The sequence below is a fragment of the Sapajus apella genome, unplaced genomic scaffold (genome assembly GCF_009761245.1).
Source record: "Sapajus apella isolate SASKATOON/1434 unplaced genomic scaffold, GSC_monkey_1.0 scaffold29, whole genome shotgun sequence".
Classification (NCBI taxonomy): domain Eukaryota; kingdom Metazoa; phylum Chordata; class Mammalia; order Primates; family Cebidae; genus Sapajus; species Sapajus apella.
In genome coordinates this window covers 25,105,378-25,249,556 of record NW_022436969.1, presented here as the reverse complement: position 1 = coordinate 25,249,556, position 144,179 = coordinate 25,105,378, and the positions used below count along the sequence as shown (strand labels likewise).

At 38.5% G+C, this 144,179-nt stretch overlaps 1 protein-coding gene, 1 non-coding gene and 1 pseudogene across 3 annotated transcripts; all 3 read left to right on the top strand.

The window, feature by feature from the left end:
- The first annotated feature begins 23,937 nt into the window (after positions 1-23,937).
- LOC116561327 lies at positions 23,938-37,291 on the top strand (annotated as a pseudogene).
- A 9,627-nt stretch (positions 37,292-46,918) lies between these two features.
- On the top strand, positions 46,919-143,076 carry LOC116561581 (ankyrin repeat domain-containing protein 62-like). 2 transcript variants are annotated; one of them, XM_032293467.1, is made up of 25 exons: positions 46,919-47,310; positions 56,003-56,117; positions 56,282-56,455; positions 61,335-61,441; positions 62,780-62,917; positions 65,299-65,366; positions 66,663-66,716; positions 88,703-88,736; positions 91,187-91,256; positions 94,420-94,492; positions 94,578-94,759; positions 96,799-96,838; positions 97,496-97,557; positions 100,274-100,367; positions 105,975-106,045; positions 111,348-111,511; positions 117,998-118,031; positions 118,306-118,447; positions 129,294-129,374; positions 129,848-130,061; positions 137,054-137,231; positions 138,323-139,261; positions 140,936-141,088; positions 142,525-142,595; positions 142,932-143,076. In XM_032293467.1, exons 1-25 carry the CDS (start codon positions 47,087-47,089, stop codon positions 143,032-143,034), a joined length of 3,585 nt encoding a protein of 1,194 aa, XP_032149358.1. In that variant the 5' UTR covers positions 46,919-47,086; the 3' UTR covers positions 143,035-143,076. The 2 variants fall into 2 exon arrangements, with proteins under 2 accessions (XP_032149358.1, XP_032149359.1); XM_032293468.1 differs by lacking the exon at positions 129,294-129,374 and having other exon boundaries at positions 142,932-143,075.
- LOC116561637 lies at positions 64,186-64,292 on the top strand. The gene has a single exon (XR_004273532.1). It is a non-coding gene; the product is annotated as a U6 spliceosomal RNA (small nuclear RNA).
- Positions 143,077-144,179: the final 1,103 nt, after the last annotated feature.

The window sequence follows — 144,179 nt, the reverse complement described above, 5'->3', positions numbered from 1 at the left end:
CAATGTAGTTTTGATTTGTATTTCTCTAATGCCCAGTGATGATGAGCATTTTTTCATATGTTTGTTGGCCTCATGTATGTCTTCTTTTGTAAAGTGTCTTTTTATATCCTTCGCCCACTTTTGAATGGGCTTGTTTGTTTTTTTCTTGTAAATCTGTTTTAGTTCTTTGTAGATTCTGGATATCAGCCCTTTGTCAGATGGATAGACTGCAAAAATTTTTCCCCATTCTGTTGGTTGCCAATTCATTCTAATGACTGTTTCTTTTGCTGTGCAGAAGCTATGGAATTTGATTAGGTCCCATTTGTCTGTTTTGGCTTTTGTTGCCAATGCTTTTGGTGTTTTAGTCATGAAGTACTTGCCTATGCCTATGTCCCGAATGGTTTTGCCTAGATTGTCTTCTAGGGTTTTATGGGTGTTAGGTCTTATGTTTAAGGGACTTGACATTTTTAAGAAATGTCTTTGCAAAACAGGGAACTAGTTATCATTGGATGAAGGGCACTAATTTAATCTCCAGGGGTGGCTGAACCCGATGTCTGTGGTTCTTCCAAACATTTAAAGTAATTTTCCAAATCTTTTTGATGCAGCATAACCCATAAAGGATTTTGGCAAGTGAGTTTCCCCTTCATTTTAAAACCCATGTGTATTTCAAAGAAAATGCAATCCATGTGTCTTTGATTCGTTTACACTTAAATCATCTAAATGCCATTGCGTAAGAGCTATTTGATGTACAAGAAGCCTGTGATCCTGTTATATAAGCCTTTTTAAGCCTCATTTCTTTGACTCAGAAAGTCATGTTTGGCCGGCCCTGAACAGAACTTGAACTGGGAAAGGCTCAAATTCACTTCTAAACTGAAAATCTGCAAAGTTTTGTGTGGCTTCTGTACTTAGCAATATGTATCCCCTTGCCTGACGCTCACAAACACCTAGCATTTCTCTTCTCTGTCTCACATGTAGTGAGAACAGGGTAAAGCAGTTTTTGAGTCACATTTTATTAGTAAAATTCACATTTTGAATCTCAGTTATCTCCCAGTCACTGCCAGAACTTAAAATAGCAACACTTGAAAATTAGGCTTTTGCTCTAAAGGGGCAAAACCGTCTATAAAGTACATAAATTACTGTTTCTGTACATTTATTTGCTTGACAGGTTTAAGACATAAGTGTGGCTTATATATGGATTTTCAGGATGTCAGATTGGATTCTCCATGAGCTACAGTCACAAATATAACTTCTTTTTTTTAAGACTTATGTTTGGGAGAATAGAATTGGACCAGTCTTGCTGTTCTGCACAAATCTAATTGCTGTGTCTAAACAGCAATGGAATGTGAAGAACATTTGCATTTTTCTCATTTACTGGCCTTGTCTTTGGCTTTAACCATACTGACATTAATGGTCAAGAAGAAAGCATCTTGGGCTATTTGCTCTCTTGCTCCCTGAGACTTAAACAAATTTAATGAATTATGAACTGACACTTTTGAGAGAAAAATTGTGAACCTCAATCAAGTGTTTGGATATACCTAAATGATTAACAGTGATTGCTATGGACACAGATAGAAGTCCTGAGAATGGATAAATCTTTCTCAAGCAAAACCACTAATTATCTTCAGATTTGTGATTTCTTTGTTTTTTATTTAGACATATCTTAGACATTGAATTTTAGTGAGAAGGAAGAAATAGTGATAGTGTGATAGTCTGAAGATAAGAAGTATTTTAAATTTGCATTCAAAACTTAGGGGGTGAAGTTAAAAAGAAATAAAGAAATCCAGGTGAGTTTACATATTTCTTATTTGCTCTCTCCAGTCCACACGTGATAGGCTATCATATTTGTGTAATAAAAAAGAGTATAAAATTAAGTTTGGAAAAAAAGGATTTAGGCACTAAATCTAGAAAACAGTTAATTATGCTGAGATAATTAGATAGCAGAAAAGTGTTGGATTTTGTTCTTTCCCATGGTTAGTTTTCATTAACTATCAAGTCTTCATGAGCCTCTGCAGGCAGAAATTATTCATATTCTACTCTTAGGAAGAATGGTGCATGACTGACAAAGATTTAAACTTTCAAAAACTGTGACAGAATCCTTTACAATGACCTATGCAGATATTTTCTTTAAAAAATGTTTTTTCTCCTATTAAAAATTTGACTTAACACAGTTTTAAATTGTAAATTAAATTCTAAAACTACATTTATTTAGGAAAGTTGACAACCATATTTTCTAAATTTAATTTAACACACAAAACAAAGAGCTTGATTTATGATTTTGCTGCTGTTTACCAAAGTGAACCGAATAGGATCATGCAATAAGTTAATATCCCTGATTTTTGTTAAAACGAATCGTGTTATAGAATTTTATGCCAGGATTTATGAGATTTAACTTAAATCAGGTGGCAATTAAAAAACTTAAAGAAATGAAGCTGGGATATACTTCCTGGCCCTGCCCTGTTGCTCTCCATCTTGTTCCTTCTTGCCCTAAATTAATTCACCTCCACCTGGTAAACACAAAAGCTTTGTCTGCCCTCATCTGTCATCTCACAATTACTTGCTATGTTGAGAATACACATGATTTAAGGCCTTTTTGCCTGACTTGTTGGGTCAGATTGTGTGGCTCTCCTTTAATGCAATAGAAATTTCACACTCAAAGGAAACACAGCCAGCACAGATTGGAAAATAACTGGAACCTTTACAGTATAAGAGGACATTAATCAGGCTTCGAGTCTCATGAGAGTGAATTTCAGCCCTGAGAATTCTAGCTCTTCCTTCTTATCTTCAATGCATCTGAAAATATCTTTATAAAGCCCCCCTGACACACATATTTTCCCAACACAAATGCATACTCACTCACCCATTTGCATAAATACAATACAAACACACATATAGGTACACATACATGCAAACATACACACAATCTTCAACCTATATTTCTTAGAAAAACATAATTTTATAGATTCTATTTCTAAATGCAACTCTGAGTCCCAGACATATTCAACTACAGGTGTTGAAAGTTTGGAAGAGAAGGAAATCCTATCAAAGAGAACCATAATTAAACAAACATTTGTACAAAGGATCAAAGTTGTTTTGATCTAAATCCATATAAATGCACATTTTCTACCTCTGCATTAGCACTTTATTTCCATGTATTTTTATAAACTTTCTTTCGTGACTTGCTTTGAACAAATACAACACACAAGTCCTGTTTTACAAAAGAATTCTATAGAATTCTCCAAATTATACAGTTTTCTTCAGTGCATATAAAAGTCTACACAGATTCTTTGTAAAATATGAACAATAATATATTGAAACAGACAAATTTACATAAAAAATTGGAAACATATTAATTTAAAGGCTATAGTGTCAATTGCGATCTTTTCCCCCATGATTATATTTCATTTTTCTAAGAAGAGTTAACATATCCTTATTTCTCAGCATTATATTTTCCTCAGTTATATTTAGTACCCATATCTTATTACACCTAGTAAAAAAGAAGCTCCTGTAGATTTCTACTAATGTTTTGCAACTAAAGGTCTCAGCTGGTTCTAGCATCAGGATAACTGGGCCCTAAAGTTTGCATGTTTAAGGTGAGTCAGTTACATTCATGCCACCCAACCCTATAATTGTCTACCATTACCCAGGTAAAAATTTATGGAATATGTAAAGCAAGCAAGTTCTAAGTGGCATATTTAAAGTACTTAGGTGTGTAAGAATTTGAATTTCATGCATGCAGGTTTTGGCTGCTGGGTCCTCACCAGATGTAAATAAGGGAACAGTATGAGATGCACAGAAGCCATCTTTGGCAATTTATGAAACATCTACTCTGTTCTCTTGTCTCCTTCTTGATCCTCTTCTTTTTGAACAAATCTCAGAAAATAAACACTACATCCTTAAACCTCTTTACAGAACAATGTCTCCTCAGAACATTGCTCCAGTTCAAATTTGGCTTTTCCCCAAAGGCAGTACTTTCTTTGCAGTATTTTTTTAGTAAAGGCCCGCACCTCACCCCTTCCTCATTTTGAGCTCCTGTTCAAGGAATTTCAAGTTTTTCCCAAGAGACGGTTTTATGCTTACAGCTGTAAAACAGACGCACCCTCACACCGTCTGGGCAGGCCTGAAGCGCCGTGGGGATCCTTGGGGATCACCCTGGGCATCCTTGAAGCCTCTCTGGACCTTTCCTCAGCCTGATTCCACCTGCCCAATTCCTAAAATTGCAGAACCTTGGAGACAATCCCCTGGAGAGTGGGGGACATTGCCCAACGCCGCGGCACTGCCACAGAGGGCACCTGCTTCGCCAAGCTGCTTAAATCGTTCCCTAGGCAACAGTGGCTGGCACTGTGACGCGAGCCCCGGCTCAGTGCTGGCGCCTGGGACTTGCTGCTTGCACATGCGCATTCTCGTGCCGGCTGGGGAGTCGCAACGTTGGCGCTGTCCAGCTGCTGCAGCACAGGAGCACAGTGGAGGCGGTGCCGGGGCAGCCCTGGAAGGAGGCTGTGTGTCACAAGCAGCGCTGGACCCTGACAGTCCTGACCTCAGTACCTCCTTGAGCTGACTCTCCTGTTTTGGTCTAGTGGAGGATTAGCACACTTCAGAGAGTGAGGTGGGCACTCCGGACTGCTCTTCCCATTGGATTCCGGATCAGATGCCATGGGCAGGGACCGGATCCCATGGGGCTGGAGATTCAGTTTGGTGAGGTGTGGCAGGGGTCGATGGACCACAGCAATATAACTGAGACTCTCGGGGAGGGTGTCAGCAGAAGGTTCCCCGGCTCCATCAGCTGACAAACGCCTTTGACCTGGGCAACCCATTAAGAGGCCCTGCCTTGGTCTTCAAGCCCAGGGACACCTAATTCTCAGCACTGCTGTCCACAAAAGGAGGGAACAACCACAAAGAGGCAAGCCTACTGTGCAGCAAAGGTGGCAATGCCTGGAACTGGCCTCCCATGGGGGCAGATCAGGTGGAGAGAGTGTCTCAGAAGCTTTCTGGGGTGCATACCAGCTTGAATCGGATGTCCAGGAATGCCGCTGAGGACCCCCAAGAAAGCCAAGCAGAAGCACGGAAGACCTGCAACCATAGGAGGGCCTGTGCCGGACTCCAAGCCTCCTTCAGGGATTCCCACCAGAGGAGCCAGGAGGAGCCCGCAAAGTGCAAACCGCCACAACATCAACACCAGGATCACTAACCACACCTGGCCTGCACCCAGCTACACCCCAGTCTCTTTAGCTCCGTGAAATCCCTGGCAGCCAACAGGTTCAGTGCTGAGCGGCTGTCCCAGCCAGGAACAGAGCATCGAGAGAGCTCTTAACTCTGAGAAAACCACAGCAGATGAAAGAAAACACAGCCTTGATGAGAAGGTATAGATAAAGACCAGCCATGGCTGGCACTCTCTCATCCTATGAAAACCATGCAGACATCTGATGGGATAAAGAGACCAAGGGTTTCCTTGGTGGTGGAAGCTAGGGGTCACACAGGGATCCAGGTGCGTCACAGCTATCCAGTCACTCAGAAATGTGAGTGTTGAGAAAGAAGCAGTTTTTTTGACATCTGTCAGAACGTGTCCTGTAGGTGGAGGTGCTGGATCCCCTCCACACCTCAGCGGAATGTATCGTCACCTTATCTGACCTTATGATGTCTTCACATATCCTCTGACACGGAAAGAAATCTGAAGAGGAAGAAGGAGTGCCCGATTCATCCCCTGAAGCTTCAGCTCTGCAAGCCCTGGAATTAGAAGTGGGCTCAAAGGGGTCTTGAGGACTATTTGGCTAGGGTCCGTCCAGCCCTAGATGTGCCGCCTGCCCAAGGGCACTTGGAGGAGTTTAGTGTGTTATGGGTGTGCTATGTTCCTCTTCTTTCTCGAGGAGTGACCCTCCTTGGGTTGGGCAGGTGATTAGGACGCCTGCAGGTGGGAGCCAGACCCCACTACACTGAGGCTTTAGAAATCACCAGCACAACAAAGGATGCAGGGCCACAGTCCCCACTCTGAGCCAAAGGCAGACCCGCACCAGAAGGTAGATGGACTACAGAGAAACGGCACTGGAGTGCACTGGCTACACTCGTGTCAGCATGGCGCACCGACACACACACCCACACTCATCAACACACTCGGAAAGATACACGCACACACGAACTCACACACACATAGAAAAACTCACGGAGACATCCAACAATTGCACGGAAACACACACTGCCAGGCAGCTCCTGAGGCTGCAGGGTTCTGCTCTCTGCCGGGAAGCCCCTCGGGGAGAGAGCAGCCCGCCGCAGGCAGGCAGACCGTACCTGGAAATGTCAGCAGGGAGGGCTTTCAACGAGGGGTACTTTCACACTGTCTGGGCAGGCCTGAGGCATCCTGGGAATACTTGGAGATCGCCCGGGGCATCCTTGAAGCCCCGCCGGAACTTTTCTCCACCTGGTTAGGCCTGCCGGATTCCTAAAATGGCGGGACCATGGCGATAATGTCAAAGAGGAAGGGCATTGCCCAACGCAGAGGCACTGCCACACAGGGCCCCTGCTTTACCAAGCTGCTTAGACCGTTCCCCAGGTAACAGTGGCTGTCAGTGGGATGTGAGCCCCGGCTCAGCGCTGGTGCCTGTAACAGGCTGCTTGCGCATGCGCATTCGCATACCCTGCTGAGAAGCCGCAATGTTGGCGCTGTCCAGCTGCTGCCGCACAGGTGCACGGGGGAGGCGGTGCCAGATGTCGTCCCTGAAAGGAGGCTGCATGCCAGAAGCACTGCAGGACACCGGTGTTGACCTCAGTACCTCCTTGAGCCGACTTTCCTGTTCGGCTTGGTTAGAGGAGGAGCGCGCTTCAGACCATCAGGTGAGCACACGGGACTGCTCTTCCCATTGAATTCTGGATCAAATGGCGTGGGCAGGATTCGGGTCCCATGGGGCTGGGGATTCAGTTTGGTGAGGTGCGGCGAGGGGTTGATGGACCACAGAAACATACCTGAGACCCTCGGGGAGGGTGTCAGGAGAGCAATCGCCGGCTCCAGGAACTGACTGCCTCCCTCTGACTTGGGCCACCCACCAAGGGGCCCTGCCTTGGCATCCAAGCCCAGGCACTCCTGCTTCTCGGCAGTGTTGTGTGGAAAAGGAGGGAACAACCACAGGGAGGCAAGCCCAGTGTGCAGCAGAGGTGGCAACACCTGGAACTGGCCTCTCGTGGGGGCAGATCAGGTGTACAGGGTGTCTCAGAAGATTTCTGCGGTGAATCCAAGCCTGAGACGGATGTCCAGGCATGCCGCTGAGAACCCCCAAGAAAGCAAAGCAGAAGCAGATAGCACTTGTGACCACAGGAGGACCTGTGCTGCAGTTCAAGCCTTCTCCTGGGGGTTACCACCAGAGGAGCCAGGAGGATCCGGAAGAGTGCAAAGGGCCCCAATCCCCATACCGGGATCACTACCCACCACCTGGCCTGCACCCAGCCACCCCCCAGTCTCCTTAGATGGGTGAACTCCCTGGCAACTAACAGGTTCACTACTGATAAAATCCGTAGGTCCTACAGCAAAAAGACCTCAATCAATCTCATATTTAAAAATAAATATTAGTACTGATAAAAACATATAGCTTTGTTCTACAGCAAAAAGTCCTCAATCAATCTCATATTTAAAAGAAAAATAGTACAACACAGTAGATACTCATAAAGTTTCAAATATATATAGTTTCAAATCAATAATAAAAGTATCACAAGCTCTCTAAGTTTTTAACTACTCTTTCACATTAATCATAATTCTCAACTCCATCCTCAACCCCAAAGGAATTTTCCAGAATTAAATTGTTGTTCCTTATAGAGGATTGCTATTTTTTTCTTTATTTTTGATGTTTTATTTACTCCATTGTATTAGATTTATGGTTGGGGTTTCATTTACGACTTACAGCAAAAGTTATACTGCAGTCAGAATAATTCCTGTGTATCGCCTGAACTTGGAACTACTTACTACTTCATCCTATATTTTAGAAAACTTCGCCTTCATGATAGCTGCCAAGTCGTTCCACATAAGCTACCTCAGAAACATTAACCAATTACTCTAAACTTTCTGAGATTTGTTGAAGGTCTTTGTATTTCTCTACTATAATTTTTACTTGATCTTTCTCATTGGTGGCATGAAAAAAATCATAAAATTTAAGACTTCATGCCATTCTCTGAGAAACTAAGACAAATTATGTTCTTAATAACTAAGAGAGATTACATGATTTGGAAGTAAATACCTAAAATCCTAAAAACACTAATATATTTGTTTTATCAAGATGTGTATTCTTTCTGAAATCAATATTTAATTTTTAAGTAAATATTTAATTTTTAAAGTAAACATTTAAAAACGTAACAACACTAATAATTTGTTTTCTTAAAGAATAAAGGGAAAAAAGAAAGAAAGAAAAAGAAATAAAAGAAGAAAGAAAGAAGGATAGAAAAAAAGAAAAAAATAATGAAAGAGAGAAAGAAAGAAGAAGAGAAAGAGGGAGAGAGAATGGGAATCTTGCTCTATTGTCCAGGCTAGAATGCAGTCTGAAAATTGGTATTAAAAACCTCTTTTATGCCAATAAGTGTGCTTAACAATGGAGACAGGAAGGAGTAAGAGGGGAAAATAACAAACAAGCAGCCAACCAATATTTCATTTAAACCTGTGAAATGCTATGCAATTGCTGAGGAGTGATTTACTACCAATATGTGGTCACATTTAGAGTAGGTGTGATATGGTACTGAGAAGAATGTATGTTTAATGGATTTGGGGTGGAGAACTCTGTAAATATTTATTAAGTTTACTTGTTCCAGGTCTGGGTTCAAGTCCTGGATATCCTTGTTAATTTTCTGTCTTGTTGATCTCTCCAATATTGACAATGTGATGTTAAAGTCACCCACTATTATTGTGTGGGAGTCTAAGTCTCTTTTTAAGTTATTAAGAACTTGCCTTATGTGTCTGGGTGCTCCTGTATTGGGTGCATATATATTTAGGATCATTAGCTCTTCTTGTTGCATTGATCCTTTTACCATTATGTAATGTCCTTGTTTGCCTCTTTTGATATTTGTTGCTTTACATTCTATTTTATCAGAGACTAGAATTGCAACTCCTGTTTTTTTGTTTGTTTGTTTGTTTGTTTGTTTTTTTCTCTCCATTTGGTTGGCATATCTTCCTCCATCCCTGTACTTTAAGTCTTTGTGTATTCTTCCATGTGAGATGGGTCTGGATGCAGCATACCGATGGGTTTTGGCTTTTTATCCAATTTGCCTGTCTGTGTCTTTTGATTGGGGCATTTAGCCCATTTGAATTTAGGAATATTGATATGTGTGAGTTTAATACTGCCATTTAATGCTAGCTGGCTGTTTTGCCCATTAGTTGATGTAGATTCTTCATTATGTTGATGCTCTTTACCTTTTGGTATATTTTTGGAATGGCTGATACTGGTTTTTTCTTTCTATGTGTAGTGCTTCTTTCAGAAGATCTTGTAAAGCAGGCCTGGTAGTGATGAAATCTCTGAGTACTTGCTTGTCCACAAAAGATTGTATTTTTCCTTCACTTATGAAGCTTAGTTTGGCTGGATAGGAGATTCTGGGTTGAAAGTTCTTTTCTTTAAGGATGTTGAATATTGGCCCCCACTCTCTTCTGGCTTGTAGGGTTTCTACTGAGAGATCTGCTGTGAGTCTGATAGGCTTCCCTTTGTGGATAACCTGACCTTTCTCTCTGGCTGCCCTTAGCATTTTCTCCTTCATTTCAACCCTGGTGAATCTGATGATTATGTGCCTTGGGGTTGCTCTTCTTGAGGAATATCTTTGTGGTGTTCTCTGTATTACCTGGAGTGGAATATTATCCTGCTTTGCTAGGTTGGAAATGTTTTCCTGGATAATTTCCTGAAGAATATTTTCCAGCTTGGATTCATTCTCTTCATCACATTCAGGTAAACCTATCAAATGTAGATTAGGTCTTTTCACATAGTCCCATATTTCTTGGAGACTTTGCTCATTCCTTTTTACCCTTTTTTCTCTAATCTAGTCTTCTCATTTTATTTCATTGAGTTGATCTTCGACCTCTGATATCCTTTCTTCTGCTTGGTCAATTCGGCTGTTAAAACTTGTGCACACTTCATAAAGTTCTCGTATTGTGTTTTTCAACTCCATTAATTCACTTATATTCCTCTCTAAATTGTCTACCCTCGTTAGCATTTCGTCAAACCTTTTTTCAAGGTTCTTAGTTTCTTTTCATTGGGTTAGAACATGTTCTTGTAGCTCACAGAAGTTTCTTATTATTCGCCTTCTGAAACCTGATTCTGTCAATTCATCACACTCATTCTCCATCAGGCCTTGTTCCCTTGCTGATGAGGAGCTGTGATGCCCTGTAAGAGGAGAGGCATTCTGATTTCGGGTGTTTTCATCCTTTTTTCGCTGGTTTCTTCCCATCTTTGTGGATTTATCCACCTGTCATCTTTGTAATTGCTGACTTTCAGATTTGACCTCTGAGTGGGCGTCCAGCTTGTTGGTGATAAAATTATTTCTGTTTCTTAGTTTTCCTTTGGTGGACACCATCCCCCACAGAGCTGGACCTTCCTGGGTTCAGCTGTGCTTGCTGTGAAACTCTCAACCCTCAGCATTTCCAATTGCTTTTTTTGTGTGGGGGTGGGACTAGCTGAGCCAGATCACCTGACTCCCTGTCTCAGAGCCTTTTCTTTTTTTTTAAGTTGAATGGTCGATTCTCACCCAGGTGTTCCAGTTACCTGTTGAAAAGGTGCCGGGATCTGTGTAATTTCCCATGAGGTGACCCACTGGACCAGCTGAAACTGTGGCATTGAGATTTGTGGCGCTTTTTTGCCCGAGAATCTCCTGGCCTGGCTCCCTGTTTCAGTCCCCTTTTCAGTCAGCTAAACGGGCGACTCTGCCTTCCTGGAGCTCCAAAGGCGCCCAGCCCCATATACTCTGTACTGAGAACCACCATGCTGGGGCACCGGTAAAACAGCCACACCGCCAAAAGAGTCATGCTGATGACCCATGGGGCTCCTCCGCTGAGAATCTCCTGGTCTGTGGGCAACAAAATTTCATCTGGAAGTGTGGCCTCCACTCACTCTCTGTGATTTTACTGGGAGCTGCAATCCTGAGCTGCTGCTAGTCAGCCATCTTGGATCTCTCTCCCTATATTAGTTTTATCAATATGTTTATTCTTTCTAAAATGTTTCATTGCTGTGTCCTCAGTTAATTCAACAGGGCCTTACCAGAAGACAATTTTTTGAAAGAAATCAGAATGTGTTCCCTCACAAAGTCTCTGTAACAAGACTAAGAACCTTTGTGCCATCATCCTTTTAAAGTCTCATGCCTCTTTTAAATTATCTTTGTGCTCACCCACTCACTCCCCCACCACCCTGGAGCTTTGATCAATTTCTTCTGGACTGTTGAGAAGAGCCAATTGATGTCTCAACTAAGACTCCTGATTAGCATGATGACTCATTAAAAGAAAAAAGTACCAGACCAACAAAGGAAGGAAAACAAAACAAAAAATAATGTCTCCCTGGGACATCTTTTCACCTTTCTTTATTTCATCAGAGGGAAGCATTTCACACATTTGTTTTGGTAAGCAATCACAAAGTGCTAATTATGCTCTTGTCATTAAAACTTCTGCCTTCTCACCATTGCTTATATATTTCACCATTTAGAGTATGCTAACAGAGCTTAGTAATTTTATTGTTTTGACATAAAACATCATAATCTTAGTACAAAGTGTTAGGCCAAATCACTCTACTGGCCTCTAAAGGGAGACCTTTGTCAACGTATCTTGCCAAGAAAAAAGCTATTCCCTATGTCAGATTATCACTCTTATTTACATCTACATCCAGAGTTTACCCATGTTGGGAGTTTAATAAGTGGATGAAATCTGTTTCTGAAGTACTGTTTCCACTGCATAATATTTTTAAAAAGGTCCTACCTTGCAATTATTACTACATTTGTTTTGTGGGGAGAAAATAACAAACATGAAAACTTAACCCCTAAGACAAGGTTTTAGCATCCAACTTACCTGATAAGCTTTTCCTTGTCTCTAGTTCCCTTGCAAAGTTGCATATTCAGTTCTTCAATCTTCAGCCTTTGGTTTTTTTTTTTCCAACACAGACTGCCTTTGTCTCCTCTTTCTAGGAACTCTTTCCTGCCATACAATGGATAATCAAATAAAACATAAAACAAAATAAGGATATGAGGGACATTATTTTAAGCAAGAACATTTCTCAAACTTGACAGTGTGTCAAGGTGCTTAGCTTATTCCAGGCTCATGCTTTTCTTCCTCAGGATCAAAGCATTGTTTTCCTCCTCTGGTTCTTTGGGAAAAAATATAGATAGATAGATAGATCTAATATTTAATTAATGTAAAAACAAATGTCCTCTGCTAAACATTATTGCTTAAGTACTTGAAAACTTAGCTATTTCTAATTAATTTTATAATGGACCCCTGCATTTTATTCCCATTTATGCCACAGAAAATAAAACGTAACAAATTCAGTATACTTTATAGTACTTTACTTATAAATAAACATATATCTGATAGAATAAATCAATTCTACAAAATTATTTTGAAGGTTTTCTCAACATTTCATAATTGTCCGTAATTGTGATTTATTCAGAGCATTTAAGTTTTCAGAAATTATCAACCATGACTTCTATAGCTAAAATGCTGAATGTGAGATTACACTACACACATCGTTTGCCCACATTTATGCATGTTCTTTCATGTTTATGTTGAGAAATAATTTTTAGGCAAGCAAAAAGAGTAGGAAAAGGTCTCACATATCCCAATTCCTAGTTAATGTAAAACCACTTAAAATGTTGACCGCATTCAAATGCTGAAAAGAGCTCTAAGTACATGAGCATTTGCAGGCAATCTGTTAGAAACCTCCACCAATCAGAGCACAGTCTCTGTGTATATTTTGTAATTACCATATGCAGACCGCTGTTCCTTAGAGGCTGGAAGAGAAAGCAGGCACTGCTCTCAAAAATTACTGGGACAGCTGAGATCAAGGAACATTCCCAAGCTAGGGTAGATACCAAATTGTATAAACAGGTTAATGTTTTCTTGCATTCCTGATATTTCAATTCTTCATGATACCAAGCCCGCTGTTATTTCATACCGCGGCTAACTCATACCATATACTCTTTCCATAGATTATTCCAAGATTCAACTAAATTAGCCATTCCAAAGGAGTAAATTGGTGAACTCTCTGTTTCAGTTTATATTGCTAATCAGTGTGTTTTAGTGATATTGTGAAAGTATTTAGGAAGAAAAATCAAGACTATATCCAGAAAAGGCCTTTAAATGCAGACCCTACTTCGACACCTCTTACTCCAAAAGAACAGTACTGAGACCTGCTCTTCGCAATGTCAATCATGACCCCAAATCACTGGTATCCCCTGAGTGCCTCCAATAAATAAAGAACCTCAGGCTCCCTCTGACACAGGAATTGCAACCTGTGTTTTAACAAGAATCCTAAATAGATGAAATACACATAAGTTTTAGGACACCGGTGTCCTCAAAGGAGGACAAGCCACTCAAGGGCTCCTGAGGACAGAATGGCTAGGGTCCTTCCAGCCCTAGATGTGCCGCAGGACCAAGGGCCCTTGGAGGAGTTTGATTTTAGGTGTGTTGTCCCTGTCTTCTTTCTTGAGGAGTGATCAGCCTTGGGATGCACAGGAGATTAGAACACCGCAGGTGGCAGCCAGAACCCACTACACTGAGGCTTTAGAAACCACCAGCAAAACAAAGAATGGCCCCACAACCCCCAAGCTGAGCCAAAGGCAAACTGCACCAGAAGGTAGGCAGATTATGGAGAAACCGTGCTGGAGTGCACTGGCCACACTCGTGTCAGCATGATACACACACACACACACACACACACACACACACGCTCATCAACACATTCAGAAAGACACATGCATACATGCACTCACACATACACACACAAAGACTCACGGAGACGTCCAGCACTCGCATGGAAACACACACTGCCAGGCAGCTCCTGAGGCTGCGGGGTTCTGCTCTGCCAGGAAGCACCTCTGGGAGAGTGCAGCCCCGCTTCAGGCAGGCAGGCAGGCCATACCTGGAAATGCCAGCCGGGAGGGCTTTCAATGAGGGGCACCTTCACACTGTCTGGGCAGGCCTGAAGCATCGTGGGGATCCTTGGGGATCGCCCTGGACATCCTTGAAGCCCCTTGCGAACTTTTCTCATCCTGGTTCGGCCTGCCAGATTCCTAAAATCTCGGGACCATGGCATGATCCCGCGGAGAGGGAGAGCCGTTGCCCAGCGCCTAGGCATTGCCACAGAGGGCCCCTGCTTTGCTAAGCCACTGAAACCGTTCCCCAGATAACGGTGGCAATCACTGTGACAGGAGCCCCGGCTCAGCGCTGGAGCCTGGGACAGGCCTCTTGCGCATGCGCATTCGCCTGCCCAGCTGGGGAGCCACGACGTTGGCGCTGTCCAGCTGCTGCCGCACAGGTGCACAGGGGAGGTGGTGCCAGGGGCGGCTCTAGGAAGGGGGCTGCATGCCACAAGCAGCGCTGAACCCGGATAGTCCTGACCTCAGTACCTCCTTGAGCTGGCTTTCCTCTTCAGGTCTGGTAGAGGAGGAGCGCCCTTCAGACCGTGAGGTGGGCACTCCAGACTGCTCTTCCCATTGGATTCCGGATCGGATATCGTGGGCAGGGATTGGGCCCCATGCGGCTGGAGATTCAGTTTGGTGAGGTGTGGCGGGGGTCACTGGACCACAGAAACACCCCTGAGACCCACGGGGAGGATGTCAGCAGAACATCCTCTGGCTCGATGAGCTGACTGCCGCCTTTTGATCTGGGCCTCACACCAAGGGGCTCTGCCTTGGTATCCAAGCTCAGGGACTACTGCTTCTCAGCACTGCTGTCTGGACATGTAGGGAACAACCACAGAGATGCGAGCCCAGTGTGCAGCTGAGGTGGCGACACTTGGAACTGGCCTCCTGTGGGGGCAGATCATATGCACAGGGTGTCTCAGAAGTTCTCAGAAATTCTCTGGCGCCAATCCAAGCCTGAGCTGGATGTCCAGGCATGCAGCTGAGAACCCCCAAGAAAGCCAAGCACAAGCAGATCGCACCTGCGACCCCAGGAGGGCCTGTGCTGGAGTTCAAGCATCCTTCAGGAATTACCGCCAGAGAAGCCAGGAGGGTGTAGCCAAGTGCAAACCACCCCAACCCCCACCCTGTGATCACTACCAGACACGTGGCCTGCACCCAGCCACCGCCCAGTCTCCTTAGCTCCGTGCATTCCTTGGCAACCAACAGGTTCACTGCTGAGAAAACCTGTAGGTCCTGCAGCAAAAATACCTCAATCAATCTCGTGTTAATATTAGTCCTGGTAAAAACCTATAGCTTTCATTCTATGGCAAAAAGGCCTCAATCAATGGCGTATTTAAAAGAAAATTAGTAAGACACAGTAGATACTCATATAGGTTCAAATAATAAGAAGATCACAAAATTAGCTGCACATGGTGATGGGCACCCATCATTCCATCTACTTGGGATACTGAGGCAGAAGTATCACTTGAACCTAGAAGGCAGAGGTTTTGGTGAGCCTGGATCACATCATTGCACTCCAGCATGGGAAACAAAAGTGAAACTCCTTCTCAAAAAATAAAAAGAAGGAACCTCCACTACAATGTATAAAAATGGCAAGAGCTGACCTCTCTGCTTTATTTTCAATCTTGTGAGGAAAGCACTCAGATGTTTACTAGTAAGTATAATGTTACATTTAAATTTTTTGTAATATAGTTTTTATCAGATTGAGGAAGTTCTCTTTAATTCTTATTTTACTATTAGATTTTAAAAATCACAAATTATGGTGATTTTTATTTATACTGTTAATATGGTGAAATATGTTTATTAAATTTTTAATTTTTAGTTTGTTTTGAGACAGGCTTTTACTCTGTTACCCAGGCTGCAGTGCTGTGACACAATTATATCTCACTGCAAACTCTAATGCCTGGGAATAAGTGATCCTCCCACACCTAAGCCTCCAGAATATCTGGGACTACCAGCATGTACCACCACATCCAGCTATTTTTTAAATTTTTATTTTCAGTAGAGACATGATTTCACTCTGTTGCCTAGACTTGTCTCAAACTCCTGAGCACAAGCGATCTTCCAGCCTCAGGCTCACAAAATTCTGGAATTAACAGGCATGAGCCACCATGCTCAGCTTTTAATTTTTAATTTTTATTTGTACATAGTAGGTCTATATATTTTGGGGGCACATGAAATATTTTGTTATAGGCATACAGTGTGTACTAATCATATCAGAATAAACTGGGTATCCACTACCTTAAGTATTTTTCATTTCTTTTTGCCAGAAACATTTCAATTGTTCTCTTCATTTTTCTAAAATGTACAATTTATTGTTGACTATAGTCACCCTGTTGTGCTATCAAATACTGGGCCTTAGTCATTCTATCTAAATATATCCTTGTACCCATTAACCAACTACTTACCACCCCTGCTACCCTTCTTATCCTCTGGTAACCATCCTTTCATTCGCTGTCTCTGTGAGTTCAATTGTTTTAGTTTTTAGCTCCCAGAAGTAAGTGAGGACACATGAAGTTTGTCTTTCTGTGCCTTGCTTATTTCACTTAACATGGTGTTCGATTTCATCCATGTTGTTGTAAATGACAGGATCTCATTTTTTTGATAGTTGAATAGTACTCCATTGTGTATAACTACCACATTTTCTTTGTCCATTCGTCTATTGATGGACACTTAGGTTGCTTCCAAATCTTGGCTATTGCGAATAGTGATGCAATAAGCATGGGAGTGTAGGTAACTCTTCTATGTACTAATTTATTTCTTTTGGGTATATGCCTAGCAGTGGGATTGCTGGATTATATGGTAGTTCTATTTAGTTTTTTGAGGTACATCCATATTGTTATCCATACTAATTCACATTCCCATCAACAGTGTAAGAGGATTCTTTTTTTTTTTCTACATTCTCGCCAGCATTTGTTATTGCCTGTCTTTTGGGTAAAAATCACTTTAACTCGAATGAGATAATATATCATTGTAGGTTTGATTGGAATTTCTTTAATGGTCAATGGATTGACCATTGAACACCTTTTTATATACCTGCTTTACATTTGTATGTCTTCTTTTGGAAAATGTCTATTCCGATCAGGTGTCAATTTTTAAATTGGATAATTAGATTTTTTCCTATTGAGCTATTTGAGCTTCTTACATATACCGGTTATTAATCCCTATCAGGTGGATAGTTTGTAAATATTTTCTCCCATTTAGTGGGTTTCTCCTCACTTTGTTGATTGCTTTTACTGTGCAGAAGTTTTAAAATTTGATATGATCCTATTTGTCCATTTTTGCTTTGGATTCCTGTGCTTGTGGGACAATATCCAAGAGATATTTTCCCAGGTCAGTGTCCTGGAGAGTTTTCCTAATGTTTCCTTTTAGTAAGTTTATAGTTTCATGACTTAGATTTGTTTTTAATCCATTTTATTTGATTTTTATTTATGGTGAGAGATAGGAGTCTGTTTTCATTCTTTTACAGATGGATACCCAGTTTTCCTGGTACCATTTTTCAAAGAGACTCTTCTTTCCCACACTGTATGCTCTTGGCACCTTTGTCAAAAATGAGTTCACTGTACATCTCTGACTTTATTTCTGGGTTTTGTAGTCTGTTCCATTGGTCTATGTGTCTGTTTTCATGCCAGTACCATGAGGTTTTGGTTCTTGTAGCTCTGTACTATAATTTGAAGTCAAGTAATGTGACTTCTTCAGAGTATCCAGAATACTCAGCATTTCTTAGAATATTCTGGGTCTCTTCTGGGTGCATGTAAATCTTAGGATATTGTTTCTGTTTCTGTGGAGAATGTCATTGGTATTTTGATAGAGATTGAGTTGAATATGTAGATTGCTTTTGGTGGTATGAACACTTTAATGATATTGATTCTTTCAATTCATGAACATGGAATCATTTTTTGCTGTCCTCTTCAATTTCTTGCATCAATATTTTGTAGTTTATCATTTATTGGGTTTTAGTGCTAAACTAACCTTGGATTTCTAGAATAAATGCCAATTATTTTAATCTATTAGCTTTTTATATACAAATGAACTGTATTTGGTAATGTTTTGTTAAGATTAAAACAAAAACTTTATGCACTATGATCTCTTCTAAATGAAATCCTAGAAAATGTAAAACTATAGCAACTGAAAACAGATAAGAGGTTGCCAGGGCTGAGGGGCGAGGGTTATGAATGAACTGAATAGCGTTTAGAGGGAAAGCTTTAGGAATGTCAGAAATGTTCTCTGTGGTGATCATGATGGTGACTACATTACTATGCACATTTGTTAAGGTTCATCAAATTGTTCACATAAAGTTGTCGGATTTTATTACATGTAAATTATTCCTCAATAAAGCTAGCCAATTAGCATATATAGATTTTTCGTAGAAAAAAGCAACTTGAGAATGTATTTTGTTGTTGTTGTTGTTCATTTGCTTCTTTTTGAGATCAAGATTCACTCTTGTCACCCAGACTGGAGTGCAATGGCACAATCGTGGCTCACTGCAACCTCTGCCTCCCAGGTTCAAGTGATTCTCCTGCTTCAGCCTCTCGAGTGGCTGGGGTTACAGGCACCTGCCACCATGCCCAGTTATTTCCTTTGTATTTTCAGTACAGACAGGGTTTCATCATGTTGGCCATGCTGGTCTAGAATTTCTGACCTCAGGTGACCTACCAGCCTCAGCCTCCCAAAGTGCTGGGATTACAGGTATAAGCCACCACACCCAGCCCTATATGTGTTTTTAAATTTAATACCTCTACATTTGTATATATAAAAGTATTTTTTTAATGTTTGGAATAATAAAAATAGGAAAAAACAAGAAAGGGGATGGGAAGTGGGTAAGAGTCAAATGGAATACTATCTTTTATTTCAATAGTTCAGTTGTTAAGAAAAGTTTATTTGCACACTCACTAGTTGTACAATTAAAATTAAATTTAATTATGGCAGTACAAAATAATTTTTGCAGCTATGCACGTGATATAAACTAATGTATAATTTCCTCTTTTTGTGTTGTCTTTGCCAGGTTTTTCTTGTTGTTGTTGGGGTTTTTGTTTGTTTGTTTGTTTGTTTTGAGATCATCTCACTCCGTCACCAGGCTGGAGTGCATGGTGCAATCATGGCTCACTGCAACCTCTGCCTCCTGGGTTCAAGGGATTCTCTTGTTTCAGCCTCCCAAGTAGCTGAGATTACAGGCCCATGCCACCATGCCCAGCTAATTTTTTGTATTTAGTAGAGACAGGGTTTTGCCATGTTGGTCAGGCTTTTCTCAAACTTGTGACCTCCGGCGATCCACCTGCCTGGACCTCACAAAGCTGGGATTACAGGCCTGAGTCACCATGCCCAGCCTGTCAGGTGTTTATATTGACATTATATCTGACTTCATAAAATACATTGGAAAAAATTCCCCCCTCTTCTAGAGTTTGTGTACATTTTTCTTTATCTGCTTGTTGATAGAATTTAATAGTGAAATCAGCAGGGCCTGAAGAGTTCTTCCTGGAAAGGTTTCTGAAACAATTTCTTCAACAGATACACAACGATTTAGATTGCCTATTTCTCATTGTGTCATTTTTATAATTTGTTTTTTTACAACAAAATTTATTTATTTTCAAGTTTGTTGGCAAAAAAGTTATTTCAAATTCATTGGCAAAATGTGTGTATTAGAATTTTGATATCTGTGTTGTCTGCAGTCATATTCTTTCATTTCTGCTAGAAGCAATTTGTGTTTTTGGTGTTTTTATTAGTTTAGCTAGGTTTTAATCAATCTTTGCAAAGCAGCAAATTTTAGCTTATTTAATTTTCTCTAAGACCTGGGGTTTCTGCTTTTGTTTTTGAGTTGGATCCTCCCTCTGTCACTCAAGTTGGAGGGCAGTGGCATGATTTCAGCTCACTTCAAACTCTGTCTCCCTGGCTCAATGAATTCTCCTGCCTCAACCTCCCAAGTAGCTCTGATTACAGGCTCCCACCACCATGCCCAACTAATTTGTGTATATTTAATAGAGACAGGGTTTCACTATGTTGGCCAGGCTGGTATTGAACTCCTGATCTCAGGTGATTCACCTGCCTTGGTCTCCCAAAGTGCTGGGATTACAGACATGAGCCAGCATGCCTGGCCATGCTTTCTGCTTCTATCTTCATTTTATAATTTTTGTTTGTCTCCTGAGATTTTTGTCTTTTTTATTCATTGTATATGCATATTTTCCTTTATGCCTCTACACATTTATGATAGCTGTTTTAAAATCTGTTAGTAGATTGGGCTCAGTGGCTCACACCAGTGATCTCTCAGCCTTTTGGAGGCTAAGGCAGGTGAATTGTTTGAGCTCAGGAGTCCAAGACCAGCCCAACCAACATGGTGAAAGCCCTTATCTACAAAAAATACAAAATTTAGCCTGGCATGGTGGTGCATGCCTATAGTCCTACCTACTCAGGAGTCTGAGGCTGGACAACTGTTTGAGCCTGAGTGATGGAGGTTGCAGTGAGCGGAGATCTCTGCCTCCTAGGTTCAAGTGATTCTCCTGCCTCAGCCTGCTGAGTAGCTGGAATTACAGGCACCTGACACCATGCCTGGCTAGTTTTTGTATTTTTAGTAGAGATGGGGCTTCACCAAGTTGACTAGGCTGGTCTTGAACTCCTGACCTCAAGTGATCCTTTTGTCTTGGTCATCCAAAGAGCTGGGATTACAGGTGTGAACCACTGTGCCTGACCGGTTAGCATGCCCTTGTTTTATAATGGTACAAAATAAATGTGGACAACATCTACTTAGCTGATTGTTGCTACTTCTACCTTAACAACTGTCCTACTGATTCATAACTCCTTTATTCTCACACATGCTAAACTATGTTTGAAGTGTGTTAATTTGGATAAAAAGGCATTTTGTATTCCTCATAGAATAGTGTTAAGAACTGTGAGGTATGCTGAACTGTCATGGCAAAGTGGTATTTAAAGTGCTTATAGGTGTGGAGGGGCTGTATAATTCCAGATTATAAAATAAAAGTGCTTACAAATAAATAAACGAATTATTTTAACTTTTGAAAATGATTAGTTGGTAACTTTATGTATAATATTGATGGATTTCTAATTTTCTAGAATGGTGTTATCATAGTAGCTTTTTTTGATACCACACAAGTCCTCAGAGGGTATATAACAAATTTGAAGCCAGTCATTTGATTTTTTAAAAATTTCAAATTGATTTTGATTTCCTTATATGTATGTAGAGGATATTCAGCTTACAATCATTCAACTTACAGTTTTGACTCTGTGATTGTGCTGCTTTTCAGTTTATTTGATAAATTACATGAGATATTCAATACTTTATTATAACATAAGCTTTGTCTTAATTTTGCCTAACTGTAAACTAATGTGTTGTGAGCATGTTTAAGGCAGGCAAGTCTGAGCTATAATGTTCAGTTATATTAGGTGTATTAAATTCATTTTTGACTTACAGTATGTCCAACTTATGGTGGGTTTCCTGGGACATAGCCTCATCATAAGTTGAGAAGCATCTGGATTAACATGTGTGATATTTTCTCAATATATTAACATGCTGGAGCACAATGAAAGGATGACATGGTATATTTTTTCTTATGGAAGAAATAATGTATTATGTTATAGTAACACATTAGAGTTTCTTGTATTATTTCCTTAATTCCCTATTTATTTTATTTTATTTATTTGGGATGGAGTTTCACTTTGTCACCCACACTGGAGTGCAGTGGTGCAGTCTCCACTCACTGCAACCTCTGCCTCTCAGGTTCAAGCGATTTTCATGCCTCAGCCTCCTGAGTAGCTGGGACTATAGGGGCGGACCACCATGCTCAGCTAAATTTTATATTTTTAGCAGGGACGGGGTTTCACTATGTTGGCCAGGCTGTTCAGGAACTCCTGTCCCCAAGCGATCCACCCACCTTGGCCTCCCAAAGTGCTGGGATTACAGGCATAAACCACCGTGTCTGGCCCCTATTTCTTTTAAAACTTAGAAACAGAGCCTCTTTAAGTGTGCTGAGACAGATTCACTTTATTTGTAAAAGTAACAAGCAAATCTATGTGTTTGAATACAGGCTTTTATTTTCACAAATTTACTTAATATATTTGCATCTTGTCTGAGGTACGATCATCAAATGATAATTAATTCTATATTCATTGATGTACTATAATTATTTTCCTTTTAAATAACTTCATTTTCTTTTCTAACAAAAATCTCTATATTTTTCTTCAGCAATGCGTTTGTTGAATCCAGCCGCCTGTGGCCTCTGGGATTGCCAGGGAATCAGGGCGCTCCAGGACCCAAGGGCTCCAAAGGAGAAGTGGAACAACGCCCCCCCCACACACACACACACACATCACCAGGGTGGTTTCCGTTTGACTTTCTTCAGTTAGAGGCTGAAATAAAAGGAGATAAGAGAGATCGAGGTGAGCAAAGAAAGGCAAAACAGGTAAGCTGGAGGTGGTGGCTTCTTTGGCTCCTTCGGTTCCAGACTGCTGGCCACCCCTGCTCCCCAGGACCCCCAGTCTCACCTGGCTACCCTGAGATTCCAGGTCTCAAGGGAGAGAGCATCCCGGGCCAGCCTGGCCCACCTGGACCTCAGGGACCCCCAGCATTGGCTCTGAGGGTAGTCAAAACCTCCTGGTCCCGCAGGCTTCCAGAGCCCCCTTCATTTCCCGACACTCACAGGCAGACTATCAGCGTTCCTGGCCCTCTGGGCCCCCCTGGGCCCCCTGGAACCATGAGTGCCCCTTCAGGGCAGGTGAGGCTCTGGTCCACATTCCAGGCCATGCTGGGCCAGGTGCACTAGGTGCTCCAGGGTTGGCTTATCTTCGTGGCTGAGCGGGAGGAGCTCTACGCCTGTGTGTGGAAAAGGTTCTGGAAAGTCCAGCTGGAGGCCCTGATGCCACTTGTGCAAGGAAGAAACAATGAAGTGGCCGCCTTGCAACCCCCTATGGTGTAACTGCATTACAGCAACCCCTACCTCAGTGGGAGCAACACCTACCTCGGTGGGAGCACCCCCGGACCACTGCGCAGCCCTGAAGGGGGAAAACGTCCTGGCCAGATGCCCTGCCTGCCCCAGCCCCAGCCCTATCCTGAAGCCCCTCACCACAGCTCCTACATGCACCTGTGGCCGGCGCACGCCACAAACCTGCCTTCCCACACCAACCGTGACTTCCAACCCGTGCTCCACCTGATCACGCTCAGCAGCCAGCTGCCTGGCAGCATGCGGGGGCATCAGCAGGGCGATTTCCAGTACTGTCAGCAGTCACGGGCCGCAGGGCTGGCGGGCCCCTTCCGCGCCTTCATGTCCTCATGGCTGCAGGGCCTGTACAGTGTTGTGCACAGCCGACGCCAAATGCGCAGCCCTGCCAGTGGTCAACCCCAAGGAGGAGCTGCTGTTTCTCAGCTAGGAGGCGCTTTTCTCCGGCTCTGAGGGCCCGCTGAAGCCCTGGGCACGCATCTTCTCCTTGACTGCAAGGACGTCCTGAGGCACCCCACCTGGCCCCGGAAGATTGTGTGGCAGGGCTCAGACTCCATCAGGCGCAGGCTGACCCAGAGCTACTGCGAAACGTGGTAGACTGTGGCCCTTTCGCCCACAGGCCAGGCCTCCTCGCTGCTGGGGGGAAGGCTCCTGGGGCGGAATGCCGCAAGCAGCCACCATGCCTACATTGTGCCCTGCATCAAGAACAGCATTATGACTGCCTCCAAGTAGCCGCCACCTGGATGCAGATGGCCGGAGAGGACTTGGAGGGAGCCCCAGCTGTGGGCAGGGAGGGGCCAGCCAGCCCCAACCCCAGGACCTGGCTGGTATACTTTCCTGTAAAGTTCAGGCTTCATGTAATCCTCCAGAAATAAAAGGAAGACAAATAGTGTATTTTTTAAAGTTTAAAAATAATAATAATAATATTCATTGTTTAACTATGATTAGACATTTTGGTTTTGAATGTTTGCCCAATCAGTTGGTGAACAGATCTATCCCACAAGGATTCACTTTTAATATTCTCTGTGTGGGTAAGTGTCAAACACCTCATTTGAACTATTCTTTCATTTTTCCCAATGCCCAACTTATGTTAAGCAGTGTAATACTGATGCTATTAATTCAAATATATCTTCATGTTTACAATGATTTTCATCTTCCCCATGTTATGTAATCTTTTCTTTTTCTTTCTTTCTTTCTTTTTTTTTTTTTTTTTTTTTTTTTTTTTTGAGACAGGGTCTCACTCTGTTGCCCAGGCTAGAGTTCAATGGTGTGATCATGGCTCACTATAGCGTCAACCTCCTGGGCTCAAGCAGTCCACCTGCCTCAGCTTCCCAAAGTGCAGAGAATACAGGCATGAGCCACCACACTGGACCTGCAATGACTTTTTAAAATTGAAACATTTCTGTGCTCTTTAGTCTGATGTAGCTTAGTTTATACTACTTTCTTTTTTTTTTCTCTTTCCCTTTTTTTTTTTTTTTTTTTTTTGACACTGAGTCTCCCTTTGTCACCAGGCTGGAATGTAGTGGTACAATCTCAGCTCACTGCAACATCTGCCTCCCAGGTTTAAGCAATTCTCATGCCTCACCCTCTTGAGTAGCTCGATGACAGGCATGTGCCACCATGCCTGGCTAATGTTTGTATTTTTAGTAGAGACAGAGTTTCACCATGTTGGCCAGGATGGTCAATCTCTTGACCTCATGATCTACCTGCCTCAGCCTCCCAAAGTGCTGGGAATACAGGCATGAGCCACCCCACCTGGCTGCTTAGTGTATACTTTCTTTCTCCATTATGTTAGTGACTGAGAGAATCAGGGCTAGCATGTATAGTTTCAAGGCTATTCACATCTTTGAAGTATTTGGGATCCTTTATATATTTTTAAAATTAATAATATTAATTGAAAAACCATAATTATATACATGTAAGGGTAAAATGTGAGGTTTTGATGTATGTTTACAATGCGGAATGATTCAATTAAGCAATTTAACATCTCTATTACCTGGCTTATCTATCTTTTTTGTAATGAGATGTTTGAAATTTATTCTCTATATTATTTTGAAATATGCAATACATTGACTATAGTCACTCTGCTGTGCAATAGATCTCAAAACTTATTTCTCCTCTCTGTTTGAAACTGTTAGTTTTCTAAGGATGATGGCCTCTACCTCAATCCATGTACCTGCAAAGGACATGGTCTCGTTCTTTTTCATGGCTATGTAGTATTCCATGATGTATATATGCCACATGTTCTTTATCCAGTCTACTACTGATGAGCATTTAGGTTGATTCCATGTTTTTGCCATTGTGAATAGTGCTGCAATGACTTCTGTTAGTTTGCTAAGGATGATGGCCTCCAGCTCCATCCATGTTCCTACAAAGGACATGATCTCTTTCTTTTTTATGGCTGAGAACATGTGCCACATTCTCACTTATAAGTGAGAGCTAAGTTATGAGAACATATGGACCCAAAAAGTGGAATAGTAGACACTGGTGTCTAGTTGAGGGTGCAGGTTTGGAGGAGGGAGAGGATCAAACAAAATAACTATTGGGTACTGTGTTTAGCATCTGGGTGATGAAATAATCAGTACAACAAAACCTCATGAAATAAAATGAAACCAAAAATAAAAAAGAAGGAAACTTTGTACCCCTTGACCAACAGCTCCACCTTTCCTTTCTCACTGCTCCTCCAGCCTCTGGTAGCCAGTATTCTACTCTCTACTTCTATGAGTTCAACTTTCTAAGATTTTAAAAACCACTGTAGGAATTCAAAGCATTGCTTCTTCTTAGTCCCTTTATGCCCCTATGGCAATGAATCTCTGTCTATTACAGGGAAACTGGAATTGGAAAATCAACACTGATTGACACATTGTTTAATACTAACTTGAAAGATAACAAATCCTCACATGTTTACTCAAATGTTGGACTTCAAATTCAGACATATGAACTTCAGGAAAGCAATGTTCAGTTGAAATTGACTGTTGTGGAAACAGTGGAGTATGGCAACAAAATAAACAAAGAAGCCAGGTTAGTGTTTTCTATTTACATCAAAAAGATTTTCTTAATTCAGGGAATTTGCCTTCCTTTGCCATAAACTAATTTTTATAAGTAATACCTTTTCTTCCAGAGTTTAATATTTTCCTAAGTAGTGGTCATTTCTTATAAGATTAATACTTTTGTATATAGTTGAGTTTCTTACAAGATATTTTATTTAACCAGTTATAGCAAAAAAATTTAAATTAGCTCCTATTAGTTTTAGCTTATTTTCTTATTTCTTTCTTTAATTTTATTTGTACAAATTTTCCATAGATGTTGTACTAATTTACATTCTCATCAACACTGTCTAAGGGTCCCCATTTCTCTGTATCCTTGTCAAATTTTGTTATTTATTTACTTTTATTATGATGTTTTGAGACAGTGTTTCACTTTGTCATCCAGGCTGGGTGCAGTGACGCAATTCAGATCACTGCAACTTCAGCCTCCCAGTCTCAAGTGATCCTCCCACCTTAGCCTCTTGAGTAACTGGGATTACAGGCGCATGCCATCATAGCTGGCTATTTTTCAAAATTGTTTGTATAGACGGGATCTTGCTATGTTGTCCAGCTGGTGTCAATCTCCTGGCCTCAAGTGATCCTCCCATCTTGGCCTTCCAAAGCGCTGGGATTACAGGCATGAGCCACTGTACCTGGCCTTTTTAAAAAAATCTTTTTAATAATAACCATTCTGCCTGGAGTGAGATGATATCTCATTGTAGTTTAACTTTTTATTTTGGTATTTGGAAAAATGTCTATTCATGTCTTTTGCCCACTTTTTGATGAGATTGTTTGTTCTTGTTGTTGTTTAGTTACTTGTGTTCTTTGTATCTTCTGGATACTATTTCCCTGTCAGATGCACCCAGCTTTCTTCTATACTTGCATTTTACATAACCATAGAGTAAGCCATGAGCCTTATTATTGGTTTGGAATTGATATCTTTCTATGAACATATGAATATTTTCTTTATCACTATAGCAAACTGCTTAGCATACATGTTAACTGTTTATTAAGTGGTCAAAAAGTAGGCTTTAGATTTTATTAATCTGTTATGCTAAATGTATAAATTGTTTTTAGCTTCCAACCAATAATTGACTATATAGATGCTCAATTTGAGGCCTGTCTTCAAAAAGAACTAAAGTTTAGATGCTCCTTGTTTGAGCATGGTGATTCTCATGTCCATGTATGTCTCATTTTTTACTTATAGGACATTCCCTGAAGTCTCTTGATCTATTAACAATGAAGAATCTTGACAGTAAGGTACGTTTGGCAAATCCACCAAGCTTTCTTTTCTTTTTCCTTTTTTTTTTTTTTTTTTTGTATTTGAGACAAGGTCTTGCTCTGTCACCCAGACTGGAGTACAGGGATGCAATCATAGTTCAGTGCAGCCTCAACCTCCTGGGCTCTAGCAATCTTCCCATCTCTACCATTCAAGTAACTGGGATACAGAAGTGTGCTATCAAGCTCCACTAATTTTTGTATTTTTTGTATAGATGAGGTTTCACTATGTTGCCCAGGCTGAACTCCTACTTATCGGCTCAAGAGATCCACCCACCTCGACTTCCCAGAGTGTTGAATTACATACTTGAGCCAATGTACCTGGTCCCAACCTTTCGTGATGTAATATTAATTTTGAGATAATAACACAATTTGAAGGCACTTGCACGCAAGTGCAGTTATGTATCTTTAGGTGATTTCACTATTATGAAAACCTCATGGAGTGTACCTACACAGACCTAGATGATATAGCCTACTACACACCTAGGCTATAGTCTTCTATGATATGGCCTATTGCTCCTAGGCTACAAACCTGGGCAGCATGGTACTGTATGGAATACTGTAGAATTCTAACACAATGGTGAGTATCTGTGTAACTATTTTATTTTACTTATTTATTTTTGAGACAGAGTCTTACTGTCTCCCAGGCTGGAGTGCAGTAGTGTGATCTCAGCTCACTGCAGATTCAAGTGATTCTCTGCCTCCCAGATTCAAGTGATTCTCCTGCCTCAACCTCCTGAGTAGCTGAGAATACAGGCCTGCGTCACCACGCCCAGATAGCTTTTGTGTTTTTAATAGAGACAGGATTTTGCCATGTTGGCCAGGCTGGTCTTGAACTCTTGACCTCAAATGGTCTGCTCACCTCAGCCTCCCAAAGCACTAGAATTACAGGTGTGAACCGCCGTGCCCGGCTGTATCTGTGTATCTAAACATAACAAAAGTGACGTATTAGACAAATATAATAGACACTGTGCCCCTTATTAAGGGGAGGGCTGGGAGGAGGTTGAGATTTGAAAAATTATCTATTGGGAACAATGTTCACTATTTGGTTGGTGAGCACACTAGAAGCCAAAACCTCACAAATATGCAATATATCTAAGTAACATATACCCTGAATCCAGAAATTTAATACATAAATGTATAAATAACTGAGTGGGGAGGCTTACACCTGTAATTCCAACACTTTGGGAGGCTGAGGTGGGTGGACCACATGAGGTCAGGAGTTTGAGACTAGACTGGCCAACATGATAAATCCCCGAATCTACTAAAAATACAAAAAAAAAAAAAAATTGGCCAAGTGTAGTAGCAGGTGAGTGTAATCTCAGTTACTCAGGCGACTGTGACAGGAAAATCACTTGAACTCGGGTGGTGGAGGTTGCAGTGAGCTGAGATTGTGCCACTGCACTCCAGTCTGGTGACAGACCAAGACTCAGTCTCAAAATAAATAAATACATGTATAAATAAATAAATAACAACAACAACAAAAGCAAAGGTACAGTGTTATAATATTATGGCACCACTATCATATATGTGGCCCATGATTTACTGAAATGCCACTATGTGGTGCGTGACTATACCTGTCATTTTGTAATACATGTAAATATTCTAATTATTCTTTCTGTTAATATTTAAGATGTTTGCATTAGTGTGTTATGGCTGTCATAGCAAAATACCATAGACTGGATGGTTTAAACAATGGAAATTTATTTTCTCAGACTCTCGGAAGCTAGAAGTCGAAAATCAAAGTGTCAGAAGATGTGGTTTCTTCTGAAATCTCTTTTCTTGTCTGGCAGGTGACTTCCTTATGTCTGCGTTCTCACATGGTATTTCTCCTGGTGTCTCCTGTGTGTCCACATTTTATCTTCTTATAAGGGTGCCAGTGAATTTGGATTGAGCTGCACTGTAACAGTCTCACTTTTCTTTTCTTTTCTTTTCTTTTCTTTTCTTTTCTTTTCTTTTCTTTTCTTTTTTTCTTTTCTTTTCTTTTCTTTTCTTTCCTTTTTTTTTTTTTTATGCCCAGGCTGTAGTGCCATGGCATGATCTTGGCTCACTGCAACCTCTGCCTCCCAGGTTCAAGTGATTCTCCTGTCTCAGCCTCCTGAGTAGCCGGGATTACAGGCATGCACCACCACACCCAGCTAATTTTTGTATTTTTAGTAGAGACAAGGATTCACCATTTGGGCCAGGTTAGTCTTGAACTTCTGACCTCAAGTGATCCGCCCAACTCGGCCTCCCAAAATGCTGAGATTACAAGTGTGAGCCACCACATCTGACCCAGTCTCACATTTTAATCACCCCTTTGAAGGCTCCATCTCAGTTAAAGTCACATTCTGAGGTACTGGGGGTTAGGACTTCAACATAAATTTTTTGGTTGTGGGAGGAGGAAATTCACATTTGATAGATTTCAGCCTTGACTTACCTTCCAGATTATGGCCATTTGCCTATAGTAGTAGTTCTCTTGGGATAAGTTCCAAGACCCCCAGTGGATACCTGAAACCATGCATGATGCAGAGCCTGGTATGTACAATGCTTTTTCTATGCATACTTACCTATCATAAAGTTTTATTAATAAATGAGATGCAGTTCTCTTTTATTATAAGTTACTATTGTTAGCTTCTTAGTTGCAGACTGAAGCTAACTATAGTAACTAATAATAAAATAACAATACACTATACTAAAAGTTATATAAATGTTGTCAATGTCTCTCAAAATATCTTTTTTTTAAGACAGAATTTTGCTCTAGTTGCCCAGACTAGACTGCAGTGGTGTGATCTCAGCTCACTGCAACCTCTGCTTCCCAGGTTCAAGCGATTCTCCTGCCTCAGCCTCCCAAGTAGTTGGGATAACAGGTGCTCTCTACCATGCCAGGCTAATTTTTTGTATTTTTACTAGAGACAGACTTTCACCATGTTGGCCAGGCTGATCTTGAACTCCTAACCTCAGGTGTTCCATCTGCCTCAGCTTTAGAAAGTGCTGGCATTATAGGCTTGAGCTGCCATGCCTGGCCTCAAAATATCTTATTGTACAGTGCTCACTCTTCTTATGATTATGTGAGATAACACAATGCCTATGAGATAAAATGAGGTGAATAGTGTGACAATTCATATCCAGGTTGCGATGGGGTGGGTTAACATGACATGACATTACTGTACTTAGAATGGCATGCAAATTAAAACTTGTACATTGTGTATTTCTAGAATTTTTTATTTAATATTTTTGAACTGCTCTTGATTATGGAAAATTGTGGAAAGTAAAACTGGGCTGGGCTCTGTGACTCATGCGTATAATCTCAGCAGGAGGATTGCTTGAGCTCAGGAGTTCAGCCTGGGAAATGTAGTGAGACCCCATCTCTAAAAAAAAAATTACAAAAATTAGGCAAGCATGGTGGTGTATACCTGGAGTCCCAGCTACTGGGGAGGCTGAAGTGGGAGGATCACTTCAGCCCAGGAGTTCGAGGCTGCCGTGAGTCAAAATCATGTCAGCATGAGCAATAAAGCAAGTCCCTGCCAAAAGAAAAAGAGGGGGGTGGTGGAAAGAAGGAAGGGAGGGAGGGAAGGGAAGGGAGGAAGGAGGGAAGGGAAAGGAGGAAGAAAGGAAGGAAAGGAAGAGAGGGAGGGAGGGAGGAAGGAAGGAAGGAAGGAAGGAAGCAAGGAAGGAAGGAAGGGAGGGAGGGAGGGAGGGAGGGAGGGACAGAGGGAGGGAGGAAGGAAGGAAATAAGAAGGAAGGGAGGAAAGGAAGGAAAGGGAAGGGAAGAAAGGGAAAAAAAGGAAGGGAAGGAAGGGGGAGGGGAGGAGGGGAGGGAGTAAGGGAGAGAGGGAAAGAATGCAGGAATAAAGAAGAAGGAAAGGAAAAGAAGAAAGAAAGGGAAACTAGATAATGGGAGATGACAGTATTTTTAAAATAAAATTTACTATATGATACTATGAAATAATCCCACTGATGTTTGACTAGTACCACGGATGGTGTGAAACAGATGGCGTTTGTGAACCTGGCTACAGATCCTATCAGAGAGGATTCAGAATTCAAGAGCCTGCAGTCAGTTACTGTTTGTTATATAGAAATAGCTAAGAAAAGCATAAACTTGGGACACATGAGGACTTCCTTTCAATAGGCTGCTTAAGCCCCATGGTTTCAGCAAAATCTCAAAACTGATATGAGACTCACTTCATTTGATTAATTTTTCTAATTATTCAGCAGTTTTTTGTAGTTCAGTTTTATTGTACAGAATATATCAAATGTCTATGAAATGCAGAACATGCAACGTTGTAGTTTTATCTGTACAGAAAGAATTTTAATTTTTGTATATATAAAGGTCACAGGACTTGTCCGTGGAAGTGGCTTTTGAATGTTTGCTTTGTCACTTGCTAGGTGTCTGTAACCTTGGGATAAAGGTCTAGAACTTTCTGTGATTAAAAGTATGGGCAGGGCCGGGCACAGTGGCTCATGCCTGTAATCCCAGCAATTTGGGAGGCTGCGGTGGGTGGATCAACTGAGGTCAAGAGTTTGAGAACAGCCTGACCAACATGGTAAAATTCCAACTCTACTAGAAAAATACAAAATTAGCCAGGTGTGATGGCAGATGCCTGTAATCCCAACTACTCTGGAGGCTGAGGCAGGTGAATTGCTTGAACCCAGGAGTCAGAGGTTCCAGTGAGCCAATATGCCGTTACACTCAAGCCTGGGCAACAAAAGCAAAACTTCGTCTCAAAAAAAAAATGAGCAGTGGGTTCAAGCTGCCTGGTTTCACAAACCTGACCCTATTTCTTGCTAGCTGTGCAGCCTTGGGAAAATTATGATGCCTCAATTTTTTTCTCTGTAATCTTCATGCAAGTTTCCCATAAGTCTAAAATTATTATTATTATTATTGTTTTTTTTTTGAGACGGAGTTTTGCTCTCGTTACCCAGGCTGGAGTGCCATGGCGCGATCTCGGCTCACCACAGCCTCCGCCTCCTGGGTTCAGGCAATTCTCCTGCCTCAGCCTCCTGAATAGCTGGGATTACAGGCACGCGCCACCATGCCCAGCTAATTTTTTGTATTTTTAGTAGAGACGGGGTTTCACCATGTTGAGCAGGATGGTCTCGATCTCTTGACCTTGTGATCCACCCGCCTCGGCCTCCCAAAGTGCTGGGATTACAGCCGTGAGCCACTGCGCCTGGCCCTTCTAAAATTATTTTTTATAAAAAATTTAGAAAGGTCAGACATAGTGGCTCACACCTGTAATCCCAGCATTTCGGGAAGTTGAGGAGGAATGATTGCCTGAGACTGGAAGTTGGAGACCAGCTTGAACAACATAGTGAGGCCCTGTCTCTACAAAACGTAAAAAATAAATGGTCAGGCATGGCAGCATGTGCCTGTATTCCCAGTTACTGAGGAGGCTGACGTGGGAGGATTGCTTCAGCCAGGGAGGTTGAGGCTGCAGTGAGCCATGATCATGCCACCACACTGCAGACAGGGCCACAGAACAAGACCCTGTCTCCATAAAAAAAGGTTTAAATTATTATCTTCTTTATAAAACTAGAAGGCCAATATACACATAAAGAAAATTGTCATATTATCAGATTCTATTCTGCACTCAACCCTAACAAAACATGCTGTCTTCAACTTTACATAGTTGAAGACAACTTCATTTAGTCTTCAACTTTATTTAATTGAAGAGAGAAAGTGTTCCAAGTAGGGTTCCCTTTATCCAAGGAGTCTCGACTTAGTAGTTACTATGCATTGTTCAAACTGAAAAGAGACTTTGTATTTGATCTCAGATGTCATGAAGTAGTTGAAATAAGTTGGATTTCTAGTTAAAAATTAAGAGTTGCTGCAAGTTCTTAGTAGTACATTCAACAGTCAGGGATACACACTCTTAATTTTATGGTCACCTATTATTATCGAGCCATTTTCCAAAAATATAAAATCTCTAATTTTCACAAAGACCATTATATAAAGATGTAGGCAAGAGTATGTGGCTACTGTCTTTTTCTCTTTTCTTTTTTTTGAGACAAGGTTTCACCCTTTTGCCCAGGCTGGAGTGCAGTGGCATGAATAAGGCTCATGGCAGCCTAGACCATCCTGGCTCAAGGGATCCTCCCACCTTAGCCTCAAGTAGCTGGGACCACGGGTGTGTGCCCGCATGCCTGGCTAATTTTTAACTTTTTGTAAAGATGGGGGTCTTGTCATATTGTCAGGGTGAGTCTGGAACTCCTGGGCTAAAGCGATCTGCTGGAATTAGCCTTTAAAATGCTGGGATTACAGGCATGAGGCACCATGCCCTACTTGTATTCTTTTTTTCTTTTTCTTTTCTTTTTTTATTTTTTTTGAGATGGAGTTTCAATCTTGTTGCCCAGGCTAGAGTGCAATGGTGTTATCTTGGCTCACTGCAGCCTCTGCCTTTTGGGTTCAAGTGAGTCTCCTGTTGCAGCCTCCTGAGTAGCTGGGATTAAAGGCACCTGCCAACATACCTGACTAATTTTGTATTTTTAGTAGACATGGGCTTTCACCATGTTGGTCGGGCTGGTCTCGATCTCCTGACCAGAGGTGATCTGCCTGCCATGGCCTTCCAAAGTGCTGGGATTACAGGCGTGAGCCACTGTGCCTGGCTGTCTTCTTTATCAAGTTGATCAGTTCTTGCTATGAATGCCTTTCCCCTTAAATCTGAACATCTGAGGAATTATTGACATAGGAAGTTTCCATTTCTTTCTTTTCCTTTTTTCTTTTTTTAAAACAGAGTCTCTCTCTGTCCCCCAAGCTGAAGTGCAGTTATGTTGCCCAAGCAAAATCTCGGCTCACTGCAACCTTTACTTCTGGGTTCAAGTGATTCTCCAGCCTCAGCCTCCTGAGTAGCTGGAATCACAGGCATGAGCCACCATTCCCAGGTAGTTTTGTACCTTTAGTAGAGATGGGGTTTTATCATGTTGGCCAGGCTGGTCTCGAATCCTGACCTCAGATGATTCACCCACCTCAGCCTCCCAAAGTTTTGGGATTCTAGGTGTGAGGCACCGTGGCAAGCCAGCCAAAAGTTTCCATTTTGGTATGCTAATGATTTACCATCACTATGTTATGTCATGTCATGTCAACTTCAAGGCTGGCTGGAGCTGCCTCAAAAGTGGCAGCAAGGGAATTCCCACAGGGTAGTGCTCCAAATGGTCCTGAGGTGAGTCTGGTTGGAATTCCACAGGCTGAAGTACTAAAATGCAAGCATGATCATTCCAAAGTATTTATAAGGGAGCTTAAAAGTGCTGTGGCAGTCCTCATGATGGACAGTGGGAGAAAAAAGATGTCCGATCTAGCTTTATTCGCAGTGAAAAGGTCAGGTTATGCAGTTTTTTGTTGTTATTCTTTGGTTTTTGTTTGCTTTTGTTTTTCATCAGATCATGGCTCACTGCAGCCTCAACTCCCTGGGCTCAAGTGATCCTCCCACCTTAGCCACCTGAGTAGCTGGGGCTGCAGGTGCTGAAACCACACTTGTCTAATTTTTTTCAGATGAAGTTTTGCTCTTTTTGCCCAGGCTGGAGTGCAATGGCATGATCATGGCTTACTGCAACCTCCAACTCCAGGATGCAAGTGATTATCCTGCCTCAGCCTCCCAAGTAGCTAATATTACAGGCACCCACCACCATGCCTAGCTAATCTTTGTATTTTTAGTGGAGATAGGGTTTGACCATGTTGGCCTGGCTGATCTTGAACTCCTGACCTCATGTAATACACCTACCTAGGCCTCCCAAAGTGCTGGGATTAAAGGCGTGAGCCACCCTGCTTGGCCCTAAACCTGGCTAATTAAAAAATTTTTTTGAAGAGACAAGTTCTATGTTCTCAGGCTGGTCTTGCACTCCTAGTCTCAAGCAATCCTCTGACCTCGGCTTTTCAAAGTGCAGGTTATGGTGTTTTATGAGGGTTTAAGAAATTTGGCTCAGGGCTAGGGACCAGTTTCTTACAGTGTTTTGGGAACAATCTAGATATGCAGATTAGTGGCTGGCAATGTTCAAGGTCCCGGTTTTGGTTCAAGCCTGCTGCGAACAGTCTGCAGCAGGCTGGGTCACAGAGGCACCAAGGCATTCCGTGATTTTTGGTCAGAACAAGAAAGAAGAGGGGAGCTGAGGGTCCCCACACACTGAAGGATGTCTTTTCCAGCTTTCTGAATAATATGACCCCAAACATTTACGTTAGGCTTGAATCTACTTTAGCAGTTGTCTGGTCCTTACTGGAGAAGCTTTTATTTTTAGATATTAAAGTTAACACAATTTTGAACATCTATACTATAATATTACAGCCCAGGATTTGTCCATGGATTTTACTTTTAGATAAGATTTTGCTGTTGTTGCCCAGGCTGAAAGGCAGTGGTGCAATCTTGGCTCACTGCAGCCTCTGCCTCTCAGGTTCAAGCAATTCTCCTGCCTCTGCCTCCTGAGTAGCTGAGATTACAGGCACCTGCCACCACACCCAACTAATTTTTGTATTATTAGTAGATACGGAGTTTCATCATGTTGGCCAGGCTGGTCCTGAACTCCTGACCTCAGGTGATCCACCCACCTTGGCCTCCCAAAGTGCTGGAATTACAGACATGAGACACTACTCAAGGCCTGTTCATGGATTTTTTTAAAAAGATGTGCTTGGAGCAATCTAAAACAAAAGCAATCTGTCTAAAATTTGTATTTATGTATTTCTACTGTATTACAGATACTGATTTATGGAGCTATAATTTAATAAGGTATTTTAACAGTAATAAAACATTTTATAATGTTGTATATTGTTATTTTCTACAAAGTTTAGTTATTTAAGTGCAAATGCAAAAGACAGGAGTGATCATATTGAAGCACTAGGAAAAAAGTTTGTGGATAAAAATTCGACTTCAAATATGCAAATACTCAACTCCCAATGTGGAAATAATGTCTTTTTACAAAAGAAACATATTTGTTTGCAAGATGCTCTTACACACACACACACACAAACACACATACACAGCCTTTAGAATAAAGTAAGCAGGCTGGATCCAGTGGCTCACCTCCATAATCCAATCAGTTTGGGAGGCCTAGGTGGGCTGATCACCTGAGGCCACGAGTTTGAAACCAGCCTGGCCAACATGGTAAAACTCCATCTCCACTAAAAACACAAAAATTAGGCGGGGGTGATGGCAGGTGGCTGTAATCCCAGACACTTGGGAGGCTGAGTCAGGATACTTGCTTGAACCCAGGAGGCAAATGTTGTAGTGAGCCTAGATTGTGCCATTGCATTCCAGCCTGGGTGACAGAGCAGGACTCTGTCTCAAAAAAAAAAAAAAAAAAAAAAAAAAAGAAGAAGAAGAAGATGGTAACCAAAAATATCTGTATTATCTTTAGGTGGTCTTTGGAAAACAAAAGCAAATCTATCTGCAAACACATCTAGGTGGGGCTAGAGTGTGTGAAAATGGGACATTAAAATTGATTGATGAAAAAAGTGATATAAAAAGTAGAAAGACAAATTTCCTTCCACAATTTTGGTGAAAGTTCTTTCATTTTTTCTTTTATTATTCAGCTTAATAAGAAATAAAATTGAAAATAAGTTAAATAACTACATTGTCCTACTACTTACATTTTACTACCTCCATATGTGTAGCAGTGTAAGGGAGTTTTAAAAGAGAAACGAGATTGAGAATTCTAAACTGGAATTTGGATAAAAGGTGAATCTTCAGAAGTATTGATAATTTAAGAAAGGCATTACAGCCAATGATTACCTAGTTACACAATTTGTTGTCAGAAACTGTGAAGGCTTTACTATAAAAACTACAGGAGAAAGCATGAATCCTTCATGCCAAGATTGTGTTTGTCTTCTTTTATAAGAGTGGACATTATACCACTGATTGGCAAAGCAGACAGTTTCTAAACATGATTTACAGACATTTAAGAGTAAGGCAATGACTGAACTGTTTAGCAATGACATCCAGATATATCAGTTCCCAGCAAATGAAGAAACTACTGCTCAAGCAAACTCCTCAATTAATGTAAGCTTCAGTAACAATATCTGACAGAGGCTATAAATGAGTTTTTATCCAGAATGCTGTGTGACAACATTTTAATTTTTTTGATTTTGAAAAACTGTTCCTGATAATCAATTCTTTGTAACCAGATTTATTTAGATTTAATTCATACACCACGTTCCTCAGGGATATTGGCCTATAATTTTCTTCTTGGAAGTATATTTTCTTGCTTTGATATCGGGGATGCTAGACTCATAAAATGACTCTGAAGGTGTTACCTCTTTTTTCTGTTTTTTTTTTTCAAAGAATTTGAGGATATTTTACATTAAATTGCCTTTGAAAGTTTGGCAGAATTTACTCATGAAGTAATCTGGTCCTAAGCTAAATTTTGGAGTTTTGAAACATTACTTCTTTAGTTTCTCTATTTGTTATTGGTCTCTTTAAGCTCTCTATTTATTCTTCATTCAATCTTGGTAGGTTATATGTTTCTAGTAATTTCCACATTTCTTCTAAGTTGTCAAATTTGTTTGTGTAGAACTGTTCATAATAGCTTCTTAGGATTCTGTTTATGTCTGTAAGACCAGTTGTAATGTCATCACTTTCATTTCTTATATTATTAACATATTCTCTTTTTTGTTGTTAGTCTAGGTAAGGGCTTTGATTTTCATTGTTTTTTTTCCAAGTCAACGCTTGGCTTCATTGATTATTTATTTATTTATTTATTTTTTGAGACAGAGTCTCACTCTGTTGCCCAGGCTGGAGTGCAGTGGCACAATCTCGGCTCACTGTAACCTCCATCTCCTGGGTTCAAGAGATTCTCCTGCCTCGGCCTCCTGAGCACCTGAGATTACAGGAGCACCCCACCATGACTGGCTAATTTTTGCATTTTTGGTAGAGACAAGGTTTTACCATGTTGGCCAGGCTGGTCTCCAACTCCTGACCTCAAGAGATCTGCCTGCCTCAGCCTCCCAAAGTGCTGGGACTACAGGTGTGAGCAACTGCTCCCTGCTGATTAAAATGTTTTTCTTTCTCTATTTTATTTATTTGTGCTCTAATCTTTGTAATTTCTTTCCTCCTGCTAATTATAGTGGTTTTTTTTTTTGGTTTGTTTTTTTGTGTTTTTTTTTGAAATGTAAAGTTAGGGTGTTTGTGTGGTTTTGTTTGTTTGTTTTGAGACAGAGTCTCCATCTGTCACCCAGGCTGGAGTGCAGTAATGTGATCTTGGCTCACTGCAACTTCCGCTTCCCAGGTTAAAGCAATTCTCCTGCCTCAGCCTCCTGAGTAGCTGGGACTACAGGTGTGTGCCACCACACACAGCTGAGATCTTTTTTTTTTTTTAAAGATGTCGATGTTTCCTACTGTAAACTTCCTTCATTTTTTAATTTAGATTAATAGGCTATATATGCAGATTTGTCAAATAGATGTATTGTGTAATATATCCATTTAAGCTTTGGTTTGTCTTCTAGTGTACCTATCCCTGAAAGTAGTAAACATTGTATTCAACAGATTTTTTTTTTTTTTTTTTTTTTTTTTTTTTTTTTTTTTTTAACATACGTTTCTGCTTTGTCACCCTGGCTGGTGTGAAGTGAGCATGATCATGGCTCACTACCAGCAGATAATTTTTTGACCATCAGCCTTCTCCCATTTTCTCACTTTTGGAGTCCCATTATCTACTGTTTTCATCTTTATGTTCTGGTGTACTCATTTTTTAGCTCCTGCTTATAAGTGAGAACATATAGTATTTGATTTTCTTTTTCTGAGTTATTTACTTAGAATAAAGGCCTCAGCTGCATCCACGTTACTGCACAGAGCATGATTTTGTTTTTTATGGCTGCATAGTATTCCACAGTGTATATATACCACATTTCAAAAATCCAGTCCACTGTTAATGGACATTTAGGTTAATACCATGACTTCACTATTATGAGTAGGAATGCAATACACATATGAGTGAAAGTGACTTCTTTACATAATTATTTCTTTTCTTTCAGGTAGATGCCTAGTAGTATAATCACTGGGTCAAATGATAGCTCTATTTTTAGTGCTTTGAGAAAGCTGTATATTGTTTATTATAGAGGTTGTACTAATTTACGTTCCCACCAACAGTGAATAAGCATTCATTTTTCTCTGCATCCACACCAACATCTGTTGTGTTTGTAGTAATATTCATTTGGACTATGTAAGATGATATCTTATAGTGCGTGGGGTTTTTTGTTTTGTTTTGTTTTTTGAGATAGAATCTCACTCTGTCACCCAGGCTATAGTGCAGTGGTGTGATCTTGGCTCACTGCATCTTCCGCCTTCCAGGTTGAAGCGATTCTTCTGCTCAGCCCCCCAAGTAGCTGGGATTACAGGCTCCCGCCACCATGCCTGGATAATTTTTGTATTTTTAGTAGAGATGACTTTCACCATATTGGTCAGGCTGGTCTCAAGCTCCTGACCTCAGGTGATCCACGTGGTTCCACCTCCCAAAGTGTTGGGATTACAGGAATGAGCCACTCTGTGCAAACTTTATTGCAGTTTAATTTTAATTTCTCTGATGATTGGTGATGTTGAGTAATTTTTCATATGTTTGGTGGCCACTTGTATGTCTTCTCTTGAGAAATGTCTGTTCATATCCTTTACACATTTTTAATGGGGTTGTTTATTCTTTGTTGTAGTTGAGTTGTGTTCTTTGTAGATTCTGTATATTAGTCCTCTGTCAGATGCAAAGTTTGCAAATATTTTGTTCCTATTATGTAGTTTTTCTGTTTATTCTGTTGACTATTTCTTTTACTGTGCTCTTTAGTATATGTCCCCTTTGTGTATATTTTGTTCGTTGCATTTGCTTTTGAGGCCTAAGTCATGAATTATTTGTCTAGGCCAATGTCTAGGAGAGTTTTTTTTCTAAATTTTCTTCTGGGTATTTATAGCTTCTGGTCTTTTATTTATTAATATATCTTGAATAAAAGTCTGTATATGAGGAGAAATGAGGATTGTTTCATTCTTTTGCCTAGTCAATTTTTCCAGCAACACTTATTGAATAGAATGCCCTTCCCCATTGTTTACTTTAGCCAACTTTGTCAAAGATCACTTGATTGTAAGCATGTGGCTTTATTACTTATTCTTTATTCTTTTTTCTTTTACAATTCTCTCCCTTTCTTTTAGCTGTATCTTTGCTAGCAATGGACTCTCTATTCCATTCCATTAATCTATCTGTATGTTTTTGTACCAATGCCATACAGTTTTATTTAGTATAGCATTACATCATAATTTGAAGTCAGACACATGATGCCTCTGGCTTAATTCTTTTTGCCTAGGATTGCTTTGGCTATTTGGATGCTTTTTTTGGTTCCATATGATATTTAGGATTATTTTTTCTAATTCTGTGAAAAATGACTTTGATAATTTGGTAAAAAATGTTTTGAATCTGCAGATTGCTTGATTGCTTTGGTTAGTATGGTCTTTGTAATATTGATTCTTCCAATCCAAAAATTCCATAAATTTTTGGAATACTTTCAGTAAGATTGGTATTAGCCCTTCTTTCTACTTCTGGTAAAATTTGGCTGTAAACCCATCTGTTCTTTTTGTTTGTTTGTTTTCAAATATTTTGTTACTCTGTTAATTTTATTACTTGTTACTGGTTTATTTATCTATTTTTTTCTGGTTCAGTCTTAGGAAGTTGTATGTTTCCAGGAATTTATCCATTTTACTTTTTTTTAAAAAAAAGTAATATAAGTGGATTCATACAGTATTTTTTTGACTGGCTTATTAAATTTAACATAATATTATGAAGGTTTATGTTTATGATAAATGTTAGAAGATTTTTTTTAAAGCTGAGTGATATTCCATTACTTCTTACATTCCAAATTATATGTATCCATTCATTTGGTGATGGAAGCTTGGGTTGCTTTTACCTATTGGCTTTTGTGAATAATGCCACAGCAAATGGTGTTAATAACTCCTTTGACCATACACGTGAGAGTTTTTATTTGTACTGCATTCTGTATTATTGATGTAGGGTTTTACTTTTATGCCAGTACCAAAGTGCTTTGATTACCCTACCTTCATTTCATATTTTGAACACATTAAGCATGACACCTCCAATATTGTTTTTCTTTTTAAAATAGTCAGGCTCTCTGTTGTTTCTTGATATTCCATATTATTTGAGGGTTGCATTTCTATTTTTGGAAAAGTGAAATTTGGAGTCTGAGAGGGATTGTATTGAATGTGTAGATAGATCACTTTGGACAGTATGACCATCTTCACAGCATTAAGTCTTCCAACCTTTGAACAAGAGCATGCTTAAAAGTATATTGTTTTTCATATTTTGTGAAATTTTTGGTTTTTCTTCTGTTAGTGATTTTTAATTTCATTCAGTTTTAGCCAAAAATAGTAGTGTGTAAGATTCAAGTTTTAAAAATTTATTAAGACTTGTCTTCTGAGATAACAGGTGTTGTATTTAGGAGAATTTTCTTATGAGCTACTGAAAAGATTGTGTATTCTGCTGTTTGTGTGGTATGTTCTGTATATATCTTTTAGGTATAATTGTTTTATGGTGCTTTCAAGTCCTTGTTTCCTTATTAATGATCTGTCATGTTTTATTATTCATTACTAAAAGTATTAAAGTATTCTCCCTTTATTATGTTACTTCATTTCTGTCAGTGGTTGCTTTATATATTTGGGAACCCTGATAGGAGATATAAAGAGTTTCCCAGTGAATGAACCACTTTATTATAATTTAATGTCCTTGTGTGTCTCTTGTTGAGTTTTGACTTGAACTATGTTTTATTAAATATGACAGCTTTTGACTTAATGTAGTTAGTTCTCCACCTCTCATTTGGTTAATATTTTCATAAAATGTTTTTTCCATCCTGCCACTTTCAGTCTATTTTTATCATTAGATCTGAGGTGAGTTTCCTGGAGACAGGGCATGCATGGATTTTGTTTCCTAAAATTAAAAAAAAAATCCTTTATTTAACATTTCCCTTTTGATTGGGAAGTTTAGTCCATGAATATTTTAGTACTTTACTGAAAAGAAATTACTTAACAATTGCCATTTTATTGTTATATTTGGCTCTTGTAGCTATTTTGTCCTTATTTACTTTGTATTCCTTTGTGTCCTGTGGATATACGTAGTGGCATGCTTTGCTTTTTAAATTTTTTTTGTATCTGCATTTTCTTTATGATTACCATTTAAATTAGATTAAATCTCTTAAAGTTACAACTGCATGTTTTAAACGGTAACAACTTGCACTCAGTTGCATATGAAACATCCTGTTCATTTTATCTGCCCTTGACTTATAATGTCACTAAATATATGATAAATTTATGGCTGTTTTAATTTTCATGTCTTTGAAATTTTAAAGCACAATTGCTTTCTGCCTAATAATTATAATACTACAAAGTTTTACTTTTGTGTATGGGGGAACCCATACATATGTGAAGAATGTGACAAAGCCTTTAACTGGTTCTCAAATCTTACTCAAAATAAGAGAATTCATACTGGAGAGAAATCCTACAAATATGAAGAACACAGCAAAGCCTTTAGTCAGTGCTCACCCTTTATTGGACATAAGATAATAAGATAATTTATTCTGGAGAGAAACCTTACTAATGTGAAGAATGTGGCAAAGCCTTCAACCAGGGCTCACATCTCGCTAGACACAAGATAACTCATACTGGAAGGAAACCCTACACATGTGAAAATGTGGCAAAACTTTTAACTGGTTCTCATACTTTTCTCAGCATGATAACAATGAGAGAAATCTTACAATCGTGAAGAATATGAAAAAAATTTTTTCATGGCTTCATCCTTACTAAAAACAAGAGAATTCATACTGGACAGAAATGCCACAAATGTGAAGAATATGGCAAAAAATTTAACCAGGGCTAACATCTTATTGGACACAAGATAATTCATACTGGAGAGCAACCCTACAAATGAGAAAATTGCAGCAAAGCCTTTAACTGGTTCTCAAACCTTACTAAACATAAGGGAATTCATTCGGAGAAAAACCCTAGAAATGTGAAGAATATGGTAAGTCTTTGATCAATGCTCAATCTTTACTGAATGTAAGATTATTCATGATAGAGAACATCTACAATTATAAGGAATATAGCAAAAGTTTCGATTTGTGCTTAACTTTTAATGTAAGTGAATTCATTCTGGAGAGAAACCCTACCAAGGTACATTCCGTGGCAAAATCATGAATGAATGCTGACATCAAAATCTACATCAGTAATTTAATACGAAACAAAAGTGGTGGAAATGTCATAACTGTTGAAGAATCTTTTGGTGAACAAATGTCAGCTTTTGTTGAATATATGCCTAAAAGTGTAATTGCCAATTCATGGTATATGGTCAACATAAGTAGATATTGCCAGAAATTTTCCAAAGTGATTCTATCTCACAAATTTTTAAAACTAAAACCAATGTGAAACATCAGTATAAATTTTAAAAGGATTTGATTAGTGTTAGGTATATGGAGGGGGATTACATTCCTGATAATACCAAACTGCTGGCTTCTGATAACTGTGACTCTTAGGTCTTTTTATACTAATTGTGCTAATGCATTTTTTTTTTTAGTTGTTTTGCTCTTGTTGCCCAGGCTGGAGCACAGTCCCGTGATCTTGGCTTGCTGCAACCTCCACCTCCAGGGTTCTAGCAATTCTCCTGCCTCAGCCTCCACAGTAGCTTAGATTATAGGCATGCGCCACCATGCCTGGCTAATTTTGTATTTTTAGTAGAGACGGAGTTTCATCATGTTGATTGCTGGTCTCAAACTCCTGACTTCAAGTGATCTGCCTGCCTCGGCCTCCCAAAGTGCTGGGATTACAGGTGTGAACCATCAGCGCCCAGCCTATATGCATTTTTAAAAGTTAAGTCTATGGTCTTTTTCTGTCATATTTTCCATTTTCTTGCCCATCTCTTAATTTAATGAGAAGTCAAGTCTCTATCTAATATACTCCATTAATATCTTGTATTTCTGAGAGATAAAATATAAACAGAATTGGTGGGTAGTGGTAGAATGTCACTAACAATCCCCATAGGTTGCCTGGTCCCAGGGTTTGGTCATAGCTTCCTGGATTTTTAGTGAAAACACCATGTTAGAGATATTCCCATTACATGATTTTATGTATTCATTTCATTCATTCAAGTGCCTTCTAATTGCACTGCTCTGGATGTTGATGACACAAAGAGTGATAAAGTACACTCATACCTTCAAGAATCTCATAGATGCAGAAACTAACACAGCACAGTGCAGCAATTCTAAAATAATAAAGATGTGCAGAAAACTATGAGAGCCCAGAGAAGAGATTGGCTGACCCTGCCTGGTGACAGTAGGCGAGTATTACAGAGGAGATATGGTTTCTGGAGGTCTCCAGGATGGGGCTGTAGCATAAAAAGAAGAATATGTGAGGCAGAAGCAGCAGTAAGTGGAAAGGCTTGGAGACGTGGAGGACATTGTATGGTGCTCAGAGAGCAGCAGTATATGGGTGGCAAGTGCAGCATTTGTGCTGCCACCCACTTCCCCATGCCAAAAGCAGACAGCAGATCTGCCTTTGACAATCCAGAGTGCTAAAGAACAGGAGTAGACCATCTGATAATGTGTCACTTGGTCTGGTCATTGTGTAATTCCTACAATAGGCTCCTTGTACAGCAGGTTTAGTACATCAATACTGCATTGTAAATCTAGTTTGTATAATTGGTGTAGTGTCTCTTCCAATCCCTTTTCCCCCATTTTTTTTTTCATGTGGCAAATAGGTCAAGGTGATGTGGGATAAATGTGACTCTCTAAATACACCTAGATACCTGTGTATTAAATAGCAGCTTCTGAAATGCTGGAGGTCTCTGTCCTCAGTGCTTCCATAGTACTTTGTGATATCTCCCTTAACATTTACCTCACTACATCACACTTTGTACGTGTATATATTTGTCTGTTCCACTTGGCTGTGAGCCCTTTGAGGGCCAGGACTATGCCTCATTTATTTTTGTATCTATATTTTGGTGCCTGAATCAAAATAGGTACTCAATAAATGTTAGTTGGATAATTGTTTAAAAAACACAGATACAACTTTAGATGTCTGCCACTTGCCACAACTTGTGGTAGACGAGCTGTACTTACAGTTTTCTTTTAATAGCACTTGGTCCTATGAAAAGTTCTGTAATCTCCTTAGGATTGTTTATACAGTTGAGCCTGAACAACACGGGGTTAGAGTTCCTGACCCTCCTGTGCAGTGAAAAATCTGAGTATAACATTTGACTCCAACAAACTTAAGTTTTGATTGGAACACTTACTTGTAACATAAACAGTTAACACATATTTTATATGTATTACATCCTGTATTATTATTATTGTTATTGACAAGGTCTGGCTCTGTTGCCCAGGCTGGATGGAGTACAGTGGCACATTCATAGCTCACTGCAGCCTCGACATCCCAGGCTCAGATGAGCCGCTCACCTCAGCCTTCCAATGCTGGGACTATAGGTACCCACCACCCTGCCCAGGGAATTTTTGTTTGTTTGTTTCGTGTTGGTAGAGACGGTGTCTCACTCTTTTGCCCAGGCGGGTATTGAATTCCTGGGCTCAAGCATCAGTTATCCCTCATCTGCCTCCCAAAGTGCTGGGATTGCAGTCATGAGCCACCACACCCGGACCTGTATTTTAAAGTAAGCTAGAGGAAAAAAAAAAAAAAGAAACTTCGGCTGGGCACAATTGCTCAGGCCTGTAATCCCAGAACTTTGGGAGACTGAGGTGGCCGGATCACAAGGTCAGGAGTTCAAGACCAGCCTGGCAAATATGGTGAAACCTCACCTCTACTAAAAATGCAAAAATTAGCCAGGCACGGTGACAAGTATCTGTAATCTCAGCTTCTCGGGAGGCTGAGGCAGGACCCATTTACTCAGGAGCCTGAGGCAGGAGAATCGCTTGAACCCAGAAGGCAGAGATTGCAGTGAACTGAGATCATGCCACTACACTCCAGCCTGAGTGACAGAGCAAGACTCCGTCTCAAATATTTGCTATTCATTAAGTGGAGATTGATCATCAATCATAATGGTCTTCATCCTCGTCTTCGTGTTGGATAGTCTGAGGAGGAGGAGGGACTGGTCTTATTGCTCAGGTGTGGGCTAAGTCGGGAAGTCGTCCGTGCCAGCGGCCGTCATCCGAGAAGCTCCTGAGCATACCGGGCCAGGTCCCAGCAGCAGGCACCAGCAGAGCAATCAGTGGAAACCTGGGGGCAGGGAGGCAGCGCGCTCCAGGGAGCCCGCTTACCATCCCGAGGGCCTTGCCGGCCTGCAGATGGCGCTCGCGAGAGCACGGCTCAGAGCGGTTTCTCTGCGGGGGTGGGGGGTGGGGGTGGAGGGGCCTCTCGTGCGCTGACTGTTAGCGTGCATGCGCCTGCTCGCTGGCTGTTAGGGCGCAGGCGCGCCCCGGCTTGCTGTTGACGCGCATGCGCCGGTCGGCTGGCTGATGCTGCGCATGAGCCCGCTGGCTGGCTGTTAGCGCGCATGCGCTCGCCGACTGGCTGTTAGCACGCATGCACCTGCCGGCTAGCTGTTTGTTACCGCGCATGCTCCCGCCCACTGGCTGTTTGTTACTGCGCATGCGCCCTCAGGCTGGCTGTTTGTTACTGCGCATGCGCCAGCCGGCGGGCTGTTAACGGCGCATGCGCGCTGGTGCCTAACAGCTCTGCTGTGCTAGGTGCTCCTTTCAGAAGCTGGAGACTGGAGTGTCCCTGGCGGCGGTTGCGGCTGGACCTGGTTACCTGCGGGTGCTTTGCTCCAGAGCAGCAGAAAGCGAGTGGGAACTGAGTTGTCTTGAAGCCAGTCCCTCAGCCTGGGAGATCTTTGGCTTCAGGATGGGGATCGGGGGGTGGTTCCTGGGGGCCTGCAGGAGACGCATGGCTAGCTGGAGGGAGAATCATCGCAAGGGTGGCGATGGCTTTTCAAACACGCGGTACCGAATCCGGCAGAAACATCTGGGCATGATCCACAAAGCTGCCATCGCTGGTGATGTGAATAAGGTGGACGAGATCCTCATACTGAGGTTGAATGAGATAAACGACAGAGACAAGAAGAAGAGGTAACGACCGGGGCTGGGGGCTGTGGAGGGAGGCCTGGGGATATGGGAGAAGCCCCCATTCCTGGCTTTGGGGTAGAGGAGATATGGTGCAGGGTGAAGGCATGGGTGGGGTGGAAGTCAGGCTGGGGTTGGAGTTGGGTGGGCGGGTGTGTGGCATTGTGGTGGGGATAGAGTTGGGAGGGGGACTGTGGGAGGAAGTGGAGTTGGGTGGTGTCTGATGTGGTGGGGGACTGATGGGGAGTGGAGTGGAGTGGATTGAAGGTTGGATGGGGTGTAGGGGGTGTGTGGGGGGTTGAGTGGCATAGGATTGGTTGGAGCGGGGGGTACTGGTGAGGGATAGAGTTGGGTAGGACATGGGTGGAATGCAAAGTGGGGGTTAGGTGAGTGCTGTCACCAAGGGCACTGGGCTCTCTACCCTGGCAGGCTCAGTAGCACTTGGGATGTGGAAACTTTGCCATGGGGGTGGAGCACCCAAGCTATCTTTATCAGCAGCAAAACAAAAACAACACTTAGCTGGTTCCTGATCCACTTATCATTAACCTTATAGACATTTTATAAACCATTTTAAAGTGATTTAACTAACAAAATTAAGTATATACATCACTTTCTTTTTCTTTTTTTTAATATTCTTTTTTTTAAATTGCATTTTAGGTTTTGAGGTACATGTGAAGGACGTGCAAGATGGTTGCATAGGTACACACATGACAGTGTGATGTGCTGCCTTCCTCCCCATCAACTATATCTGGCATTTCTCCCCATACTATCTCTCCTTAACTCCTCACCCCCTGATGTCCCACCCCTATTTCCCCCAGACAGACCTCAGTGTGTGATGCTCCCCTCCCTGTGTCCATGTGTTCTCATGGTTCAACACCTGCCTATGAGTGAGAAGACGTGGTGTTTGATTTTCTGTTCTTGTGTCAGTTTGCTGAGAATGATGGTTTCCAGGTTCATCCATGTCCCTACAAAGGACACAAACTCATCGTTTTTGATGGCTCCGTAATATTCCATGCTATATATGTGCCACATTTTCCCTGTCCAGTCTATCATCGATGGGCATTTGGGTTGGTTCCAGATGTTTGCTGTTGTAAACTGTGCTGCCATGAACATTCGTGTGCATGTGTTCTTATAGTAGAACGATTTATAATTCTTGGATATATACCCAGTAATGGCATTGCTGGGTCAAATAGAATTTCTATTTTTAGGTCATTGAGGAACTGCCACACTGTCTTCCACAATGGTTGTCTCCAGATCTTTTAATGATCACCATTCTAATTGGCGTGAGATGGTATCTCAATGTAGTTTTGATTTGCATTTCTCTAATGACCAGTGATGATGAACATTTTTTCATGTTTGTTGGCCTCATGTATGTCTTCTTTTGTAAAGTATCTGTTCATGTCCTTTGCCCACTTTTGAATGGGCTTGTTTTTTTCTTGTAAATCTGTTTTAGTTCTTTGTAGATTCTGCATATCAGCCCTTTATCAGATGGGTAGATTGTAAATTTTTTTTCCTTATTATTGGTTGCCAATTCACTCTAATGACTGTTTCTTTTGCTATGCAGAAGCTGTGGAGTTTGATTAGGTCCCATTTGTCTATTTTGGCTTTTGTTGCCAATGCTTTTGGTGTTTTGGCCATGAAGTCCTTGCCTACGTCTATGTCCTGGATAGTTTGCCTAGATTTTCTTCTAGGGTTTTTATGGTGTTAGGTTTCATATTTAAGTCTTTAATCTATCTGGAGTTAATTTTAGTTTAAGTTGTCAGAAAGGGATCCAGTTTCTCCTTTCTGCACATGGCTAGCCAGTTTTCCCAACACCATTTATGAAACAGGGAATCCTTTTCCCATTGCTTGTTTTTGTCAGATTTATCAAAGATCGGATGGTTGTAGATGTGTGGTGTTGCCTCCAAGGCCTCTGTTCTGTTCCATTGGTCTATATCTCTGTTTTGGTACCAGTACCATGCTGTTTTGATTACTGTAGCCTTGTAGTATAGTTTGAAGTCCAGTAGTGTGATGCCTCCCGCTTTGTTTTTTTTTTTTTTGTTGAGAATTGACTTGGCTATGTGGTCTCTCTTTTGGTTCCATATGAAGGTTAAGGTGGATTTTTCCAGTTCTGTGAAGAAGGTCATTGGTAGCTTGATGAGGATAGCGTTGAATCTGTAAATTACTTTGGGTAGTATGGCCATTTTCACGATATTGATTCTTCCTAACCATGATCATGGAATGTTTCTCCATCTATTTGTGTCCTCTTATTTCGTTGAGCAGTGGTTTGTAGTTCTCCTCGAAAAGGTCCTTTACATCCTTTGTTAGAAGTCTGTTATTGGTGTATAGGAATGCTTGTTATTTTTGCACACTGATTTTGTATCCTGAGACTTTGCTGAAGTTGTTTATCAATTTCAGGAGATTTTGGGCTGAGATGATGGAGTCTTCTAGACATACAATCATGTCTGCGAATAGAGACAATTTGACTTCCTCCTATCCTATTTGAATACGCCTTATTTCTTTTTCTTGCCCAAATGCTCTGGCTAGAACTTCCTATACTGTATTGAATAGGAGTGGTGCGAGAGGGCATCCTTGTCTAGTGCCATATGAAAGGGAATGCTTCCAGTTTTTGCCCATTCACTATGATATGGCTGTTGGTTTGTTGTAAATAGGTTTTATTATTTTGAGATATGTTCCATCAACAGCTACTTTATTGAGGGTTTTTAGCATAAGGCACTGTTGAATTTTATCAAAGCCCTTCTCTGCATCTATTGAGACAATCATGCGGTTTTTGTCTTTGGTTCTGTTTATGTGGTGAATTACGTTTATAGACTTGTGTATGTTGAACCAGCCTTGCATCCCTGGGATGAAGCCTACTTGTTCATGGTGGATAAGCTTTTGGATGTGCTGTTGCAGTCGGTTTGCAAGTAATTTATTGCAGATTTTTATATCTATATTCATCATCAATATTGGCCTGAAGTTTTCTTTTCTTGCTGAATCTCTGCCAGATTTTAGTATCAGGATGATGTTGGTCTCATAAAACGATTTGGGAAGGATTCCCTCTTTTTGTATTCTTTGGAATAGTTTCATAAAGAATGGTACCAGCTTCTCTTTGTATGTCTGGTAGAATTCGGCTCTGAACTCATTTGGACCTGGGCTTTTTTTTTGGTTAGTAGGTTATTAATTGCTGCCTCAACTTCAAACCTTCTTAATGGTCTATTCAGTGTTTCGACTTCTTCCTGGTTTAGGCTTGGGAGGATGCAAGTGTCCAGGAATTCATCCATTTCTTCCAGGTTTACTAGTTTATGTGCATAGGGTTGTTTGTAATAATCTCTGGTGATGGTTTGTATTTCTGTGGAATCTATAGTGATATCCGCTTTATTGTTATTTATTGCATCAATTTGGTTATTCTCTCTTTTCTTTTTTTTTATTTTGCCTAGTGGTCTCTCTATTTTATTGATCTTTTCAAAAAATCAGCTCCTGGATTTATTGATTTTTTGGAGGCATTTTGTGTCTCTATCTCCTTCAGTTCTGCTCTGATCTTAGTTATTTCTTGTCTTCTGCTAGGTTTTGAGTTTTTTTGATCTTGCTCCTCTAGCTCTTTCAATTTTGGTGACAGGGTGTCGATGTTTGATCTTTCTTTGCTTGTCCTGTAGGCATTTATTGCTATATATTTTCCTCTAGACACTGCTGTAAATGTGACCCAGAGATTCTAGTATGTTGCGTCTTCATTCTGGTTGGTTTCAAAGAACGTCTTTATTTCTGCCTTCATTTTATTGTTTATCCAGTCAACGTTTAAGAGCCAGTTGTTTAGTTTCCATGAAGTTGTGTGGTTCTGAGTTAGTTTCTCAATTCTGCGTTCTAACTTGATTGCACTGTGGTCTGAGAGACAGTTTGTTTTGATTTCTGTTCTTTTGCATTTGCTGAGGTGTGATTTACTTCCAATTATATGGTCAATTTTAGAGTAGGTGTGATGTGGTGCTAAGAAGAGTGTATATTCTGTGGATTTGGGGTGGAGAGTTCTGTAAATGTCTATTAGGTTTGCTTGGTCCAGATTTGAGTTCCAGTCCTGGGTATCATTGTTAATTTTCTGTCTCGTCGATCTAATATTGACATTGGGGTGTTAAAGTCTCCCACTATTATTGTGTGGGAGTCTAAGTCTCTTTGTAAGTCGTTAAAAACTTGCTTTATGTATCTGGGTGCTCTTGTATTGGGTGCATTTATATTTAGGATCGTTAGCTCTTCTTGTTGCATTGATCCTTTTACCGTTATGTAATGTCCTTCTTTGTCTCTTTTGATCTTTGTTGCTTTAAAGTCCATTTTATCAGAGATAAGAATTGCAACTCATGCTTTTTTTGGCTCTCCATTTGCTTGATAAATCTTCCTCCATCCCTTCCTTTTGAGTCTTTGTGTATCCTTGCATGTGAGATGAGTTTCCTGGATACAGCACACCGATGAGTTTTGGCTTTTTCTCCAATTTGCCAGTCTGTGTCTTTTGATTGGGGCATTTAGCCCATTTACATTTAGGGTTAATATTGTTATGTGTGAATTTGATCCTTCCATTTTGATGCTAGCTGACTGTTTTGCCCATTAGTTGATGCAGTTTCCTCATTGTGTTGATGCTCTTTACGATTTGGTATGTTTTTGGAGTGCCTGATACTGGTTGTTCCTTTCTATGTTTAGTGCCTCTTTCAGGATCTCAAGTAAAGCAGGCTTGGTGGTGATGAAATCTCGGAGTACTTGCTTGTTCATAAAGGATTTTATTTTTCCTTCATTTATGAAGCTTAGTTTGGCTGGATATGAAATTGTAGGTTGAAAGTTCTTTTGTTTAAGGACGTTGAATATTGGCCCCCACTCTCTTCTGGCTGTAGGGATTCTGCTGAGAGATCTGCTGTGAGTCCGATGGTCTTCCCTTTGTGGGTAACCCGACCTTTCTCTCTGGCTGCCTTGGCATTTTCTTCTTCATTTCAACCCTGGTGAATCTGACGATTATGTGCCTTGGTGTTGCTCTTCTTGAGGAATATCTTTGTGGTGTTCTCTGTATATCCTGGACTTGAATATTGGCCTGCCTTGCTAGGTTGGGGACGTTTTCCTGGATAATATCCTAAAGAGTATTTTGCAGCTTGTATTCATTCTTTCCGTCACATTCAGGTACACCTGTCAAACATAGATTAGGTCTTACACATAGTCCCATATTTCTTGGAGACTTTGTTCATTCCTTTTTACCCGTTTTTCTCTATTGATGCCTTCTCGTTTTATTTCATTGAGTTGATCTTCGACCTCTGATATCCTTTCTTCTGTTTTGTCAGTTCGGCTGTTGAAACTTGTGTATGTTTCACTGTATTCTCGTGTTGTGTTTTTCAGCTCCATCAATTCACTTGTATTCCTCTCTAAGTTTTTTATTCTCTTTAGTATTTCATCAAATCTTATTTCAAGGTTCTTAGTTTCTTGCACTGGGTTAGAACATGTTCTTTTAGCTCACAGAAGTTTCTTATTACCCACCTTCTGAAGCCTGATTCTGTCAATTCATCACACTCATTCTCCATCCAGCCTTGTTCCCTCGCTGGTGAGGGGTTGTGATCCCTTGTAGGAGAAGAAGTGTTGTGGTTTTCGGTGTTTTCATCCTTTTTGTGATGTTTTCTTCCCATCTTTGTGTATTTATCAACCTGTCACCTTTGTAGTTGACTTTCAGATTGGGTCTCTGAGTGGACGTCCAGTTTGTTGATGACGATGTTATTTCTTTCTGTTTCTTAGTTTTCCTTCTAACAGTCTGGCCCCTCTTCTGTAGGACTGCTGAGGTCCACTCCAGGCCCTGCTTGCCTGGGGAAACCTGCAGCAACTGCAGAACAGTAAGGGTTGCTGCCAGTTTCTTCTGCTGCTATCTTTGTCCCAGAAGGATACCCGCCAGATGTCAGTTTGAGCTCTCCTTTATGAGATGACTCTTTCAATATACGGGGGTTAGGGAGCTGCTCGAGGAGACAGTCTGTTCTTTATAGGAGCTCAGGTGCTGAGTTGTGAGCTCCGTTGTTCATTCAGAGCTGCTGGACAGGTACATTTAAGTCTGTTGCAGTGGAACTCATAAACCCCCTTTTTTTTCCCCCCAGCTGCTCTGTCCTAGGGAGTTAGGACTTTATTTATGAGTTTCTGTTGTGCTGCTACCTTTTTTTCAGGGCTGCCCTGCCCAGTGAGGAGGCAGCCTAGTCTCTGTTTGCTGTAGAGGCTTTGCTGAATTGCTCTGGGCTCCGCCCAGCTGCCGTGTGAACTTCACTGCAGTCCTGTTTATACGGGTATAGTTAGAATTGCCTCGTCAATGGTTGCCCACCTCTGTAATGGCGGACTCTCTCTGTAATGGTGGCCTGCCTTGGCAATGCCAGGCAGCCTCAGCAATGGTGGACTACCTCTGTAGTGGTGGACTGCCTCGGTAATGGCAGACACCCCTCCCCCACTGAGTTGGACTGTCCCGGGTTCAGCTGTGCTTGCTGTGAAACTGTCATTCAGAGTGTTTCAGATTGCTGTTTTTTTGTGGGAGTGGGACCAGCCGAGCCTGATCACCTGGCTCCCTGCCTCAGAGCCCTTTTTTTTCTTTTTTTTCTTTCAGTTAAATGGGCAACTCTGTCTCCCAGGTGTTCCAGTCGCCTGTTGAAAAGGCTCCAGGGTCTGTGTGATTTCCCATGTGGTGACCCACTGTGCCGTCTGAAACAGCCTCTCTGAGATTTGTGGCGCTTTTTTGCCTGGGAATCTCCTGGCCTGGCTCCCTGTTTCAGTCCCCTTTTTTATCAGTTCAATGGGTGACTCTATCTCCCAGGAGCTCCAATCACCAGCTAAAATGGTGCCTGGACCCATGTATTTTGTGTGGATTACCACAGTGCTGGCCAAAACAGCTTTGCTGGCGACTTGTGGGACTCCTCCACTTGGGAATCTCCTGGTCTGTGGGCAATAAAAATACGTCTGGAAATGCGGCGTCCATTCACCCTCTGTGCTTTTGCTGGAAGCTGCAATTCTGAGCTGTTCCTAATCAACCATCTTGGATCTATTCCTTGTGAAGGGGACATTATTATGTGTGCTTGTAGGTTTTTCTGCTTTCATTTTATTGTATATATAATTTTTATTATATACAGGTTTATTACATATATGCAAACAATAAGAATGAACTCCTTCGCTCTGTGTGTTCATTCTTTCAATCCCTTTATTTCTTCAACATATACCAAATACCTTTTATGTAGCAGACACATTCTTCCATCTTTCAGGACCCCCTTCCATCCTTAAAAATTTAATTTATCTGCCCAGCCTGAGCAAGCTGAGAGATTTAAAATTGGACTATTAGGGTTAAATCTCAATTGAAGTTTTATTCTCTTTTTTCAAATGAAAGTATTTCTGAAGGTAGAAAATATTTGTAAAAGATAACCTTTAAATATCTTTCTGAAAATTTAAATTTAGCTCAGAGAAGTTTAAATACTGACAGTGTTAAATACTACTATTAATTTTTAGAAATACTTGATTCAATACATTCTATAAATCTAAGTACTAACAAAATAGGTGTGCCTATTCATTTGAATCCTGAGTTTTCTTTGGCTTTAAGTTTTCTGAAAAAGTAAGAATTACTTTGTTTTAAAAATGTGTTGTTATTTTCATTTTAGCCCTCTTTCTGTCGTACTTCTAAGAAAATGTATTTAGATACCAATCATATGAGTAGAGCTGCCTGTTCTATATACCATATATCAGTGTAAGGCACTGTGAATTATGGGATGCCCCATTATTTTATGTATCAGTAAGAAAATGTTTAAAATACTGCCAGTAGGCTGGGCATGGTGGCTCACACTTGTAATCCCAGCACTTTGGGAGGCTAACAAGGGAGGATCACCAGAGGTCAGGAGTTTGAGACCAGCCTGTCTAACATGGTGAAACCCCATCTCTACTGAAAATACAAAAAATTACCCCGGCATGGTAGCATGCCCCTGTAATCCCAGCTATTCAGGAGACTGAGGCAAGAGAATCGCTTGAACCCAGGAGTCAGAGGTTGCAGTGAGAGGTTGCAGTGAGTGGAGATCACGCCATTGCACTCCAGCTTGGGCAGCAAGAGCAAAACTCCATCTCAAAAATAAATAAATAAAATGAAATGCTGCCAATGTTAGTCTTAATAAATCATGAATTAAAAGCAGGATTCCAAAGTCAGAAATGTTAAAATGTGACAAAATGAACTTCTTAGTTGAAATACAATGATACCTCTAATCCTTAAAACATATTTCAAAGTAGGTATAATTGTAATGTTTTACTTAATTAAAATGTTTTTGTAAGTAGTAATGCTTAACGATTATTGAGCTGTTATTTGTGCTGAGAACTGTTGTAAATGCTTTGTATAGATTCTCATGTAAGCATCACACTGGGAGATAGCTACTATTCTCATCTGTATTTTACTAATGAGGAAATTGAGGCTCATAAGGGCTCACCAGCACTGAATGAGTGACAGAGCTTAAAGTAGGAATCAAGCCCAAATTGAACTGAATCCAAAGGCTAAGCCCTTTCTATTAAGCAACCTGCTCTTTCATTATTACAGTAGGTAATAAGTGCTAAGAAAGATTGAACTTTCTTCACAGAAAAGTAACTGTTAGTTTTTAAGGTAAAGGGATAACATACTATTTGATGTTTACAATTAAATGCATCATTGTTTGTTTTGGGATAGTGCACTACAATTGCCTAAAATGTCCTCTCACTCTAATAGGACTGCTCTACATTGGGCGTGTGCCCATGGCCATTCAGGAGTGGTAACTCAGTTGGTGGCTAGAAAATGCCAGCTTAACCTCACTGACAGTGAAAACAGGACAGCTCTGATCAAGGTATATGGTAGTCAACTATATATATACACTATATATATATGGAATGGATTTAATTTAAAATCACAGAATAAAATGAATTAATCTCATTGGAGTATAACTAGTTGGTGAATCATGTGGAAGATTTCCTAGAATTTACAATCTGTTTCTTGGTCTAATACTGACAGGCTGTACAATGTCAGAAAGAGGTTTGTGCATCTATCCTCCTGGAACATGGCGCCGATCCAAATATTACAGACATATATGGCAACACTGCCCTGCACTATGCCATTGACAATGAGAATATATCAATGGCGGGAAAACTGCTTGCATATGGTGCAGATATTGAAGCAAGAAGCCAGGTATAGATCAACCAGTGTTCTATTCAAAGTATTTCAAGTGTATTTGTTTTACCATTAACATATGTAAGGGTCAGTTTTCTATATTTGGAAGCTCAAGTACTCCCTAAGTGAAGATACTTTTAAATAATGTAATTGTCTAAGATTTTACTATAAATATGGAAGCTTTTAAACCACTAGAGAATGCAGCTTTTATTATGCACTTATAAATATTTGTGAAAACACAGAATTTGTGAAAGGTAAAACTTTAAAACATTTTTCCACTCAAGTTTTTTTTCCCCCGATTAGCATAAGGTGACACAGAAAAGCAAAATTTGCCCTTAAATCTCAAAGAAAATTAAGGTATTTTACAATCAAAATAATCTTTGCTACTGTTGACAGTTTTTCCCCAAAAAAATAATTTATATCAGAGCAATCGATTGCTCTTGGTCAAGGGCACAAGATGGAGAGGTTGGACAGGGTAAAGAACAGCCATCAGAAATATGCATGCTGATTTGGACATTAGGTAATGAGAACAAATACTGAGAAGAGAGTTTTTTCTTTTTTGTTTATTTCCAGTATATATGTCTAGACAAGGTTCTCTTCAGTTTGGGCAATAATAAGTCTTAGTTTGGGAGAGTGAATTGTAAAATTGCCTTGAGATCAATTTTGGTAGGACTCTGAGGAAACTAGATTGGCATGAATGGGTGCTGATGAAGTAGGAAGCAGTTCAGCAGAGGGAATAACACATAATTAATGGACATTATTCTATTCTGGCAGAGTCACTTAGATAAGCATCTAAATTGCACTCTCAAGTCTACAATATATTGATGGAAGATGGGAGATGAGGAGTTACAAACAGCAAAATCAAGTTGGATTTTGAGTTTACTAGTCCCTGTTTCACCCTAGGCAGGAAAATTGAATGGAGTGTGCAGTGAATGACTGTCTCTTACTCTTCTTTTTGGCCAAATCCCTAAATGATAAAGGGAATTAGTCATGTGGGTGAGAGATGAGACTGAAATGATTATCTGCTGCACCGGTTCTCAGCTAGAATTGTGCATCACAGTAACCTGGGGACAGTAAAACGAAATATACAAGTCTCAGCTCTCTCCTGAAGATTTTGATATAGTAAATCTATTAAAGCCTCAAAATGGATATTTAAGAATATTTCCTTGAAGCCAGGCCTTGTGGTGCATGGCTGTAGTCCCACTTACTTGGAGGCTGAAGTGGGAGGATTGCTTAAGCCCAGGTTAATAGAGTGAGACTCTGTCTTTAACAGCAGCAGCAGCAGCAGCAGCAGCAGCAGCTAATACCACAAAATTACTTGATGTTCTCGTACACTTCTAGATAAGAACGAACTGAACAGATAAGTGTAATAGAAATTTCCCTATCTCAAAAACGTAAGAAATTTCTAAAGAGTTCAGAGTTTGATAGGCACTATAAATACTTCCTTTAAATTTCTTCTTTCAATATTAGGCTGACTTTGATCTTTCTCAACCTCTGTGGGTGGGAAGTTCAATTGAATATTATTTGTAACATCTTAACAGCTTAAAGAATAATACCTTTTCCTTGACACCATTGAATGTTCACTGTCATTCAGAAGGTCTTTAGAAATTGCTTTGGGATAGTATTATTTTTTAATTTTTTTATTTTTTATTGCATTTTAGGTTTTGGGTTAAATGTGAAGAACATGCAAGACTGTTGCATAGGTACACACGTGGCAGCGTGCTTTGCTGCCTTCCTCCCCTTCACCTATATCTGGCATTTCTCCCCATGGTATCTCTACCCAACTCCCCACCCCTAACTGTCCCTCTCCTGTTTCCCCCCAGCAGACCCCAGTGTGTGATGCTCCCCTCCCTGTGTCCAAATGTTCTCAATGTTCAACACCCGCCTATGAGTGAGAACATGCGATGGTTGATTTTCTATTCTTGTGTCAGTTTCCTGAGAATGATGGTTTCCAGGTTCATTCATGTGCCTACAAAGGACACAAACTCATCTTTTTTGATGGCTGCATAATATTCCATGATGTATATGTGCCACATTTTCCCTGTCCAGTCTATCATCGATGGGCATTTGGGTTGGTTCCAGGTCTTTGCTATTGTAAACAGTGCTGCAATGAACATTCGTGTGCATGTGTCCTTATAGTAGAATGATTTATAATCCTTTGGATATATACCCAGTAATGGGATTGCTGGGTCAAATGGAATTTCTATTTCTAGGTCCTTGAGGAATCGCCACACTGTCTTCCACAATGGTTGAACTAATTTACACTCCCACCAACAGTGTAAAAGTGTTTCTATTTCTCCACATCCTCTCCAGCATCTGTTGTCTCCAGATCTTTTAATGATCGCCATTCTAGCTGGCAAGAAATGGTATCTCAATGTATTTTTGATTTGCCTTTCTCTAATGACCAGTGATGATGAGCATTTTTTCATGTTTGTTGGCCTCATGTATGTCTTCTTTTGTAAAGTGTCTGTTCATATCCTTTGCCCACTTTTGAATGGTGTTGTTTGTTTTTTTCTTCTAAATCTGCTTTAGTTCTTTGTAAATTCTGGATATCAGCCCTTTGTCAGATGGTGGACTGCAAAATTTTTTTCCAATTCTGTTTGTTGACGATTCACTCTAATGACTGTTTCTTTGGCTGTGCAGAAGCAATGGGGTTTGATTAGGTCCCATTTGTCTATTTTGGCTTTTGTTGCCAAAGCTTTTGGGGTTTTAGTCATGAAATCCTTGCCTACGTCTATGTCCTGAATAGTTTTGCCTAGATTTTCTTCTAGGGTTTTTATGGTGTTAGGTCTTATATTTAAGTCTTTAATCTATCTGGAGTTAATTTTAGTGTAAGGTGTCAGGAAGTGGTCCAGTTTCTGCTTTTTGCACATGGCTAGCCAGTTTTCCCAACACCATTTTTTAAACAGGGAATCCTTTCCCCATAGCTTCTTTTTGTCAGGTTTATCAAAGATCGGATGGTTGTAGATGTGTGGTGTTGCCTCCGAGGCCTCTGTTCTGTTCCATTGGTCTATATCTCTGTTTTGGTACCAGTACCATGCTGTTTTGATTACTGTAGCCTTGTAGTGTAGTTTGAAGTCCGGTAGTGTGATGCCTCCTGGTTTGTTCTTTTTGCTTAGAATTGACTTAGCTTTGTTGGCTCTCTTTTGGTTCCATATGAAGTTTAAGGTGGTTTTTTCCAGTTCTGTGAAGAAGGTCATTGGTAGCTTGATGGGGATAGCATTGAATCTGTAAGTTACTTTGGGCAGTATGGCCATTTTCACGATATTGGTTCTTCCTAAGCATGAACATGGAATGTTTCTCCATCTGTTTGTGTCCTCTCTTATTTCATTGAGCAGCGGCTTGTAGTTCTCCTTGAAGAGGTCCTTTACGTTCCTTGTTAGTTGTGTTCCTAGGTATTTTATTCTCTTTGTGGCAATTGTGAATGGAAGTTTGTTCTTGATTTGGCTCTCTTTAAGTCTGTTATTGGTGTATAGCAATGCATGTGATTTTTGCACATTGATTTTGTATCCTGAGACTTTGCTGAAGTTGCTTATCAATTTCAGGAGATTTTGGGGTGAGATGATGGGGTCTTCTAGATATACAATCATGTCGTCTGCAAATAGAGACAATTTAACTTCCTCCTTTCCTATTTGAATACCCTTTATTTCTTTTCAATCAATTCAATCAGCAATCTTGCCTGATTACTCTGGCTAAAACTTCCAGTACTATACTGAATGGAAGTGGTGAAAGAGGGCATCCTTGTCTAGTGCCAGGTTTGAAAGGGAAAGCTTCCAGTTTTTGCCCATTCAGTATGATATTGGCTGTTGGTTTGTCATAGATAGCGTTTATTATTTTTAGATACGTTCCATCAATACCTAGTTTATTGAGGGTTTTTAACATAAAGGGCTGTTGAATTTTGTCAAAGGCCTTCTCTGCATCAATCGAGATAATCATGTGGTTTTTGTCTTTGGAATAGTTTTTAATAAGCAGAGGCTGACCCTTTCAGGGTTTTGTGTCTCTTAGTTGTCATTCAGGTGAGTAGGTCAAGAAATCATTGTTATAAGCAGGTTCTTCCATTAGAATAGTAGCACATTTTTGACCTTTTTTAAAAGTTGAAGCTGCATTATGGACTATCTCAGTATGTTATTAGATTTGTAGTTTTGGCATGGTTAGGATGGCAGTTTTGAACACTGAAAACCATGTAGTTAGTAAGAATTCAGATAGGTATTCTTTCAATAACTTAGTTACAGCAGTCCTGTGAACTAATTATCCATTTTTTTAAATGAGCTGGGAAAGTTAAATACAAATAGAATGTAAATGAACGAATGTTGGAAAAGTTCTTGAAGTGGCAATTATGAATCTTAATGGCAATTTTTATTGCATTTTTGGGCCTGACTTTTTTGTTAAAACATCTGAAACTAAAAGGAAATATTTTACATACAAATATTTGCTTTACATACAACTATTTAAAAATACATTCATAGCAAATATGAAAACACAAGGTCTGTAGTCTAAATGTGCCCCATAGATTTAGTTTAGTTTACCTCTATAAGATGTGTCAACATGTAAAATTTAGACAACTCATACACAGATCTAGATTTCAGGCTTCTCTTAAAGGATCACATCTGAATTCCCTTGAGTTCATATCAGTGTCATTATGCTGTGCAGAGGTTACCCCGTTATGTGAGGCATATGTGCTCCCGTCTGCTACTGTGCCTTCCAGATACCCTAGGAGGGGTATCTGAAAGGGAAGGAACAGCATGTGGGCAAGCACCATGGAGTGAGAAGGAAGCGATTGCTTTTTATTTACTTTCTACTTCATACGTTTAAGTTCATAGGATCTTACATAAGGTTTTCAGTTCAGTTGAGAAATATGTAATTTTGTGAATTATAAATTGTTTTTGCTGCTTTACAGGGTGAACTTACATCACTTTTACTTGCCATAAATAGGAAAAAAGAGCAAATGGTGGCATTTTTGTTGAAGAAAAAACCAGATTTAACTGCTGTAGATAATTTTGAAAGGTACAATAGTTCTTTTCTTGTTCATTTTTAAACCTGAGTGGTGTTCTAGAGTGGAAACAGTCACTTGTCAGAAATATTAAATTGATAAGATTAACTTATTATTATTGGGATAGAGAGAAGTATCAACACAAATCATCAAGTAAACAATTATTTACACTGGGCAACATAAAAAATCTGTATTGTAGGATTCATCTTCCCTTATTATATTGACTATTGACAGATGAGGTAATATTTTGAGTGATATGATCTTACATTAACTAAAGGGATTTCATATTGGTTTTATTTGTTTTAAAATTGTGGACTTCAACTTTTAGTTTACTTTGACTCAATATTGAAATTTCTTAACTCTCTTATAGTAGTTTTAATCTTTGCTTTTTGCATACTTTTTCTTTAAAAATAGTATGTTAAAGATAAATTAGAGTTGAAAATCATTTTGTCTTTTGGATGACTTTGCTTTAGTTTGCTTTGTCTCAAGAATCTTAATGTTAGGTTATTCCTAAGTGACTATTAATTGCTATTGCGAGATACTGTGTGTTCATTGGGGTTTTTTTCTTCTTTTTACTTCTAGTGTATTTTTATATTATTTTTAATTAGTATGGGCAGAGGGCAAAAAGATAGCTTTAAATGGATAAGCTTTTCTTTTCATGAATACAAGCCATGTGTGGCTGACAATGAGAAAAAAAAGGATAAGCTTTAGATTCACGTAAGACTGGGTTTAATTCATCGCTTTTCTACTTGGTAGGTGTGTGACCTTGGGAACAGTACTTATCACCAAGTATGTTTTCCTATGTGAAAAAGAGAAAATAATATCTCTTTCAATGATGGTTGTTTATGAGTAACGTATATATATATGGCATTTAATTTAGTGTCTCGCACATGATTATCAGTATCATTAACTGAAACTATTGTGGCTATTACTAGCATTATTTTTATTGTTTTAAACCTACAGATAGCTCTTACTTACCCCAAGCTGATTTTGAATTACAGTATATCAGACTAGGGCAGAAATGGATAATTCATCACTTAAATGTTTAGCTACTTTAGATAAGTGACCTGAACATAGCATCCTGGTCATCAAAGGACTTTATTTTAGCAACTTCTTCTGAGTCATATCCCAGTTGGACAAGACGCTTTCTTGTTGTGCCTTCCTTTTGGCTTTGGTTGCAATTTACAAACATGAACCCTTGAGCACCCAAGATGCTTGTGTTTATTAGAATATATAATTAGTTAATTCTACGTGGTTAGACAAGATATTAAATTGGTAAAGTATATAAATATAGTTTTTAGTATAACTTTGCTAAAGTTCCTAAACATGAAATTATCTCTCTGTTATTTTAGAACAGCCCTCATACTTGCTGCTCGTAGTGGATCAACAAGTATAGTCCACCAGCTTCTTCAGCAAAATATTGATGTTGTTTTCCAAGATATATCTGGATGGACAGCAGAAGACTATGCTGTTGCTTATAACTTTCGAGAGTAAGTGTTTAAAAGGCCACTGAACAGTAAATTGAGGCTTAAAATAATTGTAACCATTGCATCTTATACATCAGGTGAGATTTCATAGTTTGGTTCAGATAGGTTTGGAGTGGCAGTGAGTTAGTCCACTTCATCAGCCAGAAATCAAGCATAAGACTAGACTAGTTAGAAGTAGCAATGAGTGCAGGATTCTTTAACTCAAGACTCTTAAAAAAAAGACTTTTATGCTTAGGGATGGATCCTAATGTTTTCCATTTCATTCCAAGTATAACCCCTGTGCATGGGATAAAATAGTTTCACATCTTTGATTTTTACAATTAGTTATTTGAATCTTGAAACGTCCAGTTTATCAGAAAATGTTGGACTATCTCCTGGGAGCTGTCTTCTATACCCTCTACCTTGAATATTTCAAGAACCTAAGAGGTCTCCTAAGTCCAAAGAAGACAATCATGTTTTACAAGTCAGTAGGAGTGGAAAGGGGAGGATATTCTAATTATTCTGTTGTTTTCATGGATTCTGTTAACTGGTTTTTGCCATTGAAACTACTCCTGCAGTCTGGTAAAGATTGACTTTTGCCACAAGAATGCCCCTCCTGATTCAGATCTCTCATTCTTTATAGTAATCTATACATAGTCTTCCAAGTCACAACTTGTTCACATAAATATGCTTATATGCTCAGCCATTGTTTCCAAAGCACCAGTACCCTGCTCTGGCTTCTAGACATACCAGCTTTACCCACACACATAGTGAGCAAATTGACCCTTCCTTCCATACTCAAAACCTCATGTGGAGCGCACATCATAGCCTGGAATCTAGAATCCTAGATATTGATGGTAAGTTATTCTTTGAGTCCCTTGTTTGTCTTCTTTCCAGCAAATATTAGTTGGGATAGTTCTAAGCTGTTAGAGATGTTCAGATAGTGTTGCAGAAAGATATCAAAGTTTTTTCTTCTTTGCCACCAGATTTTTACCCCAAGCCCCTTTATATCTTATGTAGCAGCTTTTCTTAGACAGTGGAAGGTCCCATGTTATCCTTTCCCAGAGCAGTGGGCACCAACTTGTGGCTGGCCCCTCAAAGAATCTGTTTTCCATAATAAAAATCTCCCAAGCTACTTGCTTCTGTATATCAAGCTTTTTAAATATCTTCAAATTCTACCTCATAGGAAGCCATTCATCAGAATTACCTGAGTCTCAGGTAGGTGAGTTGGACTGAACAGAGCCAAGCTTCATCCATGATTCATCAGCATCCATTTATAAAAGTAGGGCTTTGTGCTTGCTTCAGCAGCACATATACTAAAACTGGAACAATATAGAGAAAGTTAGCATGGCCCCTACATAAGCATGCCACACTAATCTGTGAAACATTCCATATTTCACACAGTTACAAAAAGGTAAGCTGACTAGTTTGCTGACAAGTTTCCAGAAAACAGTGTGAGTCAGAGCAAAACAGGTGCTAGCCAATTGTGAAATTACACATTTTTATTACAAAAACATTGGTATAAGGTAATTTATGAAATGAGAATGGAGCTGAGTAACCCATGGTGTGTTGTGTGCAAATATATTGGTAGTATGTATCTCAGAAATGAGAAAATACCCACTTACATCTCCTTCATGAAACTTAAAAAAATTAGGGTTTTTGTTTTCTGTGTCAGTTTGAGATGAACATGCTCCGAGAGAAAGCATCATCCTAACAAAGATCTGCTGGTTCAGAGTTAGAGTCATGTTATCTATTCTAATGAGACAATGTATTTATTAATAAATTTAATTACAAACACAAACTATGAAATAATTGAGATGTCTTGAATCATAAGCCACAAATAATAGAACAACTAATAAGCAAAATTAAGGCTTAACATTTTCAAAAGATCATAACATTTTAATATTAAGACATATGGGAAACTACACATTGGGTTTCATTTGGAATTCCAAAATATTTCAACAATAAAGTTCAAGAATAAATTATTCCATTGCTTTATTGTTTCTCTGAGCACATTAAAATGTTATTTCATTAAACATAACAACCTAGTGAATAAGGTAGCAAAACCTTCATTCTTTAGAAGACATTGAGCCTAAGAGAAGGAACTTGTCCAAGAACAAATACATGTTGGTTACAGAGCTAGGACTTATAAGTCAGATCGTTTTCCATTATGTCAACCTTACATGTTAATTTACTGAGTTTTACTGCCCTCACTTCATGAGTACTTTACTTTTTTCTTCTTTAATTAGAAGCTTAATAAGAATTTTGTAGAGGTTAAAAACTAAAAGAATATGGGATAAAGTTCTGATATTGTTTGATATACCCTAAGAATTTAATGTATCCAGTAAATGTTTTTCATATCAGCATTAAAATAGTAATTGTATTTACTACATTTTTATGCATAGCATTCGCAGACTAATTTCTGAATATAAAGCAAACAAGAAACGTAAAAGTCTTCAAAATAGCAATCCAGGTAAGACTTCTGACAGTGCATTCCTCTCGATGATCCTATCATAGATAAAAAAGTAAGAGGAAGGAAGTGATCACAAAACAGCAGTTTAAAAAAACCACTGTGTAAATTGAATGTATATTTTTAAATTACTTTCTTGGTAATCTAGATTTCAGAATTATTTAAAAGGTTACTTGTAGGCAATTTATAATCTGAAGCCATATTATCTGAAAAAACAATTCATTATTGTATTTTCTAAAACTCTAGATGATATTTTTGTGTAAATAAGAAAAAAGATTTTTAAGTTAGCATGTAGTATGTTTTCTTTATAGTCACTTTGACAAATTGGACTTGTAAAATTGGATATTCTAATCTGTAGAATAAGTCCTTTGTATTTAGTAAATACATCTTTGAGCAGTGTGGGATTTAGGGGTACCAGTCACCTATTCACTTTGAAATCTGTGTATAACTTTAGACTCCCCCTATAACTTAACTGCTCATGGCTTATCATTGACTGGAAGCCTTAGTGATTATAAAGTCAATTAAGACATATTTGTTATATCTTAATTATTGTTATATGTGTTATATACTGTATTGTTAATACAATAAACTAGAGAAAAAGAAACATAAAATCATAATGAAGAAAGAATATATTTTCATTCAGTGGAAAGTGGATCATCGTAAAGCTTTCATCTTCAGTGTCTTCAAATTGGCTAGACTGAGGAGGAGGAGGAAGTAGATGGAGATTGATCTTGCTGTCTCAGGTGGCAGGGGCAGAAAAAAATCTGCAGATAATTGGCCCCTGCAGTTCAAACCTTTGTTATTCTGAGTTCAACTCTGACAGAGTGATTTGTGTCACTGAAAATGTAACTCTCTTCAAAACCAGAATTTCAATGAGACTTTTCTGGTACCATGAAGAAACATCCATAAGAACTGTACCAATACCAATAGGATATTATTTTTTAAAGATACCTACTGTGTGAAGTCAGAAAATAAATTCCTTATTGAGAAGCACAGGTCATGTTACATATTCTTATATCAACAAGGTCTCGCTAGTATTGACTTAATTTCCCCCAAGTGGAAATCAAATGAGATACATTTACTTTGTTAGAATGAGATTTGTTCCATCTGCTAGTTAATTGTCATAACATCAATTTTGTTAGAAGAAGACATTCTGTTACCATTAGCTAAAATATTATTATAATAAAACATGGGTAGGATTAAGGTAAGCATGCAGAGTGAGTAGGCATTTGCCAGGTAAAGAAGCCAAAGAATGATGGTTGACAAAAGGGATATCTAACAAGATTGTATGTTTGGCAGAAGGAACAGCTAAGAAGATCGCACATTTCCCAAAAGGAAAAACAAGTGCAAAAGGTAAGATGCTTGAGGGAATTTCACAGAGTTTATGAGAAGTTAGTACAATTAGTATAATATGAGAGTGGTTGGGAATGATTTGAATACCTAGCTAAGTTAAGCTTAGGAAAGACTTTTTAAACATATTGAAATGAAATAGATCTTATCCGTAGGCCATGGAAAAATTCTTAGATAGAGTGCTTGTGACTGCAAACATTAGATGATGTAACTAACAATAGCTAAAACAATGGGAGCCAAAGTTGTTTTGGTGGTTCAGCGATACCATCCTATCTCACTTGTCTCTTTCAGCTGTGCTGTTGGCAGTGTTTTGTTCATATCTCCTTTCATGGTTGGCTACTTAGCAATAGCTTCAAACATCGTGTTCTCACAAGAGAGTATCTAAAGGCTGAAGGGTTACTTTTTTTCAAGTGTTCCTTTTAGAAAAGGAAGAAAAGTCAGAAGCTTGCATTAGACCTCCTGTGACATTTTATTGGCTTGATTATACCAGCTGCTCATTCCTAAACCCGGCACTGGAAAAGCAAATGTAATTACTGTGATTTGCTTAGAATAATTATTTCTCTTTTTTGGAGCTTGGAGGGATATTGGATGATGAATATCCAGGTAAACTTGGATTTCTCCAGCTGGAAAAAATAAGGAATGGCTACTTGATAGGGAACCAGCAATGTTTGCTGCAGAGAATCACTAGAAATTTTTCAGAAGGGAAGTCACGAGATTTGAGGATTAGGGCATTCTGGTTATGGTATAAAGCAAGGATTGGCAAGCTGTTTCTGTAAAGGGCCAGATAGGTAATATTTTAGGCTGTGTAGTCTCTGTCATAGCTACTACTGCCATTGAAGTGTGAAAGCAGGCATAGATAGACTGTGCTCCAAAAAAAGTTTATGTACAAAACCATATGGCAGGCTGGATTTGGCCTGTGACCTGTAGTTTGCTGACCCCTCACTTAGAAGTTAGTGAAAGGTAACCACGTAGACTGGGAGACAAAGGAAACTTTGGCCATATTCAAACCTATATCCTTATCACCAGTCTTTGCACTAGTCTTAATCTACTATGAGGCTTTCACTGACCCAAGGTGAAATAATTATAAGCAGCTCAGTTTATTCACTTTAAAATGTTCATTTTTTTCTTGCCCTTATTCTCTCATTTTTTTCTGTTTTTTTTTTTTTTTTTTTTTTTTTTAAATTTTTATTATTTTTTTTTTTTTTTTTTTTTTTTTTAGAAAATATTAATAATTGGTAGAGTTTGTTTTTCCCTTGTGAAAGACATCAGTTTAGAGGTCATGTTTAACTAGAAAAATATAAACATATTTATCTTGGGCCGGGCACGGTGGCTCAAGCCTGTAATCCCAGCACTTTGGGAGGCCGAGGCGGGTGGATCACGAGGTCAAGAGATCGAGACCATCCTGGTCAACATGGTGAAACCCCATCTACTAAAAATACAAAAAATTACCTGGGCATGGTGATGTGTGCCTGTAATCCCAGCTACTCAGGAGGCTGAGGCAGGAGAATTGCCTGAACCCAGGAGGCGGAGGTTGCGGTGAGCTGAGATCGCACCATTGCACTCCAGCCTGGGTAACATGAGTGAAACTCCGTCTCAAAAAAAAAAAAAAAACATGTTTATCTTGTGGCAGTGGAAATATAAATCCAAGGCACAGTTAATATGATTTAGTGATTGTTGAAGGTAAAATGTTAGATGGCAGAGAGAAATCTTAGATTATAAGTTTTGAAGTTGTGCACTAACATTTATACTATATTAGAGGAACAGGGAATTTCAGGCGAATAGAGAAGTGTAGGGAAGAGGAAAGACAAATGTGAGTTTAATGGAACAATCATAGAGGATATTTTTTGTAGGTAATTGGATAATAGGTATTTCTAGCTGGAGATGAAACTCTGAGGTGGGAGTTGCCAACATAGAACGATCCTGTTATAATTATTAAGCAAACTCATAGATCTCAATGAGCTGAAGTTGTATAATGACAAGAAAGCCAGTGACAGAACCCTAGGCATAGCAACATTTTCCAAAGGAAAAGGGCATGAGTAAGGGAGAATGAGCAGTAGCTAGAGAAATGTAGGAGAGGAGTCAGAGGAAATGGTGTTGCAGAAATTTAAAACGTGAGAATTTCAAGAAGGTAATATCAATTCTAACAATTAAGATTACTAAAAAGTAAAATGGATGTAACTTTGAAAAGCTCTTTGGTGGTACCCTTTCCAAAAGAATCATTTTAGAGTTGTAAGGTTTACTATAGATTTGATTGATACTTCTGGTGTTCAAATATGAAAGAACAAATCTACCAAGATCCCACCTAACTTTTTGGTAACTACAGCAGCTATGTACAAGGGGTCAGGGAAGATAATCTAGACTGATAAGTGCATGTGCCAACATTTTTCCACAATTGTCAAAACCTAAAGATCATGTGTGAGAAAAAGTATTGTCTTTCTTACCTGCTTCTTGTGGAAAAACTTCATTTATATTCAAGTCCTTGATAAGTTCCTGTGGATACATTTTGAAGCTTAAATATGGTAGCAGCAACTAAAACCTGCTGTCAGACACATACCCTCTCTTTGTCATGGAATTATAACACAGCCATGTTTTGACAGTTTCAAGTTTTGAACACAAGTGTAGTTTGCAGACCAGGAGTTTGGAGAAACTGACATCTTTTGTATAATATTATGGAGAAAAATATAAGGTGATATGCTGAATATACTTAGTTCTCAGCATTCTGGTGACATCAGTAGAAAAGCCAGTACTTGGTTCTTTTTCTTAGTGCAATTCCCTCTTCATTTGCCTGTTCTGATATCAGCACTTCTACTGCTTCCTTTTGAATTTCATCCCTAAAGAAAACACTTTTAGAATACATTTCTAATGACCATTGATGATGAACATTTTTTTCATGTGTTTTTTGGCCTCATATATGTATTCTTTTGAAAAGTGTCTGTTCATATCCTTTGCCCAGTTTTGAGTGGGTTTGTTTTTTTCTTCTAAATCTGTTTTAGTTCTCTGTGGATTTTGCATATAAGTCCTTTGTCAGATGGGTAGATTGCAAACATTTTTCCCATTCTGTTGGTTGCTGGTTCACTTATGATTGTTGCTTTTGCTGTGCAGAAGCTCTGAAGTTTACTTAGATACCATTTGTCTATTTTGGCTTTTGTTGCCAATGCTTTTGGTGTTTTGGTCATGAAGTCCTTGTCTAGGCCTATGTCCTGAATGGTTTTGCCTAGGTTTTCTTCTAAGGTTTTTATGGTGTTAGGTCTTATGTTTAAGTCTTTAATCCATCTGGAGTTAATTTTAGTGTAAGGTGTCAGGAAGGGGTCCAGTTTCTGCCTTCTGCACGTGGCTAGCCAGTTTTCCCAACACTATTCATTAAACAGAGAATCCTTTCCCCATTGCTTGTTTTTCTCTGGTTTGTCAAAGATCAGATGATTGTAAATGTGTGGCATTGCCTCTGAGGCCTCTGTTTTGATGCCAGTACCATGCTGTTTTCATTACTGTATCCTTGTAGTATAGCTTGAAGTCAGATAATGTGATGCCTCCAGCTTTGTTCTTTTTGCTTAGGATTGTTCTGGCTATGTGGGCTCTCTTTTGGTTCCATATGAAGTTTAAGGTGGTTTTTTTCCAGTTCTGTGAAGAGGGTCATAGGTAGCTTGATGGGGATAGCATTGAATCTATAAATTACTTTGTGTGCCACATTTTCTTTATTCAGTCTATCATGGATACGCATTTGGGTTGGTTCCAAGTCTTTACTATTGTTAACAGTGCCACAATAAACATACATGTGCATGTGTCTTTATAATATAATGTTTTATAATCCTTTGGGCATATACCCAGTAATGGAATTGCTGGGTCAAATGCTGTTTCTATTTCTAGATCCTTGATGAATCACTACACTGTCTTCCACAATGGTTGAACTAATTTACACTGCCATCAACAGTGTAAAAGCGTTCCTATTTCTCCACATCCTCTCCAGCATCTGTTGTCTCCTGATATTTTAATGATCACCATTCTAACTGGCGTGAGATGGTATCTCAATGCAGTTTTGATTTGTATTTCCCTCTAATGACCATTGACGATGAGCTTTTTTTTCATATGTTTGTTTGCTACATAAATGTCTTCTTTTGAAAAGTTTCTGTTCATATCTTTGCCCACTTTTTGATAGGGTTGTTTGTTTTTTTCTTGTAAATTTGTTTAAGTTATTTGTGGATTCTAATTATTAGTCCTTTGTCAGATGCGTAGCTTGTAAAATTTTGTGCCCATTCAGTTGGTTGCCGGTTCACTCTAATGATAGTTTCTTTTGCTGTGCAGAAGCCCTTAAGTTTAATTAGACAAATGGGATCTAAGAGGTTCTGTTTTGATGCATTTCCAGGATTCGTTTCAAGAGGTGGCCTTTCTTGCAGTGGTGGCTTGGTAATGGCAATTCTGTCAGCATGTGTTTGTCTGAAAAAGACTGTAGCTTTCCTTCACATATGATGCTTAGTTTCACTGGCTACAAAATTATTGGCTGATAATTGTTTTGTTTGAGGAGGCTGAAGATAGGGCCCCGGTCCCTTCTAGCTTATAAGGTTTCTGCTGAGAAATCTCCTGTTAATCTGATAGGTGTTCCTTCATAGGTTACCTAGTGCTTCTGTCTCTTAAGATTTTTTCATTTGTCTTAACTTTGGATAACCTGATGACAGTGTGCCAAGGTGATGATCCTTTTTTCAGTTTCTCTTGTCCCATGCACGGGGTGTTCCTTGATGTAGCACTCTCCCCGTTTTCCTATGTTTGTGGCTTTCTTTGAGCCAAACTGCAGTGATTATTTTCTGTCTTCTGGGTCTAGGCACTCAGCAAGTGTGCCTGGCTCCAGGCTGGCACTGGGGATTGTCTGCACAGTCTTATGATGTAAACTGTCTATGGGTCTCTCAGCCATGGATACCAACCTGTTCCACTGGAGGTGGCAGGGGATGCAATGGATTCCACGAGGGTTTTTAGTTTCAGTAGTTTAATGCTTTATTTTTGTTCTGGTTGGCCTCCTGCCAAAAGGTGGTGCTTCCCAGAGAGCCTCATCTGTGGTGGTACTGGGAGGAACTAGTGGTGGACTGGGCCCTAGAACTCTTAAGATTATATGCCTTTTGTCTTACACTATAAGAGTAGGTAGGGAAGGACCATCAAGTGGGGGTGGGACTAGATGTGTCTGAGCTCAGACTCTCCTTGTGTAGATCTTGCTGCCACTGCTGTGGAAGATGGGGGTAAGATTCCCAGGTCCCTGGAGTTGTGTACCTAGGAAGATTATGGCTGCCCCTGCTGAGTCCTACAGGTTCTGAGGGAAGTGGGGGAAAGCCAGCAGTCACAGGTCTCACCCAACTCCCATGCAACCCAAAGGGCCGATCTCACTCCCACTGTGCCCTCTGTAACATTCCATAGTTTAGCACAGAGCCATATGGGCTTGAAAACCTGCCCTAGGCTACCCGCCTTCCAGCTGTGAAAGAAAAGGGCTTCAGTCTTCCTCCTTGGAGAAGTCTACACATTGGATTTGTGCCCTCCCCCAGGTTCTAGCCAAGAGGCTTCTCACCCTGTTCAAATTGTTACAAAGTATAGCTAGAGATTTCCTTCTCCCTGTGGAGGTTTATCTCCTGCTCCTCTCCTGTTGGATTCCTGTGGTGCCAGGCAGGAATGGCCTGCTAGGGGACCCAGCAAGCTCCCGGGGCCTTTCTGCTGCTTTCTCTACCTCTGTATTTTGCTGTCTCTCCAAATTGACTCAGCTCCAGGTAAAGTTGGAAGCTTCTCCTACAAACAGACCTTCAACTTCTCCAGTGGGAGTGTGTGTTCGGGAGTGGAGGGTCTCCCTTTCTCACTTCTGCAGTTGGGGCACTCACAGTTATGGGGGGATCTACTGGGGCCTGCAGGAGCAGTCCACTTCCTTCAGAGGGTTTGTGGGTCCTCCTGGGATTGGTGGGTGATTCTTGCAGTTGATCTGGAAATAAAGTTCACACTGTGAGCCCCTGCCTGCTGTTCTGTCTGGAGCTGCAATCTAGTCCTGCCCTCCTGTCTGCCATGACGATCCCATCTGTTTCATTTTAATTATATAAATGGTCCAGATCTGTTTCATATTGTGTTAAATCCCTGTTTATGCTTATGAAATAAGATAGAATAGTCAATCATTTTTATCAAATATTTTCTTGCCTAAGTATGTAATTAAAATTACTTGCTTAAATTTACTTACATAAAATTACTTTATGTACTGAAGTTTGGGAGAGAGCCATATTCTGTTACTTTGGTCTTTAATCTCAAATTTTCAAGGCAACTATGTTTTGCAATAATATATGGGAATAGCAGATTCAGTAAAGGTATTTTTAAAAATGAGTAACTCTTTTTAAGAGCAGTTTTAGTTTCACAGTGAAATTAAAAGTACAGATTTCCCATATACCCCACCCTCCACAGATATATCTTCCCCGATGATCACTGTCTCCTACCACAGTGGCACATTTGCAATGACTGATGATCCTGCATTAACACATCATAGTCACCCAAAGTCCATAGTTATATGCAGGTTCATGCTTGGTGTTGCACGTTCTGAGGGGCTGGACAAATACATGTATAAAGAATGAACCCACCATTGTAGTATCACAGACAGAGTATTTTCACTGCTCTAAAAATCCTCTGTACTCTGCCTTTTCAATCCTTCCTCCTCACTAACCCCTGGCAACCACTGATCTTTCTGCTGTGTCTATAGCTTTGCTTTTTCCTGCATATTCATATAGTGGGAATAATACAATGGATATCCTTTTGAATATTTGAATTAATGTTTCAAGGGAATTGAATGTAGTCATTTAAGATGTCCTCTGTTTTTGCTTTTGTTTTTTTTTTTCTTTTTTCTTATTAATGTAGGATCTGATGATATATGCTTTACATGCCGATAAAGCATGATTTCTATAGACATTTGTCCCATAGTAGGAAGGGTTGAAGAAAATGACATCGTGCTGTATACTACCAAGCACTAACTAGACCATCTTGGTCTATGAGGTGGGTTCAGGTGGACTCTCCAGCAGTGGAAGGAGACAATCTCAAGAAGCTGTACTTTATAAAACTGGAATCACAAAGTCTTTAACACCTTCCAATCAGAAATAAGACCAGACAGTGAATACTATGGGTAAATAAATATGTTCCTTACTAGCCCTCTTCCTTTGAGGGATGCATTTGAAAACAGTCTATATTATTCTAATGTGGCTCACCTACAACTAGATTCTCTCATGAGGAATGCCAAAAAAGTCATGTTACTTTGCTTTACATAAATAAGTGACAAAGACTTTTTCCTCCCGCTAGGGTGAGAGACAGTCATCAGCACATCCTGGTAGCTCGAGTGAGTGGCTAATTTGTTTGTGTAGATTTTTCATATCACGTAGTACTCCTTGGTCACTTGCCATACCACCTCAGAGTTCTTAAGCTTCTCTCTGACTAGGAGGTAAGATTCTCTTTGAGTAGGCTGGTTCAAAGTGAATAAGCTCATGAGGCAATTATCTTTCATGTGGTTCTTTCCATGGGAGATAAAATACCAGATGGGTTTGAAGCTTGTTTGTACCATGCATAGGGTGAGAAAATAGCTAGAACTAAGTAACTTTGCCAACATCTTCACCTGGAGAGGATTAATGTAAGTCCATTGGTCTTTCTTAGGCTTTTCTCCACTGGTATCTGGAAAGTCTTTGCAAGGATACTTGTCCCTAGTCTCTTTTCTATGTTTTGCTATAAAACGTAGGACAGTGCCCATAGACCTGTAAACCTTATGATAAGGTGTTTATCTTAAACCAAGCAGTTTAAACCAAAGAGATGAAGAATCTGTGTTGTGTCTCAACAAAATAAGTACAGTAATTCTCCCTTCTGGAGGATATGTTCCAAGACCCCCAGTGAATTCCTGAAACTTGAAATAGTGTCACACCCTATATATACAATTTTTTTCAATACATATATATCTATGATAAAGTTTATTTTATACATTAGGCATAATAAGACAATAACAATGGCTAATGATAAAATAGAACAATGATAACATACTATAATAAAAGTTATATAAATATAGTCTTTGAAAACATTTTTGTACTGTACTCACCCTTCTTGTGTAAATGTGAGATGATAATGCCTGTGTGATGAGATGAAGTGAAACAAATGAGGTTGCCATCATCTTGTAGTCTTAGGCTATTATTGGCCTTCTGACTGACTGTGTGTCAGAAAGGATCATCTGCGTTGCATGTCCTGGGTCCCTGAGCCATGATGATATTGATGGTTGGACGTTAGGAACAGACCATGTTGGTGACTAGTAAGTAGATAGCATATACAGTATGGATACACTGGACAAACGGATGATTTACGTCCTGGGCAGACTGTAGCTGGATGGCTTGAGATCTCATCAAACTACTCAGAATGGTATATAGTTTAAAACTATGACTTGTATGTTTCTCAGATTTTTTATTTAATATTTTTGAACAATGGTTGACCATGGATAACTAAATCCACATAAAGCAACACCACCAATGTGATGTTGTGAAATATGTATTTGATATTCAACCCCATTTTCTGGCATAGAATCTCCAACATGATGTATTTTTGTATGCTAATGATTGAGTGATAGCTGGCAGCTTCTAGGTAGTTCCAGGATGGAGCTAATCACCAGAAAGACCAGGGCATAAGTAGAGGATTGGGACTTCCAGTCCTACCCTGCCAGCCTCCTGGGAGGTGTGATGAGCTGGATTAAGTTTACCACCAATGGCCACTGATGTAATCAGCCCTGCCTGTGTAATGAAGTTTTCATAAACTGTCACAAGGACTAGGTAAGGAGGGCTTCCAGATAGGTGAATACATGTATGCTCCTGGTGGGTAGTAAGCCATGGGAGCACCCTATGCATCTCTGCATCTGCATCCATTGTAATATCCTTTATAACAAACTGATAGCTATGTTTCCCCAAGTTCTCTGAGATACTTTCATAAATTGGACCAAAAGCGGGATCGTGGGAACCCCAAATTGAAGCCAGTTGTTCAGTTCTGCAGGCCCAGAGTTTGTGGCTGGTGTGGGGGAGCAGCCTTGTCAGACTGACCCCTCAACCTGTGACATCTGACACTATCTACAGGTATAAAGCGTCAGAATTTAATTAGAGGACACCCATCTGGTGAACTGATTGCAAACCCCACACATTTGATCATGGAAGTCTTTGGTGTTGATGACTGTTGTGGTGTGAAGGCATATGTTGCGTTCCTAAACATAGAGCAGACAAGGGACTCCTGTGTACTCTGGTTTACTGCTCCTGGTTCCCTTGTCAAGAAATCATGCTCTGTAAGTTTGACACTGTCTACTTATGATACTGATTCTGTTAATAATACCATTTTCTGGCAGCCTGATATGGCTGTTAGGATTATGACTATTGTATACTGTGGTTCACTTGTAAGGAAGAAAATTTTGATAAATTCTATTCTCCTTTGCATTTGATAAATACACATTGAACATTTAAGGAGAGGAAGTAGGAGATAGCAATTACCTACAGTTGGTATAATTAATAGTGATTCTAGCGTAGGTTCCAGGTATATTCCCAAAGGAATGTTTTGTAATAAATCATCTGAATCTTTGCAACAAAGCATCTGAGTCTTATGCTTTTCTTCCAACAACATCTGAAGCATGCACAAAAGTATAGGTTTTTTGTTTTTTTTTTACTTTAGATGCATACTATATCTGGCATTTCTCCCCATGTTATCCCTCCCCACACTCCCTCCCTCCCGAACCCCCGCTCTCTCTCCCCTACCCCCCTAACTGTCCCCAGTGTGTGATGCTCCTCTCCCTGAGTCCATGTGTTCTCCTTGTTCAACACCCACCTATGAGTGAGAACGTATGTTGCACGTTCTGAAGGGCTGGACGACCTGTGAGTGAGAACGTTCAACACCCACCTATGAATGAGAACGTATGGTGTTTGGCTTTCTGTTCTTGTGTCAGTTTGCTGAGAATGATGGTTTCCAGATTCATCCAAGTCCCTACAAAGGACATGAACACCTTGTGTTTTATGGCTGCATAGTATTCCATGGTGTATATGTACCACATTTTCTTTGTCCAGTCTATCATTGATGGGCATTTGGGTTGGTTCCTGGTCTTTGCTATTGTACACAGGGCTGCAATGAACATACGGGTGCATGTGTCTTTAGAGTAGAATGATTTATAGTTCTTTGGGTATATACCCAGTAGTGGGATTGCTGGTTCAAATGGAATTTCTATTTCTAGATCTTTCATGAATTGCCACACTGTCTTCCACAATGGTTGAACTAATTTACACTCCCACCAACTGTGTAAGAGTGTTCCTTTTTCTCCACATCCTTTCCAGTATCCTATCCAGATTTTTTAATGATCGCCAATCTAACTGGCATGAGATGATACCTCAGGGTGGTTTTGATTTGCATTTCTCTAATGATCAGTGATGATGAGCATTTTTTCATATGTTTGTTGGCCTCATATATGTCCTCTTTTGAAAAGTGTCTGTTCATATCCTTCACCCACTTTTCAATGGTATTGTTTGATTTTTTCTTGTATATCTGTTTTAGTTCTTTGTAGATTCTGGATATTAGCCCTTTGTCAGATGGGTAGATTGCAAAAATTTTTCCCATTCTGTTGGTTGCCAGTTCACTCTAATGATGGTTTCTTTTGCTGTACAGAAACTGTGGATTTTATTTAGATCCCATTTGTCTATCCTGGCTTTTATTGCCATTGCTTTTGGTGTTTTAGTCATGAAGTCCTTGCCAATGCTTATGTATTGGATGGTTTTGCCCACGTTTTCTTCTAGTGTTTTTATGGTGTTAGGTTTTATGTTTGAATCTTTGATCCATCTGGAGTTAATTTTAGTGTAAGGTGACAGGTAGGGGTCCAGTTTCTTCTTTCTGCACATGGCTAGCCAGTTTTCCCAACACCATTTATTAAACATGGAGTCCTTTCCCCATTGCTTATTTTTGCCAGGTTTGTCAAACATCAGATGGTTGTAGATGTGTGGTGTTTCTTCTGGGGTCTCTCTTCTGTTCCATTGGTCTATGTCTCTGTTTTGGTACCAGTATGATGCTATTTTGATTACTGTAGGCTTGTATAGTTTGAAGCCGGCAGTGTGATGCCACCGGCTTTGTTCTTTTGGCTTAGTATTGTCTTGGCTATGCAGGATGTTTTGTGATTCCATATGATGTTTAAGGTGGTTTTTTCTAGTTCTCTGAAGAAGGTCATTGGTAGCTTGATGGGAATACAATTGCATTTATAGATTACTTTGGGCAGTATGGCCATTTTCACGATATTGATTCTTCCTAACCATGAGCATGGAATGTTTCTCCATCTGTTTGTGTCCTCTCTTACTTCCTTGAGCAGTGGTTTGTAGTTCTCCTTGAAGTGGTCCTTTATATCCTTTGTTAGTTGTATTCCTAGGTATTTTATTCTCTTTGTAGCAATTGTGAATGGGAGTTCACTCTTGATTTGTCTCTCTGTTTCTCTGTTATTGGTATATAAGAATGCTTGTGATTTTTGCACATCGATTTTGTATCCTGAGACTTTGCTGAAGTTGCTTATCAGTTTGAGAATACATTGAGCTGAGACGATGGGGTCTTCTAGATATATAATCATGCCATCTGCAAATAGAGACAATTTGACTTCCTCCTTCCCTAATTGAATACCCTTTATTTCTTTTTCTTGCCTGATTGCTCTGGCTGGAACTTCCAATACTATGTTGAATAGGAGTGGTAAGAGAGGGCATCCTTGTCTAGTGCCTGATTTCAAAGAGAATTCTTCCAGCTTTTGCCCATTCAGTATGATATTGGCTGTAGTTTGTCATATATAGCTTTTATCATTTTATATGTTCTGTCAATATCTAGTTTGTTGAGAGTTTTTAGCATGAAGAGCTGTTGAATATTATTGAAGGCCTTCTCTGCATCTATTTTTATTTTAATTTTTTTTATTGCATTTTAGGTTTTTGGGTACATGTGAAGAACATGCAAGATTGTTGCATAGGTACCCAAATGGCACTATGATTTGCTGCCTTCCTCCCCTTCACCTATATCTGACATTTCTCCCCATGCTATCTCTCCCCACCTCCCCACCCCTTGTCCCTCCCCAATTTCCCCCCAACAGACCCCAGTGTGTAGTGCTCCTCTCCCTGTGTCCATGCGTTCTCATTGTTCAACACCCGCCTATGAGTGAGAACATGCGGTGTTTGATTTTCTGTTCTTGTGTGAGTTTGCTGAGAATGATGGTTTCCAGGTTCATCCATGTCCCTACAAAGGACACGAACTCATCATTTTTGATGGCTGCATAATATTCCATGGTGTATATGTACCACATTTTCCCTGTCCAGTCTATCATCGATGGGCATTTGGGTTGGTTCCAGGTCTTTGATGTCATAAACAGTGCTGCCATAAACATTCTTGTGCATGTGTCCTTATAGTAGAATGATTTATAATCCTTTGGATATATACCCAGTAATGGGATTGCTGGGTCAAATGGAATTTCTATTTCTAAGTCCTTAAGGAATTGCCACACCGTCTTCCACAATGGTTGAACTACTTTACACTCCCACCAACAGTGTAAAAGTGTTTCTATTTCTCCACATCCTCTCCAGCATCTGTTGTCTCCAGATTTTTTAATGATCGCCATTCTAACTGGCATCAGATGGTATCTCAATGTATTTTTGATTTGCATTTCTCTAATGACCAGTGATGATGAGCATTTTTTCATGTTTGTTGGCCTCATGAATGTCTTCTTTGGTAAAGTGTCTGTTCATGTCCTTCACCCACTTTTCAATGGTGTTGTTTGTTTTTTTCTTCTAAATCTGTTTTAGTTCTTTGTAGATTCTGGATATCAGCCCTTTGTCAGATGGGTAGACTGCAAAAATTTTTTCCCATTCTGTTGGTTGCCGATTCACTCTAATGACTGTTTCTTTTGCCATGCAGAAGCTATGGAGTTTGATTAGGTCCCATTTGTCTATTTTGGCTTTTGTTGCCAATGCTTTTGGTGTTTTGGTCATGAAGTCCTTGCCTACGCCTATGTCGTGAATGGTTTTGCCCAGATTTTCTTCTAGGGTTTTTATGGTGTTGGGTCTTATGTTTAAGTCTTTAATTCATCTTGAGTTAATTTTATTGTAAGGCATCAGGAAGGGGTCCACTTTCTGCATTCTGCACGTGGCTAGCCAGTTTTCCCAACACCATTTATGAAACAGGGAATCCTTTCCCCATTGCTTGTTTTTGTCTGGTTTGTCAAGGATCAGATGGTTGTAGATACGTTGTGTTGCCTCCGAGGCCTCTGTTCTGTTCCATTGGTCTATATCTTTTGTTTTGGTACTAGTACCATGCTGTTTTGATTACTGTAGTCTTGTAGTATAGTTTGATCTCCGGTAGTGTGATGCCTCCTGCTTTGTTCTTTTTGCTTAGAATTGACTTGGCTATGTGAGCTCTCTTTTGGTTCTGTATGAAGTTTAAGGTGGTTTTTTCCAGTTCTGTAAAGAAGGTCGTTGGTAGCTTGATGGGGATAGTGTTGAATCTGTAAATCACTTTGGGCATTATGGCCATTTCCACAATATTGATTTTTCCGAACCATGAACATGGAATGTTTCTTCATCTGTTTGTGTCTTATTTTGTTGAGCAGTGGTTTGTAGTTCTCCTTTAAAAGGTCCTTTACCTTCTTTGTTAGTTGTATTTCTAGGTATTTTATTATCTTTGTTGCTATTGTGAATGGCAGTTCATTCTTGATTTGGCTCTCTTTAAGTCTGCTATTGGTGTATAGGAATGCTTGTGATTTTTACACATTGATTTTGTATCCTGAGACTTGGTGAAGTTGCTTATGAGTTTCAGGAGATTTTGGGTGGAGGTAATGGAGTCTTCTAGATATACAATTATGTCTTCTGCAAATACAGACAATTTGGCTTTCTCCTTTCCTATTCGAATACCCTTTATTTCTTTTTCTTACCTGATTGCCCTGGCTAGAATTTCCACTAATGTATTGAATAGGAGTGGTGAGAAAGGGCATCCTTGTCTAGTGCCAGATTTCAAAGGGAATGCTTCCAGTTTTTGCCCATTCAGTATGATATTGGCTGTTGGTTTGTCATAAATAGCTTTTTTTATTTTGAAATACCTTCCATCAATACCTGGTTTATTGAGATTTTTTTAGCATAAAAGGCTGTTGAATTTTGTCAAAGGCCTTCTCTGCATTAATTGAGATAATCATGTGCTTTTTGTTTTTGGTTCTGTTTGTGTGGTGAATTATGTTTATATGCTTGCATATGTTGAACCAGCCTTGCATCCCCGTGATGAATCCTACGTGATCATGGTGGGTAAGCGTTTTGATATACTGTAGCAATCGGCTTGCCAGTATTTTATTGTAGATTTTTGCATGTATGTTCGTCATGGATATTGGCCGGAAGTTTTCTTTTCTTGTTGAGTCTCTGCCAGGTTTTGGTATCAGGATGATGTTGGTCTCATAAAATGATTTGGGAAGGATTCCCTCTTTTTGGATTATTTGGAGATAGTTTCAGAAGGCATGGTACCAGCTCCTCTTTGTATGTCTGGTAGAATTCGGCTTTGAACCCAGCTGAACCTGGGCTTTTTTTAGGTGGTGTACTGTTAATTGCTGCCTCAACTTCTGACCTTTCTATTGGTCTATACAGGGTTTAAACTTCTTCTTGGTTTAGGCTTGGGAGGAGACAAGTGTCCAGGAATTTGTCCATTTCTTCCAGGTTTACTAGTTTATGTGCATAGAGTTGTTTGTAATAATCTCTGATGATGGTTTCAATTTCTGTGGAATCTGTGGTGATATCCCCTTTATTTTTTTTTTTTTGCATCAATTTGATTATTCTCTTCTTTTTTATTAATCTGGCTAGTGGTCTGTCTATTTTGTTGATCTTTTCAAAAAACCAGCTCCTGGATTTATTGATTTTTTTGAAGGGTTTCTTGTGTCTCTATCTCCTTCAGTTGTGCCCTCATCTTAGTTATTTCTTGTCTTCTGCTAGGATTTGAGTTTTTTTGATCTTGCTCCTCTAGCTCTTTCAATTTTGATGCTAGGGTTTCAATTTTAGATCTCTCCTTTCTTCTCATGTGGGCACTTATTGCTATATATTTTCCTCTAGAGACTGCTTTAAATGTGTCCCAGAGATTCTGATATGTTCTGCCTTCGTTCTCGTTGGTTTTAAAAACATCTTTATTTCTGCCTTCATTTCATTGTTTATTCAGTCAACGTTCAAGAGCCAGTTGTTCAGTTTCCATGAAGCTGTGCGGTTCTGAGTTAGTTTCTGCATTCTGAGTTCTAACTCAATTGCACTGTGGTCTGCGAGACTGTTTGTTATGATTTCCGTTCTTTTGTATTTGCTGAGGAGTGATTTATTTCCAATTATGCAGTCAATTTTAGAGTAGGTGTGATGTGGTGCTGAGAAGAATGTATATTCTGTGTATTTGGGTTGGAGAGTTCTGTAAATGTCTTTTAGGTTTGCTTGTTCCAGTTCTGAGTTGAAGTCCTGGATATCCTTGTTAATTTTCTGTGTCTTTTGACTGGGGCCTTTAGTCCATTTACATTTAGGGATAATATTGTTATGTGTGAATTTGATACTGCCTTTTTGATGCTAGCTGGCTGTTTTATTTGTTAGTTGATGCAGATTCTTGATTGTGTTGATGCTCTTTACCATTTGGTATGTTTTTGGAGTGGCTGGTACTGGTCATTCCTTTATATGTGTAGAGCCTCTTTCAGGATCTCTTGTGAAGCAGGCCTGGTGGTGATGAAAACTCTGAGTACCTGGTTGTTCACAAAGGATTTTATTTTTCCTTCACTTATGAAGCTTAGTTTGGCTGGATAGGAGATTCTGGGTTGAAAGTTCTTTTCTTTAAGGATGTTGAATATTGGCCCCCACTCTCTTCTGGCTTGTAGGCTTTCTGCTGAGAGATCTGCTGTGAGTCTGATGGGCTTCCCTTGTGGGTAACCCAACCTTTCTCGCTGGCTGCCCTTAGCATTTTCTCCTTCATTTTAACCCAGGTGAATCTGACGATTATGTGCCATGGGGTTGCTCTTCGTGAGGAATATCTTTATGGTGTTCTCTGTATTACCTGGACTTGAATATTGGCCTGCCTTGCTAGGTTGGGGAAGTTTTCCTTGATAGCATCCTGAAGAGTATTTTCCAACTTGGATTCATTCTCTTCGTCACATTCAGATACACCTATGTAACGTAGATTAGGTCTTTTCCCATAGTCCCACATTTCTTGGGGACTTTGTTCATTCCTTTTTACCCTTTTTTCTCTATTCTTGCCTTTTCGTTGAGTTGATCTTCGACCTCCGATATCCTTTATTCTCCTTGGTCAATTCGGCTGTTGAAACTTGTGCATGCTTCGCGAAGTTCTCGTTTGTGTTTTTCAGCTCCATCAATTGACTTACATTTCTCTCTATATTGTCCATGTCATTAGCATTTCGTCAAATCTTTTTTCAAGGTTCTTAGTTTCTTTGCATTGGGTTAGAACATGTTCTTTTAGCTCACTGTAGTTTCTTATTATCCATCTTCTGAAGTCTGATTCTGTCATTTCATCACACTCCTTCTCCATCCAGCCTTGTTCCCTTGCTGGTGAGGAGTTGTGATCCCTTTTAGGAGGAGAGGTGTTCTGGTTTCGGGTGTTTTCATCCTTTTTGCACTGGTTTCTTCCCATCTTTGTGGGTTTATCCACCTGTTGTCTTTGTAGTTACTGGCTTTCACATTGGGTCTGTTACTGAACTTCCAGTTTGTGGATGGTGAAGTTACTTCTTTTTCTTAGCTTTCCTTCTAACATTCTTACCCCTCTGCTGTAGGACTGCTGAGGTCCACTCCAGTCCCTGCTTGCCAGAGGATCACCTGCAGCAGCTGCAGAACAGTAAGGGTTGCTACCAGTTTCCTCTTCTGCTATCTTTGCCCCAAAAAGATGCCCTCCAAATATCAGTCTGTTCTCTCCTTTATGAGGTGACTCTTTGGTTATATGGGGGTCAGGGAGCTGCTTGAGGAGACAGTCTGTCCTTTATTGGAGCTCATGTCCTGACTTGTGAGCTCTGTTGTTCATTCAGAGTTGCTGGGCAGGTACATTTAGGTCTGCTGAAGCAGAATTCATAAACTCCCTTCCCCCCTCCCCCCCCCCCCCGTGCTCTGTCCCAGGGAGTTTTGGCTTTATTTATCAGTTTCCATTGTGCTGCTGCTTTTTTTTTTTTCAGGGCTGCCCTGCCTATCAAGGAGGCAGCCTAGTCACTGTCTGCCTGCAGAGGCTTTGCTGAGCTGCTGTGAGCTCTGCCTAGCTGCCATGTGATCTTCCCTGCAGTCCTGTTTACATGGGTGTAGTTACAACTGCCTTGGCAATGGTGGCCCACCTGTGTTATGGTGGACTCTCTCTGTAGTGGCCAGTTGCCTCGGCAATGGCGGGCTGCCTCATCAACAGCGGCTGCCTCAGCGATGGTCAGACTGCCTCCGTAGGGGTGGAGTATCTCAGTAATGGCGGATGCCCCTCCCCCACAGAGCCTGAATGTCCCAGGTTCAGCTCTGCTTGCTGTGAAACTCTCAACCCAGAACGTTTTCAATTACTGGGTGGCGGGGTCGGACCAGCCGAGCCTGATCACCTGGCTCCCTGACTCAGAGTCTTTTTTTGTTGTTGTTGTTGAACGGTCAACTCTCTCCCAGTGTTCCAGTCACCTGTTGAAAAGGCGCCAGGATCTCCCGTGTCGCAACTCACTGAGCCGGCTGAAACAGCGTTGCTGAGATTCCTGGTGGTTTTTTTGCCTAGTAATCTCCTGGCCTGGCTCGCTATTTCAGATGAATGGGCCACTCTGCCATCTCAGGGCTCCAATCACCAGCTAAGAGGGCACCCGGACCAATGTCTTTTGTCCAGAGATCCACCGCACCAGGGCGTGGGGAAAGCAGCCATGCAGGCCAAAACAGCCGCGCCAGCCGAAACAGCCACGCTGGCAACCCGGGGGGCTCCTCTGCCTGGGAATCTCCTGGTCTGTGGGCAATAAAAATCCATCTGGAAATGCGGCATCCACTCATCCTCTGCACTTTCACTGGGAGCTGCAATCCTGAGCTGTTCCTAGTTGGCCATCTTCTCCCGATCCCTATGCATCTATTGAGAAAATCATGTGGTCTTTGTCTTTGGTTCCATTTATGTGATGTATGACATTTATGGATTTGCATATGTTGAACCAGCCTTGCATCCCTGGGATGAAGCCTACATGGTCCTGATGGATAAGCTTCTTGATGTGCTGTTGCAATCTGTTTGCCAGTATTTTATTGAAGATTTTTGCATCTATGTTCATCATAGATATTGGCTTGAAGTTTTTTTTTTTTTTAGTTGAGTCTCTATCTGGTTTTGGTATCAAGATGATGTTGGTCTCATAAAATGAGTTAGGGAGGATTCCCTCCTTTTGTATTGTTTGATACCGTTTCAGAAGGAATGGAACCAGCTCCTCTTTGTACGTCTGGTAGAGTTCGACTGTGAATCCATCTGGACCTGGACTTTTTTTGGTTGGTAGGCTATTGATTTCTATCTCTACTTCAGCCCTTGTTATTGGTCTATTCATGGTTTCAACTTCCTCCTGGTTTAGTCTTGGTAGCGTACAAGTGTCTAGGAATTTATCCATTTCTTCCTGGTTTACTGGTTTATGTGAGTAGAGCTGTTTGTAGTAATCTCTGATGGTAGTTTGTATTTCTGTGGGATCAGTGGTGATAATCCCTTTATCATTTTTTATTGCATCTATTTGATTCTTCTCCCTTTTTTATTAATCTGGCTAGTGGTCTGTCTATTTTGTTGATCTTTTCAAAAATCCAGCTCCTGTATTTATTGATTTTTTGAATTTTTTTTTGTATCTCTATCTCCTTCAGTTCTTCTCTGATCTTATTTATTTCTTGTCTTCTGCCATCTTTTGATTTTTTTTTTATCTTGCTCCTCTAGCCCTTTCAATTTTGATGATACGGTGTCGATTTTAGATCTTTCCTCTCTTCTCTGGTGGGATTTATTGCTATAAATTTCCCTTTCAACACTGCTTTAAAGGTGTCCCAGAGATTCTGGTAAGTTGTATCTTCATTCTGGTTGGTTTCAAAGAACATCTTTATTTCTGCCTTCATTACATTGTTCATCCAGTTGACACTCAGGAGCAAGTTGTTTAGTTTCCAAGTGGTTGTGTTGGTTTGAGTGTGTTTCTTGATCCTGAGTTCTAGTCTGATTGCGCTGTGGTCTGATAGACTGTTATGATTTCTGTTCTTTTGCATTTGCTGAGGAGTGATTTCCTTCCAATGATGTGGTCAATTTTAGAGTAAGTGCAATGTGGTGCTAAGAAAAATGTATATTCTGTGGATTTGGGGTGGAGCATTCTGTATATGTCTAATTCGGTCCGCTTGGTACAGCTCTGCATTCAAATCCTGGATATCCTTGTTAATTTTCTGTCTCATTCATCTGTCTAACATTGACAGTGGAGTTTTGAAGTCTCCCACTATTATTGTGTGGGAGTCTAAATCTTGTTTTATGTTGTTAAGAACTTGCTTTATGTATCTGGGTGCTCCTGTGTTGGTGGCATATATATTTAGAATAGTTAGCTCTTCCTGTTTGATTGATCCTTTTACCATTATGTAGTGTCCTTCTTTGTCTCTTTTGATCTTTGTTGGTTTGAAGTCCATTTTATCAGAGACTAGGATTGTAACCCCTGCTTTTTTTTGTTCTCCATTTGATTGGTAAATCTTGTTCCATCCATTTATTTTGAGTCTATATGTGTTTTCTATGTGAGGTGGGTTTCCTGAGTACAGCACACCAATGGGTTCTGACTTTTTATTCAGTATGCCAGTCTGTGTCTTTTTATCAGGGCATTTAGGCCATTTACATCCAATGTTAACGTTATATGTGAATTTCATCCTGGCATTTTGTTACTGGCTGGTTTTCTTTCCCGTTTGTTGCCTCATTTTCTTCATTGCATTTTTGGTTTTTGCCAGCTGTTTTGCTTTTGCTGTGTCTGGTATTTGTTCCTTTCTGTGCTTAGTGTTTCTTTCAGGAGCTCTTGTAGGGCAGATCTGGTGGCAACAAAATCTCTCAATAATTGCTTGTCCGTAAAGGATTTTATTTCTCCCTCACTTATGAAGCTTAGTTTGGCTGGATATGAGATTCTGGGTTGAAAGTTCTTTTCTTTAAGGATGTTGAATATTGGCCCCCACTCTCTTCTGGCTTGTAGGGTTTCTGCTGAGAGATCTGCTGTGAGTCTGATGGGCTTCCCTCTGTGGGTGACCTGACCTTTCTCTCTGGCTGCGCTTAGCATTTTTTCCTTCATTTCAACCCTGGTGAATCTGATGATTATGTTCCTTGGGTTTACTCTGCTTCAGGAATATTTTGTGGAGTTCTCTGTGTTTCTTGAATTTGAAATTTGGACTGCCTTGCTAGGCTTGGGAAGTTCTTCTGGATAATAACCTGGAGCGTGTTTTCCAGCTTGAATTCATTCTCCCCATCATATTCAGGTACACCAATCAAGCGTAGATTAGGTCTTTTCACATAATCCCATATTTCTTGGAGGCTTAGTTCATTTCTTTTCACTCTTTTTTCTCCTCTTGCCTTCTCTTTTTATTTCATTGAGTTGATCTCCAATGTCTGATATCATTTCTTCTGCCTGATCGATTCAGCTATTAAAACTTGTGTTTGCTTCGCCTAGTTCTTGTGCTGTGCTTTTCAACTCCATCAAGTTGTTTATGTTCTTCTCTAAGTTGGTTGTTCTAGTTAGCATTTCTTCTAACCTTTTTTCAAGGTGTTTGGTTTCTTTGCATTGAGTTAGAACGTGTTCCTTTAGCTCAGAAAAAAAATTTTTTATCCACCTTCTGAAGCCTGTTTCTGTCAATTCATCACACTCCTCGGTCAAGTTGTGATCCTGTGTTGTTGAGGAGTTGTGATCCCTTGAAGGAGAAGAGGTGTTCTGGTCTTTGTTGGTTTCATCTTTTTTGCGCTGGTTTTTTTCCATCTTTGTGGATGTACCTGGCTGTGGTGTCAGGGAGCTGCTTGATGAGTTCGCTTATCTGCCTGTGGAGGCGCTGCTGGGGTCTAGGGACTCCTTCAGGTTACTAGGAAAGCTTCCTGTGTCTTTTTTGTTGATAGTAGGAGACTAGGTCTGCCTATTCCGCTGACCTGTAGGTGCTGCGTTGTCAAGAATGCTGTCCTGTTGCTACGTAGGTGTCCTGTGTTTTTTGTTAAAACATGTAGCCGAGTCCCACCGCTCTAGTGGTGGGTTATGCCCTTCCTCCACTGGGCTAGATCATTCAGGGTTCATCTCAGGCTGTGGCAGTGACTGTGCAACCCACTAGAGTCAGAGCTTCAGCCCTCGGGTTTATGGGGTAGGGGAGGGACCCGCCCAGCCACATCCAGCCATCTCCCCCTTTCAGCTTCCTCTCTCTCCAGTCATGGGGTAGGCACCTGCCCAGCTGCTCCTGCTTACAGCTCCCTCTCTCTCTGGGCAGTGGGAGGGGATGATAGCTCAGTCTTCAGGCTCTTACTCAACTCCATGCTTGTAATTCCTGGTGCTTGACTGGCAAATATCCCCTGTTCTGTGTATTGCTGAGGCTTTAGAGGAAGCGCTGTATCTGGACCAGAGTGCCAGAGGGAGAGCCTCCCACTTGCCGGTCAGATGCACTTTCTGGGTGAAGCAGCACCCCTCCCCGTTTTGGTCTGCCCTGAGTGGGCTTTGTTCACCATCGGACCAGACCCATTAAAATGCACCTGGTACCTTGGCTGGAGCTAGGAAATCTCTGGATTTTTGCATCTCTCTTGCTGGGTGTTGTGCGCTGGAGTTCTGTTTATCAGTCATCTTTCAGGAGTTTTTAAATGAAGGTAGACTTTTGCTGTGTTACCCAGGCTGGCCTTGAACTCCTGGGCTCAAGTGATCCTCCCATCTCAGCCTCCTGAGTAGTATCTGGAATTACAGCCATGTGCTACGATACTCGCTTATGATTCTAATAATTTATGTTTTTCTATTTTTGATTTAAAATGTATATATTTTTCTTTAATAGTGCATGCTGCTACCACTGAAGACTGCATGAACAGGTAGGATTTTACAGATTTTGAAAAATGATATGTAATCTAAAGGACTGCAGAGAAAAGAAACTAATAACTGTTGGGTGTTTTATACTGGGCTTATGTGCTTCACATTTATCATCTCCTGTAGTTCTCATATAGCTTTGCAAGTAGCTGTGCTGTTATCAACTGCTTTTTAAATAATTAGGTATCCACGATTTAGAGAGATTGCATAATTAGCCCATGATCTTGTAATTAACAAGTAGCCAACCCATGATTTGACCATGAGCCTGCCTGGTCCCCAGATCACTTCTCTTAAGACCTGTGCAGCAATGGAATCAAGGTACAGGTCAAAATCAGATCTGTTCAGAAAGTTACATTTTGTTTTATGTCAACACTCTCCTTAGAAACTTGGTTAGTTCAGAAATTTGTCCTAACATACCTGATAATTGCAGTGGTAACCAGCAACTTATTTTTACCATCAAGGTTTTTAAGGTAGATCTCACTTAGCAACCCTAGGTTGTTTTCCATAAGCAACATCAGCCAAGTCCTGGAGAGAAATATTTTGCTGTAAGTGGTCTGCATATAGACCATGTTATGTTAATTATATTTTGCTCACATTCAAAGGAAATGTTAATTGATTTCTCTACTTTCTGACTTCCCTGTTTGGTTTTTCCTTTAGGCAAGTACGTTGTTTAGTTCCATGAAGCTTTTTCTTTTTCTCCAAAGTCCATTTTTTCCCTGTGAGTTTTCTGTATTCTTTTCTTGATTTTTTGTTTGTTTGTTTGTTTCTTCTCTGCTTTTCTTGTTGTGTTTTTTTTCTATGACTGTGCTCATGCCAGCTAAATATTCTCAATTTTTCAATATACAGAATCAAAAGCACATCGAATTTCAGGATTTTAAGGGATATTAGAGACTAAATAAAATATCTAGTACTTCATTCTGTGTTTAACGTCCCAGACAAGTGGTTGTTCAGGTGAAGACCCTGAAACTCAAAGATAGTAAATAATTTCTTTGGGAACACTTTGTAGCCTAAATGAGATTTGAACTCAAATTCCTTAGTTCAAAGCCTAGTCCTCTTGTATACCATCCTGTCAGTATTTTAATAATAGAAAAGGGAGAGTGGGTCTAGTGATCCCAATGGAAGATGATGAGAATGGAATGAGCTGGTGAACCTTAATGGAAGTGGATAAGAATGGAACTAGCAGGGGGAGGCCAAAGACACTGAATTAGATAAGAGTAGGAGTTTAAGAAAAGAGATCAGAATATTGGGCTTTGTGATAAGGATAAATTAGAAAAGCACAGGATGTTGGGAGTTCGCAAGAAAGACAAAGTAGGGGGCTTAAGAAAGTCCTAAACAGGTTGCTGCTGTTATTGTTTCTCTGCTTAGAAAAACTGGCAGACATCAAGGGTTTTTTGTTTTTGTTTTTGTTTTTTTGAAAGATGTTAAGAGAATTTGAGCCACTGGGAAGAGTCGTAGAGCAGATAGAAATGTGTATCATCTTCCACTCCAGCTTACAGAGGTGTAGCTTAGAGCTTGTCAAGTGCTAGGGTATTGGAGGTTGCTGAACTGCATAGATCTGTGACCCAGGCCAGGTCTCCCCTTTTCTCTGCCTCTTTTCCCAATTAACTGATGTTCTTCTAATATCTATGTAGGTTTAAGGCAAGCATAGGATTAGCTGGCAAATTAGTCAAGAGCTTCATTTGGGTAGTTGGTCATGTGCCTATCCTAGAGGTGGATGATTGAAATTCCATTTAGCTTACTTTCCAGGAACAGGGAAACAGAGCTCCTACCCTTGATTATTTGACCTCATCCTTTTAGGAATCTATGCTTTCCTACGCTGAACATTTAAAATCTGGAGACTGCCATGGAGCCCCGCAGAAGGATCTGGAAGTGGGAGCCCACAGGAAGAAAGATATTCAGATAGTACTTAGAGAAATAGAGATACAACTACCAGGACTCAGTTATGTTCGCTAAACCCGTTTATGTCTAGTATTCCGTTATTGGAATGCTAAGCATGTGGGAGTTATTTATATCCTACCACTCAAGGTCATCACCAAGGTCTGACTTTTCAGATTCAAAAAATTGCAACCTCAGGCATAAATGGGTTAATTGAGCTTTCAGTTCAGCCTTCAGGACAAACTGCTGTGGGTCTCTGCCAGTATATTGACTGACACTATTTGGTATGGAAGTAATACTGAGTAGGCATTGGATATCACATAGGTTTGGAGAGCTGAAGGAAGAAATAGGTAACAAATATTTTTTGAAACAAAGGTCATATTTTAATTACATCAGGATATATATTATTTGATATACTGATAGCTGATCTTTTCCTAGATTTTGTTTTTCTTTTTTTGTTTATTGGAGGTACATACAGATACAGACTGGGAGTTGTTTTGTTTTGTTTTGTTTTGTTTTGTTTTGTTTGTTTTTGTAAGAAATGAACCTTATTTTTGTTTTGTATATTTTTGCTCTTAAGGCTTTCCTGCAGACTGGATACCTTTTTAGGGCATACTTCACAGGATGGTGACTTCAATTTTAATTTCAAGGTAAAGTGGTCTTCTGAAATTAATATTCTCACTCTGAATCTACTTTTATATAGTATTTACTCTTAAAATTTAGCAATGGTCTACCTTTGTTTATCCACAGAATAGAAATTTAGTTAAGAAAACCATTTTATAGATATATAACTAGGTAAATTTATTTTTTTAACTTTGGTACATAGCAGATAACTGATAAGTACTTTGAGGGAATGAGAACTGAAAAAGAGAATGGGCTGGAAAATACATAATGGCAGGAAAATTATACTACAAGAAGCTTCCCCACGAGAGAGGAAATGTGAAATTTGGTCAAAGCTCATTGGAATAAATTTCTTTACTGTGAATTTTAAACCATACTAACTGACTTTTATAATACTTATCTGTTAAATGAACCTTTAATGGATCTAGTTACTTGTAGTAATCATGGAGCCTCCCTGTTAACCATAGTATATAGTTGCTTTTTTCTTCTTGACCATTTATTATTTTGGTATTATACAGTTTTTGGCAGAGAGTTTTAAAAAATGTTTATCCTTGGGTCTGTAATTAGACTAAAACAATATTGGCAATAGCGGGAATTTAATTATGCATGATGTCATGTGCCTGCAATACCAGATGTTCAAGAGGCTGAGGCAGGAGAATTACTTGAACCCCAGAGTTTGAGACCTGGGCAACATAATAAGACTCCATCTCTAACTTTTTAAAAAATTATGGAAGACTAGAAATTAAAATGCTTCCTCAAAATCTGTATGGCAAAGAGATTCCACTGTATTTTCTAAGTCACTAAGAGCATATTTTAAAGTCTTAATCTAATTGAAGAATAGATGTTTTGTTCAAAATAATAACATACAGAAGTAAGCAGAGAATTTTAGTATTGATACAGTAAGACTTTAACTTCAGAAGGCTTTTGGAAGTGCAATTTTCAGAAATACCTACTCAGAGTTCTTGTATCTCATTCTAAAATTTCAAATCTCAGCCTTTTCTATTCAGTTATTTAAATAAAAAATTTTAAGCTACTATATTACTATGAGTTACTGGAGATTAGGAAACATATTTGTTTTTGGAGTACCTAAAATTATGATTTGCATGTAAAAAGTATTTTAATAGTTTTCATTATAAATAAATGAACACACAAATGAGTTTCTATAAAATGGAATGTTATAAGTAACATAGTACACTTGATATATTCTAATAATTAAATCTCATTTCTAAAATATGGCTTAAATTTATATATTTATTTTATTTTATTTTATTTATTGTTTTGAGACAGTCTTGCTCTGTCACCCAGGTTGGCACGATCTCAGCTCACTGCAACCTCCGCCTCCTGAGTTCAAGCGATTGTTGTGTCTCAGGCTCCCTAGTAGCTGGGATTACAGGTGCATGTCACCATGCCTGGATAATTGCATGTATGTGTGTGTGTGTCTGTGTGTGTGAGAGAGAGAGAGATTTAAATGCAGAGGGGCTTTCACCATGTTGGCCAGGCTGGTGTTGAACTCCTGACCACAAGTGATCCACCCTCCTCGGCCTTCCAAAGTACTGGGATTACAGGTGTGAGCCACCATGCCTGGCCCCTTTTAATGTTTAGGATATGTAAATTCAGATGAGTTGTGTTAAGAAAATGTGACAAAATAGGAAGGAAATAAATTAGAAATATGTCATAAGTAGAAAAGATGGATTTAGTATATCTTCTAATATCCTTCAAGTGGAAGCTTAGGTTAAGATTTTAGCTTAAAACTTCTTAAATTTTTTAAAGCCCTAACTCACGTTATATTAAATATATATTTTCAAGCCACACTTTACTGTTTAGAATTCTGCTTGCTAATTCTTTCTCCAGGTGGAAAGTTGATGGATTATTTCTTGTTCTATTTTTCTCTGTTGATGGTAACAATGTTCCAGCTTTCAGGTAGTGATAGATGAATTTTAGAGTAATAAAATTAATAACCCTTTTATTATACAAGTTTTTACAAAAAGCTTATTGTAAATTTTAATCAATATTACTAGGGATCCATTATGAACACAAGTTTCTGTTAGGTATCTGTATTTCCCCACATACATTATTGTGGTTAAAACTTTTTCTTTCCTTGGCTTAAGCTAATGCTTGATTGACTGGCTGTCTCTTTTTTATTTTGTTGTTTCTCTCCTTTTTTTTTTTTTTTTTTTTTTTTTTTGAGACAGAGTCTCGCTCTGTCATCCAGGCTGGAGTGCAGTGGCACAATCTGATCTCGGCTCACTGCAACCTCCACCTCCCAGGTTCAAGCATTTCTCTGCCTCACCCTCCTGAGTAGCTGGGATTACAGGTATGCGCCACCATGCCCAGCTAGTTTTTGTATTTTTAGTAGAGACAGGGTTTCACCATGTTGGCCATGCTGGTCTTGAACTCCTGACCTCGTGGTCTACCCTCCTTGGCCTCCCAAAGTGCTGGGATTACAGGTGTGAGCCACTGTGCCTGGCCTCTCCTTTTAAAAATGATTTACTTCAGCCCTTCTCCTTGCAGAACACGTGTCTTTAGTGTCTGTTCTTTTATTACACTCTGTCTCTATTGTCAACATATTTAGTGACAACTTCCTCCTTAGTAGCTGTGTGTAGATTTCAATCATCAGTCATTGCCCTACAAGGTTTATTCTTATTTTTCTCTCTTTCTTGGAAGGAGCTGAATTAATATGATAATTTATTTCAGCTTTTTTATAAACAATATAGAAGTTGCTTGAACTGTTTGCAGTGTCTGCCCATTTAAATAAGATACCACTAAAAACTAAGTTCTCACATTTTCCCTGTAAGACATAATTTATGCAAATACACAACATATAATTACATATTTAATTTATATTTCTTAATAAATTAGTTTTTTCAGTAATACTCAAAACTCCCTATGGCTAAGTTTTGTTCTAGGTTATTTTGGTTAAGAAAATAATCTAATTGATATAGTATTTGTATAATAATGAACTAGTGGCAAAAGAGTAACATTTTGAGGATATCTGTATCATCTCTCATAATCCTCACCCCATGAGAACATGTACATTAGTAAATGACAGATTTAAGGTTTGAATCTATTAATACATGAGGGACTCTAAAACCTGTATTATTTGTGTTAGATCATATAGTACTAGTGAATATTATAATTAGTTTATCAAACTTGATACATGTCATTCTCTTAAAGCTATTGTTTTCTTTTCAGAATGTTCCGAAACAACACTTAACCAAGCAAAGAACTATTTCTCAAAAAACAGTCTCCTCAATGAGGAATAATGGTAAGCTATCTGAAGACTACCTATTCTTGTGTTATTCATTGACTCTTAATTACAATTTTTTATATACTCTTTCCTTTAACTTTAGTGAAAACATATGTCACTGTGAGAACAAGAAATATAACTTTGTTTGAAGGCAGCAGTTCTGACAGCAAAAATGAAGATGGGGATAAAATCCATCCTAAAATCATCAATGTTCATCCTTGTCGACCTATTCACCCTGGTCTGAAACCTTCCCTCAATCCTATTGTGAGCGCTGGTGTTACAAAGGTACATTGTTTCTTTTTAAAATCTTTCCCCTCCCCATGCTTTTTTCAGATACCATCCCCTCAATCTTCATAATGAGGACAGGGATCCTAGAAAGAAATGCAAGTCCTCAAGATCGGATGGATTACAATCTCTAGTCCTTCACCCTCGAATGCTTGCCTTGTATATTAGAATTAATATTCTTTCCACCTGGCCCATTTTGCAAACCATAGCTTTCTCTGAAACATTTTTTTTTTAAATCCCCTTTGCTATATTTCTGCTGAAAGAACATGTGAAATGGCTCTCACCTTTCCTATATGTCAGTTATTACTACTCTCTCAGGATCTGAATTCATGCTCTGATCTCTTATATACATTTAGCATACAAGTCTACTATAGATTTAGTTCAATGTAGTTCAAATTTGACCGCCTCGTTCTGTGAGTTGGACAATAAATTGTATATGTATTTGTATAATTGCAAAAAAAAAAAAAAAACAAGTGTAACAACTACGGAGATAGATGCATGGGTTTAAGGTTTATGAAAAGAGATGGGAATAGACAGTTCTTAGGTTTGCCTTTATGAAAGGAAATAAATAATAAGCAACCCAAAAGAACAGCTCAAAATGAGCTGGGCACAGTGGGTCACGCCTGTAATCCTAACACTTTGGGAGGCCAAGGTGGGCAGATTACCTGAGCTCAGGAGTTCGAGACCAGCCTGGGCAACATGGTGAAACCCTGCCTTTACTAATAAGCAAAAAAATTAGCCAGGCATGATGGCACATGCCTATAGTCTCAACTACTCAGGAGGCTGAGGCATGAGAATTGCTTGAACCCAGGAGTTAGAGGTTGCAGTGAGCCAAGATCATATCACTGCACTCCAGCTTGGATAACAGCGCTAGACCCTGTCTCCAAAAAAAAACAAGAATTAAATCTTTCCATGCAATTCAAAAATGCATTGTCATAATGTTCCAGAAATAAGCATCTGCATAAATTAATTAAGGAATATTTTATACTCCTGAAAAAATGTGGAAATAAATATATAATTGAAAAGTGGAATTCCATGATTTTCCCTCCTCATGTTAGTATATTTTACAAATATTTATCGATACTGTATCCTTTTCCTGAGTAAGGTTATTTACTTCTATTCCAAATGTATTTATCCCAATCTGTCTTCTAAGGTTCCTGGGTGCCTCAAATTTTATAGGTCCTAAACTGAACACATTGTTCTTGATTCTTTCCTGACTACTGCCCTTCGTAATCTACTCTGTCATCTGGCTTCCCTCTCCTAGTACATAACACCTGGTAAATAGCACTGAAACATTGAGAAAGGGAAATCCTGCACTCCAGTTCTCACATCACCAATGTGTTCACTTACCAAGTTCTGTATTTTTACCTGCTTACCACTTTTCATATCTTATTACTGTAGTTCACTTTGTGACCTGTATTTCTAGAATACTCTTTTATAGTTTGGTCCCTGCCTCACCACTTTCATTTGCTTTTACATTGCTGCCAGGATGACCTTCCCAAAATATATTTGTGATGATCTTAACTCGTCTGCTCATTGAGTGGATCCCCATTACATGAAGGGGGAATTTTACATTCCAGCATTACATATATCTTTTGTAGTTTGGCCTGGTTTTCCTGCTTTCTCTCTCCACCCCATTCCCTCTGACTGCATTCCAGTAAAACTGGAGAAAGCAGGAAAACCAGGCCAAAAAAAACAATGCCCATCCTGCATTATCTAGAAATCCTTTATACCCTCAATCTTCACTTTGTCAGTCTCAAAATATGGCCCTGATTTTTCAACATTTATGGAGCTTTCCAAGTAGAATTGACTATTCTCTCTTAATGCCGTCACCATATTTCATTGATTTAAATTGTAGACCTGGTGTTATATGTTTGTTCTTCCTGCTTTTCATATATCTCTATCCCCACTTGAATATAGGGTGGAATCTGTCTTTTGTTTATATTTTCAGCTTTTCTCAGGAAATGCCATGATTTTATATGCACGGTGAATAAAGAAATACAATGGTTTCTAAAATTTTTTTGTTTTTGTTTTTATAGGAGGAAGCAACAAAACTACCAACTGGAAAAAAAGAAAACGGTATTATTTAAAGTGCTCCATGAGAGCAAACAAATTATAATAATTTTTTGTGTGTACAAAAATCAGAGGTGGTAAGTTAGTGAATAGCTTTGAAAAAAAATATTTGCTTAAATCCTATTATTAAAAAAAGAAGAAGAAGAAAACACCAAATGTGGCAGCTCATGCCTATAATCCCAGCATTTGGGAGGTCAAGGTAGGCAAATCACTTGTGCCCAGGAATTTCGGACTTGCCTGGGCAACATGGCAAAACCTGGGCTCTGCTTTAAAAAAAAAGCTACAAAAATTAGCTGAATATGATAGCACAGGTCTGTAGTCCCAGCTACTTGGCAGGCTGAGGTGAGAGGATCACTTTAGCTGAGGAGGTTGAAGCTGCAATGACCTGTGATCATATCACTACATTCTGGGTAACAGAGCAAGACCTCCCAAAAAAAGAAAAAAAAAAAAAACCAAAGTCACAGACCCAAAAATCATATCTTTTTTGCTATTTTTCTCATATTATAATCTCCCTTTTCCTGAAACTACATCAAACCTGAATTTTTTTTCTATTATTTTTATTTTATTTAAATATTCATGAATGGAGATAGACTTTACATATGTATTTGAAATTTTACAGTAACTAATAGTGTCATGAATGTATCTGTGACTAACATTTTATAGACAAGAAGTTTGCATCAGGATCAGGAGAAGAGGAAGACATAGGGTCACCCTCGAGGTCTAAGGTACTGTCTATTGTTGTAAGTATCAAGTCATGTTAAATCATAAAATAGGATGTTTGGGCTTTACTTTCTCACCTGTCCATACACCCATAAAGGAATTATTTTCTCACCTATCAGTGTATAATGAATACAATAAATATGTGCGAAGTCGATTACTGCTGCATATACAATTCTGCTAATTTGCAGAATTCATTTAAGAAGCCAGTGTAGTATAGTTTAAATATATATATATATATATATGGAATGACTTTGGGTTCTGAAGATAAGTTTGTCTAAACACTAAAAAATTATTCCAGATCAACCTAGTAGCAAATGTTATGATTCCATGGTATATCTGAATGTGTAAATATCCCAATGAGATGCAGAGATAAAGCGGTTAAACTGTAGGGGTTTTTTTTGTTTTTTTTACAACTTGGAACTTGAAAAGATAATGCCTAGGACTTGAAGGTGTTGATATGTTTTGCTCATCAGTGTAAACCTACAAAGAACATTTTCTGAGAAGGAAAAGCATGGGAAATAGTATATGTGTGGAAGTATAAAAACAACAATTTGGTTTAATAGTGTTTTAGTTCTTTTTAATAATAGAATGCAATGAGTTTCTTTGTGGCAGCCATGCTTGTAGTAACATAAGTAAAAAACAATAATGATATATTTCAAGGCAACTGTGAAAAGAGATGAGAATGGCCTGACCTCTTAGGTAGAAGCAGCTGGTACATAGTGGTACCAGCACTGATTGGAAGTCAAAAGATATGTTAGTATCCTGGTCCTGTCACTTATTAGCTATGGAATCTTGGGAAAATTTATTTAACTAATTTGAATGTCAGTGACCTTTTTCATAAAGACAGTATTAATATCTATCTCATAGGTATGCATAATGTACAAATGTGGTAAGAAATGTGAAAATATTTTGTAAACTGGAATATGTACATACAAATATGAGACAAAATGAATCACAGTGAGATTCGGTGCCTTAATACATACTGTGAGTCTTTTTTTTAACCTATAGTCAATACTGTCAATTAGTCAATACTGTCAAGTAATCACTACTGTCAGGAGAACAATGAGAAAGTATAGCATAGGTATGTGGATTTCCAGTTTGAAGTAAAGTTTTAGTAGTCTAATACTAGTGATATCCTATGGGAATAGAGTGATTTGACACTCAAGACCTCCTGATAAGATTTTAAATATTTTGACCTTGAATAAATTTATGTCATTGTGTACTGTGTGCTAGGCAGTTATACACTGAATACACAAGATGAGGGCTTATCCTAGAGTAGTAGGAACACAAAAACAAAGAAACAACAAACACATAAGTCACTACAAGTGCTTCCTATGAAAAAAACAGAAAATGTTCCATTACAGGAAATTGAGGAAGTTTGTAGTTAGGATTGGGATGGGAGTGGGAGTAGAATTGTGTAGTCAGAGAAGATCTGTCCAGGTGCCATTTAAGCTGCCAGCTAGAGGCTGAGAAGAAGAAAGCCATGTGAAAATCTAAAAGGAAGATGTTCTGGACAGAGAGAAAAATGGATTATAATTGTTCATCATTTTGCTTTTAACATCCTCAAAAGACCAGGAAGCAGAAAGTGGGGCAACCATCATCATCATCATCATCATTTTTAATGTGTAGGAAAGAAAATGTGCAAATGAGAATCTGGAACATTTTAGATGCTTTGTGAATAAATGTTCTTATTCTTCCCTTTTATTAAGGCTTGCTCTAGGTTTTTAAGTTATTTCTTAAATGGAAAAGAGTGGCAGAGTATATCTAATATTTGCTTGCTTTTATTTAAACATAACATAAACAAAAGTTTTTTTTTACTACTTTGACATTTTATTCAACCATTTTTATATCAGTAAAAATTTTGTCAAGAAATACTTTAATTTTATCAGGCCCTTGTTTGCCTAAATGAAACAGCTTCATCAGTGTTCTGTTTATACACAACCTGGAGTACTCCAAAGTTTCTTATGCCAGTAATCTTCTTTTAATAAAAAAATTCTATAATTGGGAATATTTTAAATGTTAAATGCTGTAATATAGCAAATGTATTGTATTTTTATAATGCCCTCTTTTGATGGAGATTGCAAATTAGAGTTAGGTCTTTTGAAGTGAGTGACTTGTTGAAATATGCACGTAAGTTAATACTTCGCCCGTAAATAGGTTTCCTTTTGCCTTCCATACCCAGTTTTACAGAGTCAATAGCCTAATGAAGATAAAAGATAAGCTCCATCTAAAAAGCATATGTGAGGTTCTCTATTGAAATGTTTTGGTTTCCAGACTGGGCACAGTGGCTCATGCCTGTAATCCCAGCACTTGGGAGGTCAATGCAGTTGGATCACTTAAAGTCAGAAGTTTGAGACCAGTCTAGTCAACATGATGAAAACTCCATCTCTACTAAAAGTGCAAAAATTAGCTGAGCACAGTGGCATGAGCCTGTAATCCCAGCTCCTCAGGAGGCGGAGGCAGAACAATCGCTCAAACCTGGGAGGCAGAGATTGAAGTGAGCTGAGATCATGCCATTGCACTCCAATCTGGGCTCTCAGAAAAAAAGCAAAGCGAAGAAAAGAAATGTTTTGGTTTTCAATACCTGCTTCTCTTATTTTTAAGTCTAATTGCTTTAAATATAGGAAATTTGGGTTTTTAAAATAAGCGATTAGGAAATCTTTATGCAACTAATTATTGTTATTTTGTATTGAAACTCATTGTTGATATTAATTTTAACAGAGTATCTCGAAGACTGTTCTCCAGATGCATGGTGGTCATTCATCTGGGCCTGTTGATCAGCAGAGGAAAAATGCAGTAAATGGAAATGTAGATGGTAATAAACATATTTTATTTTTAAAAACATTTTACATAATGTTTATTTGAAAACACCATCACTGATGTAGTATAACAAGCAAAGGAAGATCACTTACCAAATGTACAGTAAGAAAAGTGAAAGGTGATACGTTTTCTATATTAACACACATATACAAGAGAGTAAATTGAGAATGCCACTAAAGGAGTTTAATTAATAGCTCCATTTCAAGATACTCCAAGATCTGAGGAAAGTCAGGAAATAAGAAGAAAGGAGAGGAGGGAATGAAGAATGAGAAAGGCAGTGAGTACAGGGAGTAAATGAAAGAAACAGAAGGTTCATATAATGGAAGGTGGCAAACCCAATAATTCCTTAGAAAAAGGAAGAAAAGGGTTTTAGAAAAGTGGAAAGAATATGTAGTGGGCTTCTAGCACCAAAGCTTGTTGGAGAATTAGAGCAAAATTTTTAATTCTTCCTGTCTTCCTCTTTGATGGAAGTACCTGACCAGGCAGAGCTATGTTTTATCTACCTCATGTGAATGTAAGCATATATGGTCATCTATGCATGCATACAATTTGATGTCATATGCAGTCAATATGGAACAGAACTTCTCACACTTCAATAAATCATCTTGGGGACTTCTTAAAATGCACATTCTGATTCAGCAGGCCTGGGATTCTGCATTTCTATTAAGTTTTCAGCTGATGCTGATGCTGCTGATCCTCAAGCCATGCTCTGATTGGCAAGATTATAGACTTTTTTCTATATAGAAATTGGAAAGAAGAGCCACTGGGGACCAGTTCAATAATAACAGGCTTAGAGGACAGCATGATTTGGCTTTTATTTCAGGTCATAATTTTAGCCAGAGAGGAAGTAGAGGGAGATGAAGAAATAGAAATTATAGATGTAAGATACTATTGCTAAAATAAGAGGGGAGACTTGGTGGGAGTAATCCATAAAAAAATGTAGAATGGGAAGAACCAAGACCACAGATGTAGAAATTTTCACAAGGTAGATGGATTATAAGCAAGGATGAGGGGGAAAGAAAGAAATTAGCTAGATAAATTTGAATTTTCTGATGAGAAAGTGTATATCCATCCACATCATTGCAAATGACAGGATCTCATTCTTTATTATGGCTAGACAGTACTCTATTGTGTATATGTACATTTTCTTTGTCCATTTGTTGGTGTACAAATAGATTGCTTTTAAATCTTGGCTATTGTGAAGAGTGCTGTGATAAACATAAGAAGGCAGATATCTCTTCAATTTACTAATTCCCCTGCTTTTTAGTATATGCCTAGCAACGGGATTGCTGGATCAGATGGTAGTTTTATTTTTAGTTTTAGGGTTTTTTTTTTTCTTTTAGACAGAAGCAAAAAAAATATGCCTTCTGGTCTCAAGCAATTCTCGCACATCAGCCTCCCAAGTAGCTGGGACCACAGGTGTGTACCACCATGCCTGCCTAATTTTTTTCATTTTTAGTACAGATAGGGTTTCACCCTATTGGCCAGGCTGGTCTCAAACTCCTATGCTCAAGCAATCCTCTTGCTTTGGTGTCCCATACTTCTGGTATTACAGATGTGAACCCCCACACCTGGCCTATTTTTAGTTTTTGAGGACTCTCCACTGTATTCTCCATAGTGGTTGTAGTAATTTACATGCCCACATGTATGAACGTTCCCCTTTCTCCACATCTTCGTCAGCATTACAACCCATCATTTGGATAAAAGCCATTTTAACTGAGGTGGTGAGATGATATCTCACCATCATTTTGATTTGCATTTATCTGGTGATCAGTGCTGTTGAGCACCCATCCATGTATCTATTTACCATTGGATTGCTATTGGATAGCAGTTCAAGACATAACAGGACCAAGGGAAAGTGTTGTTTTGCTTTTATTTTTGAATATGTTTCCAGCCAGAGGGTAAGATTATGAAATAGAAATTATTGATGTGAGATACTACTACCTAATGAAGAGGAAAGAAGTGGTGGGCATAATCCAGGAGACATATATGTAAGGAGAAGGAAGACCACAAATTGAGAGGCTTTTCCAATGACAAGGGGATTGTGAAGGGGGAATGTGAGAGGAAAAAAATAAGCTATCTCAGTAGTTTTAGAGTTAGTGATGAGGACACTTGAGAGAAGTCAATTCAGATGGCTTTAGTATGTTTGCACTCAGGACATTAGATTATCACTGCCCTTGAAATTACTGGAAGGAGGAGGGAGTGCAAGAATTGGGGTAAACCACAGCAACTCATTGCTGCACTTTATATCACACATCAAAGATATAGGTTAAATTTATATTAGGTAATCAAATGGAATTCATTTGAACAAAAGACCTTTCACTGTTTTTGTTAAGAAAGCTATGTTTTAATTAGATACCTGTTCCATAAAAGTACTTTAAAGACTAGCATGGTATACCCAATCATAGTAATTTCAGAAACAAAAAGTATAGGATTTATTCCTTGAATAACAAAACTGATGTTTTCAATAAACATTGTACTGCTTTTGAAACATAAAAGTTTATTATAATGAATGTGAAATTTTTATTTTTGCAATAAATATTTACACATTGAAAGCTGCTTATACATTATTTTGTGATGCGTTTAATATACCATCTTGCATGAGTGGATCAAGAAACTTTGAGACAAGGCCAAACTACAGTATGCAAGCAAGAAGAAGAGAAAATCAAAGACTGCATGTTCTCACTCGTAAGTGGGTGATGAACAATGAGAATACATGGATACATGGAAGGGAACATCACACACTGGGGCGTGTTGGATGATTAGGGGATGGGTAGGGGGATAACACAGGTTGGGGAGATTGGGGGAGGGAAAGCATTAGGAGAAATTCCTAATGTAGATGATGGGTTGATGGGTACAGTAAACCACCATGGCCCATATATATCTATGTCACAAACCTGCATAATCTGCACATGTACCTCAGAACTGAAAGTATAATTTTTAAAAAATTTTGTCAGAATAGTGGAGGAAAACATTTGGATATCAAGAACAAAGTGTAAACTAATGAAGGGGTAAAAAGAAAGTCACATTGGAAATTATTAGTACTAAATAGTAGACAGTAAAGGAAAATATACAATGTTACTTTACCTGTTTCTTTTGGATTTTTATTTTTTTGTTTCTGATGGTTTTGTTAGTTGAGTGGATGAAATTGTCAGTGAATCTATGAGATGATTATATGGCTTGAATCTGGTGGCATCTAATGTCTTGCCAAGTGGTTTGTTGAAGTTTTAGAGAATAAGAAGTATTAAAGAAAGAACCCATAGCCAATATCATACTGAATGGGCAAAAACTGGAAGCATTCCCTTTGAAAACTGGCACAAAATAAGGATGCCCTCTCTCAACACTCCTATTCAATATCGTATTAAAAGTTCTGGCCAAGGCAATCAGAAGAAGTAAAGGAAAAGAAGTAGACGGTATTCAATGAGGAAAAGATGAATTCAACTTGTCTCTATTTGCAGACGACGTTATTATATATTTAGAAGACCCCATAATCTCAGCCCAAAATCTTAAGCTGATAAGCAACTTCAGCAAAGTCTCCAGATACAAAATCAATGTGCAAAAATCACAAGTATTCCTATACGCCAATAACAGACAAAACAGAGCCAAATCATGAGTGAATTCCCATTCACAATAACTACAAAGAGAATAAAATACCTAGGAATACAACTAACAAGGTATGTGAAGGACCTCTTCAAGGAAAACTACAAACCACTGCTCAGGCAAATAAGAGAGGACACAAACAGATGGAAAAACAGTCCAGGCTCATGGTTAGGAAGAATCAATATTGTGAAAATGTCCATACTGCCCAAAGTAATTTATAGATTCAATGCTATCCCCAACAAGCTACCATTGACTTTCTTCACAGAATTGGAAAAAAAAAACATCTTAAGCTTCATATGGAACCGAAAAAGAACCTACCTACATAGTCAAGACAATCCTAAGCAAAAAAAAAAAAAAAAAACAAAAAAAAAAAACTGGAGGCATCATGCTACCTAACTTCAAACTATACTACAAGTCTACAGTAATCAAAACAGCATGGTACTGCTACCAGAACAGAGATATAGACCAATGGAACAGAACAGAGGCCTCAGAAATGAAGCCACACATCTATAGCCATCTGATTTTTGACCAGCCTGACAAAAACAAGCAATGGGGAAAGGATTCCCTAATTAATAAATGGTGTTGGGAAAACTGGCTAGCCATAGACAGAAAGCTGAAACTGAATCTCTTCCTTACAACTTATAGAAAAATTAACTCCATATGGATTAAAAATGTAAACATAAGACGTAACACCCTAAAATCCCTCAAAGAAAACCTAGGCAATACCATTCAGGACATAGGCATGGGCAAGGGCTTCATGACTAAAACACCAAAAGCAAGGGCAACTAAAGCCAAAATTGACAAATGTGATCTAATTAAACTTAAGAGCTTCTGCACAGCAAAAAAACAAACAAAAAACTATCATTAGAGTAAACTGACAACCAACAGAATGGGAAAAAATTTTTGCAGTCTACCGATCTGACAAAGGGCTAATATCCAGAATCTACAAAGAACTTAAACCAATTTACAAGTTAAAAAAAAATCAAAAAAGTGGACAAAGGATATGAACCGACACTTTTCAAAATAAGACATTTATGCTGCCAAAAAAACATGAAAAAAAGCTCAGCATCGCTGGTCAGTAGAGAAATACAAATCAAAAGCATAATGAGATACCATCTCATGCCAGTTAGAATGGCGATCATTAAAAAGTCAGGAGACAACAGATGCTGGAGAGGCTGTGAAGAAATAGGAATGATTTTATACTGCTGATGGGAGTGTAAATTAGTTCAACCATTGTAGAAGACAGTGTGGTGATTCCTCAAGGATCTAGATATAGAAATTCCATTTGACCCAGCAATCTCATTACTGGGTACATACCCAAAGGATTATAAATCATAGTATTATAAAGACACATGGACACTATGTTCATTGCAGCACTGTTTACAATAGCAACAACTTGGAACCAACCCACTGCCCATCTATGATAGACTGGGTAAAGAAAATGTGGCACATATACACCATGAAATACTATGCAGCCATAAAAAAGGATGAGTTAATGTCCTTTGCAGGGACATGGATAAAGCTGAAAACCATCATTCTCAGCAAACTGACATAAGAACTAAAAAACACTGCATGTTCTCATAAATGGCTGTTGAACAATGGGAACACATGGACACAGGGAAGGGAACATCACACACTGGGGCCTGTTGGGGGGTTGGGGGCTAGGGTAGGGTTAGCAGGAGGTGGAGAGATTGGGGAGGGATAGCATTGGGAGAAGTAAGTGTGGATGATAGGGTGATGGATGCAGCAAACAACCATGGCACATGTACACCTATGTAACAAACCTGCAGGTTCTGCACATGTACCCCACAACTTTAATAAATAAAAAAGAATCAAATATTCCACCACAGATTAAGCTTTATTTAAACTCTGATTTTATAAAAGAAAAATATATGTTTAAATTTATGTTTATAAAGACTATAGCTTTTATCTAACTGTTCTAAGTAGTTCATTTTAATTAAATACATGGATTTTTTTTTTTTTTTTTTTTTTTTTTTACCAGAACAAGACTTAAAAATAACATCAGAGGGAGAACAAGAAAATCTTCAAGAATGTGAAAATATCCAGCAACAGGTATGTAAAACTTTAATTTCAAATTTCTGGTTTTCTTTGCTTTCATAACATAGCATATTTCAAATGAAATTACCTTTGGACTGTCCTTTTAGAATCAGTTGAATATAATATTTAATTTTAAACCATTTTAACTGGTTATGAATCTTAAAATATTCTCAGAATGCATAATGATTTACAGTTAATCTTTTCCCTTCAAAATGAAGCCCAAAGTTCCTGAATATTGTTTACTCTTCCTTTTTTGTAACCTCCTAATTAATAAAGAATCATCAAATATTGACTTATAATTTCAAGCAATCAAAATTATGAACAATTCAATAGGGATGGCTGCCGACTTGGGTTCATGTTAAATGAGTAATCTTTACTGATGGTTCAAAATTTGCAATTTTATATTACTAGTCACTAATCCCATGATTAAAAATGTATTCTCCATTGTGATTTTTAATTGATTGCAACATCTATGTTCAAGGAGAGAATAGGGTCATAAACTCAACCCAACTGCCTATCAAGAGAACCAGACTGCAGAATGGAAGCTTTGGTGTTAGGGAACAAAGAGTAACTTTCTAACTTATTTCAATATAGGAAATTTGTAACTCTTGTCAAAAAATTTGTAATCCACTGTCATTAGTGGACTTTAGAATATATTGAAACTTAGCACTATAGCCTGTATAGAATAGCTACATAACACTATCATATTACAGTATATAATTTGAATTTAATTGTAAGAATTTGGCTTTGTTTCTGATTAGTGTTGATTTTGATTTCTATTAATTTAAAGTTTGCCTACTCACCAATTAGTAATCTTTGGAAAAAAAGCACTCAGGTGTGCACTGTTCAGTATCACTATGTCAGGTACAGTGAGATAAAATCTTAAGATGCCTTTGTGATACTGCCAATCATCTTTTAATTCATTTTTTGGTAAATTAAACACTTCATGAATTAATCTTAGTCCAAACACACAGTTACAACGTTAAGATTGATGGTTTATATTTTCCCCTATTTTAGGCTAATGCAAATATTTTTAACTTATTAATTACAATCCAATAATTGGGAGTAGATACAGAGTAAGAAGTTTAAGTTAAATTTTTATTTTTAATTTTTATTTTTCCATACTTTATTATTTATTGGCAAAGTTGTCTTTAAAACATGCACCCTGATAGAAAAGACATCTGACAAACAAAAACTAGCAAATTAATCTTCCACTTTTGCATCTTCAAAAAATGTATCAACAAACAGAAGTGAACACGTACTGTAATAGAGTGCATATAACTGTATATACAGGAGTCCTTTGTGTGCAAAAATAGGAGAAAATGTGGATAAAGCAAGGCAAATGAGGGTGGAAAAAACTTTAAAACTCATCACAATTGAGTTAAAGCAGAGTTTGAATGAAATTTGTGAAGAATCCAAAACTTCTGATTGTTTGGAGGAAGAGTCAATACATGAAGAAGAAACATAAAGAACATACCCTCTAATGTGACAAAAAATATTTGTGATTGTCAAGAAAAAATGCATCTGGGGTAGTCATATGTATAGTATTCCAGTTATTTTTTGAACAAAAATAGTTCAGTCTCATAAATGTCATTCCATTTCAGTTCTATTCTGGGTCCTCAGAATATCCTTGCCAGTCATCTTCTGATTTTTATTTAAATGTAAATAAAATATGCTGTGAAAATAATAGCAAACCAATGCCGAACATGTTTTTAACATAGACCAGTAGAATTTTTATAATGACCCAGAAAGTACAAAAAGCAAAGAACCCAGAAGTAGTTATCATTGGAAAAAAAAGAAGACCAAGAGTGTTATAGGCACAGGCTGAAAAAATAATAAAAATAACACTAATTGCAAATTTGACATCAGAAATGTGCCTCAGTATTGTGATCCAAAAAGCCTTTTAGATTTGTGGCTTACCTCCTACAGAGAAATGAAACATGTAAATAAACAAAAAGGCATGGTGTTTCTGTTGCTACAGACATTTGTAAGAATACAAAACCAATACAGAACTGGTTCCAGAAACCATTGTATCATAATTGCAGTGCAAAAGCTATAAGAGAATACAACTTGGATTAGAAAATGTGCATTCCTCATAAGTGAAGGAAAAATAAAATCCTTTGTGAACATGCAAGTACTCAGAGATTTCGTCACCACCAGGCCAGCTTTACAAGAGCTCCTGAAAGAGGCTCTACACATATAAAGGAACAACCAGTACCAGCCACTCCAAAAACATGCCAAATGGTAGAGAGAATCAACACAATGAAGAATCTGCATCAAATAGTGGGCAAAACAGCCAGCTAGCACCAAAATGGCAGTATGAAATTCACACGTAACAATATTAACTCTAAATGTAAATGGACTAAATGCCCCCATCAAAAGACACAGACTAGCAAATTGGATAAAAGGCCAAAACCCATCGGTGTGCTGTATCCAGGAAACCCATCTCACATGCAAGGATACACAAAGGCTCAAAATAAAGAAATGGAGGAAAATTTACCTAGCAAATGGAGAGCAAAAAAAAGCAGGAGTTGCAATTCTCATCTCTGATAAATTAGACTTTAAAGCAACAAAGATCAAAAGAGACAAAGAAGGACATTACATAATGGTAAAAGGATCAATGCAACAAGAAGAGCTAACGATCCTAAATATATATGCACCCAATACAGGAGCACCCAGATATATAAGGCAACTTCTTAACGACTTACAAAGAGACTTAGACTCTCACACAATTGTAGTAGGAGACTTTAACACCCCATTGTCAATATTAGACAGATCAACCAGACAGAAAATTAACAAGGATATCCAGGACTTGAACTCAGACCTGGAACAAGCAAACCTAATAGACATTTACAGAACTCTCCACCCCAAATCCACAGAATATACATTCTTCTCAGCACCACGTCACACATAGTCTAAAATTGGCCACATAATTGGGAGTAAATCACTCCTCAGCAAATGCAAAAGAACGGAAATCGTAACAAACAGTCTCTCAGACCACAGTGCAATCAAGTTAGAACTCAGAATTCAAAAACTAACTCAGAACCGCACAGCTTCATGGAAACTGAACAACTTGCTCTTGATTGTTGACTGGATAAACAATGAAATGAAGGCAGAAATAAAGATGTTCTTCGAAACCAACGAGAATGAAGACACAACATACCAGAATCTCTGGGACACATTTAAAGCAGTGTCTAGAGGAAAATATATAGCAATAAGTGCCCACATGAGAAGCAAGGAGAGATCAAAAATTGACACCCTATCGTCAAAACTGAAAGAGCTAGAGGAGCAAGATCAAAAAATGCCAGATGTAGGTGATGGGGAGGAAGGCAGCAAATCACACTGCCACGTGTGTACCTATGCAACAATCCTGCATGTTCTTCACATATACCCCAAAACCTAAAATGCAATAAAATAAATAAATGGGAAAAAAAAAAGAAAATGTGCATTCCTCTCCACCACATAGTGACAGAGCATCAAAAGTACATGTAGAAGAATAGTTACAGCACAATATACAAAGATTTAAGCATGGACTAGGCATATTACAACTAGAGTTCCTGACTTTGAAGAAAGAAAAGTTCAACTTGAGAAAGACTTGGAGGGTCATTTGCTGTCACTTGTTTTTTTCTCTTGATCAATTATTTGGTGCATTCTAATTTTTTACTTATGAAAATCTCTTGTGTAAAATGGGATTTCTAAATTCATAATTGTGTGTAGAAATATATTATTTCTCTTTCTAAACGATAGAAGTTCAGGAAAACATTCTACAATCTTTGTTCCTTAATCAACCCAAATCTATCTATCTGTTTTCGAAGTGGCACAGAGATTGAGAAACTAATCTATTCATATACCGTAGATATGGATACTTCTGAACTAGGGTTAGCATATAGGAAATTGCTTAATGAATGTAATACGCTCTGGGATGTAACTTTTTCTATTGACTTTAAGATGATTTGCCCTTACTGAATAAAGTGGGAAATCAATGCGAAGGAAGCAATGACTAAGAAGTGATATAAAAATGTATCTATCCTTGAGAATTGGAACAAATATTCATAGTCAAAGGAATCTGTATGTTGTATGTTGTGCTTTCACATGTGCAAGTTGATCCATTTAACTCAATATGTTGGGGCTTATAATTTCATCATGATCACCTTAAATATGTTTGAAAACAAATGTATATAGATACCTCCATTTATTTTTCTAACCACCATGTTTACATGTTTCTGTCAAAATCAGATCTTAATGTGATTTTATTTAATAGAGTATGATATGTATTAGCATGTATAACTTTATCATGTAAGTACCATAGATTCTCAGCTAAAAATTTCGTTTTTGACTCCAAAGTAGAAACCTGATTTCTGTACGTCGAGTTTTAAAGATAAACAAAAATCTGGCAATACCTTTAAAAGGAAAAGTAGATGAGGCCTCTCAGCCCCTGCTGAGGCATTAAGTTACTTTCGCAGGATCATACTTTTAATTCTTCTGATTAATTTAATGAATTTATCAGGTAATTTATGTGACTCCACATTATAAAATAGTATTATCAGTTTCTGTGCCATAAAATGCTAGGAAATGCCACGTTAGGTTTAGGAGCTTTGGATGAGTCATTTAATCTTTAGATAATAGGGCTAAAGTAGATAAATACTCCAGCTATATAATGTCGTGGTTACTGAATGTGAAATTTGGAAAGCATCTCGTTTTCCAGAACTCTATCCTAGCATCTCAGCAATTTCACTCTGCTTCTTCTGTAGTTTCAAACTTTGGTTCCTGTTTTTCAGCAAGCACCTTCACATTTTTTATATCCTAGCATCCAAATGAAAAAAGAAAGATCAAAGACAGTGGGGAAAACTTATTGCCAAAAAGGGAAAATTTCCTTTCTGTTCCTGAAGTCCCACAGTGGCACATTCTCTAAATCTGGCCATTAGTGTAAACTCCAGGAGGTAAAGATAGAAGAGGACAGATTTCATGCCTTTGTTCTTTTATTTCTCTATTTCTGCTCATCACAAAGGGGTGAAAATTTATATTAGACAGCAAGGAGTGGAGTGAATAAAAGCATAAATTTCGAATGAGCCCTTTTTCAAAGTGTGGAAATTTTTGTTTTATTCACTCAGAAATGATTCAGACTTTATATGAATATTGATGAAAAAATCATAACGTAAGTTATGGTAATAATTATATAGTGATAAAATTAAAGTAAATACAAAACATTTTAATGAATATTATCATGACAGAGTCAAGTGATAAAATGAATGAAAACAAAAATGTTCTATTAGATAAAATAATGGTAATTATTATCAGTGTCAAACTTTCATTGAAGGTTGCAGAAAAAATGAAAACATGCAGAAATAAGAAAGTGGAAGTGTCAAGAAACCTAGATGCCGATTACAGTGACAGTGATGATAATGAATTAATCCAAGAAAGAAGGAGCAGAAAACCTGATAATCCTCAATTCTCCAGGCCGAAGAGTGAAGAGTATAATAGGTAAGACTATAGCAATATTTAATAATATAAAACATCTTAAGTATAATAAATCTGTGTTAAGGATTTTATATATGTTTCATGCTTATATATGTTAAGAATTTTCATTATAGCATCATCATATCAAAAAGCTGGAGATAGTCTAAAATCCCATTAATAAGGAAATAGGTAAATCATCATACCCATTAAATAACGTAGCATGCAACCCTCTTTTTAAAATTAGGTTGGATCTATAGTATACTGATTACTTCATCAGTAATGTATATTTAAAACATTTAGTTTGATAACATATCTTAAGTAAATTTTGTCAGAATATGACATTGTAATATCTTGATACTTGTAATATCTACTGAGTTGCAAAAGGAAACTACGTGCTACCTTGGCACTTTATGTTAGCAACAAAATTGCTAGTTATGACATTTGTTTCTTGTTCTCAGTGCATGAGTGCTCAAATACTGATTCTCACAATAATCTGAATATTGTTGAGGGATGCACATGAAGATCTGTATTCCATGTAAATATTCAGTGTATTGATAAAACTTGTTAAAATATTTCAAAGGATCTTTGATCTACCGAGTCAGGAGTTCACCCAATTTTTTCCTGTAAAGAGTAACTACTTTAGGCTTCGTGGACCAGAAGGTCTCTGACATCTTTCATAGACAACAGATAAATAGGTAGCACTGTGTTCCAAGAAAACTTTACTTACAAAAACAGGCAGTGGGCTGAATTTGGCCCACAAGTACTGATTTGCTGACTCCTATGCCAAAACCAAGGTGCTGCTAATGCAGTGAACCTCCTCTTTCGAAGCACTTTAAATGCATCCGATTATCCTTTCAAAAGATATTTTAGTATGCACAACACCATATTTTGCAACAGTGACTTCCTATTATATAATTTATAAAATTCGGTAGACAAAATAAGATTTGAATTTTTACCTTGTTTTATCTTAAATAATTTATTATTTTAATATGACTAACCATTTTGTATATTTGATGAGGATAAAATATCTCAGAGTTGAGTGATTTTTCTCAAGTAAGAAATACTGCCCTTTAGTCTTTCTGTGGTCATTATAAGCATGGCCAAAATGATAACCACCTTTATAATCTAGAAATGTTCAAGAGGTGTTTTAGTTCTATAATTTTATGATGTCATGATGTTATTTAGTACCTTAGTCTGACTTGCCATGTATGTCTGGCTTGACATATATGTGTGTGTGTGTGTGTGTGTGTGTGTGTGTGTGTATGTGTGTGTTTGTGTGCGTATAATTTTTAAAAGCTTTTAAGATGTTAAAACATACTGTGTAACTAATCATTAGTCACTATTAATCATTATGAAATGATTGTAAATGTCCTTAAAATTAACCTATCTGTACTCATGGACTCAAGTTTCCTTTCCATTCACTCTTGAACTCACCACCATAATTTTCACTCTCACCACTCCTCCAAAATTATTCTCAAGGTTGTCACTGATTTTTCACTGTAATACATCTAGACATAATTTTTTTAGATCTCACTTTATGTAGCTTATCAGCAATACTTGACCCAATGGAAAACTCTCTCCTCTATAACACTTTCTTCACTGACCCTCAGAATCTCACTCACTCGACTAGATTTTCGTCCTGACTTTCTAGTCCATCCATCTTAGCCTGTTTTGCTTACATCTTCTCATCTTCTACCTTTTATAGGTTGAAGTGACCCAGGGCTCAGTGCTTGAGGTTTTTTCTTGTGACTTTTACTAGCTTGTATATGCTAATAATTTTCAAATTTATACCTCTAGCCCATTTCAGGCCTATATATCAACCTGTCTACTTGATATCTCTCCTTGATTAATTATTGGGTACGGCAAATTTATCAGGTCCAAAGTCTAGCTACCAATGGTCTTTCTCCTACCTGCCCCTCGTGTAGTCTTTTGCTGTTCCATTAATCACAACTCTTGCAAATGCTCTGCCCAAAACCCTGCTGTCATCCTTGACTCACACATGCTTTCTCTGTCTCCCTCCCCTGACCCCCACCTCTGACACTCCACAGCTAAGATGTTAGCAGATCTGGTCAGGACTAACTTCACAATATATCCAAAAACCAGTCACATCTTTCATGTCTAAGCAATTCCACTATCATCTGATCAGCCGTCTAGATTAGCATAATAGACTGCTGATTGGTCTTCCTGTTTCTCTGTGTTTAATCCTGTTTTCATCAATTCTTAACCCAGTGAACCTATTGAAACATGTCAGATTATGTCACTCTTTTGGTTAAAAACTTCCAGTTGCTTCCCATTTCACTCAAAATATATGCCAAATTTTCTCCTAATACTCAAAATGCAGCACAGGATCTGACCTCTTATTTTCCTGATTTAAGCTTTTGCCTTTCTAGTCTGGTTTATCCTGGTGTACGGTTTTAAACAAAAATACTCACTTAAAGTACAGTTTGATATGTGTTCATTCTGACAATTTTACCTGGCAATTATATGCTCTTTATGGACTCTTTTGGCTCTTTTTAATGAACTATACTCTCTATATTAATAGTTTTCTAATTAGGGAGAAAAGCCCAATATTGTGGTCACTCACTATTCTATTACTGGTAATTATGATCATTTCAATCATGGTACAAGGGATCATAGGAGTTGCACACTTCACTGGTATTTTATTAGGAATAATAAAATATTCATGTGGTAAATGCAATGGATGTAAAAGTTCTTTTCAAAGAATTATGAGCCTTTAGCTTCTGAAATAAAGAGATGAAAGTTGGATTTGGCCAGGTGTGGTGGCTCACTCCTGTAATCCTAGCTTTTTGGGAGGCCAGGGCAGGTGGATCATTTTAGGTCAGAAGTTCAAGAACAGTCTGGCCAACATGGTGAAATCCCATCTATACCAAAAATACAAAAATTAGCTGTCAGTAGTGGCGCGCCTGTAATCCTAGCTACTTGGGAGGCTGAGGCAGAAGAATTGCTTGAGCCTGAAAGGCAGAGGTTGCAGTGAGACGAGATATTGCCACCGCACTCCAGTCTGGGCAACAGAATGAGACCCTGTCTAAAAAAAAAAAAAGTTTGGTTTATTGCTTTCTCTAGTAAGAAATCTGTGCTGGTCAGGCACAGTCTCTTATAATGTAGCAGCTACTAAGCCTTATAAAAGGTTTGTGGAATAGTGAAGTTGAAGGCTTGGCTCATAGGCATAACTGGGTTGACATCATCTGGAGCGTTGTGGTTATCTGTCTAAGACTGTTATGGATTAGTTGGCACTTCCAGGCATGCTGATTGGAATTAGTTTGTCTCTGGATGTCTTCAGAGGCAGGTGGCTGACATTCATTGGTTGGTGTTAGTGAGGCCAGTGGTCATTGATTGACTAGATTAAAAATTGGTTCCGGGTGGCTACCTGTTACCATGGCTACAGGTCAGTTTTCCTTAGTTTGTGGCAATGTTAATCAGATGTTTTCTGTTTGAAAGTTGACTTCTATCAACTATGTTCAAATGAACTCTATTTTATATTCCAGAATTATATACTTATTTTTTAAGTTTGGGTCAAGAGAAATTGTTTGATAATGATCTCAGAAAGATAGTTTTTAGAAGCTTAGTCTTAACCAGAAGACTCATCTACATATATTTTTGGTAAATAATTGCTGGATTTATTTTTGTTTTTTGTGTTTTTAGGGGCTCAGGCTGAACTCCTAACATAATAATCTCCAATGGGAAATTTCAGCCTTTTTGTAAATTTATGTAGGTATATGATGGTGATATTCATGTGTTTACAATTTTCTGCTGACAAATCCAGCTTTTCATATTAGGAATAGATACCACACTGTAAGTATACAAAAGTTTCTAAATCATTCTATTTTCAAACAAAATTCTAATTAATCAGAATAGTGCTATTTTTGAACTATATATAAAGACATATAGGTATTTTAAAAGCCAGTGTTTTTTCCCCTTTATGGTAATTTCACAGTTTCTTTTAGGTTATATGTGCTTCATAGTATTCTGAAAACTTAATTTAAATGAAACACGTTAAAACAATAACTATGAAACAAATCCAGCTATGACCCCATGTCTAAGAGTCATTGCCTTGCAGGCAGGGAGCTCCAGCATTTTAGCGTAGCATTCAAGTTTAGTGTAGCATTCTTTTCTCAGTGTTTGCTTTCATGTATTTTACATTTGACCTTTCAACTTCCCAGGAAACAACTGGATGCCATGTGCTTAATCCCTGTGCTCACATTCTATTCTCTATATAAAATGGATTTCTCCTACTGTTTTTGTTTTTGTTTTGGCCTGGTGAGCTCCTCTTGTCTTTTGCCTCTTCCATAATGTCTTTCTCATGCTCACATATAATTTTTTCTGGTAGTCTTCCAGAAAAGTAATGATATCAGTTTTAGTGAAGTGGTTAAGGTTGAAGGAGGATAAAATCTCTAATTTTCTTATCTTATTGTGAAGGAATATTAGCAGTGATTACTTTCTCTGGAAATAAAATAGTGTAGACAGCCTAATCTAGAGAATATTCAACGGTGTCAATGCTGCTGGAAGACTGATTAAAACGAAGAGTTTCAACTGGTTGCCATGGAACCCTGACTAAGCACAGACAAATCTTGAGAGAACTTTGACTGCAAAAGGGAGTAGAGAAATGGGTAACAAGTAAAAGAAGAAGAATACAATATTCAAGTGACTTGTTTCTTTTTCAATTTTAAAATGGAAGCCGTTAGAGTATTCTTGTTTGCTGTTCGGAGTGATCCATTAGAGAAGTAATGTGTTTTTAGAATTTAGTTTTGTTTGCATGTCTGAGAATTGGAAAGTTATCTTTTAAATATCTATAGTAAATCAATTATTTGTACAATTTCTACTCATGTATAGTTTTATCAGAAGAGGTGTTTTTTCAGAATTCGTTCAGGAATGGAATATTTTAATGTAATGGTACATGAAAATGATGACCTAAAGTTAAACTCACATTCATATATTTTTAGAAATTCTATAATAAACATACAAACACTTGGTCATATTGGATAGAATTTAAATATGCCTTGATGATGTATGTATCACAGTACCTTTGAAAGTAGCATCACAAATAACTGTGCCAAGGTAGTCTAAAATAACAGGTGTGTCACTTTTATGGTTGTTCAGATGCTGGGAAGGGGAAGCTTTCTACTTAATAATAGAAAAGCAAACTGCTGAAAAAATAATTGCAGACTGTTACTTATGGACTGTATAGTTCAAATGTAAAAAATAAATGTTTTTATGGGCCAACAGTGTCTTTGACATGTCTTGTACACTCAATAAGTTTCAGTTGAATGCATGAATAAATAGTCAAATGGATGAATGAATGTTTTTTGGTGAATTTCTTTAGAGAAACAAATTTTCAGTTTATTAAAAGCAGGTTTCCAAAGCAGCATAGATATAAAATCTTATTTAAAAAAATTGCAAGATTCAGAGATTATTATGTGTAATCATAGAAAGAAATGGAAAGATAACGTGAATTCATCTGCTATTATATTACTTGTAAACACTTGAAAATTAATATTACTTTTATAGTGTATTTTAGAGTATCCTGAAACACATATTTTGGAGCCAGAGTTCATGGGTTTGAATGCTTAATCTGCTACTGACAAGTTTTACGAGCTTGGGCAAGTTATATGGCCTTTCCATGCCTACTTTCTTCCTTTCTAAAATGCTCGGTATGTTATCTATCTCACAGAATTGTTGGGAGGATTCAAGTGACTTAAACACTTGTACAGTGTTTAGAATAGTACACAGTACCTGCACAGTATGTCCTGAAAAGCTAATGTCATAATTTTAAAAAGGGTTTCTGTTACATAAGTAATATTTATCAAATAAGTCTTAGTACCAATTAAAGCTTGTTTGTATAGAAAAGGGCAATAAGGTCAGGTGCAGTGGCTCACACCTATAATCATAACAGTTTGGGAGGCCAAGGCAGGTGGATCACCTCAGTTCAGGAGTTCAAGACTAGCCTGACCAACATGGTGAAACCCCATCTCTACTAAAAGTACAAAAAATATAAAAAAATGAAAAATAAGTACATGTGGTGGCAGGCACTTGTAATCCCAGCTACTCAGAAGGCTGACCTAGGAGAATCATTAGAACCATAGGGCTGGAAGTTGCAGTGAACCGAGATCATGCCATTGCACTCTGGCCCAGGCAACAGAGCAAGACTCTCTCAAAAAACAAATAAATAATAAATAAATAAATAAATAGGGGCAACAAGAGAAAAAGCTAGTGTGTGTGTGTATATATATATATATTTTTTTTTCTATCAAATAATGCAAGTAATATGTGTTTTCTTTTTCTTTGGCTGTCAGAAAACTAATGCTACCCTTTCCATTTACTTTATCCCCTTGTAGAAAATGTATTTTACATCACCTGTGAAATATTACCTGTAAACTTTATGAATAGGAGAGAGAAATTATAAACATAGAGGTTTTATATAGAAAATAGTTATAGATAGTCTTTGTATTTTACATATTTACTATTTGCCTGATTGTAACTTTTTTTTTTTAGGCTTGCAGAGAAAACATCTAATAAAGAGAACAAGGTATTGTAAAAGTAAATTGTCAAGAATGTTGTTGAAAATCTCTTATTAAATGTCACTTAAAAAAACAGAAAATCTTTTGTAGTAAAGATACTGGCTTTGAAAAAGCAGCAGTAACAATTCATAAAGGTACCCTTTTAACCAAAGTCTATTAACTATTTTAAGAAGTACTTTGGTTTTGCTCATAAAAAAAGATGAATAATTCCCACTGGTGTACATTTAATATATGCTATAAATATTTGGGGGACATTTTCAAACAGTGTTATTTATTTTATAGGTTAAAAGACATCTATATTTCAAGGATGACCCCAATGACATAATTTGGTCATCTGAAACAACCTCAGAGGTTGATGAGTTGCCTTACTCTGATGATAAGAATTTTATGTTACTCATTGAACAACATAGAATGGAGTGTAAAGGTAGGACCAATGCATAAATTTAAGGCTTTTTCCCTAGCCTATAGTAATGTTTGCACACATTGCTTGGCACTGTGTCATAGATCACTGATGTGTTATAGGGATGTTCATCTCAGAAATATGCTTTTTGTGAATATAGAATGAGAACTGCTCTATCTTGTATACTCTTAGCCAAAGAGCTGTGATCATTCCACTGTACCTTTCTCCATGTGAATGACACTCCCAATCTATTTGTTGACTCTGCTTCTCTCCTATGCCTTTACCTAGGGTCAGGCCATTATCTCGTATGTTGAATACTGTGATAACTCTTTTTTAACTCTTTTCCCTATTGCTCCACCTTCCAAAACCATGGTCTGTTCTGCAACCATAATTATATACATTTTTAAAATTTATGTCTGATCATGTTACCTGCTTGCTTAACACCCAGCTGCCACTTGTCATTGCTATAAGATAGACATGTCATACTCTAGCTTTATACTACATCATTTCATATCCTTGTTTCTCTCCACGTCACAGCCAGTGCCCCAGGTGTTTGCTCCTACAATCCTTAGCTTTAGTGAGGTATAGTTGATATATGTTAAAGTGCACATATGTAAGATGTAAAATTTAATAAGTTTTTTGACAGGTGTATACACCTGTGAAACTATCACCATAATGAACATAGTTATCTTATCCATCACCCACAAAAGTGTCCTGTGCTGCTTTATGTTCCCTTTTTAGAAAAACTGCTAAATTGTTTTCCAAAACATGTGTACCATTGCCATCAACTGACTAGGACAGTTTCCATTTCTGTGTTGTCACACTAAGTATTGCAGTATTTATTTGTAGCATTCTCGTGGGTGTGGATTTTGTGCATGATCCTAATGACTAAACATGTTGAACATCTTTCCATGTTTTATTTGCCATCTGTATATCCTCTTTGGTGAACTGTGTTTTCAAATCTTTTTCTATTTACAATATTAGGGTGATGTTTTCTTGCTTGTTGAATTTTAAGGGTTATGGACACTATTACTTTACAAGAACATTTTTTCCAGTTTGTGGCTTGACTTCATTTTCTTAATAGTGTCTCCTGAAGAACAGAGGTTTTTAATTTTGATGAACTTTGTTTAGTTACAGAGTTTTCATTTTATGTCATATCTAAGAAATCTTTCCTAGCACAAGTAATTTTCTCAAAATTTTTACAAAAATTGTATTCTATGCTTCATTCTAGAAGTTTTATAGTTCTAGGTCTTTCATTTAAATGTGTGCATCATTTTGAGTTCATTTTTATATATAGAATGAGGTATGGATTCAAGTTAACTTTTTAGATATGAACAGCCAGTTGTTTGAGTACCATGTATGGAAATGGCTATCCTTTCTCTACTACATTGCCATCCTGCCTTTGTCAGAAATAAACTGGTTGCCTGTATGTCATCTATTTGCCTGTGGACTCTGTTGAATTCTATTAATTTACAGATGCTCCTCAAATTATGGTAGGGTTACTTCTGATTTCAGTCAAAAGCTAAGTGATACTTCATTAAACCCATTATAAAGTCACTAAGTTAAACCACCTTAAGTTGGGAACTGTCTGTATTTGACTTTCTTTATATAGGTTGAACACCCTAATTCAAAAATCCCAAATCTGAAATACTGTAAAATCCAGTGTGTTTATTGTCAACCTGATCTCACAAGTGGAAAGATCCATATCTGAGCTCATGTACACAAACTTTGTTTCATGCAAAATGTTATAAAATATTTAAAATTACCTTCAGAGGCTAGGCATGGTGGTTCATGCCTATAATCCCAGAACTTTAGGAGGCTGAGGCGGGAGGATCACTTTGGGTCAGGAGTTCGAAATCATTCTGGCCAACATGGCAAAACCCCATCTCTACTAAAAATACAAAAATTAGTTAAACGTGTTAATACATACCTATAATCCCAGCTACTCAGGTAGCTGAGGCAAGAAATCGCTTGAACTTGGGAGGTGAAAGTTGCAATGAGCTGTGATCTCACCACTGCACTCCAGCTTAGGTGACAGAGCAAGACTATCTCAAAAATTAAAATAAAATAAAATTACCTTCAGGCTTTGTGTATAAGGTGTATATGAAAAATAAGCGTATTTTGTGTTTGGGCCTGGGTCCTATCTCCTAGAGATATCATTATATATATGCAAATATTCCAAAATCCAAAATCTGCAATACTTCTGGTCCCAAGCACTTTGAATAAGGGATGTTCATCCTGTACCAGTGGCACATTGTTTTGATTACTATTGATTTATAATAATCGTCATAATCAGTTTTCTAATTTTGTTATTTGTTCTGTTTTGGCTATCCTAGAACCTTTGCATTTCCACATGAACTTTAGAATTGACTTGTCAACTTAAAAAAAAGCCTACTGGCTTGTTGGACATTAGGTTGGGACTGTGTTATATTTATAGATTAATTTATGGAGAATGAACATCTTAACAATAATGAATCTTCCTTCTCCTGAAGAAGCGTATGTCTGCATTTATATAGGTCATATTTAATTTTCTCAGTAATATTTTGTAGTTTTTAGTATATAGGTTGTCTTGTGTTTTATCAGATGTTTCAGTATTTCAGTTTTTCCTATAGTCATAAATAATATTTAAAAATTTTTATGCTGATTGCTTATCACGAATATATAGAAATTCAATTGGTTTTTGTATGTTGATTTGACATAGTCCAATCTTGCTGAACTCACTTATTAGTTCTGGTACATTCTTGGAAGATTCGATCAGATTTTCTACATAGACCAAAGACTGTCACACTTTTTCTTAAAGTAGTTTCTTATTAAAGACTTGTGGAAAAGGGAATCTCTGTTGCAGCTGATTGACACTGCTATTGTAGTATGAGAGGAGCCATAGAAAACCTGTACATTAATGAACACAGCTGTGTTCATAGACAAAGACAAGAAGCTGTCCCATTGGTTAGAGTTTACCCAAAACTGTTGTGTGATCATGGTTGTGTATAAGGACAGATTTATTTATTTTTTCAACCGGGATGATTTTTCTTTTACTTCCCTGACTAAACTAGCTAGAATCTCCAGAAAAATGCTACATAAAAGCAGTGAAAGCAAACAGTCTTGTGTTCTTCATCTTCTGGGCAACATATTCAGTTTTTCACCATGATGCATGTTAGCTGTGGGTTCATCATAGATGCTCTTTATCATGTTGATGAAGGTCCCTGGATTATTACTTTCCTGAGAGTTTTTCCTTTTTAAAAAAGCAGATTCAGCCATATCCTGGCAAAGGACATGAACTCATATGTTTTTTGTGGCTGCATAGTATTCCATGGTGTATATGTGCCACATTTTCCCTGTCCAGTCTATCATTGATGGGCATTTGGGTTGGTTCCAAGTCTTTGCTATTGTAAACAGTGCTGCAATGAACATACGTGTGCATGTGTCCTTATAATAGAATGATTTATAATCCTTTGGATATATACCCAGTAGTGGGATTGCTGGGTCAAATGGAATTTCTTTTTCTAGATCCTTGATGAATCGCCACATTGTCTTCCGCAGTGGTTGAACTAATTTACACTTTCACCAACAGTGTAAAAGTGTTCATATTTCTCCACATCCTCTCCAGCATCTGTTGTCTCCAGATTTTTTAATGATCGCCATTCTAACTGGCGTGAGATGGTATCTTAATGTAATTTTGATTTGCATTTCTCTAATGACCGGTGATGATGAGCATTTTTTCATATGTTTTTTGTCCTCATATGTGTCTCCTTTTGTAAAGTGTCTGTTTATATCCTTTGCCAATTTTTGAATGGGTTTGTTTGTTTTCTTGTAAATCTGTTTTAGTTCTTTGTAGATTTTGGATATAAGTCCTTTGTCAGATGGGTAGATTACAAAAATTTTTTTCCCATTCTGTTGTTTGCCAGTTCACTGTAATAATTTTTTCTTTTGCTGTGCAGAAGCTCTGGAGTTTACTTAGATCCCATGTGTCTCTTTTGGCTTTTGTTGCCAATGCTTTTGGTGTTTTAGTCATGAAGTCCTTGCCTATGCCTATGTCCTGGATGGTTTTGCCTAGATTTTCTTCTAGGGTTTTTATGATGTTAGTTCTTATGTTTAAGTCTTTAATCCATCTGGAGTTAATTTTAGTGTAAGGTGTCAAGAAGGGGTCCAGTTTCTGCCTTCTGCATCTGGCTACCCAGTTTTCCCAACAACATTTATTAAACAGGGAATCATTTCTCCATTGCTTGTTTTCGTCAGGTTTGTCACAGATCAGATGGTTGTAGATGTGTGGCATTGCCACCAAGGCCTCTCGTCTGTTCCATTGGTCTATATCTCTCTTTTGGTACCAGCACCATGCTGTTTTGGTTACTGTAGCCTTGTAGTATAGTTTGAAGTCAGGTAGCATGATGCCTCCAGCTTTGTTCTTTTCACTGAGAATTGACTTGGTTATGCTGGCTCTCTTTTGGTTCCATATGAAATTTAAGGTGTTTTTTTCCAGTTCTGTGAAGAAGGTCATTGGTAGCTTGATGGGGATAACGTTGAATCTATAAATTACTTCGGGCAATATGGCCATTTTCATGATATTGATTCTTCCCAACCATGAGCATGGAATGTTTCTTCATCTGTTTGTGTCCTCTCTTATTTCCTTGATCAGTGGTTTGTAGTTCTCCTTGAAGAGGTACTTTTCATCCTTTTATTGTTTTATTCCTAAGTATTTTAGTTTGTTCTTGATTTGGCTCTCTTTAACTCTGTTATTGGTGTATAGGAATGCCTGTGATTTTTGCACATTGGTTTTGTATCCTGAGGCTTTACTGAAGTTTGCTTATCAGTTTAAGGAGATTTTGGGCTGAGATGATAGGGTCTTCTAAATATACAATCATGTCATCTGCAAATAGAGGCAGTTTGATGTCCTCCTTTCCTAATTGAATACACTTTCTTTTTCTTGCCTGTTTGCTCTGGCTAGAACTTCCGATACTATATTGCATAGGAGTGGTGAGAGAGGGCATTCTTGTCTAGTGCCAGGTTTCAAAGGGAATGCTTCCAGTTTTGCCCATTCGGTATGATATTGGCTGTGTGTTTGTCGTAAACAGCTTCTATTATTTTGAGATACGTTCCATCCATACCTAGTTTATTGAGATTTTTTAGCATAAAGGGCTGTTGAATTTTGTTGAAGGCCTTCTCTACATCAATTGAGATAATCATGTGGTTTTTGCCTTGGTTCTGTTTATGTGGTGACTTATGTTTACAGACTTGTGTATGTTGAGCCAGCCTTGCATCTCTGGGATGAAGCCTACTCGATCGTGATGGATAAGCTTTTTGATGTGCTGTTGCAACCAGTTTGCCAGTATTTTATTGAAGATTTTTGCATCTATGTTCTTCATGGATATTGGCCTGAAGTTTTCTTTTCTTGTTGAGTCTCTGCCAGATTTTGGTATCAGGATATTGGTGTCATAAAAGATTTGGGGAGGATTCCCCCTTTTTGGATTGTTTGGATTAGCTTCAGAAGGAGTGGTACCAGATCCACTTTTCATGTCTGGTAGAATTTGGCTGTGAACCCATTTGGATTTGGGCTTTTTTTGGTTGGTAGGCTATTAATTGCTGCCTTAACCTCAGGCCTTGTTACTGATCTATTCAGGGTTTCAACTTCTTCCTGGTTTAGGCTTGGAAGGGTGTAAGTGTCCAGGAATTTATCCATTTTTTCCAGGTTTACTGGTTTATGTGCATTGAGTTGTTTGTATTAATCTCTGATGGTGGTTTGTTTTTCTGTTTAATCTTTGGTGATATCCCCTTTATCATTTTTCATTGCATCTATTTGATTATTCTCTCTTCTTTTTTATTAATCTGGCTAGTGGTCTGTCTATTTTGTTTATCTTTTCAAAAAACCAGCTTCTGGATTTATTGATTGTTTGAAAGATTTTTTGTGTCTCTCTGTCCTTCAGTTTTGCTCTGATCTTAGTTATTTCTTGTCTTCTGCTAGCTTTTGCATTTTTTTGATCTTGCTTCTTAAGCTTTTCCAATTTTGATGATAGGTTGTCAATTTTTTATCTTTCCTTACTTCTCATGTAGGCATTTATTGGTGTAAAGTTTTCTCTAGACACTGCTTTAAAAGTGTCCCAGAGATTCTGGTACATTGTGTCTTCATTCTCATTTGGTTTCGAAAAACATCTTTATTTCTGCCTTCGTTTCATTGTTTATCAAGTCAACATTCAAGACCCAGTTGTTCAGTTTCCAAGAAATTGTGTGGTTCTGAGTTAGTTTCTGAATTCTGACTTCTAATTTGATTGTGCTATGGTCTGAGAGACTGTTATGATTTCCGTTCTTTTGCATTTGCTGAGGAGTGATTTACTTCCAATTATGTGGTCAGTTTTAGGGTAGGTGTGATGTGGTGCTGAGAAGAATGTATATTCTGTGAATTTGGGATGGAGAGTTCTGTAAATGTCTATTAGGTTTGCTTGGTCCAGGTCTGAGTTCAAGTCCTGGATATCCATGTTAATTTTCTGTCCCGTCGATCTGTCTAATATTGACAGTGGAGTGTTACAGTCTACCATTATTATTGTGTGGGAGTATAAGTGTCTTTGTAGGTCATTAGGAACTTGCTTTTGTATCTGGGTGCTTCTTTATTGGGCACTTATATATTTAAGATCATTATCTATTCTTATTGCATTGATCCTTTTACAATTATGTAATATCCTTTGTCTCTTTAGATCTTTGTTGCTTTAAAGCCTATTTTATCAGAGACTAGGATTGGAACTCCTGCTTTTTTTTTTTTTTTTTTTTTTTTGCTCTCCATTTGCTTGGTAAATCTTCCACCATCCCTTTATTTTGAGCCTATGTGTATCCTTGCATGTGACATGGGTTTCCTGGATACAGCACATTGATTGGTTTTGACTTTTGTCCAATTTGCCAGTCTGTGTCTTTTCATTGGGGCATTTAGCCATTTACATTTAAGGTTAATATTGTTACATTTGAATTTGATCCTGCCATTTTGATGCTAGCTGGTTATTTTGTCCATTAGTTGATGGAGTTTCTTCATTGTGTCAATGCTTCTTACCATTTGGTATGTTTTTGGAGTGGCTGGTACTGGTTGTTCCTTTATATGTTTAGTGCTTCTTTCAGGAGCTCTTGTAAAGCGTGCCTGGTGGTGATTAAATCTCTGAGCAATTGCTTGTTCATAAAGCATTTTCTTTCTCCTTTGCTTATGAAGCTTAGTTTGGCTGATGTGAAATTCTAGGTTGAATGTTCTTTTCTTTAAGGATGTTGAATATTGGCCCCCCACTCTCTTCTGGCTTGTGGGATTTCTGTGGAGAGATCCGCTGTGAGTCTAATGGGCTTCCCTTTGTGTGAAACCCAACCTTTCTCTCTGGCTGCACTTAGCATTTTTTTCCTTCATTTCAACCCTGGTGAGTCTGATGATTATGTGCCTTGGGGTTGCTCTTCTTGAGAAATATCTTTGTGGTGTTCTCTGTATTTCTTGGACTTGAATGTTGGCCTGCCTTGCTAGGTTGGGGAAGTTCTCCTGGATAATATCCTGAAGAGTGTTTTCCAGCTTGGATTCATTCTCTCCATGATATTCAGGTACACCTATCAAGCGTAGATTAGGTCTTTTCACATAATCCCATATTTCTTGGAGACTTCGTTCATTTCTTTTTACCCTTTTTTCTCTAATCTTTCCTTCTTCTTTTATTTCATTGAGTTGGTCTTCAGTCTCTGATATCCTTTCTTCTGCTTGGTTGATTCAACTATTGAAACTTGTGTATGCTTCACGAAGTTCTCGTGCAGTGTTTTTCAGCTCCATCAAGTTTATATTCTTCTCTAAGCTGTTTATTCTTGCTAGCATTTCTTCAAACCTTTTTTCAAGGTTCTTAGTTTCTTTGCTTTTGGTTAGAACATGACTTTTTAGCTCAGAGATATTTGTTATTACCCACCTTCTGAAGCCTATTTCTGTCAATTCATCAGACTCATTCTCGATCCAGCCTTGTTCCCTTGGTGGTGAGAAGTTTCAGTCTCTTGGAGGAGGCAAGACATTCTTGTTTGGGGTATTTTCATCCTTTTTTTGGCTGCTTTCTTCCCATCTTTGTGCATTTATATACCTGTGATCTTTGTGATTGGTGACTTTCAGATGGGGTCTCTTAGTGTATGTCCTTTTTGTTGCTGATGAAGCTGTTTCTTTCTGTTTCTTAGTTTTCTTTCTAACAGTCAGGCTCCCCTGCTGTAGGACTGTTGGAGGTCCACTCCAGACCCTGCTTGCCTGGGGATCACCTGCAGTGGCCTCAGAACAGTGAGGGTTGCTGTTAGTTTATTCTTCTTTTATCTTTGTCTTAGAAGGACACCCACCAGATATCAGCCTGAGGTGTCTCTTTGGTTATATGGGGGTCAGAAGCTGCTTGAGGAGACCGTCTGTCCCTTATAGGAGCTCAACTGCTGAGCTGTGAGCTCTGTTGTTCTGTTCAGAGTTGCTGGGCAGGTACATTTAAGTCTGCTGCAGTGAATTTCATAACCACCTTTTTTTCCCAAGTGCTCTATCCTCGGAAGATGGGGCTTTATTTATAAGTTATTGACATTCTGCTGCCTTTTTTCTGAGATGCCCTCCCCAGCGAGGAGGTAGCCTCGTCACAGTCTGCCAGTAGCGGTGTTGCTGAGCTGCCATTGCTCTGCTCAGCTGCTGTGTGAACTTCCTTGCAGTTTTTTTATAGGGGTATAGTTAGAACTGCCTCGGTAATGGTGATCTGCCTCGTTAATAACAGACTGTCTCTGTAATGGCGGAGTGCCTTGGTAATGGAGGATTTTCTCAGTAATGGCAGACTGCCTCAGTAGTGGCGGACTGCCCCAGCAGTGGTGGACTGCCTCAGTAATGGCAGATGCCCTTCCCCCCACAGAGCTGCACCATCCCCAGTCCAGCTGTGCTTGCTGTGAAATAGTCAATCCAGACCGTTTCAGATTGCTAGTCTTTGTGAGTATGGGACCAGCTGAGCCAGATCTACTGGCTCCCTGTTTCAGCCCCCTTTTTTTTTTTCAGTTGAACTGGTGACTCTGTCTCTCAGGCCTTCCACTTGCCAGTTGAAATAGCACCCAGATTTGTATGAGTTTTTGTGTGGAAACCCACTGCACCAGCTGAAAAAACTGTGCTAGAGATTTGTGGCGCTTTTCTGCCCAGGAATCTCCAGGTCTGTCAGCATTAAACATTCATTTGGAAATGCAATGATCACTCACCCTCTGCATTTTTACTGGGAACTGCAATCGAGAGCTGTTCCTATTTGGCCTTCTCCTACTTACATCTTTTTAATGAGATTTATTATATGGCCTAAAATATTGTCTATTTTGGTGTTCCATAGGTGCTTGAAAAGCATGGTGTTGAGTCTGCTCTATTCTTCCTGATTTTCTGTCTCCTTGTTCTATCACTTCTTGAGTAAAAGGTATTGAAACCTCAGATTACTTAGAAATTGGCTATTTCTTTTTGTAGTTCTATCCACTTTGGCCTCCTGCATTTTGAATTTCTTATGACATTAGGGGCATAAACATTTAGGATTATTATGTCTTCTTGATTAAATGAAACTTTTATCATTGTGACATGACCTTATTTATTGCTGGAAATGTTTTTGCTATGAAATCGACTTTGATATTAATACAATCATTTCTTCTCAGTAGTCTTCTGACAAGTGTTAGCATGTATTATTTTCTCTTCTTATAGGCAATTTATGTCTTTACAATTAAAGTGCATTTCGTATAGTCAGCATGTAATTAGATATTGCTTTCTTACCGAGTCTGTCACTCTGCTTTTTAATTGAGGCTTGTAAACCAGTTTCCTTTATATTGTGATTATCAATATAGTTACGTTTTTCTGTCATTATGCTGTTCGATTGCTGTTAGTCTCGCTGTTATTTTTTCCTCTTTTCTTCTTTTTCTGCTTTCCTTTAGATTAGTCAGCTATTTTCTATGATTTAATTTCGCATTTTTTTTTGGTTTATTATATAAAACTCTGTGTTTGCTATCTTAGTGGCTTGTTTCGGATTTATAATTTTAACCTATCACAGTCTGCCTTCAAGTAATGTTATACCACATCATAGATGGCATAAGAAAATGACAATGGTACCCTTTTATTTTTTTTCCCAGACAGTTCCTTCCTGGATCTGTGGGATTATGGATTTTGCCAAGTTTAGAATGTTTTTGGCCATTTTTTTTTTTTCAATTTTCTTTTCTGTCTTTCTTCCTATTTGGGGACTTATACATTAGTTGCTTGAAGGTTGGTCATAGTTCATCATGTCAAATTTATGATTGTGATGTTTAATCTGTGTTTATTTTCATCCTCTGTAGTTTTTACCTCTGACATTGCAATTGGCATTTCTGCAAGTATGGTTTGATTTTTAAAGAAATATCTTACATGCTTCCACTTATTGTCTCAAGCTTTTTTGGGGGTACAGTCATTTACTTATAAACAGAATTCTTTTTGTTCTTGCTTTTAGATTTTGGGTAATTTGCCACTCCCGAGGCAAGAGTTTTCTGATTATTGTCCTGTGAAATATGAGTTTTTTGGGCCTGGCTCCTGGGAATGGACCCTCTCCTGGGCACTTCAAGAACAGCAGACATTGTTTCTCCTGTTTTCCCCTCTGCCTTGGTCTTAGGAAGTTTCCTAGCACACATGCATTTTTTTCATTATTCTATTAAATACTTTAGACCTCTGCAGATGTCCAGGGTTTGTTTCCTCTGCTGCTTTCCCCCCTCAAGTGTTCTGTCCTGTGATTTATCTCTGCTTTCATTTTACCAGACTCTTAGCATCACCGCCCCAGCTCAGGGAATCTGTGTCAGATTTTCTCCCTTTGTCATGGCCTGGGAGCTCAGTACACACAAAAAGCTGGGACTTTTGTAAGGCCTACATTTGTTTCTTGTCTTTCAGTGATTACCATCCTTATTACCAAAGTCCATTGTGTTGAAAGTCATTGTTTCATGTATTTTGCCTGGTTGTTTTTGGCTTCAGGTAAGAAAGAAAATCAGCACCTGTTGCTCCCTCTTGGCTGGAAGCAGATTGCAGCAGAGCTCCAGAACATGCATCAGACTAGCCAGAGTGCTCTGCTTCCTCCTTTGCTCAACTGCTTCCTTCTCATTATTCATTTCTCAGTGTAGCCTTCTCTTCCTCAGGGAAATCTTCCCTTGGCCAATTGTAGGTCAAATTCTCTTATGTGATTATAAAGCTATGTATTCTTAAAGCAGCTATCTGAATTTATATTTTCAACTTTATCTTTGTTCTTCACTACGCTTTAAGCTAAACAAGGTCGGACATGTTGTCTGTTTTATCTGAAGATCTTTCTATAATATTTTCCACATTGCAGGCAGTCAATATATAAATACTCATTCAGTGTATGAATGAGTGCCATGTTGATATCAACAGTCCTTTATATCTAAAACCCTACTCATGTATTTTATCTCTATTTTGTTTTCCCTTGGTTACAGATTTTGTTAGCCTATTGAAAATCAAGAATGCAATATCTGCACATGAAAGACTAATAGAACATAAAATATATTACTGTGAACAACTTAGAGTGAAATTAAAAAAAATGAAAAATAAGATTAGTACACTACAAAAGGAACTATCTGAGACAGACAAAATCAAAGCACAGTTAGAGCATCAGAAGCTTGAATGGAAACAAGAGCTCCATAGTTTAAGGTAAAACATTCTAGTTTTAAAGAAATATTTGAACTGTTTATACTAAAGAGATGTAGGATAATTTCTGTAATAGTTGACTTACCTTCTAGGGTTTAATAGAGAAGAAAACTTCTTAAAATTGTGGAATGTGAAATTCTTCGATATAATATGACAAGCTTTTAATTGTGAATACTTCTTTAATGATTAATTGCATATTCCTTTAAATCATTGTTTAAATGATTATAGATTTCTACTCTATGGAAATCTCATTAATAAATTGAAATTGGGGGTCTTAATTTATTGTATTACTGCTGTAAGGAACATGCTACATATCCATAATTTTCTACATTTCTATTTACTTACTTTGGAAAAATGTTTTAAAATAGAGCTATCTGGTTAGACTATAGGAGCTTTTATTTTTTCTTTATTGCATTTTAGGTTTTGGGATACATGTCAAGAACATGGAAGATTGTTGCATAGGTACACACATGGCACTGTAATTTGCTGCCTTCTTCCCCTTCACCTACATGTGTCATTTCCCCCCATGCTATCTCTCCCCAACTCCCCACTCCCCGCTGTCACTCCCCTATTTCCCCCCAACAGACCCCAGTGTGTAGTGCTCCCCTCCCTGTGTCCATGTGTTCTCATTGTTCAACACCCACCTATGAGTCAGAACATGCGGTGTTTGATATTCTGCTCTTCTGTCAGTTTGCTGAGAATGATGGTTTCCAGGTTCATCCATGTCCCTACAAAGGACACAAACTCATCGTCTTTGATGGCTGCATAGTATTCCATGGTGTATATGTGCCATATTTTCCCTGTTCAATCTATCATCGATGAGCATTTGGGTTGGTTCCAGGTCTTTGCTATTGTAAACAGTGCTGTAATGTCCTTAGAGTAGAACGATTTATAATCCTTTGGATATATACCCAGTAGTGGGATTGCTGGGTCAAATGGAATTTCTATTTCTAGGTCCTTGAGGAATCGCCACACTGTCTTCCACAATGGTTGAACTAATTTACACTAATTTATACTAATTTACACTCCCACCAACAGTGTAAAAGTGTTCTATTTCTCCACATCCTCTCCAGCATCTGTTGTCTCCAGATTTTTTAATGATTGCCATTCTAACTGGCGTGAGATGGTATCTCAATATAGTTTTGATTTGCATTTCTCTGATGACCAGTGATGATTAGCATTTTTTCATGTGTTTGTTGGCCTCATGTATGTCTTCTTTTATAAAGTATCTGTTCGTATCCTTTGCCCACTTTTGAATGGGATTGTTTGTGTTTTTCTTGTAAACCTGTTTTAGTTCTTTGTAAATTCTGGATATCAGCCCTTTGTGAGAAGGGTAAACTGCAAAAATTCTTTCCCATTCTGTTGGTTGCCGATTCACTCTAATGACCATTTCTTTTGCCGTGCAGAAGCTGTGGAGTTTGATTAGGTCCCATTTGTCTATTTTGACTTTTGTTGCCAATGCTTTTGGGGTTTTGGTCATGAAGTCCTTGCCTACGCCTATGTCCTGAATGGTTTTGCCTAGATTTTCTTCTAGGCTTTTTATGATGTAGGTCTTATGTTTAAGGCTTTAATCCATCTGGAGACACTTTTAATATAAGGTGTCAGGAAGGGGTCCAGTTTCTGCTTTCTGCACATGACTAGCCAGTTTTCCCAACACCATTTATTAAACAGGGAATCCTTTCCCCATTGCTTGTTTTTGTCAGGTTTGTCAAAGATGAGATGGTTGTAGATATGTTGTGATGCCTCTGAAGCCTCTGTTCTGTTTCACTGGTTTATATCTCTATTTTGGAACCAGTACCGTGCTGTTTTGATTACTGTAGACTTGTAGTATAGTTTGAAGTCCGGTAGTGTGATACCTCCATCTTTGTTCTGTTCGCTTAGAATTGACTTGGCTATGCATGCTATCTTTTGGTTCCATATGAAATTTAAGGTTTTTTTTCCAGTTCTGTGAAGAGGGTCATTGGTAGCTTGATGGGGATACTGTTGAATCTGTAAATTACTTTGGACAGTATGGCCATTTTCACGATATTGATTCTTCCTAACCATGAAAATGGAATGTTTCTCTGCCTGTTTGTGTCCTGTCTTATTTCGTTGAGCAGTGGCATGTAGTTCTCCTTGAAGAGGTCCTTTACGTACCTTGTTACTTGTATTCCTAGGTATTTTATTCTCTTTCTGGCAATTGTGAATGGCATTTTGTGCTTCATTTGGCTCTCCTTAAGTCTGTTATTGGTGTATAGGAATGCTTGTGATTTTTACACATTGATTTTGTATCTTGAGACTTTGCTGAAGTTGCTTATCAGTTTCAGGAGATTTGGACTGAGACAATGAGGTCTTCTAGATACACAGTCATATTGTCTGCAAATACAGACAATTTAACTTCTTCCTTTCCTATTTGACTACGCTTTATTTCTTTTTCTTGCCTGATTGCTCTGGCTAGAAATTCCAGTACTGTATTGAATAGGAGTGGTGAGAGAGGGCATCCTTGTCTAGTGCCAGATTTCAAAGGGAATGCTCCCAGTTTTTGCCCATTCAGTATAATATTGGCTGTTGGTTTGTCATAAATAGCTTTCATTATTTTAAGATACGTTTGGTCAATACCTAGTTTATTGAGGTTTTTTAGCATAAAGGGCTGTTGAATTTTGTCAAAGGCTTTCTCTGCATCAATTGAGATAATCGTGGTTTTTGTCTTTGGTTCTGTTTAGGTGGTGAATTACATTTATAGACTTGTGTATGTTGAACCAGCCTTGCATCCCCGGGATGAAGGCTACTTGATCATGGTGGTTAAGCTTTTTGATGTGCTGTTACAATTGGCTTGCAAGTATTTTATTGAAGACTTTTGTGTCTATGTTCATCATGGATATTGCCCTGAAGTTTTCTTTTCTTGTTGAGTCTCTGCCGGGTTTTGGTATCAGGATGATGTTGGTCTCATAAAATGATTTCGGAAGGATTCCCTCTTTTTGGATTATTTGGACTAGTTTAAGAAGGAATGGCACCAGCTCCTCTTTGTATGTCTGGTAGAATTCGGCTGTGAACCCATCTGGACCTGGGATTTTTTTGAGTGGTTGGCTCTTAATTGCTGCCTCAACTTCAGCCCTTGTTATGGGTCTGTTTAGGGCTTTGGCTTCTTCCTGGTTTAGAGTTGGGAGGAGGCAAGTGTGCAGGAATTTATCCATTTCTTCCAGGTTTACTTTTTATCCAATTTGCCAGTCTGTGTCTTTTGATTGGGGCATGTAGTCCATTTACATTTAGGGTTAATATTGTTGTGTGTGAATTTGATACTGCCGTTTTAATGCTAGCTGGCTGTTTTGCCCATTAGTTGATGCAGACTCTTCATTGTGTTAACACTCTTTACCATTTGGTATGCTTTTGGAGTGGCTGGTACTGGTTGTTCCTTTCTATGTGTAGAGCCTCTTTCAGGAGATCTTGTAAAGCAGGCCTGGTGGTGATGAAACCTCTGAGTACTTGCTTGTTCACTACGGATTTTATTTTTCCTTCACTTATGAAGCTTAGTTTGGCTGGATATGAGATACTGGGTTGAAAGTTCTTTTCTTTAAGGATGTTGAATATTGGTCCCCACTCTATTCTGGCTTGTAGAGTTTCTGCTGAGAGATCTGCTGTGAGTCTGATGGGCTTACCTTTGTGGGTAACCTGACATTTCTCTCTGGCTGTCCTTAGCATTTTCTTCTTCCTTTCAACCCTGTGAATCTGACAATTATGTTCCTTGGGGTTGCTCTTTGTGAGGAATATCTTTGTCTTGTTCTCTGTATTTCCTGGACTTCAATATTGGCCTGCCTTGCTGGGTTGGGGAAGTTTTCCTTGATAATATTCTGAAGAGTATTTTCCAGCTTGAATTCATTCTCTTCATCGCATTCAGCTACACCTATCTAATGTAGATTAGGTTTTTCACATAGTCCTGCATTTCTTGGAGACTGTTCATTCCTTTTTACCCTTTTCTCTCTAATCATGCCTTCTCATTTTATTTCATTGAGTTGATCTTTGACCTCTGATATCCTTTCTTCTCCTGCGTCAATTTAGCTTTTGAAAGTTGTGCATGCTTCATGAAGTTCTCGTGTTGTGTTTTTCAGCTCCATCAATTCACTTATATTCCTTTCTAAGTTGTCCATTCTTGTTAGCATTTTGTCAAATCTTTTTTCAAGGTTCTTATTTTCTTTGCATTGCGTTAGAACATGTTCTTTTAGTTCAGAGACGTTTCTTACTACCCACCTTCTGAAGCCCAATTCTGTCATTTCATCACACTCATTCTCCATACAACCTTGTTCCCTTGCTGGTGAGGAGTTGTGATCCCTTGTAGGAGGAGAGGTGTTCTGGTTGCGGGTGTTTTCATCCTTTTTGCGCTGGTTTCTTCCCATCTTTATGGATTTATCCGCCTGTCGTCTTTGTAATTGCTGACTTTCAGATTGGGACTCCGAGTGGACATTCTGTTTGTTGATGATGAAGCTATTTCTGTATCTTAGTTTTCTTTCTAACAGTCTGGACCCTCTGCTGTAGGACTACTGAGGTCCACTCCAGGCCCTGCTTCTCTTGGGATCACCTGCAGCAGCTGCAGAACAGTAAGGGTTGCTACCAATTTCTTCTTCTACTATTTTGTCCCAGAAGGATACCCGCCAAATGTCAGTGTGATCTCTCCTTTATGAGGTGACTCTTTGGATATACAGGTGTCAGGGAGCTGCTTGAGGAGACAGTCTGTTCTTTATAGGAGCTCAAATGCTGAGCTTGAGCTCCGTTGTTCATTCAGAGCTGCTGGGCAAGTATGTTTAGGTCTGCTGCAGCAGAACTCATAAACTACTTTTTGTTCCCAGGTGCTCTGTCCCAGGGAGTTAGGGCTTTATTTATGAGTTTCTGTTGTGCTGTTCCCTTTTTTTTTTTTTTTTATCAGGGCTGCTCTTCCCAGCAAGGAGGCAGCCTTATCACTGTCTGCCTACAGAGGCTTTGCTGAGCTGCTGTGGGCTCCGCCCAGTTGCCATGTGATTTTCCCTGCAGTCCTGTTTATATGGGTGTAGTTAGACCTGCCTCGGCAATGGTGGCCCACCTCTGTATTGGCAGACTCTCTCTGTAATGGCAGGTTGCCTTGGCAATGGCAGGCTGCCTCAGCAATAGCAGACTACCTCCTTAGTGTTGTATTGCCTTGGTAATGGTGGAAGCCCCTCCCCCATACAGCTGGACCGTCCCGGGTTCAGCTGTGCTTGCTGTGAAACTCTCAATCCAGAAAGTTTCTGATTGCTGTTCTTTTGTGTGGGTGGAGCCAGCCAAGCCTAATCACCTGGCTCCCTGCCTCTGAACCTTTCGACTCTATCCCAGGTGTTCCAGTCACCTGTTGAAAAGGCAATGGGATCTGTGTGTTTTCCCATACGGTGACTCACTGCGCTGGCTTAAACAGCAGTGCTGGGATTCGTGGCGCTTGTTTTTGCCCAGAAATCTCCTGGCCTTGCTCCCTCTTCAGATCCCTCTTTAGTCAGATGAATGGATGACTTCCCAGGGCTACAATCATCTGCCAAAAGGGCCCCCAAACCAATGTGTTTTGTATGGAGAACCGCTGGCCGGGACAAAGCAGCCGTGCCGACCATAAGAACCCCGCTGGCCAAAACCATCACACTGGCGACCCATGGGGCTCCTCTGCCTGGGAATCTTCTGGTCCATAGGCAATAAAAATGTGGCATCCACTCACCCTCTGTGCTTTCACTGGGAGCTGCAACTCCAAGCTGTTCCTAAATGGCCATCTTGGGTGGGGATATGTAGTAGCTTTTAAAAAAGATTTTTGATGAATATTTCTAAGTTGTTCTTAAGAAAGTTTATATTAATTTATAATTCAACAGAGTATGACATATATTTTTCTCCACCCAGAGTAATTAGTTTTAAAATTATTCAGTTTTATTTACTTTTTTTTTGAGACAGAGTTTTGCTCTGCCACCCAGGTTGCAGTGTAGTGGTGGAATCTCGGCTCACTGCAACCTCTGCTCCTGTGTTCAAGTGATTCTTGTGCCTCACCCTTCCAAGTAGTTGGGATTACAGGCATGCATCACCATGCCTGGCTAATTTATTTTTTTTTTAAGCAGAGACAGGGTTCTGCTTTCTTGGCCAGATTGGTCTCAAACTCCTGACTGCAAGTTATCCACTGGCCTTTGCCAGACTGGTCTCAAACTGCTGACTGCAAATTATCCACTTATTACAGCATAAGCAACCATGCCTGGCCTAGTTTTACTTTTAGTATGCAGCGAATTAAAAGTAAAATGGAAAGTGATAACTGATTAGCTTAGTCAACATCTGTCTCTGCTACAGAGATTAAATTAATTCAAGGTTCTATGCTAAAGGCACATATTACTCTTTACTGTTTAAATATTAAATTTTGTCTTGTTTGAGAATGGATTTTAACATTGTTTGTAAAATACATAATAATCAATAGGATAAGTTAAAAGTGTTATTTAAAAAAGATACATAAAAAGTATAGGGTAACATCTTAGATTCCTTAGCCTAGGCCTGGATGATAGTCATCTGCAGATAAGTGTTGCAAAAAGACACCTAAAGGTGCTATCTTACAATGTAAATCATGTTTAGGGATACCTGCAATATTTCATGAATATGAAAATTGATTTCTACTGAAGGCATCAACTTATTTATAAAAAAATAACTTCTTTTTAATTAACTAACTCTAAATGATTCATCCTGACTGAGGAGTAATGATTAATGTGTGAAGAAAAGGTAATTTTGAACTTGCAAATTTACCTAATAATTTTCAGTGTACTTTTCAATAATATTTACTAGAGTTATTAGTAACAGAAGCTAATCAATTAGCAGAATGTTTATTTCTTACTACTTTTCAATTTATATATGTCCTTTGGAAGACATTGAAGTGAGAAATTAACATGAAAACTACAAAGAAAAAATATTCAAGAACATGGGCACTTTATTAGGAAAATAAATCAGCATATGAGTGTTTTGTTTTTAAAGGATTTTAAGATGAGTATATTTAACTACAGATTAATCTTACAACAACAAGAAGAAAGAAGAAACCCTGAAAAGTATGAAAAAGGTACAGAAAATTTCAAAATAATGGAAGAGCAATATTGGACACAAGCTGAAGTGAAAAAACAACTTAAAATGACTCTCAAATCATTGGAAATGGAATTCAAGACTGTAAGAAATAATTTAAATCAGGTACATTAACATTTGGTAAAATTTTATATTTCTAATTTTATTTTGTTAATATTATAATATCCCTTTAACTTGATATATATTTTTTAGTTCTAAAACCACAAATTTTATTTCATCTTAAAAATGAATGATACTTATAGCTACAATTATTTATTATAAATCTTGGTGTCAAAGTAGTATTTTATTTCAGTTCAAAGACCTTTGGAAAAAAATTATTTTCCATAATATATACTTAGTGATATTTTATAGATAAGTAATTTGTTCCTAGTGACATAGCTCAATGTAGTTTTTTCCTATTTCACATTAATTATGGTTTCAAACATTGTGAAAGTGAAGTAAAAGTTATCATAATATTACATGATCTCATGATGTCCTAAGAAGAGCTTTATAAATGTTATCTTATTTACTTTTGGTGTTTTGAAAGAAAAGGTGTTTATGGTATTCGCATATCTACTCCATGGACATAACCATGATCTGGTGGAGTAGCACTAGGAGTCAGAAGACCTGGGGAAAATCCAGCAGCTTGCTTATGTTTTTAAACTTTCCCTTCAGAGTTGTGATAACTAAATTACTTAATTGATGTATGCATATAAAGTGCTTAGTACAATGCCTAGATTTATCCTTTATCAATATGTGTCATTCTTAAAACTGACTCTAAAAATGTAAGAAAAGTAGAATTATCTATAAAATATTTGCAGGAAAAAGTAACAAGGAATTTGGAAAATTTCATCTGTCCAAATATCTGCAGAGCTAAGGCTCTTACACTATAGGGAAAAGTAAAATTAGATGTTAGTGTGTAAACCCAATTTCTAAATGTACTCATAGTTATTAATAATTTATGCCTTTGGGTTTGTTGAAATTCAATTAAAACCTTTTTTTTAAATTAATTGTCTTCAGATACATTTTTGAACTTTTGAGAAATTGTGCTCTAAAATGTTTGAAGTTTTGATTCAATTTCTTTTTTCCAGTTGGATAGCCAGATGGTAATTCTTTCATTGTATAAATGTACGTGTTATTACTTATTTAGTTTCATAAGAAATCATAATGTATCATTTTATTGGGTACTAGTTGAAAGTTTTCTTTGTTTTATTTAGAGTTCTCATACTCATGAAAAAGAAAAAGAGCTGTGGCAGAAAAATCACTGGATGAAGGATGAAATTGCCAGACTCAGGCTAGAAATAGACACAATTAAGCATCAGAACCAGGAAAATGAAAATACGTATTTCAAGGACAGTGAAATTATAAAGAAAAAGAATGAAGACCTTCAAAAGACTCTAAAGCTGAATGAGGAAACATTAACAAAAACAATAAACTGGTATAATGAAGAGCTTAATGTTCTGACATTGGATAAGAATACAGTGCTCAATTCTGAGCTAGAGAAGGAAAAACAGAGAAAGCAAAGACTGGAAACAGAAATGGAATTATGCAGTTGTAGACTGGCTGCTGCTCTATGTGATCGTGATCAAAGTCAGTCATCAAAAAGAGACCTGCAGCTTGCTTTCCAGAACACAGTAAATCAGTGGTGTCATTTACAAGAAAACATGAATTCTCATATTCAGATTCTTTCTCAGCAACTTTCTAAAGCTGAGAGTAAATCCAGTAGCCTGGAAACTGAGCTCAATTATGAAAGAGAGGCTCTCAAGGAAAAGACGTTGGCTATAGAACACATGCAAGGAGTCATAAGCCAAACACAGTATCGAGTGAAGGCCATTGAACACATGTACCAAGATGACCAACATATAGTGGAAAAATATGTGAGAAAGCAGCAATCTGTAGAGGATGGACTATTTCAGATACAAAGCCAAAATTCATTGCATCAACAACAACTTAATGATGCTCACAAGAAAGCTGACAATCAGGAAAAAACAATAATTAATATCCAAGCCAAATGTGAAGACACTGTAGAGAAACTTGAAGCTGAGTGTAGAAAGCACTGTATTATGCTAGAAGAGAAAAACAAGGGGTTGATAGAGGAATATACTCTTTTAAAAGAAAGGCAGTGCCAGTATGAAAAAGAGAAAGAAGAAGAAGAAGTAAGTATCAAGAAAAATAAGTATTTTTCAAGCTTCCTGAAGTAAAATTTAAAGTAATATTTGTTTATGGCTAAACATTTAATGTAGTTGAATATGAAAATATATACATGATAAATAGATCTGATATATCACCTTAGAAAACGTAACTTGTTTCCAGCAAATAAAAGTTAGAACTAAGAGATGCTTTCTTTTGAGTAAAGACAATGTGACACTCAGGAAATTTTAAGCATTTCAGTTACAAACTGTTAATATAAACTAATATTTATAATGTAGTCTTACACTGCTGAAATAATTTTAATGTCTGTATGTTGCCACATTTTAGGCTTATGATAAAACATATAAAAAAATGTTCATACCAAAAGTGTTATTTTGATATTGATTCAATTAATTGGATTACTTTGACCATTAATTCCTGATTTCCCAGATGAAGAAAAGTGTAGTCCCTATTTTAAAATTATTTTTCTTCATTTGCTTTTAATGTAGCTTAGTTGGTAGAATTTTATTTATTTATTTATTTATAAATAATATAATATTACTTATAATATCACTCCGTTGCCCAGAATGGAGTGCAATGGCATGATCTTGGTTCACTGAAACCTCTGTCTTCCAGGTTCAAGTGATTCTTCTGCCTCAGCATCCCGAGTAGCTGGGATTATAGGCACCCGCCGCTACGCCCGGCTAATTTTTGTGTTTTTAGTAGAGACCGGGTTTCACCGTGTTGGTCAGGCTCGTCTTGAACTCCCAACCTCAGGTGATCTGCCCACCTCAGCCTCCCAAAGTGCTGGGATTACAGGCATGAGCCACCGTGCCCGGCCAATTTTATTTTTATTCATGTCAGTTTGACTTAAATCTGAAAATAATTCAATCTTAAATTATATATTGATGTGACCTTTCCATTCTTCAAAGATATCCAATTTTTCTTACATTACAATATGGGGAAAATGTGGTAAATGTTACCAAACTAGATTTGATTTAATCTTCCCACTAGCATTTATAACTTACTTTCAATTTTTTAATGAAAAATGTGGTTATAATTTTTATTTCAAGGCTCAGTGACTCTCATTTGGATATAATGTTGTCCGGTACAAAGATAAGCTTAGCTGTCTGTGATTTATTAGTTTCACATTGGATCCCCATTTTCAGATTAATGAGGGGTGGTAGGAATGGAGGGAGTAGGGAAGAGAGACATAGCAGCTGAGGTAAGGGAGGGAGATAGAAGCTAGGTTACCTAGAACATTGAAGGCCATTGGAATGTTACTTTTTTTCTGAGATGGAAATCTATTGAAAGGATATGAGCAGGTGACTGATTATGTGAGGAACTCTGAGGTTGATTTGAGCTTCTTCTTATAAAAAAGAGAAAAAACATTGCACAGTGTAAAATTCAGTACCTCCAGTCCTACCTGTTTCTTTTTGAGAAGGTTTTTAAGCATTGCATATTCAACCGTGGACTGAATCTGTTGTATGAGTAACACAGCAGCAGTTTGGGATGAAGATAACACCTTCTTTATCCTTAACTGGATTCATTAATAAACAGGAATGTATGCACATGAGGAAAAAAAAGAATCTGTGTGTGTGGTGATACTTTTCTAAGTGTATACATTAGAGTTAAATATTATTAACAATTTAATAATAAGGTGATATGTAAAATCCATGACGAAAATAAAATCTTATCAGGTAGTTGTAAGAAAACTCAAACAAGAACTGAGTGATGCCCTGAACAAACAATTACTGTCAGAAGGTATGCTAGAGGCTTCATCACAACATCAAAATACTTTAGAAGATGAGACACGAGATACAAAAAAGAAATTCGAACAGATGAAAAGTCAGGTATGTATGAAACTTAGCATGTGAACAGTTACTCTGTAGCTGGTTAATATCAACTGTTGTGGGTTAGTAGTTTTATTGGACAGCTTTATTTCATATTTTAATTATGATTAATTTTATTATCTTTATAATGCATTCATTTCTCAATCTCTGCTATGTTTTATAATAATAAATATTTTTCTTATAATATTTCCAGTTAAGAAAGTTGAGAATTACACATCATTTCTCGTAGATTAGATAATTTGTTTTTCTGCTTACAGTATATTTTTAGTGATTTTTGTATTGCCATGGGGATACAAGCCAGATTAATTCAGAGGATAATTTCCAACGGAATGTTTCAGAAATTTTTTATTTTTTTAATCTCTACTTTTCTGTGTGAATAAAGAACTTGTGCCTACTTATTTCATGGGTTTCAGTTTAACTTGTACAGAAAGGCCATTCTTCATCTTTGTTTTGATGAAAATACTTGCTCTGACTTTATATTGGGCTATAGTCATAGTCACATGATTATGAACAGTTAGCATTTGCCAACATATGTCTGTCTACTTTCTCTAGTTTAAAAACAAACAACAACAAAAAAAAACTTTAAAAATGGAGTTATAGAAGGTCAGCAAAGGGTAGGTTTGAGATGTTTGGATGGGTCAAGTGGGCATTTTGACAACATGGCTTCTCCTTTGGCATGTTTAATGGACATCCCTGCAGTTTAACATGACACTTGTAAATAAATTCTCTCCTGATGGTGATGTGAGACCTGCCACTCAATCAACAGAACCTGTAGGATCTTATTTGACATTGATCTTGTCTATTTTAATTATGCTCCCGTTTATTTTCAAATTTTCTTGTGGTTTGCCTGGAGAGGAAAGATGATGCTTAGTTTTAAATGTTAAAAATGTATAAGTTGCCTTGCTATAACAAAATTAAATGCATACACACAAAAAAAGAAACAAAATTATAGTTGATATAGTAGCGGTGTTTGGAATTCAAAAATATGAATGCTTACCATAAAGTAATTTTCTCTTTCCCCATTTAACCAATTTTATAAATTTGAGTATCTTATAAAATATAAATTAAAAGCAAGAAAAATATTGTATTTTGATCCTACAGCATACTCAGTAAATTTTTCTGTAAAGGACCAGGTAGTATTATTGGAGACTTTGTGAGCCATAAGATCCCTGTTGGAACAACTCAACACTGTATTTGCAGCACAAATGTAGCCATAAACAATATGCAGATTGCAGGGGTGTGACTGCATTCCAATAAAATTTAGTTAAAAAACAGGTAATAGATTGATTTGTCCTAGATTATTATCATTTTTAATAAAATAGATTTTGATAGTTTAAAAACAGTATTTTATATATACCATATTTTGTTCATTCATTCACCTGTTGATGGGCATTTGGTTTCCACACCTAAAGATTGTTTTCAATTCTTTGTTTTAGTTGCAAGAAATCCAGGATCAACTCACAGAGACTCTAAGATATGATGAGGAGATTCCAGACCACGTGCAAAAGTACAATTTAAAGCAGCACACAAAATATCTTGAGTATTTATAAAGCAAATGAGTAGTGTAGTATGAGAATTATATCAGTTAAGATAATAAGTATATCTATGCGAAGCCAAGAAAAAAATTTCAGCTGTAAGCTATTTTGAAATGCATAATTTTTATATTATTTTTAATTTTACACATCATCAACAAAACAAAGGTAGAAAAATGGCAGTTGCTCAATTTTCTAATTTTCAAATGTCTCAGAATTTATGTAATTACTTCTTCAGATACTTTTCAGAATTTATATGATTTTTTAAAATTATGTCTGTAAATAATTATTTTAAAATATATTTATTTTAGGCTTAAACTAGAAAATGCCATGTTAAAAATTAGAAGGAAAGAGCGAGCGAACAAAATTGAGCAGCTTCAGAAAATTCTGGGGGGATCCAAGATGGCCGTTTAGGAACAGCTCGGAGTTGCAGCTCCCAGTGAAAGCACAGAGGGTGAGTGGACACCACATTTTTATTGCCCACAGACTAGGAGATTCCCAGGCGGAGGAGCCCAACCAGTTGCCAGCGCGGCTGTTTCGGCCGGCACGGCTGCTTTGCCCCACGCAGCTGCTTTGTCAGTGCCCTGGTGCAGTGGTTCTCTGTACAAAATACACTTGTCCAAGTGCCCTTTGGCTGGCGATTGGAGCCACGGGAAGTTGCCCATTCATCTGTTTAAAAAGGGGACTGAACAGGGAGTCAGGACAGGAGATTCCAGGGCAAAAAGTGCCACGAATCTCAGTGCCGCTGTTTAAGCCAGCACAGTGAGTCACCGTATGGGAAAACACACAGATCCCGGTACCTCTTCAACAGGATACTGGAACACCAACTTTAAAAAAAAAAAAAAAAAAAAGGCTCTGAGGTAGGGAGCCAGGCAATCAGGTTCGGCTGGTCCCACCCCCAAAATAACAGCAATCAGAAACTCTCTGGATTGAGAGTTTCACAGCAAGCGCAGCTAAACCCAGGACCATGGTCTAGCTCTGTGGGGGAGGGGAGTCCACCATTACAGAGGCAATACACCACTAAGGTGGTAGTCCATTATTGCTGAGGCAGCATGCTGTTACCAAGGCAACCGACCATTGCTGATGCAGCCTGCCATTGCCAAGGCAACCTGCCATTACAGAGAGAGTCTGCCAATACAGAGGTGGGCCACCATTGCCGAGGCAGTTCTAACTACACCCATATAAACAGGACTGCAGGGAAGTTCACATGGCAACTGGGCAGAGCACACAGCAGCTCAGCAAAGCCTCTGCAGGCAGACAATGATGAGGCTGCCTCCTTGCTGGGCAGGGCAGCCGTGAAGGAAAAAAAAAAGAAGGCAGCAGCACAATGGAAACTCATAAATAAAGCCCTAACTCCCTGGGACAGAGCACCTGGGAACAAAAAGTGGTTTATGAGTTCTGCTGCAGCAGACCTAAATGTACCTGCCCAGCAGCTCTGAATGAACAATGGAGCTTACAGCTCAGCATTTGAGCTCCTATAAAGAACAGACTGTCTTCTCAAGCAGCGCCCTGATGCCTGTATATCCAAAGAGTCACCTCATAAAGGAGAGATCAGACTG

Excerpts from the sequence above, each read along its gene's own strand:
- LOC116561581 (XM_032293467.1), top strand. The coding sequence starts at position 47,087 with ATGGGGATCGGGGGGTGGTTCCTGGGGGCCTGCAGGAGACGCATGGCT. Across the intron at positions 47,311-56,002 it reads GACAGAGACAAGAAGAAGAG|GACTGCTCTACATTGGGCGT; the intron begins GTAACGACCGGG and ends TCACTCTAATAG. Across the intron at positions 106,046-111,347 it reads GTGAAAATATCCAGCAACAG|GTTGCAGAAAAAATGAAAAC; the intron begins GTATGTAAAACT and ends CTTTCATTGAAG.